This window comes from Colletotrichum gloeosporioides, assembly GCF_011800055.1.
Source record: "Colletotrichum gloeosporioides strain Lc1 chromosome Unknown consensus_17, whole genome shotgun sequence".
Lineage (NCBI taxonomy): Eukaryota > Fungi > Ascomycota > Sordariomycetes > Glomerellales > Glomerellaceae > Colletotrichum > Colletotrichum gloeosporioides.
The window spans coordinates 2,624,803-2,762,047 of NW_025544662.1; the positions used below are offsets into that span (position 1 = coordinate 2,624,803).

Sequence of the window (137,245 nt, forward strand, 5' to 3'; positions counted from 1 at the left end):
GCAGAGACGACGCGTGTGTGCTCTCACGAGATCTTGGGTCTCCAATGGCAGGTCCATCGGGGTTCGAAACCATGCGCAACCATGAACTCGAGGCAATCAGGAGCAAACGGGTCCGGTCAGTATGGCATTCTTCCCAGGAGACTTTCCATCATCTTTCGACGACAATGAATATATATGTTGACACATGCCCAGTCTACGCCTCTCCCAGTATCCCTTCAAGCCCACGCCCAGAAAGCAACAGCCTTAACGCGCCTTGTCCCCCGCATCTCCAGCCAGCCTAACCATATATAAGACCCAGAGTCCACATTTAATAATTGAAACCACGCGAATCCTGCAAGCCGGTCACCATTTCACAACCGACACAGTCACTCATGGCTCCCTTCCGTCTTCAAAACGACCACCTTACAGACGTCATATCACCACGCACCGTTCAACAACTCACAACTCATCAGAGACCTCATCCATCATCTCCATCTAGGAGATATTCCAGCGCATACGCCCCAACCGCCACTCGCCACGGACCCATTAACATAAACAATGTGCGTCCCGATGGGCAGTAAGCCACTTGCCTAGTACCAGCTCATGGATTCCCGGTCAAAGAAGCAAGGAACCAAAGAAAATGTTACAATCCTGTAATTTGTCCGATTGATTCAGATACACTGTCATGTGTGTTGATATACAGCCGCTCAGAAGCCCAGCCCACAGGAAACCTCCCTTGGCCACACCCGGTATGATCGAAGGAGTACCACAAGGTCTCATAAAGGGATCGGGGGCGTGATTGATGTATATAAGGCCAACGTTCATGATACAGCAAGTCATTCTACAGCAATGCGTGACCAGATGCACTTGGGTGCAATGAGACTGACGCAATCCAGGTGTCTTCGGAACTACGTGCAGAAATAGCCGTCATCTCACTCGCCCCCACAGCCCTGAGCCCAGCACACTTCTACCACCCTGCGGAGAACTCAAAATCATCCATGAAGTATCAAACGTGGAATATACCAACGGCGATGATGACCGCCGTTCCCGCAGAGGTGTAGATTCTCTTGAAGCGGCCAGCACCTCACACACTACTCCAACCATTAGGCATGGGCGAAGTTCACGATGACTGACTCAACACCTTTGAACGGCCCCGATCTCGATCGAACACTGGGATCTCGGCGTATTGTGGTGAGTTCTAAATGAGAGCCAATGACTGCTTATATACACCTGTGACCTCGCATCCTCTCCTGATGAGGTTGTTAAAACGCTTCGCGTACGCTACAGCGGCCGATAGACGCCCCACCAGCTGCTATCCAAAATGGAGTTCCCCCACAGCAACCCTTCATGGATGGGGAATCTACCTCCCTTTTCAACAACCAATGGCGTTGTGGCAGAGTGGTCTAATGCGCAAGACTAGAAATCTTGTTCCTTCGGGAGCGTCTGTTCGAATCAGGCCAACGTCGGCTTCCTTTTTGCGATTCCCAACCACATTTCCACACTTCACAGAATAACCCACCGGCTTTCATTTTGCCGCACCAGCAACTTCAAATCACTCAAATCCTCAAAAAGTCTCCCCTCGTAACTGCACATCGTACCGAGTCATCCCCGATTGGACACGCGCACGGGACACAGTCGCTCTGCTACACCGCAACGACGGGAAAGACGGGAGAATGACCGTCACCTTGTGAGGGAGGGCGGAGGATCAGCCATGTCACAGTCTCAAATCCGGAGGTCTGAAGATCCTCAGGAAAAGAACGTTCGGTTTCGAGGTTGCTCGTCCAAGCATGATCCCGGTCGTCGTTTCTGGAGGGGGCTCCGAACACAACGTGCAACCTGCAGTCTCGGACTGAAAGCGAGGAGAGAAGAGGCGAGACGGCATCAAGTCGCGTCCATGTTCCGACGTCTCGAATGCTGAAGCGGGGTGGCCTGCTGCTGAGTGTGCGCTCGGAGCGGGCTGCGGCGCGGCTTCCTCTTGAGCCGCCTCCTGACTCGAATTATTTTCTGTAATTCTCTCGTCTGTAGAACGTCGAGAATTTTCTTTCTGAGGCCCTGTCGCCAATGCCAAGACCAGCACCTTCAATGCGTGAGTTTCTCTTTGCGGTGATGGTGCATGTTCTTTTTTGGGCAGGTGCGTTTTTGTTGAATAGGGGGACGCAGAGGCGAGGCGTTGGGAAAGCGATATCTGAGGGATTCGGTATGACCACCATTTTGGCGATATCCATCAGCGAGCTAGACAGGCTGATCGATGTGGTGGTATTAGCAGGCCGCGCCGCTGACCGCATTTGTGTCGGTGTGTATGGCTAGCGGCCGCCTGAAAGCCGCATTCCCGAAGAATAATCCCGAGTGCTGCACTCGAAAGGGGTTGCCTGTGGAAACTACATAGCAGTCACGCGAGCTCTGTAAGATTTTCAGATGGCCGTGATGATTCAATCTGTTCATTTTGCAGATTGCGTCGCGTCGCGGTCTTTGAGTGCTCGGCGATGGCGGAGTCAGCACGTCCCGTTAGCACTAACGTGGTTGATGGCTCGGTGAAATGACACGATCATGGCTCCGACTAGAAGCTGCGGTGTCGTTCCAAAAGTGACGGCTTCTGCTGTCTGCTTGATAGCACTTCAGCCGAAGGCGCGTTATTGGACGTAATAATTCCCGCTTGGTCGATGCATGGTCAGATCGGAGACTCTATAATGACGAACATCAGGAACGGGCCTCTGACAGACGACCAAGCGCGATTTCACAGATAGTGTCATCTCTCGCACGGCGTCTAACATGACTCCACGAGGGGCAGAGTTGATCGATACAGCGAGTCTCATCTGCCGCTGAGGGGTCCGTCGAGACGATCATGAGGGGACTGAGGGACCTCCACTGTGACTGGCGGTGTTCTCGATCGCCAAGTCTCTTGTGTCTTGATTCGACGATAAATGAGGCTCGACAATCTCGAACTCGCAAAAGGAAATGGCCATGAGGAGGATCTTCGGCCAGTGAGCTGACAGGGAGCCTCTTTTGGGACTCAGGGCGGACCCAGGTCAGGGGTGAATTGATGGGGTGGGTGGCCAGAGCAGAGTCCAGACTTTGCCTGCAGCAGTCCAGAGAAGGTTTTGCTCACGTTCACTATTTGCCTGCCGCAGGAAGAGACTATGGATAGTTTGCGATCCGACATTCCGACATCCTCCATCTTGGGGTTATGCATCTGTGTTCCTGCAGCTTGCAGGACGGCGTGGCGCTGGACCATTGCATCGCCAAGATACGCCGGGGAAAACTTCGAGTTAGCACAATTAGCATAGGCAAGCGGCGGCAAAGCCACGAGAGGTGCAATGCGCGCGTGAGTAACAGATTCATCAGTGCAGAGTGCAGAATTGTGCAACGCGGCTAAGAGCTGCGGGCTGCAGGTAAATTGCGGTGAGGCGGGTGATTCCCTGGAGACCGGACGTGTTGGAACGTGTCGCTGGCATTGGAAGTGTCCGACGTGGTCGTTAGCGACCCCATCCGAGTGCTTCCAATATTGGAGTATTGGATCCGTAAACCCCGGGTCCCAGAAGTCTGCCTTTCTGGAGTCTGGACCGACGACCGAGACACGGCGGAAGAGCGTGTCCACCGTCACCCACTTGCTCCCGCTTGGCGGTTGGGCAGACGGCGGCGGTGCATGAGCATTGGAGTTGCAGTATTGAGTCGGGCATCGGGAGCATTGCTCATGCCGGAAGCTCTCCATACAATGCGGCCACATTGCGTGCAACGCAATGCGCGGCTGTGGTCCATCGACAGCGATGGCTTCCGAATTTTCGGGCCATGATGTCGACGACGCAGCCTGATTGATCCGGGCTGGTTATTAAGTGAAATGATGCGTACCAAGTGGTCGACACGCGTCTGTCCACTGGAACTACAACGATTGAGGGTTCCATTGAAGGTCCCCACGGCGACTGGGACGCCATTAGGAGCAGCCCGATATAGCATAGGAAGTGCATGACAAACAATTTGGAACGCAACGTTGTGGGCAACCAACGGTCGGTTCTTCCGTTCGTGGATCAGTGTCGACGAGGCTCAGCCTGCCACTGAGAAGAGGGCGAGACTCTGACTGAGAGAGAGGCCCGTGACTGAGATGTGACAGCTTGGCGAGCGCGCGGTGACAGTCGGCGATGACAGGAAACCGCCGTTTTATCAGCGAGCTAGACGATTGAGGCAAATGAGTGCAGGATGAGGATGACGAGCTTAAGCAGCACCCCTGGAGTAGCGTCGACGATCCAAAGTAGCGCCAACTTGACAAGCCGCCAAAAGCGCAAGAGCAGCAAAAGGCGATTGCAAAATGCGAGTGCCAGCGGAGTCCAAATGCGAGTGCAACTGTGCGAGTGCAAGTGCAGGCAACGTGAGTGGGAGATCCAATATCAGCCGGGCAAGTGCGGGTCGACGAGGTTCTGGTCCAGTTTTTGCCTTGGTCACTGGATGGGGAGACGAGGATGCTTGAATGTGAAAGCAAATGCAAATGCAGGTGCAAACCGCCCACGTCGGAAAAGATCTCCACCGCCAATATCTACCACGGATGCCTTACTTCAAGCGTTAAGTGATTGAGGCTGCTTGGGTACGGATAAGGTAGCTGCGGACCAACTGAAAGGTTGATGAATGGAGGAGGTCACAGTCACTTCCCAAGGATGCACTTGCTGACAATGCTGACTACGAAGTGCGGATAAGGTAATGGAACGAAGTCACTCCTTCCTGAGAAGGAGAACGCCACGGTGCCTGGTCGTGACTGCCTTTTTTTGCTTGGAGTGCACCCGCACTTCAAGGCCCGTTTAGCCAGGGGCAAGCGAGGCCGCTAGCAGCGATAGGCTTCTGGAGGACAGTGGAGGCCACGAGGCCCCACAGGCGCCGTCCTGCAAGGTACCCGGCCCTCCAATCCAATTTGAGCAGCGGTGCGTGGAGCTGCCCGCGTGAGGTTCAGTTCTCGAGCTGGTGGAGGGTTGCATTCTGCACCGTTACTGGTTCGCTGAACCATCCATCAGAAGAAAAGGAAGAAGGAAGAAAAAAAGGGTGAAATGCACCCCCGCGGCACGAACTGGTTTGGGGCACGCCGTTCGTGTTGATTAAAATTTGGGCAGAGATGAAGAGAACCATATTCGGCCATGGCCCAGAGGTCGACGTCGTATTGACCGCCCGTTCCAGAGGACAGTCGTCATTGGCATCCGCAGCTGCTTCTATTCTTTGCTTCTTTTGTCGTGACACTAACCATGAAGATACTGCCGAGTAGCAGTACGGATTACAGTTTCTCTCCCACCTTATCCCGAACACCTGCGGCCTGGCTTCAGGGACAACGGGTCATATTTAGCACAGCTCGCCGGACTCCGAAAGACTATGTCATGCTGAATGCTAAATATGGACGGGAATATAGTAGATGGGGATGGATGGCATCATGGATGCGTGGACTAAAGTGCGCGCAGAAGCATTGGTGCCTGTATCATCATGATTGCGGCCGCACCTGAAGTGCACCAACATGGCCATGGAACCGCCCCGCCCGACGCATCTCATGTGTGTGAGACTGTGAGTATCGCGGCCTCAGCTTGAGTGATGTAATTGAGGGACAGATGGGTGATGGATGCTTGCTCAAGGAATGGATGAGCTGGGCATGCTGGACAACGTGGAAGCGCCATTTGCGGCGGCTGCACTGCTGGCTGCACTGCACCACCAATGCCCTTCATTGTTGCTTGTAGATTGCTGGCAAGAGACCTGAAACATGCGAACACTGGGGAAGGCGGTCGTCGCTATTCCTGCACACATCTTACCTTCGGACATCCAGCATGCGGCGTGTCCTGCGGCGACTTTTTTTTGATTTTATTTTCTCAACTTGATTGCGAGGAAGGCGCTGCATTCTGTTCGCAGTAAGGCGCACATGGGAAACATGCCTCTCCAGGGCAGGTACGCCGTCGACGGTGGTCCACCCCGCCGCCTGCGCACTTTGGCCAGCGGTCCTGTCCATTTTGTTCTGCATCTTTCGACACCGCACCTGCTGTTCAGAGATGGACCCTGGGTCCCCTCAGCACCCGACGACCCCTCGCCCAGCAGCGCATCTGTCGCAGGTGAGCAGGTCTGCTCCTGGTGCAATCCAACGCCAGCAACAGATCCTCGACATGGGCGGGATGCACCTTGTTCTGACTTCTTTTTGACCGCCCAAAGGGTCTCGTCCTTTTCTCGGTGAGAACCCAAGCTGCCTTACCCTAGGTAGGGCAAAGAAGGTTCCTTACCGCCTGCTTACAGATACACGTGCAGCAAAGCCTAATCAACGGCATCGATAATAGGCATCACCAAACCGCCATACCTACCCTCATGACCCTCCAAGTACCAAGTTCAATCGCCCACCACCAATCCTCCGTCCCGGCCCAGCTCCATCCTGTGCCCTTTGCGCGCATCAACACCACGCAAATTAATCCTTGTCCCCTGCTCGATGCTCGTCAACCGCCAGGCCCAACCTGGTTTGGCCCGGGACAAGGCCGCCAGGGGTTCTCGACAGCCACTGTCTGTGCTTCACTCTGACCACCCACACCTCCGACAGGGGTCTCTTCTTCATTCAACAGCCAGTGCCAGCACAAGGTCCTTGAGGTTCCTGGAGGTCCTTGTCCAGCACACTGAGACAGTCGTTGACTCTCTTCTGCTCCCAAAATCCGCCAAACATCCCGACACCCTCTTTCTCAACTTCGAGACACGAGACGCAACACCTCTTCCCAAGCGACTGATCCTCAGACCAGCTTATCCTGTCTCGTTTCTCGTCTGTTACTGACTCTCTGCCGTGTTTCTCGCATCTGCGCTGGTCCCAAAACACGCTCCGACTCTGCATCCTTGACAGCAACCAAGATCCCGGGTCCTCGTGCGACTCTGCAGCAAAGCGCTTCGCCAGAAGCTCGAGAAAAGAAACCACAGACACCCGTTCCAGACCCAAGCGCCGCACACTCACTCAACCACTGCCTGCCTGCCTCCACGAGCTGGTCACACGCTCATCGCCCGAGACCTCTGCGCCTACTATTACCACGGGGATCCATACTTGCCCTCGACCCCGTCACATCACATCAACATAGTTTCCGATCTTAAGCTGGAAACAAGGCGCGATCGTGCGTCCCCCCCGTTAGACTTCCAGGGACAACGTCAGTTCACGTCACTACCGCACTGGGCTTTCTAGAAACACTCAAGAGGAGCCTTTCATCCCCATTGCTCTCCGAGCACACTTCCCCTTCCGCTACTTCCGTTTTTGGTCTCCAGCCCGCATCGACGGATATCACCTTGATGCGGTCTGTATCGAGCTTTGGAATACGTACGACAAGCCTTCAGTAGACAACAAGAGCTTGGCCGCTTGGCCCGAATCACCAAAGATGGCCATGCCACGGGAGTCGAGCTTCATGCCGACTATCAAGTGCTCGTCATGTGCTCAACAAGTTGAAATTTCCATGATGGGAGAGCACATCTGCGGAGGACCACCTCCAGACGCGGACCGTAGGTGGTGTCACAAAGCATCTCTTGAGCCAGTCACTTACATTCACGCAGCCATGCCGCCTATGCCAGCCATGCCAGAACGTCCGGATAGTCTTGGTTCGTACGGCCAACCTCCGCCTCTCGACAACAAGTACGGCAGAATGGCACCGCCCACTCTAGATACGAGCGCAGCGAGTGAGTTGCCTTTGATTGAACCAACGTTAAACACTGCTGACAAGAGTAGACATCCCATACATGCGCCAGAGCCAACTTACCCCCATCAGCACATCTACCGGATCGATCAGCGTCTCGCCAAAGACACCTAACAGCCAGGCCATGGGTCGATCAGATGATTACTTCCAGCCGCAGATCGCGAACGATTACAGCTCGAATCAGCAGGCCCGACGTCCAGGAGGATATGGAGGTTTCGACGATGGCGAGGAGTTTGGAGATCAGATGTACCCGAACGAACCGAAGAAGCAAGCCCCTAGCCTGCTTCAACGTATGAATACGATCGCCCCTGGACCATTTGAGATGGGTCGGAGAGGTGGAGGAGGTGCGCCACCTGCTGCGAAGCTGGCTCTGAGGCCTTCGAGAAAGCAGTCTTTGACGCCGGATGATGGGTTCGGCGAACGCCCATTGACGTCTGCGTCGAACAATTCATTCATGTCTGCCGGCAGCAGTGGCAGTAACCCTGGTGGGATCGCACCACCCAGACTACCAAGGAAGAACGGATACGGAGGATTTGGGCCCCCAGGAACAACACCCGACGAATTCGAGCCTGAACCTTACCAAAGCCGTGCAGGCACTTTCCCCCGTCCTAGCGAACCCATGGAACCTCCTGCCAGAACACCGTCAGCTCCCGGTCTTCGACCCGACAGACTGAGCAGACCGTCCAACGGATCTGACCACGAGAGGAAGCGCTCCATGGGCCCCGACACGTCCAGGCCGCCACCACCGAGAACGAGTCTTCTGCGACCGACGACTTCGGGAAGGGACGGCGTGCCCCCGGTCGATCTGGCCAGCGAGTTTGGAGCAAGCAACCCGTACCACACGCCGTCGGCGTCGACATCGTCCGCATCAGGGGCGTCCATGTTTAGCCACGGTCGTCAGGCAAGCTCACAAAGCTCACAATCTAGCTCAGCACAGCGCTCGCGCCGTAACCCCTCGGATGTTACCAACTTTGATAACCTAATGAACGATATTGAGTCGTCCATGAACGCCATGTCACCAACTAAAGAAGAAATGGCGCCACCGCCTCCGCCGAAGCAGGCGCCTAGAGATCCTTACTCCGGTCGTCGTGGCCCCTCCGAGGATCTCCGCAACGACCCCGCTATTCAGAGTGGACGAACTCGCGCGAGATCACCTCTTGGAAGACCAGATTACGATGTTCGCGACCCCAAGGATCGCTACGGCCAGGGTCACGAACGCCAACCCAGTGATCTGCGAAGCGTTTCATCTCCGCCCCGCAACCGTCGACCTTCCGCCGCACCCTCTCGTGGGAACTGCAAGTCCTGCGGAGATCCGATCAAGGGCAAGAGTATCTCGTCCGCCGATGGGCGCTTGACCGGTCGTTACCACAAGGCCTGTTTCGTCTGCACGACCTGCCGCGAGCCTTTCTCGTCTGCCGAATTTTACGTTCTCGACGACAAGCCGTACTGCGAGCAGCACTATCACAAGCTGAATGGAAGCTTGTGCGGTACCTGTGGACGCGGTATTGAGGGCCAGTACTTGGAGGATGAAGATCGGATCAAGTACCACGTCGGCTGCTTCCGATGTGGCGACTGCGGCATGTCCCTCTCCAACGGGTACTTCGAGGTCAATGGCCGGGCATACTGCGAGAAGGACGCCTGGCGCCGGATGCAACAGTCGGCGAGAAGACCCCCGCCTGGCGGTCTGGACGTTCCCGGACCCGGAGGACGCGGCGGACGCCGACCCAGCAACGGCCAGTCTGGCATGCGACCCCCCATCGGTCTTCCGCGCGGCCAGCGGGTGCCTCCCGGAGGTGGCCTCGCTCCGGGAGGCCTTGCCGCCCCGATGCCTCGCATGAACAAGCGCATGACGAGGCTCGGAATGATGTAAGCTGCGAGAGACGCCCTAGTCTCTCGGGCACATCGCACTGCACATTCACTTCGTCGCATTTGAATCATTACCTAGTGCATTTTAATACCCCACGACACATTTCACGACCACGATATACCACCCTCATCTCGCAACATACACTTTTTTTTCTTTTCCGCCATCTGGAGTTTATATACCCGGTCCCCTAGTGGACTCTGTTGGATACCTGCATAGAGCGACGACGTGATGTCGTCTTGTTTGTCTGATGATGATTGGGAGGAAGCCCTGACGGGTGCATGTTTGCCGTGGACACGAGTCCGGCCGGAGTCGCATGGAGTGGCATGGAGTAGGGGCGGAGGGAGGCTTTTGCAGGCAACAGGGTGCAACACGGGTGCTCACAGGAAATAGCTGACCCGAGGTCAGACGGCTACGAGGCCAAGAGATACATAGCAAAAGCCAATTCAAACAATTACTTCAACCCGACGTTTCAATCTCGAACGTGTACATGAACTTGATCCTCTGGTGCTTGAGTTCCGTTGTGAAGATGTTACCTATCTATGTCACCAACCTCACATCATTTTACGCCAAGTGAGTTGATACCAGCCAAGCTTTCTCGCAGCCTGACAAGCGACGTTCTGCCAACATTCCGTCTGCGACAGAACGTGCCATCCTCCCCAACGATGTCTCGGACAGCTGCTTCGCCCGTCGAAGGGCGAAGGGCTTGAGACCCGTGGACGTCGCACACAAACGGCCCGTAACGGCTAAGTCAGAACGGGGTGAGACGTGACATTGTGTCTTTAAGATGGACAAGCAAACGGTTTGGCAGGTGTCTTGTGTTTCCCCGTCTAGTCATAGCATATCGCATTCTCTGCGAACATCACGGAAGAACCACTCGTCGCTTTCTATCGTGAGATGCAAAGGGATTCATAGGCCGCTCAGCAATAGTACCAGGAGAAACAGTGGGATAATTATTACCATCTTGTTCTTGTGGGAAGTTTTGCATGTTTAGTCACACGAGACATAGCATATCATGGCTGACGGTATTTAGATCTTCAGTGAAGATGAAGACGGCCATTGGGAGATGTTTGGATCTGCTTGGGGATGAGGGGCAAGACGTGAGCCAAAAAAGAGGAAAGACGCCAAGGGTCCTTTATCAGGTAGGTTTGCCTTCACCGCCGGTGATCTCTGGCGGGGGGCGTGGGGTTGGCGGATTTGGGGGGTCTTTTACTGTTGATCTTCATCACCGAGTACAGGTTTTTGGTGATTTTTTCCGCTCGGTGGATTTGGAGAATTTCCGCCTTCCGCCGAGCGGGCGATAGGCAAGACGAGAATGTGGAAGCGTGCCCTCTTTGCGCGGGATATTGAGCGATGCTGTGGTAAGGGGGAAAAAAAATTGAGGTTCGAAGAGAGGTTACGTGTTCAGATGGACGGGTCCTTTGCTAGAGTGGACGGTCAACGGTGATGATGTGTTCAATGTGGTATCCAAAGCCCGCTGTGTCCTGGTGAGTAAGGAATTGGCGTGAGTGACGCGATTCTGCCTGCTGCTGACTGATGGGAAGAATCGGTCGGTCCACAGAGGTTGTTTCATGGAGAGTGGCTGTTCTTGTTTGAGGATTCGCGCGGGGGCTAGTGTCGTGGGTTTACGATGGAATGTGTGTGTGTTGGGCCGCGGGCGGATGAACTGTCACCGACCAGTGGTGCGGTTCCGACTGCGGAAAAAGTCGATTGGGTGTGGGCAGCTGAAAAGAAGACTGCGCTGGGGGGATACCCTGCAGATAGGGGGATATGGAAAGAGTGTGGTGTGATTGGTTGGTTGGCCAGGTTTCAGTGTAAGATGTTCGTGGGGGTGTGGGAGATTGAAATAGAATGAGCATTGGCGGCGGCGATACGCGGGATGATGGGTGATAGCATGATGGGATATTGCTTCTGTCTGTTTGGGAGGGAGACGGCTTTTCTGCTGGCGTCGATGTTGCTCCTTGGGTGCTTGCTTTTCTGGAAATCGAAGGGATTTGGACATGCAAGGAGAGAGGAAGAGATGGGAAGAGATAAGAATTGCTTCCTGGGAAGGGCGAAGGACGGAAATCGCAAGCTTGTTCTGCAAGACTGCACAGGTCTCTGTGGCGCGTTGCACGGCATTGCACTCGCAGTAATGGCTTTTGATCTGTGAACCGAATTCTTTGCAGAGAGGCAGGACGACGCGGGGTTTAGACGGTGCCACCAACCAGACACGATTCTACTCGAACCGCGTGGCCGATGTCTGTGTTTCTGCGTCCTGTAATGCTTTTGCAGTTGGACAGCCCACGCGGGTGTCTGTGTGTGTGCGTCCTGCAGCTATGAGAAGCAGCTATTTCTCAAAGCTGTCCGTCATCGTCAAAGCATGCTCCAGCATACAGTAAAGTGCGCTCGAGCTGCAAGGGGTTTGGGGCTCTGTCGTCTGCGTCCGCGCTGCCCGTGTTTGCTGTCTTGGCTTTTATTTTAATATGAAATGGTAGGCGCAATGCTACCTTCTGGAATAGGGAGCGGGATCCGCGTCGATCGTCGAAGAAGGGTATCCCTTTGATGGTACGTTTTTGTCGACCCGTTTCGATATTGGGCACTTTGGAGCGCTGGAACATTGAAATGCGGCTGGAATTATATTGGCCTAGCGGAAGACCTGAGTCGCGATATCCGAACTCATGACAAGTGTTGCCGGGTCGTCGCTGACGTCTAGCGAGTCGCGTGGGCAACTGCGGCTCGTGTAAAGTGGCGTTCTGGATCTCTCCGCCTGTGAGACCGGATTTAAAGGGGCAGACGGACCTGTGTGGAGGTACCGCTGACGCAAATGTTGGCCGTCTCGGTACTTGTCAAGCGATCGTCAGGGGAGGGGGTTTTCTCGAAGTGTTAGTGCTGCTGTCTTTCGGCGTTTTGGCGCTCCATCATCGACGGCGGGAACGCCACTGAAGTTGATGTTGTCGTCCGTGGGTTTGAACGATTGCAGAGGCTAAAGTAGTCAGGGGAAACGAGGATGATGGCATGCGGGTCGCAACTTTGGAAGAATTCAGACACGAACCGCTGTGCCGGCACCGGTTCGATGGGTTTGGGAGGAATGTCGTTGGAAGCCAAAAGTCATCGCTTTTTTCCATGTGTTACTTTTAATAGCAGGCTCTGCCAGAATTCAGACGGAAAGAGGCACCTGTGGAGTTTCAAGCATCCAACCGCCCGACGAGGAAAGGGTGGCTTGGAAGTTCCAGACTTCTTTCCTTTGTCTCACTGGCCCGCCACAGAAGGAAAGAAAAACCGGAGCTTTGCTACCTATCATTTTGGATCATTTGCAACTGCCCAACGACGTGAAAGTTTTTTTTTTCATCGGTTTGGTACCTTGTTCTGACAAAAATTGAAGAGCTAGCTACGCGCATCTTTCGAACGACAGCGCGTCGGTTGGGACTTTGGGACTTTCGCAACGACCATGGATAGCAGCAACAGGCTGAAAGCTTGGCCCCCCTTTTTAAACAGAAGCCGCCAGTTGGTCAAATCACACAATGTCACCCTAGCCCGCACATGTGTGATGGATTGATTGCCGGACGCCGAGAACTCCAGTTTCCCAGCTGTGCGCGACTCTTTCGCCATCAGCTCCCAAATCGATCCATCCCATGGCCAATGGGAACGCCAATCAGTCCAGCGGGCTGGGAAGTCGTTCCCTTGTTTGGAGATTAGATTGGGGACCCGGTGGCCACTGCACGCACGCGCAGCGCAGCACCACTCTCGCTCTTGCAGGTTTTACTTGTACTCAAGTCACTGACTGGCGATCTACGGCGCACCCAAGATGTTTTGTAGGAGTCTTGTTGGTCGACGGCGCCGAGCCGGCAGTGGTACGCGTTCTGTCTGCAGGTATCCCCTTGAGATGCCTAGGAACGCAGTTATACGACCGACGGGGAGCCTGTTGCCTGATTCCACCATTCGTTTTGCGTGCCGAGTGAGTTGAGCTGTGTTGCAGACAGAACGACGACGGTCGTCAGTCTCCTCAAGCAAGACTCAGGAGTACATCCATCCCCCTGCGACTAGTCCTCAGTTGTTATTGGCGGTGTTCTTCCCAAGCGTCCTTGCCTCCTGCCGTCCCCTTCCCAAGTCCCAAGATCCTCCTGCCTCCTTCCGCCTGCGTAGGTAGCGTCTGTATTGTACCTGCCGCTCTCCTATCCTGCCGTCAGTCCTTTCCTTTCCTGGTGGTTGTCGACCCTCCTTTTGGTCCCCATCCAGACAGACAGACACAGCGACGTCGTCGACTTCCCTCTCCTTCCTTTTTTCTTCACCACCACTACTTCCCTCGCGGTTGCAACTGCGGCAAAACCAGCTCTTCCTCTTTTTTGCTCGTTTCGTCGACATTTCTCGTCGTTTCACTTCAAAACCACATCTTTATTTGCGGAGCACATCAACAGCCTACCCTACGAATACACACACACACACTCTCTATCTCTCGCCGTCAGTGTTCTCCCCCACGGCTGCAACCCACCAGGCAGAAAAAAAGTACGGATACCAAACCGGGTCTTCTTCGATAGGAGCCGTCGCCACTCTTTTTTTTAATCCAACGAGTCTTATCCAATTTCGCCAAGGCCCCCCCAGTCAACAGGTCCCGCCCTGCCACCACGCTGTTGTAAACCGGTTTGTCGATTGGCTTTCCGCCGCGAAGGACGCAAACCAATTCGTCTTTCTTCGCAACCCTCTCACCGCGCGTTCGTCCCCAAATCGTCGTTCGCGTGCCTGTCCCTTCCTTTGGTTCTCTTTTTCCAGCTGTGCGTTGTCGCGGTATGCCTCTTTAGCGCAGAGGCACCTTTTCGTCGTCACCTTACCGCCGCCACCATCTGTTAGCGACATCATACCCGTCCCAGGCCGCTGCGGGCTTTAATAATCGAGTTGCTGCCGCTGCCGCAACCGCCACGCTGGCAATGATGACCATGCTCAAGCAGTCATCAACCGGCTTCGTCGCCCCGAGGGCTCGTCCCAAGACGCTGCTCTTCCTGGCCCTCGCCGTCATCTCCGTCTACTTCCTCGCAACTCGCGGCGCTCCCGCAGGATACCACGTCGTGCCATGGAATCACGATGGCACCGGCGCGCCTCCTCCCGCCGCCGATAAGGCTCCGGCAGAGCCCCCGAAACCCGCTGAGCCCCCCAAGTCGGAGGAGGAGAAGAAGCAAGAGGAGGAAAGATTGAAGGAGGAAGAAGAGAGGTTGAAGCAAGAGAGGGAAAAGCATGAGCAGGCTCTCAGAGACGAGTTCGCGGCTGAATATGAAGCTGCCAAGAGGTATGTGCATTTTTGTCTTCCCGCCGGCGGAAACGTCAGCTGTCACGTCAAGGCGGCAGGAACTGACTCTCTAAACCTTAATAGCCTCCCCGGCAACGACCACATCTACGGTAATACTCTCAACACCTTGACCAACAAGGAGAACCGCACCACCGAGCATGCCGCCGCTCTTCGCGACGTCGGCGCACAGGACGTTGCCTACACGAACCAGAGACCCTTCGCCTACAACCCTTACCCCGACTACAACGGCGACGAATGGAACAAGACGCACCGCGCACCCTACGTGCCATGCATTGGAGCCACCGGCGAGGTCGTCGAGGACCTCTTGGTCTTCAAGGGTCAACCGTCAAAGTTCCCCGCTACCGGCTTTGGCAGCTTCGACGTTCTGAACATGGATGGAAACATCTGCTATGAGCGTGATACTCGTCTCGGCCCCTACGGTCTCCAGCCCCAGCTCAGCAAGGCTGGCCTCCGGATTGATTGGGATAACATCAACTGGGGCGATCTGCAGGAGAAGTGCGTCGAGAGAAACGCGGCTCGTTTCGACGATGGCAAGCCCAACGAATACATCAAGACCGCATACCCTGACATTGCAGAGAAGTACGGCAACGAGGTCGAGGAGGTCGAGAAGCGCGGCTTTACCAAGTCCAAGGAGCCCAAGGTCAAGAAGGCGGACACCCGAACAGCTGTCCTCCTGCGATCCTACACCGGAAAGAAGTACAGCGAAAACGATAAGCAAGTCATTCGCGCGCTCATCTCCGAGCTTTCTCTGCGATCCGGCGGCGAGTTCCAGGTGTTCCTGTTGCTGCACGTCCGTGAGCAGGAGCTCGATATTTTGAACGATGAGGCGACGTACCAGTACGTTCTCAACGAGCACGTGCCTCTCGAGTTCCACGGCATCACCAAGCTGTGGAACGACAAGGGCGTTTGGGACGTCTACACCGCCCTTACCGACGACAATGAAAGAAGCGTCCACTCCGCCCAGTGGTTGTCCGTGCAGAAGTTCAGCCAGGACCATCCCGAGTTCGACTTCATTTGGAACTGGGAGATGGATGCCCGCATCGTCGGCCATCACTACGACTTCCTCAAGCGCCTCGATGAGTTCGCCAACAAGCAGCCCCGCAGAGGTCTCTGGGAGCGCAACGAGCGCTACTACATCCCCGAGTACCACGGCGACTACGACAACGACTTCCGCAAGGATGTTGAGAAGCGCACTCGCGGTAACCAGGTCTGGGGACCTCCCAAGCTGGGCTTCATTAACCCTGTTGGCCCCAAGCCTCCCGTCGACAACCCCGAGAAGGATAACTACAAGTGGGGAGTCGGCGAGGATGCGGATATGATCACTGTCGGCCCCATTTTCAACCCGATCAACAGCAGCTGGATCATTTCGGACCACATTTGGGGCTACAGAGACGAGGCTCACCCTGACCCCGCCAAGACCCTCCCCCGCCGCACCACCATCGTCACTCAGTCGCGTGTGTCTAAGCGCCTCTTGGATATCATGCACGTCGAGAACCTCCGCGGCAACCACATCGCCTCCGAGATGACCCCGCAAACCGTCGCCCTCCTCCACGGCTTCAAGACGGTATTTGCGCCTCACCCCACCTGGTTTGACCGCCCGTGGAACGGCACCTTCCTTGCGAAGTGGTTTAACCCCGGTCCCCGCGGCGAGAGTGGTGGCGAGGGATCTCCCATGGGTTGGGGCCGCGAGCGCAGATACCAGGGCATGACTTGGTACTACCGCGCTGAGCCTCCTGCCAGACTGTACAACAACTGGATCGGATACGAAGACACGTCGTACGGAGGCAAGGATTGGGAGCGCACCCACGGTCGCCCCTGCCTGCCGCCCATGATTCTCCACCCCATCAAGGAGGTCAAGCAGACCCCGCGCGGCTTCGCGACCAAGTTTGAGCTTTTCTACGGCTGAACAGCTCACGCTACGATGGTGTATGATGTACGAACAAGACTTGCTTCAACGGGATTCCGCATTATGACGGCAAAGCGTTGCCAGCGGTAGTCGAAGCGACAGAATCTAGGACTAGACGGCCGGGCGCAGTGGCAGTGAAGTCTGATCATGAAAAGCTGGTCAGGGTCACGGAAACGGGACAAACCCGGGTCTACAATCTTTACCGACACATTGTGCATTCGCATGCAATGCGAGACTAGGAGAAATGTGGAAAGGAGGGAAATCCGGCGCGAGGTCCGCCGTGTGGAGCTAGGCGTTTGTTGTTACCTGCTGTTTTGCTTTACACCTGTCGGGCGATGTCATGCCCGCTGGTATTATGGCATCTCGAAACATACCACACTGTTCATTTATCTGTTCCATTATGACAACACACCTTTTTCGTCTTTCTTTACTTTTTTTAGTCTCGGGGCATCTCCCAGCGAGTAGACTTTCTTTCTTTTTCCTCTTTTAAAAAAAACTTTGCCCCCTGACTTGAGGGCTTCGGTTCCTTGTACAAATGATGGGTGTGGATGGGAATCATGGGTTTAGATATAGAAGGGCCTCCGCCGGGGGTTTCTTGAACGTGTCAATAGTAATTGTCATGGGTTCAGAACTTTGTGTGCTACGTGATTTGTGATAATGTGAATGGGTCGAGCTAGGCTGAGGAGGTGCCGTTGAGAAGGAAAAGGTATAAGAGGATTGGACTCGGAACAATGATACGTCGTCGCGAAGACAATCTGCTTCTTCGTCTCCCAAAATGTCTAGCTCGCCAGTGACAGCGATTCGGCTTGTCATGTTCGGGTTGTCATGTGGGGGCGGAAGTGAGGTTGATGTAGTTACCGAGTCCTCCGAGGCCGGTGTGGGCGCGCGGAAGAGGTTGGTATCGGCGAGGAATACTCACGGGACGGTGACGATAATAGGCGACGGCTGCCGTTGTCTGCGAGCAGGGTGTTACTCACACGCCAGAAGTTTCTCCGGTGGTAGAGGGTTGAGGTGGTTACCGTGGTCTACTCTACCATGGCCTCCATCTGCAAAAACTAGGCTAGGAGTGTCCGATTTTGGCTTGGGCGAGAACGGATCTGTTTCCGTGGTGGGGGATGGTTTATATACACTGTTATGGTGTGATGTGACTGCCTGGTGGGTAGGATGCTTTTCCAATGCTATTTAAGGGGGTGGTTTGCGAGGTGTGGAACGATTTGAGGCAATGACCACAGTGGGGAAGTGGCTTATTGCTCCGCGGCTCAATGCGATGCCGCTGGGGCATAAGACATCTTCTGTTGAAAGTGGGTTGTCTGCTTGGAGAGCAGAGCGCAGGGAGATGGCACCAAGTGAGATAGATGCCTGTTGGTTGATGTTGCTGTGTGAGTATTTGGGGCCGCATAGGTGATGGACGTAGCGATGAAGCGGGGGAGCGATGGAGCCACACCACGATTTGGGGCTGGATTTGAAGGTGAGATACTGCATTTGGGGCGGTAGAGGGTGTGGCGGGGGANTTTGGGGCTGGATTTGAAGGTGAGATACTGCATTTGGGGCGGTAGAGGGTGTGGCGGGGGGTGGGGCTTTGGGATGTTGGTTTAGCATATAAGGAGGTCGTGTAGGGTGAAGATCAGGTTGAGAGAGCACCAGGCCAATCGAGTCTGAGTCTTTGAATATTGCACATGATGTCCAGCCAGACTTGCAAGCAGCGAACTCGTTGGGTTATCTTTCGATGGGATGGCACAGGCGGGTTTTGCGTGGAGGTGTGGTCTGGTGAATACTTAGATGACGGTCTTGCTGAAAGACAGCGACGGGGTTGGTGAGGATTGGTGATGGGGGGGATATCGTGCCTTGATTGGGGGACAAGTTGGTTCTTGGCAATGTTCATGTAGTCTGTGAACGGAACCTTCGATTTGTCGCGACATCTGGCGTTGTACAGCGGCGTGTTGAGATGCCGATCAGACTACTGTGTGAGAGGTGATTACTGAATTTAGGGGCGAGAGGGTATAAAAGAGACTTTATTAACTTGTGAAGATGTTTGAACGGCGCGAACAACAATGGGCGACCATGTGTTGGCTGGGTTGATCCCGCGGCTCTGAATGGTGCTAGTCAGACCGCTGCGAGTGCGTTTTGTGGATAGTTTGAGCGATCATCAACGAGAGGTCGTATCCAAATGTTTCTCGTGTATTGGGGATGTATACCATATGAATGGGCCTGATGAAGGATGTACTGATGTGAGGGGACGAGTATTTGGGTAGGACGTGTAGATGATAGGCGCGCTTGGTATCAGCTTGAGCTTGACTTAAGAGCAGGTACTGCAGCTAGACAAGACCCGCGCGTTAGACAAGAAAGTAGATTGCGGTGGGTCTGGGGCAGCGCGAACATTAAGGTATTCCAGAATATATGCATGCTTGGCCCCTTGACTTCTGGTTTTGATTCTCCGGCAGCGGACCCCCGGGACGGGTCTCGGCGTGCGCGGGAACACCGACAACACAAGACTCCGCCTATATAAGAGGACAAGTAGACCAATTTTGCTTGTTCTTGAATGGACTCAGCGGCCGCGATCACAGAATGGTAAGGCTTCCTCAATTGTTGTTCCAACCATTTCACGCATCGTTGGGAACAAGTAATAGTACCAATACATCACTGCCGGGAGATTTATTCATTTTGACAAACGGCTATTCGCCGAATGATCTCACGACGCTGGTGATGGCGGGAGGAGTGAGGGGCTGTGAGCTACGTCAATGTAGAGCGGTCATTGAGCGAGCTTGGTGTTGAAGATTCGGCTCATAGATCGATCAGACTACAAGACAATAGGGCCATTGCCAAAAGTTCTTCCTCGACTTCATTCTTTGCTTGAGTCGGTTCCTCTCGTAACTCGGCCGGTTCTTATACGTACAGCCTGCTTGGTGGCAGATGGGCTTCACGGACACGGCGGGGGGATTCTGTTCTCGAGGAGCATGATCTCTTTGGCGCAAGACTTTCAAGGAGTCGGAATTTCATATATGAGACGAATGATTGTTCTTCACTCTATTCATCCACAATTTCTCGCAGCTCCCCGTCGCGAAGAAGTTGAGTTGAGTCACCTTGGATATTTATGGCTAGGCCTCACTGTATGGTTTTAGACCAATCTTTGGATCGCTTTGTTTGCGAATTTGGTACTCTTCACAACGAATACTTCACTCATGACAAGAGAGACGGGTAGAGCTGGCGATTGGCGCTGTCTTGGGTGTCGCTTCGGCGGTTGGGTTCAAGAGCGGAGAGATGGGCGCTGCAGGGGCGTTGTGGCTTTTGCTGTTTTAATCTTTCCACCCTCAAGCCTTACCTCTTGGTGAATTGTTTCGCCTCGAAAACAGTCGATTGGGCTTTCTGGCGTGTCTTTATACTATGCACTGAGTGCTAGATAGGTGGCAGGGGCTCTGTAATTAGGAGCTGGTGGCTAACTCGTTGGTCTCTTCAGATTGATGTTTGTGATCAGATGTGTTGGTACTCAACTGAGATCCTCTGATCATACTTGTATCATTCATGTTGAATAATCTGATAGCGTTACTAGAAACGCAAAGACGACTAGTCGGGAGTGATCGGGTTTCTTGCTTATATGTAGATGCAGTGGACGTCGATACCTGGTCGGCGGGATACGAAAAGTCAAACACCAGACTGATAGCTCGCTCAGCCCTCCGTCCCTATGACTGTTTTGTTTGAGAGACAAGTTAACTTCATATACGGTGTAATTTATACTTGTTCACGGGGTGTGTGAGGTGTAGGCTGGTCCGCCTCGAGTGCCTCGATGGGTGGTGATGACGGCTTTGCATCTAGCTTTTGACTCAGCTGCGACGTTGCCTTGCGTCGAGATGCTTGTGAAAACTAAGAAGTGAACAGACGAGTTGGTGATGTGAGATGGTCTGGCTGATGTTGGCCATTGATTTCAAAGGTGTCCTCATACGCAGATGCTATTTCCATTTGGACATCTCCCCCCTCAACTACTGTAGCGAATTCCAACTCAGCTGCCCATATAAATGACTCATTTAACAGTTTCCTCTGTTTGAACGCAATTGGTGTCCAGGATCATTTTTGGAGCCAGGAGGCATCGGCAATCGGTGCATCGGCCAGCCTGTCTCGTCTCGTCCTTCCTTGTTGGGGCTCCAGATCTTGGGTGAGGTGACGTCAGAGGCAACAAGATTAGAGACTCTCTGATCATTCTGATTGGTCTATTCACGAGGAATATTTCACTAGTACCGACGTCTGACGGTGGAGTGCTCACCGTGCTATGGATATGGTGTTAGCAGCATGGGTGGTGCCATGACAGCGTGGTCCTCGGATTATAAAGATAAGAGAAATCTCTTTCGATTTCTAGCAATATGATCCACAAACAATTGCATTGCCGGTTTGTGATAACTAGGAAATTCCATGGGGGTAGTTATATACTATCAGTTTCGCGCGGAAGAGGAGGTCGATTCGGCGAGGCTCGTGTAGATGGCAGACCAGGCCTGTGGTCCATCGTTTTATAAGCGCTACGTCATGGGTCATTGAAACATCAACCATGAGCTTTCTCTATCGCTATCTCTTTAGATCCGGTGCTTCCCTCAAAATGAAGGGGTTACTCATGTTGTACACGGCTCGCTGACCTTTGCCGGCCGGGTTGGACTTCGAAGCCATCACTGCAGTAGTATACAAACTCAATCCACAGACGAAGACGATGGAGCCTGGCGACTGAGAATATTGCCCCATCGCTAGTCTTCAAGACTACGAGAGGTCTGGCTGGGCATATTGCCAAATATCCGGCCAACTCTGGCCGGGAGCCTCTTTAAAATTCTGCCACTGTCGATCCTGCTCTGATCCGTGGTACACAGGAAAGGAGATGTTAGTTTCTGAAGGTTTGGAAGTAGTATACATGAGTTGCGAGCAAGGCCGACGGCGGAGATTGATTCGACATGTGCCATGCACGTAGCAATGATGAAAGAGCAACGTGAAGCCGGTATCTCAGTTAGCGGGTTGGACTATAATTTCGATTCAAGGCATGTTGATTCAAGCATCGCAGCAAATGATTGACGATATCGTAGTATTACAGCCTTAAGATCATCTCTTATCAAGAATGGTTCGGTCTTGTCTAGGTTCTCCCGCAGGAACACAGTAAATTCGAAGCAGTTTGTGAGAGTGTCTGTCTCCGGCGTATTGCGGCAAAGCAAATGCAACATTAGCGGGCAGTGATAAAGAACGGAGACTGGGTTTGCGGATTGAGGCTGCAAGGAATATTTTCTGCGGAATGGCTGCTGACGGCGATGAGCACGGAGGTAAGTAATCTTTCCCGAAAGATCAGGCGAACGCCGCATTTGTCTGAATGGCCCTGGAGAATACATCTGGGTACCATTATATAAGACATTCAGCTTCGTCTTCTCTAGTTGAGGTGAAGGGAAAAGCTAGTGCAACATCACGTAACACGTCGCTCTCGTCCATTCAAGACTAATACAGTGGCAAGCTCTACGTAAGAGCGTGGGCCTATGAAATAACTAGACAAAGATTGTGATCTGTAGCTATATAAGTGGATTGATGCTTCAGTGATACCGTTTTTTTAAAACAAATGGCTAAGCTGGCCCAGCTGGCTGCTCTGAATCTGGCCATATCCGAAAGACGGCCTGGACATCATCTCATCTTCATGTCCCCTACCTGCCCCCTTGTTAAGTATAACTTCACAGCATCAATTGACCGCCGGCAAGTATTCAGATCCAATAAGCTCTCCCTAATGACAAGTGATGCTTCAGTCTATCCTGCTGAACACTCAGAGGCCCCGATGTGAGGTGGCTTCCATGCTGATATATATCGCAGGAGACCACATTGAGGCGTGCAGATGGGAAAGCGTCGCGCTGGAGTTCTTTTAGTCCTCTTTCCGTGAAGCTTATATGACCGATTCTTTATATTTCCTCGAGGGCTTATGTAGCAACCAGCCAACAGCTGGGCTACAGCACAGCCGCGAAAGATCATGTCCCCGTGCTCTCACCTCATGCGCAGAGCTTTCCCAATGAGTATAAAACAGCATCCTGGCTCAAAGTACCTTTCGACAAGCCAAAAAATCGACTAGAATGTCGACAGAGATCTGTATGTTTCAAAGGATATCTTGACACTCTAGGCAAGGTAGCTTAGCCCATTAAGTATGAGACGAGGTGTTGCACCTACCGGCAGCTTTTGGCGTGTTAGTTGTTTTCTCTGATTATTGCTAGGAATAAAGATTAAGCGGTGATAGACGGTGATGAGAAGTTCCCAGATTGCAGTGGTCCAGCTGGACGTGGCTTTCGCTAGCCCCAGGGGGTTCGTTGGCGGCCGATGCTATCGCAATCCAATGAGATGAACGCCACGAGCATTGATGATGCTCCAACTCTCACCTGCTTGCACGGCCTCTTATAGGTCCAGATGGCATTCGAGTCCCACGCGAACTTCGTCTATTATGATCCGCATTGTTGCGGATGCTTAGATTGATACGGCAAGTTGCCCCGTAATCTATAAAAACCAGATCACAGGGACCTTAACTCTCACTCTGAGTAGAAGCAGAAATGTGTTGGAAGTGGGAATGCTCAAGGGTGTCAATTGGCGAAGGTTCAAGCTCTTCGACCTCAGAGATCACCACCCACACTCACTTGCCCACTCGAACCACGCAATTCCGCATCTTAGGATTATACAAAGAAAAATACACGGAACCGAGACAGTGAATAATACTAACGCCATCGAGTTCATGAGTGTATCCCGGAACCCCTATGAACACCAAGCCGATAAACCAGACTTATCTCGAGATACCAAATGGCTAAGCAGCTTTCAAACTGTTCGAAGCAAAGGGCCCGAAAATCGATTTGAAGAGCTGAAAGACCTAATTCTCTCATGTAACTATATGCTACCGCTCAAGAGACACATCGGACTCAGCACCGCCAAGCCCATCTCCCTAACGCGCGGGCACGCCAGTCCACACGGAACCCCCTCCCTGCGGCAAGACATCGGATTCGTCGATAGATATAAAACAGCGGGACGGATCTCGTCATGAAATTTTCTCGATACAGAAGATGACGTCCATTCCCATGCGTGCCCGATTATGTCGAGAACGGGCTTCCTTCAAGACCGGGGCAGCGTATAGTAGCAGATTCGCAGCAACAGATCACCCAACGCTCGCAACCTCGACCTCAAGATATCCCAGCAAGCTCTAATCATCTCTCTCGTCCATAGTATATCCTCACATACACCCAAACTTCACCAAAAGCCAGAGATGACAGACGTTTCTTGTCATCACCCACCGCCTACTTACGCAACACTCGGGACTGCCATTATCACCTACGAGATAGATGTCCTCATCGTGATGCTAGTAAATGAAACCACTGGGTATCCGCTCTTAAACGCGACGGGTTCAATTCGTGCGTGCACCCTTCTACTGCACGAAACACCAATCCTTCTCATTTATACCACGAGTGTCATGTCAGGTCTCTACATCGTCCAGCCGCCGTCTTGCCCCAATCAGACTTTCGCACTGCAAAGGGTATATATTACCCGTCCGTGTCTCTGACATACTATCTGCAGGAAAATTTCATCATCTCACAGTTGTCTTAGAAATAAGCCATCTAACATCTACTTGCGGGCAAAGTAGGACACGTCACAGCCCCGAGATGATTCCTCGACAACAAGGAAACAGAACTCATACCCTTCGAAACCCACGACCGTCCTTCCTTCTTGCGTATACGGCTTCAGATACACAAACATCGCCACCGCACTCAACAGGCAAAGGCCTAAGAACTCGAACCTAAATCCCTGAAGCACGCCCACCAGAGCATTGCCCGAAGGACGGTAAATGCACCTCGCAACGAGGACTGATCTGCGAAAAAAACAAGCGCAGATTTCACCGGATTCTGTTGCGTGGTGGACATCATATACGCCCACATTCTCTTCATATACCCTTCGGCATCCTACGTCCAATTCCATGACGCGAACAAAACTTCCCATCTAGAGACTCCCCCCGGAGCAAAGACACTGGCCTGTCCAGCGGGTATATAAATGCACTTACTCTACCCCTTGATCATTTCAAGCCGCCACAATGTACTCACGATGAAGTTTCCGTTCGATTGGACTAACTTCGAAGCCATGACTGACGACACTCTCGCCGTCATGGATCTCCTCTAAAGTTCACTTCGCGACATGGCGAACCACAATCTGAAGTCCTCACGCCCAGCTAATCCACTAAGAGCCACCTCATATTCTTACACATACTCAGACACTACCGAGAACCGGAGATAATGGCCTCTTCCTTTCCATTTCAAGGGCCTGGGAATGCTGAAGTTGCCCTCCAAGGGGGACGTCATGCTCGCGAGACCAGAATGGATCAGTTACGAACAACAATGACTACATGGAACGAAATTTGTCGCTTGTGGACTGTATGAGAAAAGCCGAATGCTCTCATTTATACCACCAGCTGCTCCCTCCTACATCAGACGACCGGCTCTATTCCCAGGAGACGCAGCGGTGTACAAACAAGTATTTATTAACCACCTATAGCTCCAGAATACCATCCCAAAGCACAGATTTGTTCTTCCTTTGGTGATTTGCTTACAAGCAAGCCGGCTCATACCCTTGTCATCAACCCAACACCAGAACCCCCTTCGGCGACAGAATCATACACCACTTCCTACCAAGACCCATCCTGATCCTTCATCTCGCGTTGATTCCCCAAACACTCACACATCGCCGCCAGAGCCCGACGCTGCAAGCTCCAATCCATGCGCGGATGGGAGCATGCCTCATGCATGCCTGCCGCGGATCGCCGCAGCCCAAAGGGGGAATGTAGCCCGCAACGTGGATACAAAGTTGATCTGTGAACCTCCATGCAATGCATATTGATTGCTTGCTGGGTTAACATCTACGCTCTCGTCCCCTTTTATATATACTTCCGCATCACGGCAGCCGCCCACCCTGACTTCAAACATCCCTTCCGCCCAGCAGACCTTTAATAAGTAACCCCCCAAAAACCTGGAGAAGCGCGGCACAACAGATAAAGTGGCCCAGGATCCTCTCTGCTGAGGTGCTCGCTCAGGTCCAAGAAAGTAATCTATCTCATCACGTGGGCTTGACCCAACAAACAAGAGCCATAGACTGATCCCAGTCGCCGCCATCACCCATCACAATCATCTTGAGAGTATCATGTAACATGCAAACAGATGTATTCCTATGCCTATCCATACAAGCCCGCCATGTATATAAAATATGCGTCTAAAATGGGGGGTGTGTGTGTGTGTGTTCTCATCTCATCAAACGCCTCGGCGCCGACATGTCTGTATATCTTTCTCCAACATTGCAACTCATCTCTCTCAAACCACCTCTCCGAACCGAATCACCTCCTATCAACAAGTACCCGCGTCCCCTGTATGCTGTTTGTGAAATGAAAATGAGAAGGAAAACAAGATGAGATAAGAAAATGCCCAACCCGTCATTATTCATAAGTATACAATGCAAATAGGTATTAACCTCCCCCACTGGCTACCGCTCAATGTGCTGTTGTGCCATGTCGAAATCCAACAAATGCAAGAAAAAAGGGGGGAGCGTGGAACAGAATAAAGGAAAAAGGCCGTTAGAAGCACTTCCAGTTGACACCCTCCTCCAGCTTCTTCAACACGCCGACTGCGTCGACATACAAGCGGCTCCGTCCACCGATACAGTCCATGTCAAGCCAGCGCCTGACCAGGCCCACAGTGGTGATGGCGTCCTTCTTGGAGCGCAGCTTGAGAACGTCCTTGGCGCGCATACTGGCCACGGTGCGCACCCACCTAAGCGCGGCGCTGTCGTCGCCCTCGCCCACCCCGGCCGCGTTCTCGCGGGAGGTGGTGCGGTGTCCGTAGGCCCAGCAGATGAGGGCGCAGACGTACATGCCCCAGTAGTCTGAGATGTCGTCCTTCCACATTCTCTGGCGGCCCATCTCCCAGACATCCATCTCGTCGTCGTCCTCGTCGAGGTCTTGCTCCGAGTTGCCGTGCTCCGTGAAGGCGCGGAGGGCACGAGAGGCGAAGACGACGGCAACTGCGGCGTCACCTGAGTCACACCACTTTGCGAGACGCTCCTGGTGGTCCGCAAAGGACTTTGGCTGGAGGACCTTTTGGCTAAAGATCCAGCTGTCGCCCGAGACTGCGAGGAGGTCGTGGAGCGGTGTGTGGGCGAGGGCGAGGTAGGTGTTTGCGACGGGGCAGTCTGGGAAGATGTTTGCCATGCGGTAGGTCTCTGGTTCCGCAATTTCGGTCTCTGAGTGGGAGAGCTTGGTGGCGTCGTCGCGAGCGGGGAGGAGCAGGGTCTCGAAGGCGAGGATGACGGCGCGGTCGAAGGGGAGGTGTGAGTTGATGCTCGCGGCGGAGAGGGTGTCTGGATTGATGAAGGAAAGGAGGGATTGGTCGTCGCGGGAATCCGTCTTTGCGGCAACGGCTGCAGCCCAGGCCTCGGCGCTGGGGGCTTCCCATAGGTCGTTGGAAGGGCCGATGAGAGGGATGTGAGGAACGCCGTCGGCGATGTCGTAGTCGCGGACGCGTTGTTGTTCCAGGTAAACGGAGCTGTGGGTGTCCAGAACGAAGCAGGCGGCCAGGAGGCGGCGGCGGGTTTCGGTGTCGAGCCAGGTGTGCCATCTGACTGTGTTCGGCCCGGACATGGGGACTGTGGCGAAGATGACAGAGTTGTCGGAGACCTGGAGATGGCTTAGAATGCTGTTGTTTTGAGAGACACGAGAACCAAAGAAAGAAACCAAAGGAGAAATCAAGGCGAAAGCTAGAAGAAAGTAGATCAAAGAACGAAACAATAGAGAAGAGGACTTACCCTAGAGTAGATGGACTCGAATTCTTTGGATGGCCGGATGGCCGCTCGTCTCCCGCGGAAACGAGCGAAGAACTCACATAGCAAAATCGATTGCATGACAGGCACATCCCATTGAAGGAACTGGGTATGGTTAGTGGAATTTTGGTTGTAAAAAGTATAGTGACCTACGCGTCTGCATTGTTGCCAGGCGTATTCATGCAATTGATTTCCCCTGATGCGGTCCTCCCTAGTACTCATGTACTGAGTAGCGACTGCAGCCATGGCGCAACGGAGCACATCAATCTGCTCCGCTGCGGCCTCAAAGGTCCTTCTGTGTACGATTGGGAAGATGTGATGCACCTTCTCCCAGTAGACCTCGAGGTAGTTGGGGATGGCTTTGCAGACATTCGCAGGAGGCAGAGGCACAGAGCCTTGCATCAGGGCTGGGGCCGCCAGGAGGCCCAACGCCACCTCTTTCTGACGGCCCAGGCAGGCGAGTGAGTTCATCATCCGGTCTGATGGTAGTGCCGTCGACGGGGTGACTAGAGTTTCAGAAGATTGAGCCGATGCCGACGTCACCGGCGGGGTCGGGCTACGAACAGTATTGGTAAACCGGGGTTGTTGGTGAGGATCGAGGAGCGTCTGCTCGTCAGAGTATCCAGAAATCGAGACGTCGACCGTGGGGTAGACTTGAGGTGTGCTGATATGGGGCGAAGTCGGGAATTGGTAGAACATGGGATTCGTCATGTCGAGGCTAGCATCCCTGTAAGGCGGCAGAAGGTTGCTTGACCACTCAGTATTAGCCCTTGCCGTCGGCCAGAGTGCGCGGGGGCGAGAGTTGTCGGAAGGCGTCGAGTAAGTGCTATCGGAAGCCGACGACGGCCATCCAGCGTTGTCCTGAGCGTGGGAAAGGTCGGGCAGTCCGTCGGGGCCAGCAGGCATCTGGATGCCAAGTCCATGTGTCTGCAGATACAGGGAAGGAAATTCAGGCGTCGTTCGAGGTTGGCTGTAGTCGACAGCGCCAAACGATGGAGTGGTATCGTATCCGTGATTAGGTGAATGTTGAAGAATGGCTGGTTGGGATTGACCGGACAAGGTGTATCCTCCACCGTAACTAGGACCTCCGGAAGAAGGGCGGTATTCGTTGCCCATGTGAGGAGACATTGACTTGCTCACGTCAGGCGCGTTCATCGATTGGTAGCCACCGGGATTCGACATGCTCGGCGTCATCGGGAGACTTTGGGTCGGGGTTGACGCGTTCGGTGGATACCCGAGGACGGGATGCTGGAGCCCCATGCCACGAACGCCGCTTTCCAGAGAGCCGGCAGAGGTGCGTCGGCTCTGACTTGCGCCTCCGCTTCTTGACGCCTTGTCGCCCTCCAGTTCACTGAAAAGTCAGTAAGAGAGTCTCAACGTCTCGCCTGGACAACATACTGTCGTTGCTGATGGCGCTCAAGAAGATCCTTGCGGTGAAACGCCCTGTCGCAACCTGGCACAGAGCACGCGTACTGAGGAGTTTCGTGACTAAGTTGGTGTCGCCTAGATGTCTGTCAGTTGATGAGGTGACCAACGCACCGCGGCATGTCTCACCTCAAGTGTTCGGCACGCGTAAAAGTCTGGTCAAAGTCAGAATGCGCCGCGAGTTGATCGAGGACCTAGCTTACCTTGGGAGGGCGGCAGATATCACAAGTGTGAACCTTCATACCCTTTTTCGCGCGACTGACCCGCCCAGTAATCGGAGTCAACTTTACTGGCATATCCGAACCGGGAGGCGTGTTGCTGAACGGTCTCGAGGGCGCACCGGAAGGATCGTGGCCTCCAGACGGCCCGCCATAGCCGTATCCATACTGCGAAGGGTCCATGTTTTCAGGGCTAACGTTGCTTCGTCGACGAGATGTTGATGGTCGGCCGGACGAAGACGACGAACCGGTAGAGGATTTGGTGATGCGTGTTGGAGGACTTCGTTTCTTCGTTACTGAATTGTCTGCTTGGTCTCCACCTGTCGCATAACCCGAGTTGTATGTTGGGCTGGGTGCTAGATATGGTTGGTGATATATGCTTGATGAGGTTGGGAGCTGGTCCTTCTTATTGGTGTGGGAGTCGAGTTGGTCCTCATCGACATTCATGATATCTTGGAGGCTGGCCATGGTTTATGATTCCCGCCGTTGGGAGGTGTTGTCGGCAGAGCTGTTGTGTGGCCAGAGTGGGAAACGCAGCGCAAGCAACAGAGCCAAACTTAGTAATACACAGCCCAGCTGAGTGCTCTCCTGGGAATAGAGCGTGAGGTGCAGCAGAGAATGGAGATGGCAGCAACCCCCAACATCCAGACGCAGTGTGAATTGGGGGGGCAAGGCAATCAGGGTCCAAGAAGAAGGGGGGCGTCGTTGTAGAAAGGAAGGCTAACACTAAGGTAACTGGGGGAAATAGGCAGTAAGGTACGGTAAGGCAAGATTTTGGGGGGCGGTTCTTGGTTGTCAGCCTGACCAACAGGCGGGGTGTCAGGGTAAGGGTGAGAGGTCAGTCGAGGTGCAGAACCGGTCTGCAGTGCAAGTGTGCAGGTTGCAGACAAGAGTTGGAACTGTGAGCAGTTGGTTCTAAGCGATCCCCATATGCAATGGAACTGAACGAAGAAAAGAGACAAAGATAGTGATCGTGCTGTTGGTGCCAGACATTGCTATATTGAGAAGAGAGCAGATGCAGGTGCGCGTGAGCAGAAGTAGAGGCGGGAGGGTGACAGCTCTTCAAGGAGGCTGTTCTCTTGAGGCCTCTAGTCCCCTGTCAGCGGTAGACATGGGTAATGAAGGGCACTGGACATGGAGGCAGGTCGAAAAATGCAAGGTACTCCTTCGAAAGGGTATCGGCCGAGCTGGGGTTCGGTCGCCCACCACTGCATATGGCGTCGGGTTGATTGGTAGAGCTGCCAGATGCCTGTCATACGACTCAGCCCTCCAAGGCTGCGGGCTGGCACTGTAGACGGGGGTCCCACGGGTCCCACGCAGCGTCTCCCCGAGTTTAGGTGTAAATTTGCCGCGATGCTACGGAATGAGCGCGTCTGGGATCGTCTCGTCTGTCTCGTCTGTTAATGGTGTATAGGGCTGGGGCGGAAAAGCCGCGGCACGATGAGGATGCTATGCAGTAGCCGCGGAATGAAACCATGGTGATGGTGCCTCTTTTGAGCTGTTTGGCCGTGTCTCTCCTCCTGTCTCGGGAGATCAAGACAAGATCGTGAATCGATCGCATGTCGGCGAAACCCCAGACAGACGCCTCATTTCCCGTTCATGTTGATCTTTTGAAGATTTGATAAGGTATGTGCTGTCATGTCAGAGACAGCAATACCGTACATACAGGCCCTGCCGGCGGTGGAAATGCTGGGTACTGCAAAGTAATGCAGTAGGGGCAGAAAAACAGCGAAAAAGGCCGCCATTCTGTCAAAAGGGAGAGCGCTGTCCCTCGAACAGGAATAGCGACATGCGGTTATGGCGTCACCGTGTTGATACGAGAGGGAATAGCGGCGCCAAATGGAGCGCGGTCATTCCGTTTCCCACAGTAGCGGCCGCTAGCGTCCGTGGTGGGAAGAAGTGGCTGTGAGTGCGTCTTTTCTGGGGGAATTGCTTGTAGAGAGACACACTGAGCGACGTGCTGCAAGAGCGAGAGAGAAAAAAATGTCAGACGAAGTGAGGCGCAGCCTCAACCGTAAAGTAAACCGTTGTCATTGCAGTGCATGCATGAGTCGGCGTCCCTGTCAATAACCCCTGCAAACTTGGCTTGCCCTTTTTGGATTTTGACTTTACAGGGCACAGGGAAATGTAACCGATCCCGGTGGAAAACTTGCTAGACAGAGGCACAGAGCAGGCAGCGGCTGACTGACGACTTGACGACCAGCGTTTTGCTGTTGTTGCAGCCTTTCCGTTAAACAAGAGTGAGTGAGTGACTTTCAAGACTTATCTGTCTGTGACGGTGTTAGAGTAAGTACCTATGCGCGCTGGTGGGGGAGGGGGACGGCTGACTGCGTGATGTCGCTTTTGCTCACAACCACAGCAGCGCCGCATGTCTGGTGACTCTCGGTCCGTCCATAATAAGCAACACAACCTGCGGCTTGTGTGCCAATGAGCCCTCCCCTCCTTGCTGAGGCGATGTATGTAATTCTGGCACCTATGTCTCTTCCGTCTCCCGGGCGGAGGGACACACACACCCAACCGTCTGGTGGTTCCGTTACGGCGGCGCAAAGGGAGAGAGAGACACAATGATGTCAGGACCGAGGACCGAGGAATCCTGAATCCGTGGGTTGAAGGAGAGTCGGCAGAGCCACCCGGCTCAGGGGTTCGGACCTCGGAGGCAGATTCCCTGCCAGCCATGCTTTGACTCAGATTCATATTGGTAATCCGATAATCTCCTTATTGATTGTCGATTTCCGGCTTCCGGAGACCATGGGCATCGACAGGCTCAGTGACGGGTGCCAAAAATGCAGATACTGTAGTAGCAACGCAACCGAGCCGTTGGTTGATAATGTCAATCAAGACGGGAGCATCAAGAAACGCCATGCAGCGCCCGGCCCGCTGAGAGACATCCATGGGCGAGGGACAGGGCGATGACAGGGATAGCCCACCCCGACGCAGCGGGGACAGCAGGGGCTCAGGCGCAGCTCCAAGCAAAAGCCCCATTGGCGCGAAGGTGAACGAACCACTCGGAAATGGAAACCTATTTTTGTAAGTGAGTTGCAAACTGGTGATGCTCGATATATCTCGAGATCAATCTGCTTGAAACGGTCGCAAAGCGTGTATCGCGCGCGGATGATGCGAACATTTTCAGCTCGTTGCAAGTTGGTGTGGCAGATGATTTGCTGTAGAGTGCATAGCTATCTCGAGGGAGATGAAGTCGTTGGTCGTCGAGACACGCTAAAAGGCGACACTTGCCTTAGTCTGGGCATGACATGGCATGGGCGTAAGTCGTCGGTAGGAAAAGGGTTTTTGGTAGGTACGGAGTAAGGTACGAAGACGAGTGCTTTTTTGGCGAGAGCCGACCACCAAAAGGTGGGGTTTCCGAATGGGGCACACACCGACGGCCTGGACCGACTGCAGGGACGGATGGGTCCGGGTAGGTCGCATTTCAATCAAGGGAGGAACGGGAGCGGGAAACGGAGAAAGCGAGATGCGACCACGGGGGAGAAATTCTTCAGTGTTTCATCTTCTGTGCGTGATGATGGCGGGTGAAAGCCGTCTGCCGTCGCAACTTGGGGTCCGAATCGGCTGCATGGCATTTTGGAGGCCGGGGCATATCGGCTCGCAGTGGAACGGGGGGCAACGGCCACGGCCCTTGCTTTGAGACCCACGACCAGCCGAGTATTCGTAGATCTCAGTCCAGGACCACCAGGACCACCAGCACAGGAACTCCGGGAGGGAGGACAGGATTATCAGGGGCCGTTGAGACCTGAACGGGCCTTTGGGTCGAATTGGGTTTGGGGGCCGGACCGACCGAGAGTGCTGCATGCGCGATATCTGGTGTTGAAACGGCCTGTTGGTTGATTTGCAGTGATGGGGGCTGTTTCAAGTTTCGGGACCTGCAGATCACTGTGAAATGTTGGCAAATGTCCAAGGTAAGGTATGCAGCTGGATTGTACTGTACACTGTCGTAACTCGTTGTTGATGGAACCTAACCAGGTAATAATGGTTGGTAGGGATACCTCTCTCAACCAAGAACGACACTGGAGTGGTGGTGTGAAAAATTCTATCCGTACCTTGCCAACAACAGGCCAGGCCTCTAGGTTGGGACCGAGGTGGGATATCGTCCCCCAAGGGCGGGGAAGCAGCGGGACGGGGGAAGGATTTGCACCGATGATCTCGGCAATGATTCAAGTCCCAGGCTCGATTGCCCGTATGTGCGGTGACCAGGTGGAGGAGGATCCGTCGCTGCCGGAGGGATTGTGATCCGATCCTATTCGTTGGGTGGATTCCGGGTGAGCAGTGCACCTTGAAGTTTTCCAGGTTGCTTCGTTAATTCGTTAGGTTGACTCGTCTAACAGGAGGAACAGAACCTGGAAAGGGCCGGCCTCGGCCATCTGGCCATCTAAGGTAGGAAGGCAGGACCCGGCACCAAGCCCCTCGCTACCTACCTATCAGCAGTGCCTTCACGTCCGCTTCCAACAACGTCGCTTCCTGTTGGTGATGTGATGACCTGAGGTACCAACCCTGCCTACCTTACCTCTGAGTGAGGAAGGAGCACCAACCGGTAAGGTAGGTAGGTACCGCGACGTGAGGAAGGAAGGAGGTGAGGTGTATCGATAACGCGTGCGGGAAGGATCATCCGACCCGGACCCGGTGCTGCATTTTCTGTTTCTGGCCTCAGCTTGCTGAAGATTGACGGCGGTAAGAAGGACGAATGCGAACTGATGGGAGGAAACGCCTTGCCGCGGGCGCATATTCCTTCGATGGTACCTTGCAGTGGCACTCGCATAGCATCACATCGCGATATCACCGGACGCTTCCAGGCAATGCACCAGCTCCGACAACATAGCTGTGCGGTGCATGCTGTGCCGCTTCAAAGTTGGATTTCCGTTACCACCTCCTGCCCGACTCATGGTTCGATAATTGTGAGGTAAAGCTTTTCAGCTGAGCTGTCCGTCGTTCGCTCTCCGCAGCTCCGTGGACGCCGTGGGATCCCTGCAATAACTCATTTTGGTATTTGCAATAACGAGAGCGAAAAGGAAAGAAGACCAAAAAAACGAGGCGGTTAGCCGTCACCTATCATCCATCATCCTCCACCAGCGAAGACAAGACCGGTCAACACGGCTAACGGCTGAAAGCCAAGATGCGAACGGAGTTTGTTCTCGAATCCAACCTCGGTCAACCGCAACCCCCGTGAACTCTAAAGATGCTGATATCTTGGCCCTTCACCGTGAGGGCGAGTTGCTCCTGCCAGTGTCCGCTCTGCACCGCATCGTCGCTGCCTCGCCGCCTCGCCGAGTGAGGAAGTTGCTCGGGCCCCACCCTTCCGGAAGAGCCTGCCACTCCCCGACCGTTGTCTTTTTGTCATTGGCAGGGACCGCCTAACCTTCAACGGAAGGGACCAGGGTCGGCGCTTAACCCTAAGGTATTTTTAGTACCATCTGAGCTCTTTCCCCCGGCTTGATCCCGCCGTCCCAGGTCGCCTGCCACACATCGGTGCACTGTTCACTCACTGTACACGCACACAGTACAGCCGTTCGGTCACCGTGGTGGACAGCTGCCCAGCCCAGCCCGTAGCTAAGTAAGTGAACGGCGCGGCGACCCCATTTGTAGAAGGGCCGTTTGAACTAGAGGCCCGGCATGAACATGGAAACAAACGCCTGACGTCGCTCCATGCGCATCAGCCTAGTGCCATCGCATTTTCCATCACGACCCTCACCGACACTACCTTCAGCTTGCTTGCAAAACAATAAACCGGATTCTCCATCATCGAGGAAAAATTTTCGCATCTCAATATCCATCCACAGAGCCCAGAGCACCACCACAACCACAACCTCCTTGATCCCTCTCTACCTGTCCTCACGCAACACGGAATTTCCCCGCCAACCTCGCTAAAATAGGGAAATGGGGGCACGACATTGCGAATGAGATGCCTGTGATTCTACCCAACGAACCCCAGACTGCGACCCGCATCATCAGATCGCCCAAAAGTACCGTTGCTCGTCATTTCGTGGTACGAAGGTTCCTTCGGCGATCCCAACACGCAACCACACACACACACACACACACACACACACACACACACACACACACACACACACACACACACACACACACACACACACACACACACACACATCACCTGCGAAGCACTCGATTACGGTGTACCGCCCACTCTGCAACTCTGCGGCGGTACGTCCACAGGTCCACGGATCCAATTTGGTACCGCACCATCCATGGTTGACCGACTGCTGCTCTTTGCTGCAGCCTGATCCAACCAGTTGGTCCTGCTGCTGCTGCCATCTGAAGTCTGGCAGTCCTTCCCGAGTGCGAACCATGCGGAGAACCTTCTCCTCAGCCAGTCCCAGCCCCCGACTCAGTCGCACAACGTCGTCGCTGAGCACCACCCATCCATGTCGTCGCCAACGACCGACACCGTGGACATAGCCCGATCCACGGTGCATTGCATCTTCCCTTTCCATCCCATCCCACTGCCACGGCTGCTGCATATCCGTAGGGCAGAGGCGCACCACCATCGACTGCTGCTGCGCACTTCTTCACCGTCGCACTGCGCTTCCCCAATCTATCTCTCTACGGCCGAGGCTGCGGCCGGACAACACGGCAGTATGCAACGGCTGTTCTCTCGGGTCATTGTCAGCAACCACCACCAGCCACTGACAGATCGCACGGTACCGGTCAAGGCTGGGACATGCCGTGAGCCGACTGCCCCAACCCGACGCCTCTCTGCAAGTCATCAAATGCTTCACGTAATCAGCAAAGAGTTGTCTGCCATCTGCGTTGTGCTTGTACCGCGGGAACCGCTCATCTAATCCGTTTGTCGATCGTCCAAGATGCGATTCACAAGCCGAGTCCAAGACATTACTCAGCCGCGATGTGTTGTAGATCAAGGCAGCAGCTTGAGAGTAGCTGCCTGCGCGAAGCTCCAACGACGGTGGGTGCGTCTGCCTGTTTCGCGGCGCAGAGTCGAGAGTCTTCGAGGCCCCTCAGACGAGTCGCGATGACGCTGTCACGGCTCATCGATGTAGCAAGTCTTCGCAAACAAACCGTCCTCTTGCGTCCACAGGTTCAACCTTCTTTCACTGCAAGTTTGATCCAACGAAGCGGCCCGAAACGTCTGTTCCCTCGCGTTCCTGCTTGGGACTAAGGCACGCTGAGCATGCTCAGCACATGGCCGGGAACCAACCATCACCGTCTTTCCACCAATGACGCCTGCTGCTGCGGATCCTTGCCTTACTCAGCCGTCGGACGACTCTGGTATCGTCTTCTCCCACAAACCACCAAAATATTCGATGGCTCGCACTTTGCAAGATGCACTCCACTTGAATCTTGGGGGCGGTGCCTCGGTCTACAGATTCACTCAAGCCAAGGCGCTTCTTTGCGTGGGGTAGCACGCGATGCGGCTTGCTGCTCGCGGCTCTGGATATCCGCACTCCCTCCCGGCTAAAGGATCAAAACTCAGCCTTCCCGTCGCCCACATCTCATCATTGCCGCATACTCAGCCCCCCATACCCACCATGGGCGGCTAAGTCGCAGGACTAAGACATGCTCTGCCTATTCCAAACATGTCAACCATCAAGCGATGGCGGGAACTGCACATCCGGTCAAGTTAAGCTTGATTCACGCTCAACGGCCAGCGGTGTCTGGCGCCAAAATTAGCGCACACGACTCTCATCGTGAATAGACGCAGCGTGTCTACGGTAGCAGCACGACCTCTATCATGTCTCTTCCTCATCGGCCGAGACGTATGCACCATATCTCGTGTTTGGTCTCAGCTGAGTCTGTACCTGCAGAGTCCATGGTGCGGTTCCTTTCCCGAGCTTCAACAGCTGGTCTTAGCTGCCTGGACCAACTCTCCGCCCAGTTCGTCAATCTCAGCTGTCCAGTGGCGGCTAGCAGATCGGATCATGGGGCCGCGAAAGACCTTCCCGAAAGCGGCAATGCAAGATGTCTGTGATGGGACGTGCCCGACAGAGCAGGACTGACATGACCTCCTTCGACGCCGTAAGCTTGAAACAGACCCCAACGGGGAGCTGAACAAAGACATCAATGTTCAATCTCGTGTTCGAAAATAAAGAATCGTCGCGGAGATGGCTACTCACGCAATCGACGCCCGCCTCGTTGCGGCTGGAAAGTTGATTTCGCCGGTAAGTCACAGCGAAGGGTCTAGAACCACACAATCTACGGCAAATCACCGCATGATTTCGATGAATCAGTACTTCGACATGGGGAAGAGAACTTTTGGGAAGTGCGGTGGAGTGGGAGTGATTTGCGCCCGTTTGAAGACCACGCCCTAACCAACACAGCACACAGCCCATCGTTCGCCAGTGTCGTCAGTATAGGCGCATACCCGTGGCCGCAGACATCCAACCTATCCTTAATCAGACCAGTTGACAAGGCATACCGCTCAGGGGTTTTGGGATCTTGTCAAGGGGCGTGGTGAACAAAGACCACAGCCAACGTTGGTTTGTCTGTCAAAACCAGGCACCAACATGGAATAATCAGCCACCCGGCGCGGCGCGATAATCCGGGGCCTGGACACAGCATGCCGCAATCGAAACCCCCGGCCTGGATCTGATCCATGCATCTCGGCAGGCTTTTCGATGTGCCTCGCCTTTCTACCCCCTAGGCCGGTTGACGGGATCGTTCGGACTCCGTCCGGGTTTTGACAAGGCTCGGTGGCAAGCTTCACATCACCAGTCCGTCATGGGTGCCCGCGATGGAATCATGGTCTGCGAGCCCAGACACACAAGCCTTGATATCTGCCTTGTGACGAGCTGTACAGCCTCCTAAGGTTGACAAACCACTTGCAGGCAGTTCTGCTTCAGTTTCTCTGGCCGAGGTTCCATCGCAAGTTGCCCGGCCAGGCACCCAGCTTGTTACTCCCGATAAAGCATCATATTTCATGACTTGTGATTAAGTGGCAAGGTCACCAGGCTTCTTTCGAGTAATCTCCCAGCTCCAACGATCTCGGGCCGTGGTTCGATATCTCCACTCATGGGAAGATGGAGAGCTCGTCGCGAGCTGAACTGTGGCCGTCCCTGCTCATTAGCCATGAAGCTGTCAACCCACAAAGTTGAAACAACCAACATTTGGGGGTCCCGTCGTTGGTGAAAGGAACAAGGCCCCGATCACACCTCAAACCAACATACCGTTCCCAACACTGCGTCGAGACCGAATGCAATCACGCGCACACTCCTCGTCTATGCCACGTCAGTCAGCAGAAGACACCAACATTCACATCCCCCTCATCGTCATCGTCGTTGCCATCATAGTCGGCCGACAGCGCAGTGTGATAAACCCCCTCCTGGCTCCCCCGCGCTTAAAAGCTGAAAAGTCGAAATACCCCGTGCTTTGGGGGCCGCAGTCGCGGCCGCGGCCGCGCCAGGAGGGGTGGTGGGTTACGCGCGCCAAAGACGTAGGAGCAAAAGTCTAAACGGTCGTCACGCCGCACCAACAGCTGTCTCTCTGCACCAGCTCGGGTCACCGCGACGGGCCTCGCCCGCACGCGGGAAGGAGTAATTGAGTGCGTATCTGTATGCGCCAGCAGTTCCTGCTCCAACTACGAATTTCTTCAGAGATGCCAGGTTCATCCCGGTTGGCGGGTTTGGAGCTCGAGGTAGGTAGGGGAGGAGAGCTCCGGGCGTCATCTGTTTATTTCGTCCCATCTATGAGGTACAATTTTCCAAACTGGCGAGTACGAGCCGGAAGCCGAGTCCGAAAACCACGCCATGGCATAGAAACTTGAGTCGTGCGAATTGTCAAATCTGCTTTGGGCGTATCATACCGGCTCTCACTGATATCAATAGGCTAGATCATCTTGTCATGAATTTCAGTAGAAACGATTCTATTGCAGTACAGAAAACCAAACAACGTGAACCAACTCGTCAATGTAAAGCGAGCAAAGGTCCCCGAAGACGCACAATTACACTACGCAAAAAAACGCCTTCATAAGAAGCAGGAAACCAAGGGAGACAGGTAATGGATACAAGAGCGTTTACGACCGGAACCGCCCAATACGTGTTTCGTGGGGAATCTCCCTTCTCTTCTGTTTTGTTCTGTTTGGAAAAACCCGGCGTCCCTTTTTTGTGTTTTCCAAGGTTCTCTTCCTCCTGCCACCCTGTCCCGAGTAAGGAAACCCATCATCATGCCATGAAGTAATTAGTAGAGGAAAGGAGGAGAGAGTGGGGTAGATATCATGATGGTTCGAGGGGGATGAGAGACTTGGGGCAGATCAGAAGAGGATTATTGATTATGAGGCGCCCGCGGTGGCGGTGGTGGGCTGCTGGGGGACGACGCGGCCGCGGGGGCTTTTGCCGTCGGACTCGGACTCGTCGTCGCTGTTGCGGCGGGAGGGGCTGTCTTGCTCTCTCCTGGACTTTGTCATCTGCGATCCCGGTTAGCACACTTTGCCCGAGTCACCTCACTCCCGAACAAGAGACTTACCCATGAGCGGACACCGCCGACGAGACCCAGCGCGTATCCCGTGATAAAGTCGTTCGACGTGGGCGCGGGGGTGCCGCCCGGGGTGGTGGGCGGGATGTCGACGCTGAGCTTGGAGCGGTTCCCGGCGGCGGCGGCGTTGAGGTCGCCGTTCTGGATGTAGGAGGTGCGGGCGGCGGGGGCGGGGGACTGGGGCCGGGAGGCGGGCCAGTACTGGCGCAGCTCGCGGGAGAGCTCCTGGCCGGTGGTGGACCAGTTTGTGCGGATGTTATCGCGCAGCTCCTGGACGTGGCGCTTGAGGTCGAGCTCGTTCTTCTTGAGCCAGCTGACGTTGAGTTCCTGGCGGGGGGTGCCGCGCTTGAACTGGCGGGCAATGTACTTTTCGTAGTCGCGGACGATCCTGGTGAGCGGGTGGAGTCAGTTTCTGTGCTTCTTTGGGTTGATGGAGGCTGGAACACGAAGCTCATGATGTGCCCGTTTCGAAGGAAAGGGACCTACTTGGTGATGATGCCAGTCGTGCTGACGCCCTCGGTTCTCTGCGTGACGAGGAACTTGCCGGCCTCCTTGATGGGCCTGTAGATGTCGTCGCCCTCGTCGGCGCCGTACGGGATATCGTCGTGGGCGACGTAGTCGATCTTGTGGGCCTCGAGGAAGTCCGGGGTTACAATCCAAGGGCAGTCCTCGATGACCTCGTCAACCCATTTGCAGTGACGGATGGTCTCGGCGCGCTCGCGGCCCGAGAGAACAGTCAGACCCTTGCGCTTGTGTGTGTCGACGTCGCCGGCTACACCGACAATGAGGTAGGTGTCCGGGAAGGCCTTTTTCGCTTGTTCGAGCTGGCGCATGTGGCTGTTTTGCGGTCGCAGTGTTAGCATGTGACTTCTCTCGGCAGGGATAGAGGCTGGGAAACACGAACCCGAGATGGAAGAGATCGAACACTCCGTCGGCGTATACTCTCACGGGACGTCCGGCGGGGGGGTCGTTCGTCCTGTAGCCCACGGGGTGGGTGAGCTTGCCGATGGGGGGAGGGGGCATGGAGTCCTCGGGGGTCTCCTTGATGGAGACGGTCTTCTTCTTGCGGCCGACGCGCTCGGCGATGTCGACGCTCGCCTCGGTGGTGTCGCTGGGCTCGCCGGGGTCGAGGGTGTGGTCTTGCGCCGCGGGGGCGGAGGAGCCATTGTTGTTCTCGTGGACGGAGCGCTCCGAGTTGGCGCGTTGTCGCTTAGACGGGTGGCCGGCGGAGGCGGAGGCGGTGGAGTCGGTCTTGCGGTGGGAGGAGGTCGATGTCAGACGGCCGGTTTCCGGGGCGGTGCTGTCGCCCTCTTCGCCGGAGGCATCGCGGGAGGAAGCTTGGAGGTCTGGTTGGGGCATGGAGGCTGTTGTTGAGGGGCGCTTGCGTTTGCCTGCTGCTGAGGAGCTCGAAGGTGATGACATCTTGGGCGGTGTTGGTGGTGGTGGGGGGACCGAAAGGGTTTTGAGGGTTGCTCAAGATGTTGGACGGGATGGAGTTGGAAGTTGGAAGCGGTCTGCCGGCCGTGGATGAGGTAGTTGGTGGTGAGGGCGTGGAGCCGGCCGTTTGGTTAGGTAAGGTAGCGGGCCGCAGCTAAGGGGGGGCGGACTGTGTTGCTTGGTTGATCGGCAGTAGTATGTCGTATGTAGGAAGGGTTTTCGTATGGCGTATCCCGCGTGGGAGGATTGCTTGCGGGCGTGGGTGGTGGTTGCTGGACTGCTGTGCCTTGGTTTTAGTTAGGAGGGGTGATGGCTGATGACGATGGACTTTTTTTTGACGAGAGGGTGCAATTGGAGAGCGAAAGCACAGGGAAGGGGGAGGGTAGGGAAAAAAAGAGCTTAGGTAGGTCTGGGCCTGGGTTTCGGAGAAAGAAGGGCAATTGGACGGAAGAGGGTAGAATACTAACGACGGCCTCTGAGAGGTTTACACTTTTTGCGCGCCGCGTATTGGAACGGGTAGGTCCAGCCAGAGCCGTGAATGGTTGGTTGGTTTGTCCAGTCCAGTCGGAATAAAGTGTGCTCGGCTGATTGCGAGTTTTGGCCGGACGGGTGTGACAGCGAAGACAAGGTAAAGAAGGCAAGACAGAGCAGTAGAGCAGCAGAGCACAGCTACCTAAGCAGCAAGATTGCGCATATGATACGGACAATGGACTACCTTGTGTTAGACCTGCAGCTAGTGGGGGAGCGTCTACTCCGGTCGGCGGGATGCGGACCACGGGGGAGTTCGTGGGAAGTTTAAAGTTGGGTTAAAGGCGAGTTGACAGCTGACGGTCGTTAATCGCGGTTGTGAAGCTGCAATTGCTGTCACCCGAGTGCCAATGGAGAAAGGATAGTGTGTTGTTGGACTGTCTGTCAACTGGGTTCGCAAGTCGCGTGTCACGAGTGGGAAAATGCCACGATGTCCATCGAGATTTTGTCCATACACGTTCACAAATTGCATTGCGCGCAGGAGCGACATGCCTGTCCCCTGCTCCTCTTTCTTTTCCTTTCTCTCACTGCAACTCTCGGAAACTGCACCGGTGGCCTCTCGGTTGCAGCTTGCCTGCTGTGTATCTGTATTCGTACAAGTATCCATCCGTCATCCCGACGGACAACAGGAGCACTCCGAGAAGGAGGCGGACAGCTTGTACCAACAGCAGGACTCGTCAAGCTCGCGCCTTGCACATGCGTAATAATTGCCTCCAGCGTTTGTGCAAGACAGTGGCGTCATCCGACTGTGGCTTGAGCAGAGCAGCACCCCGTCGGATGCACTGCACAATTACGTCGGTTGGGGGCCCGCCGTCGGTGGCTTTGCTCTAGCTCGGCCAATAGCGTCGTCTGCTTTGGCTGAGCTGCCGCCGTTGCACAGAACCAAAAAGAAATAAAGCTAAAATACCGAAAAAAGTACTTACAAGGTGTGCGGGTCATTTCTGCCCGGCAGGGATGGTTCGAGATTTCACAGTTCTGTTGGGGAGGAAGTGGATTCCTGCTTCTCCAAACGGTACGTATCCGCAAAGCTCGCCCTTGGCATTCGTCGGTCTCTCCAACTGGGCAGCAGGAAAGGACGAGACACGGGCAAAATGGCAGGAGGATGACACGTGGGCAAGACACAGACACAGACACGGTTGAACTCCGGGACCTTCGATCCATCGTTTCTGTCGGAGATGGCAGCGTGACATGTCAGGTGACGTCGATCGGCTTTCTCTGCGCATCGGCCTGAACCTCAATTCTGGCATCGCGACGTTGGAATGCCTGCGGCGGGCGCTTTGCCTGCGATGGCTTCTGCATCGAAACTCATCGAAGTTGCGGCTTTTTTTGCCCTGCCTGTCTTTTGATATGACTAGGGAAACAATGCGAAGAGCATGCATCAAATCAAATTTTGGCCCGTCAATGCGCCTGACCCACTGGGGAAGCTTCCGCTGGGATGTGACGATATGCATGAATCGACTGCCTTTTTCGACGACGAACGGCAGGCGAGGCGGCCGGTCGAGGGCTGCCGGGTCGGCGGTCAGAATGTCGGAGTGCGACGCGGAGACGGTGGTGTGGGCCAGTCGGCGGACGGGGTGGATCCCGGGTGGTCGCCGATGAGGGCGGAACCGGCAACCATCAAGATGCAAGCATGACAATGGCTTTGAGGGAATCCAGTTGGTGTTAGCTTGGTGTTTGAAAGATTTCCCTCTTTATATGACATATCGTCCAGATGCCATCGACAAGCTTAGTGACGACTACCTCCCACTTTTAAGTTGTTGGCTTTTCAGGCAAGAGATTTCAGACAACAAAAAAATAAGACTATTGCAATATTCATCAATGTGTCACCAAATCGCCTGCCTCGCATCTTTCACGATCACTGTTTTCTCCTATGAAGCGAGTGTCACGTTTGACTGATTCAAGCCAGAGTCATTGCCTCATCAGCTCCATCCAGACCCTGTCCATCAAGGTCCCCAACCACGATGGAGCTACAAGAAACACCAAGACAGGGATCACCACTATCTGCAATGTCTTTCATTGGCCTACCTCACATTCATCCGCCGCTGGCCATCAAGGTAGATTCCGCAAGATGTCATTCTCTCCTGTGACTGCCCGACTCCGGCAGGTCGTGAACTCGGGTTCTGGTAGCACTGGTATCAAAACTCCGTCTGCCCCCATGTCTGTAAGCCGTCTCTTATCTGGTTCCTCCTTTACCCCGCGAGACGCACACACTTCATTCTCCTTCTGTTTTCTTGTCTCTAAATCCCAAAAATGACAGAACAATTCGTCCACGACGTGATCATAATCGGCGCCGGCCCCTGCGGCCTCGCCGTCGCCTCCCGCCTCTGCGAGCACTCCCCCTCCGCCCTCTTCACGGACGAGGAGCACCAGCGATACCATTGGATCCGCAAGTACGGCCGCCGCATGCCGCTCAAGAACCGCCGCAACGGCGCCATCCTCGAGAAGCGCACCCCGGCTCAGTCCCAGCGCTATTCCACGCTCGTCCTCGACGCCACGGGCGACGAGTGGCTCAACAAGTGGAACCGCCTCTTCAAGACGTTCGACATCACGCACCTGCGCAGCCCCATGTTCTTCCACGTCGACCCCATGGACCGCGACTCGCTCCTCGCGAGGGCCCATGAGCGGAACCAGGAGGGCGAGCTGCTCGAGCTGCGGGCCTGCGTCGGCAAGGAGATCAGCAAGCATCTGCGCAAGGCAAGGGTGAAGTCGAGGAATCCAAAGTGAGTTGCCCCAATTGTATCCTCAAGGCAACGAGGTCAGTCTGCTGACTTCACTGGTGCCAGACAACACGCCGTCGTCGAGGTCGACGAGCGAGACCGCAAAGACTACTTCACCCCGCCCACAAACCTCTTCGCCAACCACTGCGACTGCATCGTCGACCGCTACGGCCTGCGCGAGGGCCTGATCCAGAACGAGAAGGTCCAGGACATCGAGTACCGCGTCATCAAGCACGTCTCCCCGGACGCGAACCTCTTCGCCGTGCACACCGACAAGACAATCCACTACGCAAAGTCCGTCGTCCTCGCCGTCGGCCCCGCCAACGCCCCCACCATCCCGCCCGTCCTCGGCCTCAACTCCGACCCCTCCAGACCCCCGCCGCAGACCTGCCACAGCATGCAGATCCAAAAGTTCCCCGACCCCATCGTGCAGGCCAAGATCGCCGCGCGGCGCACCAGCAACGTCCTCGTCGTCGGCGGCGGGCTGACGTCCGCGCAGCTGTCGGACCTCGCGCTCCGGCGGGGAGTCACAAAAGTGTGGCACCTGATGCGCGGGCCGCTGCGCGTGAAGCCGTTCGACGTGGACCTCGCGTGGATGGGCAAGTTCCGCAACGTGGAGCAGGCGTACTTCTGGAGCGCGGACTCGGACGAGGAGCGGCTGGCGCAGATCCAGAGCGCGCGCGGCGGCGGCAGCATCACGCCGCCGTACCACAAGCGGCTGAAGCAGCACATCGCGCGGGGCAGCTTGGAGCTGTGCACGAATACGAAGCTGGCGGAGGCGCGGTTCGACGAGGAGAGGAAGGTGTGGAACGTGAGGACGGAGCCGCCGGTGGAGATTCCGGCGGTGGATTATATTTACTTTGCGACGGGCGTGCAGACGGATTATGCCAGTCTGCCGTATTTGCAGACCATGTTGCGGGAGTATCCGATTCATGGGCACGGGGGCATGCCGTGTATCAATGACGATTTGATGTGGAAGGAGGGTGTGCCGTTGTTCGTTACGGGACGGCTTGCGGCGCTGAGGTTGGGGCCCGGAGCAGGGAATCTGGGCGGGGCGCGGGCCGGCGCCGAGAGGGTTGCTTGGGCCATTGAGGACTTGATTCCGAATAGGGGTGGGGATGAGTTTGTGGAGGATGAGGAGATGAAGTTTGTCACCGGGCGGGGCAACCGGTTTGACAGTTTAGTGTCTGCTGGGGAGGATTGGTAAATTGTGGATTAAAGCCGTTAACTTGTAGATCTTGTCACGAAAATGGGCGTCGTGGAGTTGAGTAGGAGTATCGAAATATCAAACCTGGCTATTGAGTGCAGTACAGTACCTGAAGTCTTGCATGATTTAGTCCGTCATCGCATGTTATTGCGCCCAACGGCGGATAGAATGACGGACAAGAACATCCACCACCTCCCGGACCGGAACGGAGGCTTCAGCTCCTCGCCGAGTGTTCGGGTGGCTGCTACAACGCCACCTTGGCGCATGTCATGAAACGGATGCGCTCCCTGTCGCTGACATCCAGCCAGTGGAAGCGAGGGAAGATTTGCTTCTTCGTAAACAACCTTAAATCGCCTGCGTCCCTTTCATATTGCTTTGGTCTGGGGTCTTGAAGGGAAGTCTTAGTATAAATGAGCAAATGCGTCGTTCTGTTTCCACTACGGGTGCACAAGCCAATCTAGACCAGACGAAGAGTCCCCCTTAGGGTAACAAGCACTCGGGCTCGAGGTGTGATGCTGCGGTCGTATGCAGGTACCCGTGGGCAATCACAAACATTTGTTATGAGCAGGAAGGAGTCTCCAAGCAAACGGGATGGGAAGTTTGATTTAGGTGAGGCTCTTGTCTGTGACACCATGAACCCAGGCTGCGCATTCCGAGCGGGATTGAATGTCTGTCAGGCCACGGCAGTATGGTTCGAACCGAGTATATGATGCACCTCAACCGCTCTCCTCCTGCTTCATGTTCCCATGTGTCATCCTTCGTGTCTCCATCCATTCGATACCACATTCATTTCGTATTCCCATTCACTTTTTGGTTGGAAATATGAAGACTCAAATCATTCTCTTCACGGCGCTGAGTGGCGTCGCCGTCTCCCAGGTCACTCTGTATGGCCAGTGTGGCGGGTAAGCTTCTCTACATCTCTCCTCTCTATCACTTCCATAATTCATATAACACACGAGCACCCTTCAGAAGAAGATAATCGATAACGCTGACCGTTCTCCGTAGAGAAGGCTGGACTGGCTCAACAACATGCGTCGCCGGCACCACCTGCGTGCCCTACAGCGAATGGTATAGCCAATGCATGGCCGAAGATGCCGATGATGGCGCCAACCCCGCCCCGGAGCCCACGGCAGAGGTCTCATCCATTGAACCAACTGATGTCCCCACGGTGATTGAGGATATCCCAGCCTCATCCGTCGCCGAAGCCATCCCGACCTCCGAAGCAGCTGCACCCACTCCTTCCACGTCAGAGGATCCTGCGCCGGCAACGACATTGGCCACCGCCACCAAGGACGCGACAGCCACCATCGCCGCTCCTTCGGGAGTAACAAAGACACTCCCTCAGTCCTCGGGTACTGTCGAAACGGACGCCGCGATCCCCGTGTCTGGGACTTTTGACGGCGGGATGAAGCTGTACGACCGCAATCGTAAGTTGCCCCTGATTTACAGCAGCGTGATAATGATATGCTGATAGCAAACTAGCGAGTGTGTGCCAGGACCAGACTGAGACGGGCGAGGACGACGCCATGTTCATCCTCGAAGACGGCGCGACTCTGTCGAATGTCATTCTCGGACCGGGGCAAGCGGAGGGTGTTCACTGCAAAGGGACCTGGTACATGCCCTCCTTCTTTCTAACTTGCAAAGAGTACATGAACCCTGACACATGCGTGGACAGCACCCTCATCAACGTCTGGCACAGCGACGTCTGCGAGGACGCCATCACCCTCAAGCAGACCTCGGGCACGTCCTCCATCATCGGCGGCGGCGCCTTCCACGCCGCGGACAAGGTGGTGCAGTTCAACGGGCGCGGCACGGTCTCGATCAAGGACTTTTGTAAGTCTCCCTCACAGAACCCATTTTGAATATGATGAGAATCTGATTACGGAGCAACAGACGTCGAGGACTACGGCAAGCTCGTGCGCAGCTGTGGCAACTGCAAGGCCAACGGCGGGCCGCGGAACGTGGAGATTGAGAACGTGGTCGCCGTCGACGGCGGGGTGCTGTGCGGGATCAACACGAACTACGGCGACACGTGCATGATCTCGGGCGCGTGCCAGAGCGCAGGGAAGAGCTGTGACTTGTTTGAGGGGAATGATACGGGCGAGGAGCCGAGCAAGGTGGGCAGCGGGATGGACGGGGAGTCTTGCTTTGTGAGTGGGTTGAGTGAGAGCTGTTAGGTGCCTCGTTCGGGTGAAGCTCTTGGTAGTTGGTGGGGTGTTTATGAGGGGAGAAAGAAGGAAGCATGCGATGTTGTCAGCATCGTACCTTTAGCATCCTGTGGCTCGAGATTCCTGCGGTTCTTAGATTGAAGAACACTAACACGGCAAAAAACCTTCTTATGGTTAATATTGGGTCATGTACGAAATCTTTATGGAGCCAATCCAGTGCACAAGAAGCTCGACTCCGCCTCCAATGGCCAGATGGGATCCAAGAAAGCCATGCCGGCAATGCGATATGGGAGCTTTATCATGATATCAAGCAGTCTGGCTGTTCCGCCGCCATCACTGAGGTATACGTGGTGTATCAACAGACAGTGCAGATGATAACCGATAATCGCACAAAAGGGAGCGTATTTTCAGGGTTTTCTCTACATGTTCAAATATCAGAGCAGAGGAAATCACCAGATCGCAGTAATGAACGTGGATAATGCGAAGATGACAAAGCAGGCGATTTGCCTGCTCCTCCCAGATTCTTAGTGACAAACGGATTTGCTGTTCTGGTTGTGGGCTGAGTAATATGCTAGGCTGGGGACTTGTACAAGTATCCAGCTCGTCAAACATATACATGTGATGGGAATACGGTCGCGAATCGTTGGCTTTTCGGACCTCTGTCTCTGTTTGCCTATTAAAAATAACGAGACTCACAACTACCTTTCTCGGCATGTCCGTTGAGAGCATACATACAAGTCAGAACTTCTTGGTGTCATTGTGGCTATTTGCGAATTTTCGAACGTAACAGATCGCAGCATGGCTCATTTGAAGTTCAGTAGCTGTTGCAACGCTGACCTCTGAGTTTTATACCCGGCCTGGGCCGACGACCGGACCAGCCGGTCCACCAAAAGACCGGAAGATCCACACGGCGCCGAAACCCCACCCGCAGATGCCGATCGCCGGCGGCATCACCACCCTCAGCCTCCCGCCGAGCCCGAAGTCACATCAACACCGCCATCCCGCTCGAACTTACCACTCCGCCGGGCGCCGCCTCGTTCCTGGCCTGTCTCGTCTACACCACTTCCCCTGAATCCCATCACACCCAAACCCCGTCACTCGTGTTATGCTTACTGATGTTCTGCTCCCACTCCCGAAATATCCGAACATCCAGATCTCTCTCGCCAAGATCGCACGTCAGAAAGAGAGTATCCCTCTAGCCAAAACTCAATCCACCAAAAAAATATCACCTCAGCCCCATCAAACTTGGCACTCCATCCTCAACTTCGGATAGACGGTGGCGATAAATGGCTACGAGTTCATCGAAAATAGCTTGTCTATCTTTGGGACGAATTAAGAAATCCGGTATTTCTGACGTGAGAACACTGACTGCTGCTGCCACCACACCTATATCACTTGAATCTTCAAAAGTCAAGTTTTGTGCGCCGGTATGAACGACGACACACACGACAAAACCTACCTATTATTCCCTCTCGTGTCCATCACGCCCATCACGAAAAAAACTCTATTGCACACACGACGATGTTCTGCCGTAAAACAAGGCCGACTGTCCAGCCAAGCCAACCGAAAGCATGAATGTTAATATTCCCCTCACGACACATCCGCTTCAGAGAAGAGGGTTGTCAAAGTGTGTCGTGCCGTGTGAGCAGGGTACATGCGTCAGTCCAACATCCCACCCCCCGATAAATCAATCCCCTCCCCTTCCTGACACACGCATGTCCCCCCCAGTCTCCAAGATGCCAGCTTACCTCATCCCGAATCCGAACCTTTGGACCAGTCACCACCCTCTTTGCGTGTCTCGTCGTCCCCCGTCAAGTTCATCCGGAGACTCCGGGCTTGCGTTCTTCCCTCCCCCCGCCAATACGGCGTCGAGAAGGAAGAGAAAGGTTTTCTGTCCCATCCATGCCATCGCCGGCCACCCCATGCCAAGAAACCCTCCAAAAGTCTCTTTCGTTCCTCTTCTGTCCGCAACGCGCGTTACTGACCACACCCGCCGATGCATTCCTCCCAACTTATGCCACGGCGTGTGTTATGGCACGCCTTCACCGGAGTCGCATCACAGGCACAGGGCCGTGATAGCCGGGGGCATTCACATATACCGCCGTAAATACACACATGCAGCCATGCTGTCCTGTCTTCTGAGCAATTAACCAACTAAGAGAAAACCCCCGGCCGCCACACTGCCTTTTTCGGCCCGGCCTCCCCTCCCCTCATCGCACGAGAAAACGGCCGAAATCGCCCTCGCCGCGGAAAGTATACCCGGGGACCACCTCTGTTCCATCTCACACCACCCTCGACATGAAAGTATGAATCTGTCCCTCCCCTCCCCCCGTCACACCACCACACCCCCAGATTCTGGATTATTTCGGGACAAAAGACGCGCCTTGGCGGAGTTTAGCCGTTCGCGCGCCGTCTGTGAAACTGCCCCCGCCAACGCTGCGCCCCCCACTTGCCATGTGAGAACACGGGAGGAAGGCCGTTCCTGCAGCGGCGGTGGCGGCGGAGGCGATATGTGGAGGTGGAGCGATAGCTGCCATAGCTCTTGCTGCTGCTGCTGCTGCTTCTGCTTCATGACTTAGTCCCGGTGGGCGGTGGGATGATTGTTCTTTAATGAGGGGTAGGTAGTTGGCAGGCAAGCGAAGAGCAGCCGGCGAGAGACAGAGAGTTGCGTCCGAGTCGGACACTGTACGCCCTCGGGGTGGTGGCATCTGCGATCCGACGAACACCTCAAATGCCGGAGGGAGGAAAAAAAAGCCTTGGCCATATGCCGTGCCTCCCGCGGCTGTCACTGTCTGGAATGCTGTGCAGTTATTTTTGTGAAGCCCGGTGTTTCTCAGTTCCTCGAATCAAGATGTCGGCCGAATTACGCCCAAATATCGCCATATTGGGCATCGTTAATATCAGTCATCGTCAATTCACCTGCGAACAATCCGATCTAGTGTCTCTGCTGTTCGTAATATGTCTCTGACATTTGGCTTTACCGCTAAGTAACAAGATAACAATGAGGCTAGAACGAAACCATGAAGGAAAAAAGCCAAGGAATCCCATCTTGGTAGATTGACCCCTCCCCGCCCATAAACGCCGCCGCAAAGTTTCCCGGATCCTGAATCCCATTTTCCTGCCCCTCTTCTTGAGTAATGTTTGTGCGTCGAGGAGAAATGAAAAGGTTTTGGTTCATGAAAAGAGATTTTGTTGTGTGAGAAAAGTCCCGCTCTATGTACAGAAGTGAAGTTGCGTGTTTCCCATCTGTTTCCCTAATGTGTGTTTCCCGCGCGCCCTGCGCGGTTGTGACCCTTCCCGCGTTTCTCTGTGTCCGAACCCCTAACCGTTATAAAATCAAACAAATGCTTTGAGAACCGTGATCCCGGCTGGTATAACCTCCAATCCGTGCTGTCGTGTAGGTATGTACACTCTAGATATGTAAATGCAAGTTAAAGGAATAAGAGGGAAGAACATGACATGTCGAGAAACAAACTTTGGTCGACAGGTTTGTTGTGTGTGTGAAAACTTTGATACAGAATCGCTTCTTGCTGTGTGGTTCGTTCGCCTGTTGGGACTTTGCCACGGAAAACCCTGTTTCTTCTTCACCCCATATGCATGCAGTATGTAGCTTCGAAAAGGAAAAGAAAATGAACACCGTCTACCCAAGGAAAAGAAAGGCTTGTTTTAGCTTCTCTCGATCGGGTTCTCCCACTTGATCGGGTGCACCAGCATGCTGCGCATGCACAACCGGCCGGAGCTGTCCTTGTGCGACTCCTCCTGCATGCCGCCGCGCAGCGTGCCCTCGTTCGCGCGGCCGCCATTGGTGCCGCGGCCGTCCATCTGGCCGTAGCCCAGCCAGCGGCGCCACAACAGGCCCGCGAACTCGGAGTTGTAGTACCAGCTGGTGCCCTTGTGGTTGTGCTCGTTCTTGAGGTCGAAGGGCGACCCGTGGCCGCCGGTGGTGCCGTCGCGGCCGCCGTTGAAGGCCTTCTCGATGGTGTCGAAGGGGTACCACGCGCGGTCGAGGTAGACGGGGTGCGGCGCGTAGGCGGCCTTGAAGCCGTGGTGCAGGGCCATGGAGGCCGGGAACATCTCGGAGAACATGCTGTGGTGCATGCGCCACATCTCCTCGTGCATGGCGGCGAGGAGGCGGCGGCTGAGGCGCGAGGCGGTGACGATGGAGCAGCGGCGCGGGGGCGGCGCGAAAACCATCTCGTAGCCGGTGACGTCCTTGGCGAAGACCCAGCCGGACTCGTCGGCGTCGAAGAGCGGGTTGAGCGTGATGAGGTCCGCGTCCTCGCCGACGCCGCACTCGGCGGGGTCGCCGCCGCGAGCGCAGTTGGCGGGCATGATGGAGATGCCGGCCTCCTCGGACTTGAGGGACATGCGGCCGGGGAAGATCTGGGGGCCGAGGATGGCGCGGCGGCCGGAGGCGTTGAGCTCGCGCTCGACGGTGGTCGCGAACTCGTCCCAGGAGCCGTGGACGGCGGGGATGTAGTACTTTGAGGAGCGCTCCCAGAGGAGGGTGCGGGACTGGCCGCGGGCCCAGGCGCCGAGGCGGTCGAGGAGCTCGTAGTAGGAGCCGATGTAGCGCATGTCCATCTCCCAGTTCCAGAAGTGGGTGTACTCGGGGTGCTGGAGGGCGAAGACCTGGAGGGGCATCTGGGCGGAGCGGTAGACGCCGTGGATGTCGCCGTTGGAGGGGTTCTCGAGCGCGTCGGCAAAGTGGCCCGGGTAGTAGAGCTTCATCTCGGCCTCGGACCAGAGGGTGCAGAGGGAGTGGAACTCGGTGGGAACGTTGTCGTCGAGGATCTTCTGGACGACGGACGGGTCGGACCAGATGGGTGCCTCGTTGTCCTTGACGTGCAGCAGGAAGTGCACCGAGTACTCACCGCCTGACTTGAGCGACAGCTCGGAGATCATGGCGCGGAAGTTGATGATGGCGTGCTGGGTCCACTCGAAGCCGACGTAGGTGCGGACGACGACGGCGATGCGGTCGACCTTCTTGAGGCCGTCCTCGCCGGCGGCTTCGGGCTCGCTGTAGGCGGTGTCGTAGGCGGTGGCGGCGTCCTTGGTGCTGTTGCGGAAGCGGGCGATGTTGCGCTCGACGCATCGGTCCTGCGCGGAGCCCCAGTCCACGCGGCTGTAGTTAATCTTGCCCGTCTTGGACCAGACGATCTCGGAGCCCTCCTGCTCGGTGTCCTGGCCTTGTGAGGTGCCGCCCTCGCTGATGTCGTAGCCGAGTCCGTAGGGGCCGTAGCGTCCGAAGCGGTCGAAGCAAATGTCGTTGCGCAGGCCGAGGACGGTGTGGGAGCCGATGGCCGGGTCGGGCTGGTTCTGGGGGACGCCGTCGTAGGCCCAGATGTCCGGCACGGGGATCTTGTCCTCGTCGTCGATGAAGCACTCCTTCACGGCGTGGTGGTCCTTGAGGTACTCGCGAGACTCAAAATCTGGGTGAGCTGCGAGGTAAGGCGTGGGAGTGGGAGGGGTGTCATGGTAAATGGGCACCGTGGTTACGGGTGCGGGGAATGAAGCATTGGGATACTCTGCGGTGTGGTTGACGAACGGCACGATCGACTTGAGACCGTTGAAATAGCCGTTGAGGCTTGTGTGGTGTTAGTCGGGTCTCAACTTCAGGCTCATCACACTGTTCTTGTCACTCACTGCTTGAACTTGAGCCATGGCGGCATCGAACTGTCAATCTCTGGCATCTCCTCATTCGGAATTTCGGTTCCCTGCTTGTTCGGCTGTCCGCCGAGCCCGCCTATCCTGTAATCATCGCCGAGAACCTTGCCATCGCGCGTGTATAATGGTGTGTTGAGATATGCGAGCCCGAGCAGCAGCGAGACGGTGACCGTCCATATCACGACCCTACGGTAGAGGCAGTGCCCCAGTATCGCCCGCACCCGGATCTTCGGTTGGTGAATCGTCGTGGATGTGGGTGCGGGGAGGAAGAACTCCCCCTTCTCCGGACCGGGTGTGTTCAAGTACAGTGAATTCGAGCGGGACGAGCGGGTACTGGATCGCGTGCTGCTGATGGATCGGGTGGTGCTGGTGAGAAGAGACTGTGCTCGCTCCATGATTGTCGGAGAGAGAGGTGAAGAGAGGTGGCTATTGGGTATCTGGGTATCACGAAAACATCTGTTGGAGTTGTGGCCTGGCTAAGAGAAATCGACCGCGAAGGAAATCTAGAAGAAGGGGAATGGCAAAGGCTAATGCTATAAAGAAAGGACCACTGAGAAGAATATCGGTGCAAGTGACGTTGCCTTCCAACCCAGTCCAGACGCCGGCTCAGACCTTACTTTTCAAACAAGCAAGCTCCCAGCACCGCATGTTGGACGTATAGAAGACACAAGCCACATACATATCATGCAACAGAGCGAGCAGATGGGACCGACCAGTCGGCAGCGCAGGGGTGTTTGGCCGGGCTGATCTGCGGAGGAGGAGGAGGAGGAGGAAAGCAGAGGGTGCAAGGAGGATGTGCTAGTTGGGATGTCCAGGGTTCGGGGACTGCCGAGCCTCTTTGCCTCTTTGGCTCTGACTTGACTGTCCACCATTCCCACGCCATTCTGTCTCAGCTCCCAACGTCGCGGGGAGCGAGCAAGGACGGACCTTGAGATGCCATGCCGGGGGACAGGGGACAGTGAGCCTCAACTTGTTGCGGGCCAAGCTGCTAATGGTGCTTCTTCCATCCCTTCCCTTCTACCCCCAGCTACCAAGCCTATCATCGTATCGTTTGGATTGAACGTACCTTGGCAGCCTTTCCCGTATTGGCATTGCAGGAGTTGAGCCTAGCCCTCCTCCCCCCGTTCGATGTTGAAGTTAGCATGGCCCCCTCTTTCTCTCTCGCTTGAGTGATGACTGAGACGATACGAGGCCTTGGTTAATTCTTGGTGGTATTGGGCCCTTGCCGGGCCTGCCGTCCCGTCCCGAAATCCGAGATTAGGTGGGAGAAATTCTGGGGAATTCTCGCCTTGGATCGTCGGGGGCCCGTCATAGCCGGACACCAACCAGCTGGGCGGGTGGGAGTAATGTGATGTGATGTGTGCAAGCACAGGCGATACAGGCTTTCGCGAAGCTGTATCAGAGCGTATGGGATCAGCGGCTCGCTGGTAGCGAAAAGAGGAAGAGAGACTCGAGAAGATGAGAAGAGGTTGCGCGTCCCCTGTGGGGCGCTGGCTTATGCGTAGACGGTAGATCAGGCTCACGCCCAGTCTGCCCAGAGAGAGAGAACTGACTGCCCACACTGCCTGCGCCCTCCCTGCTGCTTCTTTCTGGCGGACAGGGTAGCATTCAGGGGAGGTGGTTGTAACCGGTTGCTTTCTTTAGCAACTGGGACGTGTGGTACGTGAATCGGGGCGGCGATTAAGGTGTCGACATGCAAGGAACGTGGTTTAAGCGCACGGGAGTTGGTGCATCTGAAACCGTCGACGTTGCGGCGCTGGGCGACGTTTCATGCCAAGCTCAACCCACGTTGCGAGACTGGTGCGATTTGTCAAGGGCCTTAGGACAGAAGGAGACGGAAAAAGACTGGAGACACCAAAGAGAAAAAGAGAGAGGTTGGCCCTGGGCTCTGGGACTTGCTGGGAGTTGGAGGGGGGGAAGAACCGGCGCAGGGACGGCCGTGGTTCATCGCTGCAGCCCTGGTTCGTTCCATTCCGTCTGCTGGCCTCATCCTTTGATGAAGCGACCCTCAAGACTCTTGGGTGCTACTGTACTCTCTACCTACTACTACTGCATACTTTGCCGTGGCACTAACTGAGAGACTCTCGTCTCCCGCGCACATAGTAGGCGCACTATGTTAGACTCTGCACTTCGCGGATTGATTCTGGACAGACAGGACAGACAACACGCTAATGTCGGGTGTACCTGGACTCTGGGCTCGCGACACTCGCACTAGAGCCAACCTAGAGCCCACCACTGTCTGGGACCTGGGACCTTTCGCAGCTTGCCCGTCCGTCCTGTCTGCGTCTGCGCCACGCGTGTGGTATGACTGGACTGTTTTGGAGGCCGTTCCTGTTGCGGCTCGGGTTTGGTGGTTGGCACGCCGCAGTTCGACAATCGCGACGAATGGGGAAGTTCATGGTCCGTTTTGCGATGAATGGTTGCGTCCCCGTCTCGTGTCGAGCCACCACTTTCTCACCCTCTCTCTATGCCCGAATCAAAAAATCCCATCTTTTTCGTGTGTTTATTTTGGCACGTCGTCGTAATGGCCCGCCACCGGAAGGCCATCTGACGGTGAGCCGAACACTCTGTCACCCAGTTAAAGACGCCCTTCCGGCACTTTAGCTTTGGGCTCAAGCAGGACGGGCGTACTTCCAGTCGGGTGTCTGCTTCAATCGTGCTTCTTATTTCGTCCGGTTACTTTGGACCTGAGCGAGAAGATGGTGGCTGCTGGTCTGCGTGACTTGTTTGCTGGGCCGCGCCAAGTTCAATCTGATCTCTCTTGCTCGCCGCCCTTTTTTGCACCAAAGCTTCTTTTTTTGTCAAGGTGAATCTCAATTACCCGTACTTCGAAGAGGTTTCATCCCGTAGGCAAGCCGGCTGGTATGCTGTGCCATCTTGGCTTTCCGTTCGCTGGACCCTTTGAATCTGCAAACGTATTACCCGTCCGTATCGAGAGGGCCTTTGCGTGCGCGCCCTTGACGAAGGAACGGAAGCATTGACGGTAGATGGCACGCCCAGGTGGTGGTGCCGGGGCTGATAGTTCAAAATGATCCGAGCCACCATTCATAATCAATTCGCCCCAGGTAAAGGCATGAGGCCGCCGTCGCCTCGCGAAAGCTGGCGGTTCAGCCCCGGCGATTTGGCCCCAAGATGTCAAGGGCCAGAGGCGTACGCCCCGAAGGCCCGTCACTTCGGCGTGTCACCTGGCCGTCAACGACGATTTGAAGTGTTCCGGCTTAGCCTAGCACCATCATGACGGCTAAGTGACGGGACACCGAATGGAACGCCGGCGGAGCTAGTCGAGATTAGAGCACGCCATCGTCGATGGATGGCGCTGTGGCATCTATCTCCGTCGACCGAGCCCCTGCTGAGCGAGGCGTTCGTCGTGAGATGGACGACCTCCATCGGGTAACCTTTTACCCACGAGCCAGGGGAGTCCACGACGGCATCAGCCTTGGGGGTCAACTCCAGACTCCAGGCCTCCAGAGTATAGTATAGTATAGCACGATGGTATTTCCGAAGTTAAGGAAATGGATGCATTCAACCTGCGTCATGCTAGCGGACGGTTTTGGCGCCCGCGTGAGCCGATATAAACAAGATCGCGTCACCAATAAAGTGATTAAGTTTCCCCGAAACTGAATTCTTTTGGGCGTCGAGTTGAATGGCTTTGCAAGGTCAAAGCTGGATAGCAAGCGCTTAGCTGGGTACTGACGTCAGTGCCGACAGCCGGGCGAGTTGACAGCGGGGGTATCGTGCGATGACATCGTCTGTCAGCTGAAATTGGTAGACAGCCTCGGGCGGGAGTTGAGAGCGGGAGGACGAAAAAGTTTGGGGTCCGGGGGGAGGAGGGACGGGGAGATGGATGGGATCTCTCTGCTCAGAGTGCGTGCTGGGGAGGATGGGGATGGGAGGCAAGGCCAAGGGCAGAGACGAAGAACGGTGAGAGAGGCGGAAGCTGGAGGTCTGGTCTGCTGGTCTGCCATCCTCTCCCCCGGCCATGACTCGTCCGAGTCGCAAAAGTGAGTTGAGACTTTCCAGAAAGGGCGACAACGAAACAAGTGATTGCGTGTCTATCGCGGAAACACTATTCTGACGCGCGACTGTCGACCCAAGATCATTACGCTCGCCCTAGATCTGAACGGCTTGTGTTTCGTTGTTTAGACGGACGGTCCAGACGGTCGGCGGATTACGGTTTGATTTACGCGGTACACGGTACACGGCCCGGAAGGTTGAAATGAAGACGCGAGGCGGCGAGAGTCGAGAGTCAAGAGCCAGAGAGAACGTGACAAGCGGCACGATGGAGAAGTGGAAGCGCGAGCCGGCGCTGCATTACCTTAGTCATCGGCCTTTGTATTCTGGGGAGGCTGGGGAAAGAGCTGTGCTGGACATTCTTGAGCTTGGCCCTTCAGCTGAACGTCTGACGGCGGCGGCGGACAGTGGTGAGAAGAGCAAAGGGCGGCGGGCACTGGCCTGCAGCTAATTGACTACTGCTGATTGGGGGATTCCGTCGGTGAAGCTGAAGCGCTGCACACCCTGGAAGCGTCCATGCTGCCAGCACTGAATATGCCGAGCTGTCATTACCTAAGCAGCCAGAACCTAAGTCACCTGACACAGCCCGGGTGGCTGCAGACGAGGCTGAAAACTCGCCTCAGCCACACCCTGCTCCCCCGAACCAGACTAGCGCCGTCCTGCCCTAGCCGCAGCACACAAGCGAGCACTTTCAGGAAAACGACGATTTTCATTTTTCCCCGCCAGCAAATTCATCGTCACGACACTCCGGCAAGCGACAATCGACAAACAGCCGCCAAGATGGGTGAGTACTAGCATGATGTCTTTCTCCAGCGTGGTCATTCTAGCAGTCGGGATTCGATTTTGCAAACGAGGGGGAATGCTTCCGTGATGCCCGAATATTTTCGACACCGCGCCGCCGCACCGCCGTGGCCACCGACAATTTTCGACGACGCGCACTCGACGAGGGCACGAGGGGGCTTGACGATTCGAATCACCAACGAACACGGCGACACGCAACCACCATCGCGACGGCGCACGACGGGGGGGAGACTCGAAGGGAAAATCGATTCCGACTGCAGACCATGAGGAGCTTTTGTGCGAGGATCATCTTGAAGGGACGAGTTGGCTGACACGGGGTCTGAAATGCAGTGAACATTCCCAAGACGCGTATGACCTACTGCAAGGGCAAGGAGTGCCGCAAGCACACCCAGCACAAGGTCACCCAGTACAAGGCCGGAAAGGTATGTCTACTGCACCAGCGCGGAGATGACGCGACCTCGATGACGATGCCACGGACGAGATGCTGATTCCTTCCTCTGCACCACAGGCCTCGCTGTTCGCGCAGGGAAAGAGACGTTACGACCGAAAGCAGTCCGGTTACGGAGGTCAGACCAAGCCTGTCTTCCACAAGAAGGCCAAGACCACCAAGAAGGTCGTTCTGCGTTTGGAGTGCGTCAAGTGCAAGACCAAGCTTCAGCTCGCCCTGAAGCGCTGCAAGCACTTCGAGCTCGGGTACGATTATTTTCCCGTTCTCCCCAGACAGCCACCGAGGAAGCTAACAACGTCTGCAGTGGTGACAAGAAGACGAAGGGTGCTGCTTTGGTGTTCTAAACGCATTGATTGTTTTCGGTCGACCGACTTTTATGGCTCCTTTCACGGCATACGGATCATCATCAGGCTGGAACAATGGCGAAGAGGGTTACCCGTTCTCAATTGCGGAACACTACATAGGGAACAAATAAAAGCCCTTGCTTGCGAAACGGAAAAAAGAGATCAAAAGTTCAATACCCAGTCTCCCTTCTCTGCGTTTCCCCGTCCGATGTTCCGTCTGTTGTATGCGCGCCTGGAGGCCACTACGCGACACGTTTAACAGTGTGACAAGATAACGAGGGGAAGTCGTGGGAATCTCGGCGGACGGTGGTGTCCTGAGGGTTCAGGTACTCTGGTGCCCGATGTGGGATGGCTGCTATTGTTCCGTCGGTGCACAGCTTTCTCGATGTGGTCTCTGGAGGATTAGATGCGTTCTATGAAGGCTCAGCCCGGTCAATGAAATACATGAGTCTATGATGAAGGACTGTTCTTTCGTGATCGTCGTCTCTACGTCTAGATGCTGTATCTGTATGATGTCTGTTTACTCTGCCTGCTCAGAATCCCTCTCCAAGCCTGACGGTTCGTCCACCACCATACCACAACGGCCCGTTCCTCGCGTCCAGCCCCCTCTCCTGCCCGACAACCCACTCACCACACCACCCCCCTTCTTCGCTACTGTCCCAAACCTCGCTCTCGAGCCATCCGTTGATCTCCTCAATCGCCTCAACCCACCTCCGCCTCGCCGCGGGCGTCGCGTGGTCCGCTCCGCCGAGGAAGCGCCCCAGCGTGATGTGGGCGCTGGGCACCTGGTACCGGCTCTCAATCTGAACCCCCGTCGACTGCGCGAGGTCGAAGACGTCGCGGCGGAGGTGGTGGTAGCTGTACTCGTCGCCGCCGACGACGGGCGTCTGCAGCGCGGTGGGCGCCGGGGACGACGGGCCGCCGGCGGGGGGCTCGCCGGCGGCCGGGAGGAAGGAGACGGCGAAGGCGGAGAGGTCGTGCGAGATCTGGGGCTTGACGAGGCGCGCGCGGTGGGTGTAGGTGTAGTCTGTGATGTAGGGGATGGCGGAGCGCATGGTGTCGGTGAGGCGGGCGATTTCCTCGGGCGTTTTTGAGTGGGTTACTTCGAGGGTTGTGAGGTGCATTCTGTGCTGGGGCATGAGCCAGATGCCTGGATGGGGCGGTTAGCTTTGCGTTGCGCTTTTTCGTCTGATGCCTTTTGGGGAGTCTCGCGGGTGGTTCCTTTTGGCGCGGTGGTGGTGGTGGTGGGGGTGATGTCACGTACTCGGGGCAACTTTCTTGAGCAAGGCCTGGAGGTGAGCTGCCAGCCTGACGATGTGATCGGGCGGGCGGGCCCAGAAGACGAAGCAGTTTCTGGGGTCTTTGAAGCCGGGCTCCATCTGAGGGTTCTCCAGCCTCAGGAGGAAGGGGTCGATGATGAGCTCCGTGAAGTCGGCTGTGAGGAACTTCTCCTTCTGCTGCTCATTTCGTCTGGTCCTGTGAGCGTGGTAGAGGGCTTGGATCTCGGCCTACGGGTTTACTCATTAGAATACATATACAATATCGTGCGGAAGGGGCCTTACAGGGTCATTGTTGCAGGTCTTGATGAGTGCCTGGTAAGGGTTCTCGCCAGGCTGGATAGTGATGCCGGACAAGTCCTCCAGCTTGTTCTTCGCGTCGGTTGAGACCAGCTGTGAGCCCATCTTGAATATTCGTGAGTGAGTTTGGTGGATTGTCACTGAGTTCGGGGAGGAGTTCGACGAAAGAAGCGTTCAGACACCACACCAGCTGTGACTAGGAACGACCCGCAACGTCTCCAAATTGATTAGCGCAGAAAATCTCGTATTCTCAATCTCATGAAGAATCTCATCTACAATCGAAGGGCGTCCGTCGTGCAGGACGTCGGTGTCCAAGGACCCCGCGATCCTTCACCAAAGGGGCTACAGGCCAATCAACGACACCAAGTGGGCCTGGAGAAGCAACTTGTGAAGTAGGCTCTACTGCTGACTAAGAAAGCCATCTCTATCACAGATTGCGGTCGCCACGAATAGCCAACATGGATCGGCTGGTGTCACCTGATTCGCAGACCTCAGACCCCCAGGCCCATCCAATCGGGTCTCCTACCCTAGAGACGAACCGCTCTTGTTTTGACTTCAACTCTCCCAGTTCCGCGGCTTTTGATGTGGGCTGGTGTGGGCGTGCCGCCTCACTGGAAATGGATGGGTGTGCTTATTTTTCTCGATCATCTGGACACAGGCCAGTTCCTCTTGCGGTTGCGAATGAAGGGCTCGGAGGTCTGACGACGTCAACTGATATGCTTGGACCAGAGGGCACCAAGACGAGATGAGAGAGGGACACGCGTCCCTGTTGGTCCGGGCGAGATACTACGAAGGAAGACCAGAGAAAAGAAAATTGTCCACGACGTCAAATGGTATGTGCACGAAGCGCTCGTTCTTTGGGTTTTCTGGTGTTTCGTTCTAGAAAAGCTTGGTTTGCGGGGGAGAGCGGTTAGGTTCGTGGTTCGTGTCCGTGTTCTTGATGCGGGTACGCGTACAAGTCTGATCTCATCTTTTTGCGTGTTCGTGAGGCTGGATTGGCTTTTTCCTGTTGGCTGCGTCGGCATTTGGTTCTAGAAGTTCGGTGCCGGTGCCGTCTTTTTTGGTGCCGTTCGATCGTCGGTTTGATGGCAGCTTGGCCCGAGTGGACGATCTGCCGCCCGTTGGCTTTCGAGCGATGAACTGCTCTGCGATCTTGAGCCGGCAAACCGAGTGTCTGCCGCCATGTACTGGGTACTTTGTGGAAGGCCAGGTTCATCCCGCCATCATCCAAGGTCCTGGATCTCTCACCCGTTGATCAAATTCTGGAGGATGATCAGAGCCGGCCACCCGCGCTTGTGGGAAAGAGATAATTCTTTTCAGCCCCCCTTCATAACTCCATGATGTCGCCTTGCGTTTGCGCTTCTGGTGCTTATGTCAGGCCGCTTTTGTGAGAGGCATTATTTCTTGTCTCTGTCGAGAAGACTGGAGAAGTAGCTCAACAGGCCGCGCTCTTTTGACGCGAAGTACAACGCAAGCCAATGATGATATCGTACGACGAAGTTCAGGTTACTCTCGGCCACTTGAAGCCCGGGTCTCCCCTCGTTTACAAGTCTTGAAAATGTTCCTTGCCGGCTGTACTAGTGTCGCCGCAGGGTATTCAAGAACACGCTCCCGACTGCGGACCTCATGTAGATGATCTCAATGATCTGTCTAATCGAGCTCAAACAATGTATCTATAGTGTTTTTTCTTCTCCTTTTCTCAGATTATGAATGCCAAAACCAAAAGCCAACACAAAGCTGGTACCTAGATGCAGCTTAGACATCTTGCATAAAGCCTGCTTTCAGGCTCCCACGCAGCAAGCCAGCATAATGCAATGTGCAGATTCCCTATCGAGACAACCTGCGGACCCCAGCCTTGATTCACAAGCCCAATTCATCCCTCTTAGACCAGAGATGTAGTGTTTGATTTTCTGGCACCCACCACCTCTGAGCTCATTTTCCCAGCAGAAGCATTTCAATAGGTAGGTGTGCTTACTTCTGAGCCCAGCCTGCCATTTGTATTTCTCGTTTCCAGGGGCAAAATAACCACAGTAAAGAGTTCTCAACAAGTTGAGCTAGAATCAAGTGACGAATCATCTTTTCTGTCAAGTTAGGGGCAGGACTGTAATCAAAGAACATCCCGCAATTGGGGTGACCATCACTTGCAGGAGCTTCGCTCTGACTTATGCTATTCCCTCCTCTCTATGAGGCTGGTCTTGAACCTCTTCACAGAAGCCTCTCGAGCAGCAGCGCTTCCAAGACTTCCAAGGCGAGAGCAAGGAGGGTGAGGGACCTTCCTCAGTTATGAGAACAAACTGCTCCGCTCTGCTCCCGCCCTTCACGATAACTGTTCTCCCTCAACCCAAGAGTCCGGAACCTGCTCAAGCCCCGATGATTAACCACATGCGGTAACTCTTCTCCGCTTTGAAGGCCTCTCGATGAGGGTGAATGCACCTCAGGATACAGACACGCGGGTCCCTTGGCTACAGGAGGCTGCCCACAGGTCGATTTGGTTAAAAATAAATCAGACAAAACAAAAATTCTCCTTCTCTTCCCTCTCCCACCTTCGTACCGTTTCCACCTCTTTCTCCCATCACCATAACCCTTTCACAAACCCTTCCTTCATCCTTCACTGTTGCTAGATCATCAAAACCATCAAAGGTCTCCAGCTTCCTGGCGGATCTTGGACGGATTTTGCTGTTCCCATCATCAGAAGCATCGAATTTGCCGTTTCCAACCCCCTGGAGCGTTCTGCCCCCCTCGAAAAGAACCCCCTTCCATACACCCGTTGCCCATTTTCTCAGCTCCTTGCTACCCATCTTCGAACCCATCTCTCCAAGCGCCAACAGGGATCATCATCAAGATGTCCCAAGACGGCATGCCTCCTGGCCACGCGTTTGGTCAGAATGGACGCGGACCTGACGGCGAGACGGACATGAATCCTGGCGACTACTTCGGTGGCGATGTCGGCCAGAACGATCAGCAGGCTGGCAACGCCGAGAAATTCATTTCTGCTCAGAACGGCTATGTTGCTTCCCACAGCGGTCAACGCAATCAGTTCCCCCGTGGCCAGCAGATTCCTATTGGGAACCATGACAGCTTCAATCCCAATGCGTCCCAGCAGCACGATCAATACCATACCTACCCGGATTACATGCCTCCTGACAACGGCGGCTCCGCTGAATATGGCTTCGCCCCCCAGCCCCCTTTCAATCAGCAGGATCCTTATGGCTTCGCTGCCCTCTCACCGAATCTTGATTCTTTCTTGAACCCTCACGCTCCCGCTCCTTCGGATGACAACAACCCTGGTTTCAACTGCTCTCCTCAGTATCAGCACCCCATCGCAGCATCGCCGTATGTCCTGCCGAACGATGGAATCACTGGCGTTCTTCAGCAGCCTCCAGGTCATGGTTCCGTTGATCAAATGCCAGCCAACTCGACCACCGGCGGCTATCCTGCTGCATCCCAGAACCAGCAAGCGCATGCCACCAATGGCCCGAACTCACTCAACATCGACGGGCAGTATCCAGCTCCTCTCCAAGATCATGGCATTGTTCCCCAAGGCAACCTCGACTTCAACAACGCCTCGTGGAATCTTCAGCAGCCCATGCCTGATGTCAATGAAGAGATGCCACTCCCGGACATTCCAAAGAGCTTCGCTGCTGATCTTTGGGGTGACCTCCCTGATACTGAGAAAAACCTCCCTGACGATCTTTTGGCCAAGCTTCTTGACTATGACCAAATAGCTCAAGATGTCGACTACAACCAGAATGCTGATCCGATGGGTGCCCACCAGAATTTTGGTGACCAGACGGAGCAGTCTTGTGCTGCCATCACTGATGGTCAAGACCCTCAGCCAGCTCAAGAACCCCAGCCAGTGGATCAAGACCGTCAGACAGCTGCTCAGGACCATCAGGCGGCTGCTCAAGACCCCAAGCCAGCCGACCAAGCGCCCGTTGCGCACATGTCCTTTCAGGAGGATGCGAACCAGTCTGAGGATGACTTTTTTGATGACATCCTTCGGGACGTACCAGAGACTGTCTTCATCGACATACAAAACCTCGTTGATGACCCCGTGCTTCAAAGCTTGCAAAACACGTTGGCCTTGTACCTGATCCTGGGACCGAATGCTGATTTCAGCCAATTCGACGGTGCGGATGGCTTCTTTCTTCACGACATCATGACGAAGGTTCGGCGTGATGGCCCCGTCGACCTCCCCGTTCCACCGAGCACCACCCTGGAGCTTCAACATCCTGAGGAGGTCAAAGACGAGCGTTCGGTTGAGCGCCCAAGAGACGCGTTCCCCCTGATTCTCGACAAGTCCCTCAAGCTCGGTCTCTCCGAAGTGCTGAAGAAGCGTGGAGTCGCTTTCACCATTGGCACCATGTGCTCTGGCACCGACGCCCCTATCATGGCACTCCAAGAGTTCATGGATGGGCTGACGGCCCTTGGACTCGGCGGAACCCTTCGGTACCAGCATGTATTCAGTGTCGAGATTGAGCCTTTCAAGCAGGCCTTCATCGACCGCAACGCTCGCCCCACTGGTCACATCTACCGCAACGTTTTGGATGTCGGCCACCCCGATGCCCAATATGCGTAAGTCCAGACCATTTTGGCACAGGAATTCGACAAGATTTGCTGACAGCTTCACAGAATGACGGCTTCCGGTTCCATGGAAAAGATTCCGCCACACGTTGATATGCTCTTCTTTGGAAGTTCCTGCGTCGATTTCTCAAGCTTGAATCCGAAGAAGCAGGAGAAGGAAGACAAGTCCGAAATGAGAAAGGCGGTGAAGGATGCCATGGAGAAGTGCGCGAATAAAGGTGTCGCGATCGAGGAGGACCACGATTTTCTGCAGTTATTCGCGGGACTTCGGAACGACCTCTACAAAGAGTCAGAATCGGCCAAGACGTTCCTCTCGATCCTGAGTTGGATCAACAAGAAAAGACCCAAGGTGGTGCTGATGGAGAACGTGCAGAGTGCCCCTTGGCGCGAGTTCGTCAATTTCTGGTTTCCCAGAATCGGCTACCATGCTTCACATGTGGTGGTTGATTCCAAGAACTTTCTCGTCCCCCAGACACGCAACCGCGGATACTTGATCGCCGTTGACGCGCGTCGCTACGGCATGAAGGGCAAGATAATTGTCGACGAGTGGGTGAAGATGATGCGAAAGCCCAACTGGTTCCAGAAGTTCCCAAAGCTGGAAGGGTTTCTGCTCCCGCCGTCCGACCCCAACGTCCTCCAAGGACGCTTCATTCTGGAGCGCGGCTTGAACGGCAAGGCTGAGAACGTCGGAGACGCATCCATGTGCAAGATGGAACACGTCGCAGCGCGTCGGTCTGAAGGCTTGGGAAACAGCAACCCATACACACGTCTGGACAACCGCGGCAACTCCCTCCCCCGAGAAGACAGCTGGAAGGTGTACATCTCTCGCAAGCTGACCTTTCGCATGAAGGAACTCATCGACATCTCACTTCTTCGTTCGGAGAAGATGGGCCTGGACTACGGCAGCAAATTCATCATCATTGACCTGGGTCAGAACGTCGACAGACAGCACAAGTCTCTGGGAAATGTCCCTTGTCTCATTCCGAGCGCGGACTTCTTTCTTTCTCGACTCGGACGATGTTTGCTTGGAACGGAATTCCTGATTCTACAGGGAATTCCCATCGACAGAATCAAGGTCTCTGATGAGACGGACAAGCAGCTCAAGGACCTTGGTGGAAACGCCATGACAACGACTGTGGCGGGTGCTGCTCTGCTCCTCGCTCTCATCTCAGAGGTGAACATGACTACGACAACGGGCTTTGTTCATGGACTCGGAGATGCAAGCAAGCTGCTGCCAATGGATCTTGCTGGTGCACCTGCCCCTAGTGGCCAAGTGGGTCCCTCCTCGTCTGCGACTTCCTGCAACGCTCTTGACCTCAACGTCCTCAACCAAACTCTTCCTCGTACACCAACCGACCCCAACGCGCAAACCGGCTCACCCTCGGACGACTCAGAAATGGACGAGCCAGATTGGGTGATCGCTGCCATGAACGGATGGGAGTCTTCCCTGAAGGTTTGGAAGCTGCGATACCTGTGGCAGACAGGTCGACGCGCCTGCCTCTGCGACGCCTACCGCAAGCACCAGCGAGCTGGAACCTATCACCAATGCGAGTTTTGTGGCGAAATTCGCTGCACTTCCTGTGCTGGTAATCCGGACCATCACTTCTGCGAGGACCCCATCCCTATCGACAACCTCGCCAATGACAGAGAGGGTGCTTATCGAGAAGCCGTTGCCTCCTTCCCCGGCAAGATTGATCTCAACTGTGATCTAGTCGACAACGAGGACTTCTCCAAAGATCTCACTGAGAAGGGCTTTCGCGACCATACTGACGCCTTGAGCATGGCGATCGACACCTGCGTTGACAATGTGTCGTACTACCTGACGGATCTGAAGTTTCGGGAGGACATTGACATCACCTACGAATCTCGCAAATCTCGTATTGCCATCACAGTGTACCACGACAAGGTCGTCTGGAACGTGTTCCTGAGAGAGGCTTACTTTGCTGAAGATTCGACCGCCCAAGACCCGAGACGCCTGCTTCGCGAACTCAGCTACGACATCGGCAAGCCGATCATGAGCGCAACCGTTTTCTACCACAACATGGAGGATTCTTTCATCCCTACCCCGAGCGACTAGAAGTTGTTCGCACAGAGGAAGATCGATGTTCAGCTTCTCCAGGAGCCCATCATGGCTGATGTTCCTGGCTTTCGACAAACACTCGTATCTGTCGACAACAGCACCGAGCTTTTCGGCTATCTCCGTCACGAAGTCAATGGCGACTTCAAATTCACAGACCGTTGCGCAACCCCGGAAGGATTGCTTTACGTCCGAGACGATCAAACTTCGAAGCGCATCTACCATATCAAGCACGTCGAGCCCGGCAAGGCTACCGATAAAGACTTATGGGTCATCACCGACAATATTCGCAAGCTGGAGCCTGATCAGCACAGAAGCATTGTCATGGCCTTCGACAAAGCGTACAGCCATCCCTGTGGCGACAGCAGCTTCGATAGTGCTCGACACATTCAAGCCCACCTTCCTGGGGCTTGGATTCCCTTGCACCTAGGTGTTCGGATCAATGTAACCGAGAAGAGTCCCCACGACAACGTGGAATTGAACGACTTTTCCCAGCAGACGTTCGAGCCTGACTCTTGCGGAGTCTCCCAGCCCGCCATTCAACTCCGCCTCAATGTCAAAGACATGCACTTTCCCACGCCGTCTCTCCCGGTGATTTGGAATGGAGCTATGGTTGGAGGAGAGGAGCCTTGGGTGCCTGTCGCCGACCACCGGTCCAAGGAGGCTCTCGAGCTTGTTGCCTATGCTCTGAACAAAGTCACCCCCGAGGAAGATCAACGGCTGGCAGTTGATGGAATTCGGCTTTCCTTACGTCCCGATGAGGAGTGCTCCACCTGTCCCGTCGGCAAATCGCATATTCACACCGTTATCAATGACGATGGCACGATAGACAGATACGAAGATCAACAGGCCGCTGCCGTGATCACCCGAAATGAGAATACCAGGAAGCCTCCTTTCAACATCGAGGCGTGGCTGCAACAAAGCTACTGCAACCCGTCTTCGTGGCTGCTTCTCAATGTGCGCATCTTCTTCAACCCAATGTCGCTGGTTCACCGCGCTCTGAGTTACATTACAAGAGACGCCACTGCAATGTCGGCGGCTTGCAGATCAGCGTACGGTACTGGTTCATTTCAAGTGCAGTTCGCGTTCCGAGACCCGAGCCTGAAGAACTTGGTCCCGTTCAGCCAGAGTTTGCAACCGACATCGAGCATCAATAACGCCAACAAGATCCAGCCCCCGTCGTTTCCAAAGAATTTGAGGCTGAGAGATGACCAGCTCGCTGCCGTCAACTGGATGCTGGAACGAGAGAGCGGAAAGGACGGATTTACAGAGATAGAGATTGAGGAGACCCTTTTGCCATCCGTGAATCTGCGGATGTACGGAGTAGCTCAGGTCCAGAACTGCACGCGAGGAGGTGTTCTGGCACACGACATCGGCTATGGCAAGACCATCATCACCTTGGCTCTGATTGATTACAAGCTCGGAGAGCCGCAAGACACCATCGAATCGATAAACGAGCGCTGTCGGTTGGTGAATGGTAACCGCTTGTTGCACCTGAAGGCAACTCTGGTCATGGTCCCTCATCACATCATTACTCAGTGGGCGTCCGAGGCCAGAAGGTTCCTCGGCTCCAAGAGAACAATCCATGTCGTTCGGAAGGCCACTGATATTGAGCGGGAGAAGTTGATCAAGGCAGACGTTATTATTGTCAGCACAGTTGGCCCGACCAATGACAAGGCCATGACGGCTCTGGCTGCAGCGACCGGGCTTCCCAAGCTTGCTAAAGGGACCGATCGTTCCAAGCAGGAATGGTACTGCGCAGCGCTGGAGACCTTGAGCAATGTCGGCTTCGACTTTCAAAACCCAGAAAATACGAGCGAGGGAGAGCTGCGCCGCCGCCTCGACAATCTCCGGCTCGCATCTAAGAGTATTGCCGAAGAGGCAGCTTTGAACAATGTCGGCCCAAGCTCCCGCAAAGCTCAGCTTACAACAACATCGAAGGGATCCAAGGAGCCAACCAAGGAACAGCAAGCTGCTGCAGCTGCCGAGACAACTTCTCAGAATGAAGTTCCAAAGCTTGATCTGTTCAAAAGAGTACGGTTACTGCAGATGTGCACCTTTCGCAGAGTCGTCTACGACGAGTTCTCATACGAGAACTTTGGCGCTTCGCTGTTTTTTCAGAACGTTATCGCATCGTCGAAATGGATCCTTTCTGGTACCCCGCCGACTGGCAGTCTCGGTCAGCTCTGCAAGATCGGCTCGCTGATCAACGCTCATGTCGCTCGGATTGCTCCCACACCTGGATACTTTCCCTATGTTACCAATGGACCTGAGGTAGCTGAGTTGACACAGGGCGAAGAATTTCTCGCATTCCGCGATTGTGCATCGGCCCAGTTCGCGCTGGAACGCCATCGGCAGGGACAACGGTTCGTCGAGCATTTCTTCCGGAAGAACGAGACAGACGTTTCCGACATTCCCGTCATTGAACGTATCGTTCTGTCTACCCTGAACCCTCAAGAGACCATCATCTACAACTTGGTCCAGCAAGCTCTCCGCGACGCCATGTGGCATGAACAGGGCGTCACCGGCTACTTTGCACACTTGATCGAAAACACCCTCAGCAATGAGAAGGGAAGCCGAGCGGGTCAGAAGGTCACAGGCTCTAAGGAGTCTGCGTATGCAAGCACCATCGACGCCTTGAACATTTTGGCATCGGTGTCAGCCTCATACAACGCGTTCAAATGGATTCCTGGCAACCAATCCGTGACCGCAAATACGATTACCACGGGTTCGAACATGCGGGGCATGGCCTACTTCAACCAATGCAAGGAGACTCTCGCCTCCTTAATTGATTTGATGATGTTCCTAGCAAACATCATCAAGCAGGACGACTCGCCTCGGGACGACACTCGCAGGAAGAGGGAGGCTGCTTACATGGAGCACATGCAGAAGCTCATCGCCAACTTTCGCGCAGCTGATGGAGGAGCCTTTGGGGACCTGAACTGCATGCGCAACGTCAGGGAGACTGTCATTCACAAGAAGCATATCAACGGCGCCAGTTACCGCTACGTCGTGCCCCGGGGTCGTTTGTTGTGGGACGCTGAGAACTGGGCGAGAGAGAAGGGTGGCCCAGGCCGGTATGATCAGACAGATTGGTGGAAGATGGAAGATGTTGACGACATACTGGACGAAGAAATTAGCGGATTGATGCACCATCTCCCTCATATTTCTCCAGACGATGCGATTGACAAGAAGGACTTTGTCCGGCAGTTGGGGGCACTCCAGAGTGACCCGAGAAAACGCAAAAGAATTGCTATCGCCGTTGGTCTCAAGAAGACAGACATCAACGAGGACATGGACAAGAAGGTCGAGAACTTTTTCAAGGCCAAGGACATCGACGACACAAAAGAGACCAAAGAGACCAAAGCGGCCAAAGAGACCAAGAAGGCCAAGGAGGACAGGGAGGGCAAGAATGAGGGCAAGGGATTCGAGTTCGGCGTCAAGCTTTCGCCGAAGAGGCCAAAAATCAACACGAAACACACTGTACGATCATCTAATGTTGACCAGACCCTCGACTGCTTCATGCTCGTCATCCAGAGTATCGAGTCCGGCATTATGGTCACAGCTGATGCATGGAGAAGAAGTCTGTTCGCCATGAAGGCTTGCCTGATCATGCATCGCAATCTTGAGGCCTACGGAGGCTTCGCTGTCGAATGCAACAAATGCTGCAACCAAATCACCGATCTGAATGAAGGTTTCTTATCAGTCGCATGCGGTCATACGCTCTGCAGCACTTGTTTTCCAGAATTCAACAGTTTGACAAGCGAGAAGTGCCCTTCTCAGGGAGGCTGCACGGCTATGTCTCGAGGCACCTTCATTCCGTGGTCGATGCTCATTCACGATACTGAGTACAATCTGAACCATGATCTTGCCGCCGAGCCCAGTAGCAAGGTTGAGTCAGTGTACAACGTGATTCGCAAAGAGATCGCGCCCTACAATGAGAAGGTTCTTATCTTTGCAGCTTACAATGGCATCAAGATTCAACTTCGGGAATACTTGACGTCGCAGGGTCTTGCAGTTTACCTCACAACTGGAGCCAAGAACGATCCTGAACAGATTGAAGCGTTCAAAAACCACAAAGGCACCGCTGTTCTCATCCAAAGTCTCATGTCTGCCGAGAGCGCTGGCACCAACCTGGTAGAAGCGAACCACGTCATGTTTGCCGGTGCCCTCAGCACCGACACGGTCAACTACGACATGTACATGAGACAGGCCAAGGGAAGGGCTGTTCGCCAGGGACAAATCAGGGGCGTTATTATATACCACTTTGTATCTCTGGGCACTCTCGAGTTCGACGCCATGAACAGGCGTTTGAAGGGAAAGCTGACCGACTGGGGCGAAATCCCTGGCCGTATTGATCTCCCTCTCGCAGAACCTGCGCCTGTCAGCCCGCACTACCCCATCATGTTCCGTCCTTTTGTCAACGAGGTTCAGACCGAGAAGCTTCTCAGCTCTGTTGAGTTTGAAGAGTTCGAGATGGAGTAAAGGTTGCGTTGGACAGAGTTTGGAGGAATGTGGTTGCCGAGGATTTGCTGAAGATGCCGCACGCGCATGGCTGTGTGGAAGCTGTTCGCGCAGGGCACAGATTGGACTTGTTTACGGTCGAGGTTGGAGGTATCGAGATTTGGGGTGCGGATGAGCCCGATTGGATGGGGTTGAATTCTGTTTGAGTAACTGGAAATGGCCAAAGATTAGAGAGGCCTGGATTGTAGAGTTTCACGTCATGGATTTGCGAAAAGGAACGGTCATTACGGATTGCTAGCACAGAAAACATCGAAGATCATTGATCACCAATGTCATGTCCCCATCATGATGTTTTCTGCTTGGTGTTATTGACTTGACCTTGACTTTGACTCCAGTGACCGAGACGACGACGCCATGGTAGAGCGCCTACCTACTGCCAATCCCCTGAATATCACACCACACCGTAGATGGTATGTTGAACTTTCAATTTGTCTCAATTTGGTGATTTATCTATACGACGCCGTTTCCCGAGACATGCCCGACGCCTGCCTGACCAAAGATTTCCAAACATGACCAAGCCTGAAGATCTAATACGCAAAAGCAAGAAAGCAGCGTAGTAATTTTCCGCCTCTTTTCCCTAATCTCTCAACACCTCATCCTCGCATCACCGCGCTCACAACTTGGCAACAGGCATCCTCTCGGGCACCTGCACCACAACCCCCTCGCCCTGCGCCTCGATCACGACCTCCTGACAATCTTCAACGCCCACCCCGCTCGCGAACTGCGTGACCACGAAATCGATCGCCGTGCCGGGCGGCCCCAAAGCCACCATCGGCGCGTGCCACGTCCCGGCGCCGTACGTCACCGCCTGTCCCGGCGTCGCGACGAACGCCTTCAGGTTCGCGAGGTCGGGCAGTCCGGGGCCCTTGCCCCCCGTCTTCGGCGCCGGCAGCGACTCCTCCCCTGCCGTCGAGGGGAGGGTGGGCGCGACGATGACGAGGTAGGCCGCGTGCGGGACGCCCGCGGACGCCGCCAATGGCACAAAGGTCTGGGTCGTGAAGGGGTGGCGCTCGAGGATGTCGACGCGGAAGAGGCCGGCGCGGGAGGGCCCGGCGTAGGTGTAGGGCAGCAGGGTGGAGATGGGCGGGTTGCCGGAGGGGGACGGGGGTTGCTGGAGCTGGCGGGCGGCGCAGGAGAAGATGGACACGATGGGTTTGGAGGCGGCGGAGGGGGCTTGGGCGTAGAGGTCGGCTGGGGCGGAGACGTTTTGGTACTTGATTGCGGTGTGTTGGTTCGCGGAGACGGCGTTGTGGGAGAGGGTGGAGGAGAGGGAGGCGGAGGGGCGGATGTCCGGGTGCGGGTTGGCGATTACGTCGCCGAAGGGGGCGAAGGAGGAGGGCGTGAGGGGGGAGGCGGGGATGTGGAGGGAGAGGGATGTTGTGAGTTTTGTTGGCATTTTGGGCGGCGTTTTGTGATGTTGATGGTGAGATGTTTGGTGGTGTTGAAGAGGAGTGAGGGAGGTGTGAGACGAGGTTGAATGAAGCTTGGCTGGTTGGTTGGTGTGAGTTGAGAGAGAGCTTGGCCGCTGCCGGAGCTTCTTCAGTTTGGGGGAGCTTTGGGTGGTGGAGCTGCCCGGCGGCCGTTGGTCTGTGCGTGCGTGCCGACGATGTGGGGTTTTGGTAATGGGGCGAGATAAGGACGGGCCGGGGTTGTGGTGGGGTTGCTAACAGATGTCATCCTGGGTGTCTTTTGGGGTGCTGGAACGCTTTGTCTCGGAGTCCCCAACCAACGGGCATCTTCAATGTCAACGGTTCAGGGACGAACGGTTTCTTTTGGGTTCACTTCTCCTAAATGAGCAGCTCAAGGCTGAAGGTCTCCATCTGTTTGCTAGGTAGCAATGTCATGTCGTCTCTACCATTCTTCACCAGAGCATGAAACTCAAAGGACAGAGCTTCAGGGCCTGAAAAGCAGTTGACCAGCGGACCGAGGCTTCTCCCAAAGTCTTCCCTCATGCTCGCGAACTCAATCTCCTCACTACCCCTCAACCAGTTGTGGGGGTCGGTATCTGGCGAGGTAGAGTTTTGGAAGAGCCATTCTAGAAGCCATTGGGAATGCGAGGCATCTTCGGGACGAACGATATCTGCCTGGCTTCGTGCTGAAGATATGAGGCGTCATCTCATATGTCAGCTTCCGATGTTCAGTGAAGACATGCCAATCACCAGCTTCTCATGTACGCATCCGTACAAATCATCAAAAGTATCCTCATCGGCTTCAATTGCATGACGAATCGGACGGATACTTACTTCATGTGCCATCAAACGGAGAGGCCTGCGCCACAGTGCGAACTTCAATGGAGTTGTGTGAGGCGTTTTCAACTGAGGCATCTCGGCGGGTCAAACGGAGATCAGCGCTTTATTTCTCAACTTCACGATCATGTTGTGAAGCTGCGTTGCATCACGAGACGGCTCAACCACTAAGTTTCAAGCGCTCTTATCACCAAGGTACCAGAACTTCGAGGCTGACTTTCCCTCAGCACAATCACCGGAGCGTAGGTAGCCCTTCTGCCCTTCTGCCCTCCTGCCCTCCTGCCCTCACACCTGCCCTAACACCTGCCGCAACAACGGCTCCAGAAGCCCTCCTGCCCCTAGAATAACCTCACATGAGATCCATTTCGCTTAGCTCATCCGCGAAGGACTCCCTCCTATTGAACTCCCTCGCTGAGCGTCAAGAGTTACGCTAAAATGGAACTTCGTCCAGATCACCAATTCAACCCTTTCGCGTCCGATGATGAACTCGCGCAATATAACCTTCCCGATCTTGACTTCGACAAGATGGACTTCAGCGACCCCGCCACCATGTCCAAACTCCTAGGCATGGACATTCCGCACAAATCCCCGGCCGAGGTCCGCAAGGAGGCAGAGTCACTATCGTCCTCTTTACTGGGAAGCTACGACCGCCTGAGGGCCATCATCGCACGCCACGAGCCCGCGATCCACCACCGCTGGTCGCGGAAGAAGAGACACCAGCGGCTCGACACCCTCACGAGAGCCTGGGGCCCGGGGATGGCCGCCGTGCACCGTCCCGACTTTGACGCGTGGCGCAAGCAGGAGTCGTCGTTGTCTGCTCAGCGCCAGGGAAGCACCCAGGATAGAGAGTACTTCGTGTGGCCGTACATCAACCAGGAGGACCTGCTGAAGCCGAAGACACTGCTGCTGCTGCTCAACGCGCGGGGCCGGCACCATCCCTCCCACTTCGCGGGCGCCGACTACGACGCGATGCACTTAGGCTGCGTCACCAAGAGGATTGTCCCCGTGTTCCTCAATTGTTACGTCATGATTCTTCACGGTGCCCGCGACGCCCGTGAGTATGGCAACTTGGTGGCATTGGAGGAGCATCCCGACGCCTTTGAGTGAATGCACAGCCGAAGACAATTCATGCCAGGCGAGGCCTTCTCGTCCTCGAAGCGCAGGAGAGGACGCTGAGTTTCCTGGTCAAGTGCTGCGAGCTCATCCTCCACGACATCCCCTCCGACACCCTGACCACGGACGTCTTCCCCGTCCAACCGGAGCCCGAGTTCAAGAACGAGCAGGAGACGGACGAGTTCGACTCGTTGGCAGCGATGGCGGCAGAAGCTCCCTTCCGACTGCCCGCGCGTCTCGACCTCAACCGGATTCAGTCTCTCCTCGGCACCAAGGTGGCGGCCGCGAGAGACCACATCTGGTCGCTGCGCGAAGACCCGGGGTACTTTACAGAGCAGCTCGCCGAGATCAAGGAGCATCGGCAGGAGATGATTAAAGACTTCAACGGAAATGCGCACCCCACACTCAGCCGCCTTAAGAAGGACGCCTTCTGGGCTTGGGTGGTCGCGGAGACTGTGGCCAGGGCCTACGAGGAGCTCGAAGTTACACGCAACTCCACGACCTCGCGTCAGAGCTGAGGAGGGTGCTCGCCGCTCACGCCGGGTCGATACACTCGTCCAAAGACCTGCCCGACGAGGTCATGAACTGCCTCCTCAAATTCCGTTTCTTCCTCAACGAAGCAGCCAAGGGCCCGCTTGGGCAGCTTAAGCAAAGCGTTGTCGCCTCCCCGCCGATGCGCCGCTTCTTCGCGCGCGACCCGCCCGTGAACGCCTCGTTCATCGGTATCAAGATGAAGGGCGGGGTGAAGATGAACAAGATCGAGACGAAGCTGACGTGGCTCCTCCGCACACTCTGGGAAGACAGCCAGAATCTCTTCTTCGCGAGCATGCCCCTGATCCTGGACGCTTGCTGCACGCCGAGCCGCAGGCGAAAGAGCTGGTCAGCCCCTACATTGCCAGCGTCATCGGAAGCGTCTCCATCATCTCGCAGTGCATCTCCCAGCTCGATCTCCACCAGCCCTGGGCACGAAGCTACGTGTCCAAGATGGTGGACAGGGAGGATGGCCTGAAAAAGGAGTTTGCGGTGCAGACTGCGGGGCGGGCCAAGGTCATGGCGGTCCTGAAGGAGAGTAATGTACTACCCGCCGCGAGGCTGGCTGAGCCCTCGAATAGTAGATTTGCCTACCCGTCGGAGAAACGGCGGACGAAGGCGGTTACAGCCACGCTGATCGAAGCGGAGATGAACCTCGACGCGGTCTGGGCCGCCGTCGACCGCCTCATACTTGAAAAGGCCGGGGGCTTGTGGATGGATGCCGTGAGACATGTCCTGGAGCACAACCGCAGCCTGCAGCGCACCCCGGAGTGGGTTGACGAGCCGGCCACCGGGGAGAAGAAGCCCAAGTCGACGGACGTTCAGACGGACATGATTTACCAGCCGCTATCAACACTCTACGTTGAGAAATCAGGAGAGGCGACACAGGATCTGTCTCGGCCCCCGAAGGCGAAGAAGAAAACAAAGGGCGTCATATCACAAGAGCCAGCAGAAACATCCACCCCCACCGCCGACGCAGAGACTCGCAACGAACCGGCCTCGTCCCCAATCCGCGTCGACGCCCGCTCCTTCAAGGTCTTCCGTACGCTCTTCTTCGACCCCAACGTCACCTCCCACCCGGGCCAGGTCTCGTGGAAGGACTTCCTCCACGCCATGACCGGGACGGGCATCTTCGCCGCCGAGAAGCTGTACGGGTCCGTCCGTCCGCATCCAGAGCCGGATCCAGTTCCACGAGCCGCACCCGTACAGCAAGATCCCGTTCGTAGTGGCCAGGCGAATCGGGCGGCGGCTGGATCGAAATTACGGGTGGACGGGGGATATGTTTGTGTTGAAGGGAACCGAATAGGGGCTGTTTCGGAAGCCCCAAAAGAGGAGCAAATTTCAAGAATTCAAAGAAAGCACGCCGAACTTACATTCGCAGTAATGTTGGCTTCATCAAACCGCAGTCTGCTCTGCAGAAACAGGAGACGCCGCCTTCGTAACTACACCTCCAACGCTCCTAATAATCCGCTCAAACACATCAAACCTCAAACTCACAATCGAATCATGATCCGCCTCCGGGACCACAGAGCTCGAGAACTTGATCTTCTCCCCCCTCTGCTCCTCCCTCCAACACTGCTCAAACCATATGGGCCCGTCGCCCGTCCCAATCATCGCATCCGACGCCGCGAAGAACACCTCAACCTCCAACCCGCCACCCTCTCCCAGCTCCCTCTCCTGCTGCGCCAACAGCGGTACCAGCGTATCGTAATCCCCCCATTCGCCCCAGAAACTCTCATTCCCATCCCTCTTCAGCAGCAGCACCGCATCCTGCCCTAACCCCTGCACGCTCTCCGCATACACCCGCTTAACCAGCTTCCACCAGATCTTCTCCTCAAACTCCGCGAGGCGTACATCACTCACCCCGGGCGCGGTATACTCCTCCGCAAGACTCGGCACGATCCCGCTTAACATGCCGCTCACGGCGTTGCTGAAGCCGACCGTCGAAGGGACGAGGCTGCGCATCATGAAGCCGGCGACCTTGTCGAACGAGCCCACGAGGCCCTGCGGCAGGCTGCTCGTGAGGCTCATCAGCGCGGCGCCCGAGTGCGACGGGTGCACCCACGGCGCGCACAGCGCCACATACGGCCGGGCGGGGGAGAGCAGGTGGCGGTGGTGCAGCAGGGTGTTGAGGGCGTAGAGGGTGCCGCCGGAGTGCGCGGCCAGGGCGACGTGGCGGATGGAGAGGTGGGCGAGGAGCGCGGGCACGATGGCCAGCCAGGCGCGGATGCGCAGGTTGGGGGGCACCGGGGTGGTGCCGCCGAAGCCTGGGCGGTCGATGTCGAGGATGCGGACTTTGTGGCGTTTGGCGAGGGTGTCTTTGGCGATGTGGAGATAACGGCTGTGCATGTGAGTGAGATGGTATGGGATGAGATTGGGGTGAATGGGATGTCTTACCTGCCGAGGAGGGGCCCGCAGATGAGGAGGACGTTTGTGGAGGATGTGTCTGAAGGGTCTTCGTGGCCAAAGTCGGCGTATGTTACTTGAAAGTTCTCTGGGAGGTCTGGAGTCGGGGGGAGGATGAATTTGCGGTTGAATCGCGGGTCGTCGAAGTATTCTGCGGGATCGGGGAATTCACGAGGGGGATGGAGACCGTTTTCTGGTGGGGTTTGTGAAGCCATGCCTGTCGTGGTGTTGAAATTGGATGCTGCGATTGAGTTCCGGGCTGGGGAGGGAAGCTTCTCTTTTCTTCTTGAGGAGCTTGGATTGGTTTCTGGGGAGATGTTGACGTTGAGTGGTTCAACATTGACGATCGCACATTTATCTGGCGTGGTTCGCAGACGCTAGGCGCCTGGTGTGCTGCGCCGCAGCGTAAGCTAACGCGTGTCAGACTGTCGAACTGGGTTAAGGTGCTTATCCTGAAGGATGGAAAGCTGGCTTATCGGCTGGAATGAGTGGCTGACACAAAAGCTCAAACGGGTTCTGTAAGCCTCCAAGTTCGGAGAATGGGCTTTTGAGGTGATCTTGAACATTGTCCATCTCTCGATATAACGTTTCAGGGCGGATTTGGGGACATCATGGAGAGATTGATGGCAGACGTGTTGCAGACTTGCCACGACCCCTCATCTGGTCGTTAGGAAATGAATGTCCACAAGTTTCAAGGTCTCTTCGTAAACCACGAAACCTGTGTTGGCTAATTCGAGGTTGAAGGTATTGCCGTTGAACGCCATGTTTCAGTCGTGGTGGTGCCGCAGCAGTACCTCGTCGGCCGTTGCAACGGTGATTACTCTGGAGATGTTAGACGATGTTCTTGCAAGGCGGCCTTGTAAGATGGTCTCAGAGCGCTAAGTGAATCTGACTTAGATTCCGATGGAAAGAAAGCGTCACATATACAAATACCGAGCATCCAGACGTCATGATCAGCCCGGAAAATGCGCCTCTGCCAAACAGTCTCATCAAAAAAGTTGCATCGCCAAGGCTATTTCCACTCAGGAGATGACATGAGTTCAACGGGCTTGTAAAGTCCCAAAAAAGCATAATGATCAGGACATGGAACCTCTTTCCCAATTCTCGCCCTCAAGGAGGTTGGACAGGGAGCACTTAAGCCAAGCCTGCCCCATGGAAATCCGTCTCCGGCGAACAGAGAAACCTGACCCACGCGTTTCTCCAATTCTCTTCACAACGCTCTTTCAATCCATAAATCCCTTCCAATATCACTACTACTTTGCCATCTCAGAAGTTGCAACCATGGTCAGAGCGCTCCTCATCGCCGCCCTAGCCTATGCGGCCCTCGCAATCCCCGTCCCCGTCCCGGCCGACGGCCCCGCTTTGGCCGACGACGCATCCATCCCCACAGCGGAAGGGCTCGAGGCCCCGGCCCTCGCGGTCCCCGCCCAGGACGACGACGCTGCGATTCCTGACGCTGCGGAGTGGACGTCGGTGGATAATGGTGACGAGAGTGGTGTCGGGGACGTCTCCGAACCTAAACTCCCTGTTCAGAGGCGGGTTGTCGATACCAGTGCCTTCGACACCAGCGCTCTCGATACTAGCGCCCTCGATACCGGCGCCCTCAACACTGACTCCCTGAACACCGACTCTCTCGATACCAGCTCTCTGAACACCGACTCCCTCACCGCCACCCTGCCTACCTCCACCTCCACCAAGCGCAGGAGTGCCGTGATGTCGTGAAGATGTGGTACGAGATGAGGCTCGAAAAGGACGGGACTGGATACAGACATCAAGTTGTTAGATGGGGTTAAGAATGCGGTTCTCGGCGGGGATCAGTGAAGGTTAGGTCGAAAGTTTGTTTGGGGTCGTCACATTTGGAGAAAGTCAGTTCATACATATTAAATAGAGCACTGCCACCCAAACATGCTAAAACTGCATCTTAAAAAGCTTCGACTCGCGGATTCTTTCGCCGTAGAAGAAGAGTATGAAGGGCAACGGAAGAAAGGCAAGCGATATGAACCCGAGAACCGAGTTGCCCCAGCCTACCCCCAGTGCGTCGAACATGGCGCTGCCAGCCAGAGGCAGCAGCGCTCCGAAGAGACAGCGGAGGATGGCGCTCGCGGCCATGACTGAGGCGGAGTAGACCGTGTATGCGTCGATGAGATATGTAGCGGTGGTTGTCTGCAGAAGGAACGTTGATCAGTCTTGCTGCCAAAGGCGATGGCATGAGAGAAACTCACATATGCAGTCACGATGCCGATGCCAAGCAGAGCGGTTCCCATGATGGGCACGATCCAATGCGCCTTGAACTCGGCTGACCATCCGTACCAGAACAGTCCGATGGGGACGAAGACGGCGCCGATGACCAATGTGGGCAGTCGAAACTCGGGCTTGGCCACGCCGTCGTTCTTCTTGGTGAGATAGGCGGACCAGGGATCGGAGACGGCCCCGACGAAGAGAAGACCCAGGATGAAACCGACTCCGATCCCGATGCTAGTCAGCCCCGACGCGCCGCTGCCGAAGCCGTATTGGTCCTTGAAAATGCGCGGGAATGTCGTGAAGCACAGGTAGGCGTAACTAAACACAGTCGCAGCGTACGCCGACATCAAGAAAATAATGGGCGCGACAAGCATCTTCGGCGGGCGCAAAATCGCAAACTTGAACAGCTGCCCGGGCGTCTTGCTCGTGTCCAACGCCGACCTCAGGTCCTCATTCCCGGTACTCTTCCGCAACCTTGCCGTCTTCCTCTTCAGTATCGCATACGGATACGACTCGTGCAAGAACAACAACACACACACAGCCATCACCCCCGCCGCGATCGCCATCACCCAGAAATCCCACCGCCACCCCGCCGCCGCCGTCAGGTTCCCCCCAATAATCGGCCCAATCGTCGGCCCCAGCGTCGGGCCCATGATGTACGCCGACATGACCCGCCCGCGGCGCTCGCGCGGCACCATGTCCGCGATGGCGCTCGCGCCCAGCGTGCCGGCGCAGGACCCCGCGATGCCGGCCAGCAGGCGGAAGGCTATCAGCGCGCCGAGGCTGGGTGCGAGCGCGCAGGCGGCGTTGAAGAGCGCGAAGAGGGCGGCGCAGGCGCGGAAGACGGGGGCGCGGCCGTGGAGCTCGGAGAGCGGCGCGATGAGCAGGGGCCCGAAGGCGTAGCCGAGGAGGTAAATTGTGGTCATGAGCGCGCCGAGGGTGGCGTTTGTGGTGTTGAAGTGGTGCATGATGTCGGCTGCCGCGGCGGCGCTGATTGTTGAGCCGATGGGTCTGGGAGAGGACGTGAAATGCAAATCAGCTTTTTGGGAACTATGGTGTATGACGACTGGGCTTAGATTGAGACTCAACATTACGAGAGGAGGGCGGTCAGGGACACGATGACGATGGTGATCGTCTTCCGGGTTGTTGACCAGTTGAGGGGGTGTTCTGGGTCATTTGGGCCGTCAAAGTCGACAATGTTTGGATCGCGTGGTGGTTCTCCTCCTTTCACGCCGTTCTTTTCTGGGTCCGGGCCGTTCTCAACGGCGAGGCCTTCGGCGGCTTCGGGTGCGTTCCGGGACATTGTAGGTTTGGTTTTCTACGGTCGCATGCGTACGAATCGATTGAATCCCGAGTTGTGCGGGAGCCGTAAAGTCTGATGCTGTCGCGCTCAGACTGCTCAAGTCTTGGCTGAACGATGCCCTCGCCCCAATGATCGTGAGATGACCCTCTAAGTCGATGGTGACATGAAGAATGTGAATTGAAAAATAGATAGAGAAATCTGAACCAACAACTTATCTCTGTGGATTGATCCTTGCTGTAGTACGGACGCACGGCGAGCGGAGAGTGGGGCCGTAGCCGGTACCACGGTGCACTAGTGGCTCACTCCCGATACCCCACCAGTCGGTGACGAAGCCCACCTTCCTAATCGGGGTTCCGTTGGCTCTGGAGTACCCTCCTGGCGAAGCATCCTTGGTTAGCTGAGCTCTCGATACCAACAAGGGGTCAAACGGGAAGCAGGCGCAAGGGCCGGGGATGGATTACTCCGCCATTGGCTCAAAACGAAGTTCCTCAACCGTCGGTTCCCAACAAGGTGCAAAAATGGCATCTGATAACTCTGGGGGACTCGGAATTGTTGGGCTTCTGAAACCATGATTGACGGGCTGAATAAGGAGGGCTTCTGGTTATCACTGATGGTGGTAGTAATCCGTGTAATTTCGCATGTTGGATGAGGAAACGGGTGGTCGGCTTAATGAGAAAGCCGGCGGTGATACCCGTCAAATCTATGATGCCAAATTCTGTCGGCCACTGCACTTCTCCTTGACTCAGCCGATACCTATGGGTCTCTGGCAGAACTGCCAATGTATCGTGCAGAACTCTCTTTTCTCCCGACTCTCCTTTAGCTAGGCGAGGCCGAAGAACTTTCGTTTGCATCGTATCATGTCTGCCCAGTACTTCTTTCAAAATTCGATTCCCTTACAAGTTACATGTTGCGAGGCGGAGGAACTTCCGTCGTCTGATCGCAGAAACTTCTAAGTGCTCTTCCGTACTCACGGAATGTTGTCGAGCTGTCAGTATCATGAAATTGGCCCAGTGATCAAAGGATTTGACGCCGTATGCAACAACGCGTTGACTTGCCGAAAACAACCCGCTGTGATAGAAGTACTCCGAGAAGGGGAACTCGTAGAAGCAACGCGAACAACTTGAATAAGAAGGTGAATTTTGGAACAATCCCACGATACTTGAACTTCCCAGCTGGTTTTAGTTGCTTTCGCCAACCGAGCTGCCTGGAGACCAGGTTTTGATTGACAGACAACTGAGGCGCCTAGGATGAACTGTGACGGTTTCTTTCTGTTGAAGCTTATGTCTTCTCTTTCGGTCTTGTCTTACACGTGCAATGTTGAGAGGTTTGTGGCTCAATGCCCTGCGCCAGCATACTTTGAGAGGATCATTTCTTCTGTGCCCATAGTTGATGGATACCTACTTTTTGCGTCTATCGGCCTACCTAGTGACGAGAGAAATTACAGCCCATTGTATGAATAAGATCACTCGTGTGAGCATGCCCACTCTTTTCACAGAGTTCTCGATCAGTCCTTTTGTACAATGACAGAGAAAGCTCATCACCCGAGAGTATTCACTTACTCAAATCTGATCTTATTCCGCAAAACGCCGACCTTCTTCATCTCCACCTCGACCACATCGCCGTCCTGCAGAAAGCTCTTGGGCTGGCGAAACGCCCCGACGCCCGCCGGGGTGCCCGTCATGACCGCCGTGCCCGCCGGGATCGTGGTTCCTACACGACAATCAGTCATCCACTCCAAGACTCACATCACCCGCAACCTAACATACCTTGGCTCATGTGGCTGAGGATCTTCTCCGGGCTGAATATCAGGTCCTGTGCGAACTCGGCCGTTTGCCGCACGTCGCCGTTGACTCTGGTCACCACGTCGAAGGCGGAGCCGTCCCCAAAGATGGCCGGGCTGATGAGCGACGGGCCGATGGGTGCGAACTTGTCAAAGGCCTTGGCGAAGAAGAACTGACCCGCCGAGTAGCGCGGAAGCTGGTACATGCGGCAGGAGAGGTCGTTGCCGATGGTGTACCCCAGGATGTAGTTCTTGGCCTCGGAGGCGGACACGTTTTTGGCGTCCTTTGACGTGACGAAGACGAGCTCGCCCTAATTGCACAATGAATGCGTCAGGTTATGCTGTGCTGGCATGCAGTGTGTGTGGGCTTATTGTCCCCTTACCTCGTAGTCCAGGAGACTTTTGGCACAGAAGTCGTTAACTGGGATTTCCTCTCCTGGGCTCGCGAGCGCCGCGGCCGGCTTCGTCCAAAGGGGCGGGCATGCTGGGATGTCAAGCTGAGCACCGCGAAAGATATCGGTCAGTCGCGATGTTACGGTCGCTGGATGAGGGGACGGACGCTGGCTTCCTTTGCATGACTTCGGTAGTTGAGGCCGACACAGTATATCGGGAGTCCGTCTCGAGGAAGAGGTGGTAGGAGCTATTATTAGTGTTAGCGCGCGAACTCTGTGTTAAGCAATTGTTGGAAAGAGCGGACGGATGATTAGTTAAAGAAACCAAACAAAACAAAAAGACTTACGCGGCGCACGGTAACAATGTCCTCTTCGGACTTTTGTGCAAGAGCTTCTATGGTTTTGGCACCGCTGAGCTTCGCGCCGGGTGACGGCGGTCCATCCGCATCGGGACCCAGATCGGCAAAGTAAACAGCGCCATCTTCGCTTTCGAAACGGACGAGGTGGGAAAAGGACGACATTTTGGCGGCAGTTGAAAACACAGTATACTTTGCTTGATGTTAATTCTTGCATTTTTGCCTCTCGAGGGCTCATATATCATCCAGCACAACTCTATTGTCGCAGTCCGCAGTGCTCCAGCCCGGGAGCCGGAATTGTCGGTAGGTCCACAGAACGCATCGGAGCATTTGATCTGCCCGCAAGCTCCGCTGGGGCCACCGGGGCAACTTCAGCGGTTCCCGCCAAGCGGGGCCCAGGCGCTGTCACTCCCTTAAGTCTTGAAGCACCGCCAATTACTCCGAAGCCATCTACCTACCCCTCCAAACCTTCTCGTCTTTCACCCTCACATTCACATGCTCGTAGATACGCCGACGATTCCCAACACAAATATTTCACTCCATGGTACCTCTAACCCCTGGATTTCAATTCCTCCGTCTTCGAGTTCCACCGAGGGTTCTATCCCAGCTATTCATGTGCCGCGCGCCACGACCCGTCCCCGGAAACCTAGACCAGAGGTGGTGGCATTCGTCATTTTCGATCGCCAGGCCGGAATAACACGCTACGGCCGTCTTCGCCGTCCCCGCTTCCCCAGAGTTTGACGACGGAGCATCTCCCAACATGTCGTCGCCCGATCTTGCCCCTGCGCGCGGGGCAGAGACCGACAGCGATGCTAGGCCTCGGGTCTGTGACAACTGCATCCGGTAAGGCACGCTTCCCAGTTGAACCAACCGTCGTCCCTCGCTGACAGTCTTCCCTTCGCAGCCAGAAAGTCAAGTGTAAGTCTCGAGCAGAATGATGGCATCAGCTTCGCCTCCGACCCTAGGCTGATTCCGAGGCAACCGTCCCTGCAGGTGACCTCAGACGACCCAAGTGTTCCCGATGCTTGGAGCGGGGGCACCAGTGCACTTACTCCTCCAGCCGCCGACGGCCTGGGCCTCTCCCGGGAACTAAGCGTGGATCTCAACGTCCATCTCTGTCGCATCGGCCGAATAGACGCGTTGCCCGCGGTACGTACGATAACCCCGCGCCGTCGGATAGTCCGTCCGCCGTCCGGAATTACACCGTTGGCCGTTTCGCTGACCGTCTCCAGAGTCGCCGTTGCCCTCTACAACCGGCCCCCCGAGCCACACCGCAGAACCGCCCACACCCCCGACAACGTCGACCCCAGCAACGACAGAGCTACAGACCGCCACAGCTTCCCGTTCGGGCCCGTTGAACTTTTCACCTGAAGATGAGAGATCTCTGTACGAGCTTCCTGTCCCTACGTACCAAGACTCTGCTGACCGAAATTCCTCCGAAGGCTGGAATGGTACATTGACACAATCAACCATGCGTTCCCCGTCTTCCCCTATGCTCCGTCCGATGGTGCCGGTGTCGAAGTCGTGTCGAGCTGCAGTCGCGATCTCGTCCAAACACTAGTCGTCATCGCGGCCAAGCTGTCCGGCTTCGTCAGCACATCCTTTGACTCGTCCGAACTCAACGCACACATCGACCAGATCCTCAGCTCCGTGTCCCTGCAAGAGGACATCGCCGGTGACACGCCAACTCTCGACCAGTTCCGAAAGTTCTGCCTGCTTGCCTTTTACGAGTTCCACCAGTTCCCTGGCCAGCAGGCATGGACCCGCATTGGCAAACTCACCCGTCTGGCGCACTGGACTGGTCTGGACCAACTGGACAGGCTGCACGAGATCGTCCCGCCATGGACGATATTGAGCAAAGACAGACTGGAGGAATGGCGTCTAGTATGGTGGTGCATCTACGCCCTCGATTCCTACGCCAGTGTCTCGACCGGGATGCCCTATGAAATCGACGAGGGGCTCATCAACACCGCCCTCCCACAAGGCCTGCCAACGGAACAGAACCGAGAATTCTACCTACCTTACCGCCAAGACGGTCTGCTCCATCTCGCTCAGAAGCTATTATCAGACTCCCCGCGGCAGACTCTCGGCCTCGAGATCCACATCATAAGCATCACCGTCCTGCGCCACGCCGGACGCGCGCTCCGGCTGCACGTCCTCGGCAGGCAGGACGACTGCGCCAAAGTCGTCGCCGACACGGAGCGGCGCATCTCCGAGGTCCGCCTCGCCCTGCCGGGAAACCTCTTCAACCCCCGCCGCAACGCCTTTGCGAACGAGTCCGCCGCAGCCCACCACTTCCGCCTCGTCACCGCCATGCACCTGCACATGGCGCAGATGCTCATGACGCTCATCAACTGCCGGCGCCTGTCGGAGGAGCGCGCCTGGCTGCTCAAGTGGCAGCAGGTCCTGGAGATCTGCCAGGACGTGGCGGCCATCGCCAAGCAGTGGAACAGCAGCTTCTTCCTCAGCGTCGACCCGGCGGTGTCCATCATCGCCTTCATCGCGCTCATATTTCTGGACCTGCACCTCAAGTTTAACAGTGATACTGCTGCTGCTGAGATTGGCGATGACCTGCGTACGGAGATTGAGCACTGCGAGACGGTCTTGTTGCTTTTCCTTGAGCAGTTTGCCAAGTCGTGGACCATGCCGCGCCTCCTGATTCGTGAGTCAATTCCGCCCTTGTTTGCGGTGCTGCTGCATTCGATTGTATTGCTGCGCATGATATATTTGGGCTGTTGTTCAACTAACATCACTCTTGGAAAGTCTCGTTCAAAAGCTTCAAAGAGTCTCTTAACGGCCCTGTCGGATACCAACAAATCCGTGCCGTGTTTCTCCATTTCCAAAGTCCGCTGCATCCTAGGTGGTTGCAATTCCTGACCTCCAATGCTTTGCACGCCGAGAATTGCCAATGATGTACGCAACTTTGCAGAGAAAGCTGACCGAGTTGTCTCCCGGGCCATTGCACAACTTCCTGATAAAGTTGCGAAACCCGGCTTTTAGAGACGCCATGATAGATAGATGTGGAAACCTTGGGAGGGTGAAAGACTGCTTCCATTTACGTGTTTGTAATGAACAACCGGAGCCTCCAGAATATTCACGCCCGTTTTCCCGTATATCACATACCGTAAGTACAGCCTGTCATTCGCTACGAAGCATTTGTTACAAAATTTCCATCCCTAACCAATGGTTCAGACACTGAATATCAGTCCACTCTATACGAAAACAAAACCCGAAAAGCCCCCTCTCAAAGCTTCTTCACCGGCCAATCCTTGGGAATCTTCTCCCCAAAGTCCTTCGGCACCTCCGGCCCCCAGATCGAAAACGGCCCCACCACGTCCCGCGACGTCGGCGTGTGCCTGTTCACCACATCCCCATCCGCATAATGCTCAATCTTGAACCCGCTCGGGTCCGCCCAGTAGTCAAAGATCTGGCTGCCCAGCACGTGCCGGCCGACGCCCCAGACGCTGTGCCACCCGCGCTTGGCGAGCCAGTCGTGCCCCAGCAGCTGCGTGTCGAAGTCGGCCACCTCGAAGGACGTGTGGTGGCAGAAGGCCTTCTTGACGTGCGGCTCCGCGCGCTGCATGAAGAAGGAGTGGTGGTCCGAGAAGGCGTCGCCGAGGTCCAGGTGCATGAAGGTCATGACGTCCATGTTGTCAAAGTCCCAGTGGTGCAGGATGTCGGACGGCACGAAGTTGAAGTGGGACGTGTACCACGCCAGCTCGTTGTCGAAGTCGGGGACGACGTAGCCGTAGTGGCCCAGCTTGTGTACGAGGGCGGGGCCAGGGTGGTAGCGCTGGAAGGCTCCTGAACAGGAACTTGTGAGCAATGGAGTTTGGGCTCTGACATCGAGGAGAGGTTGGCTTACCTTGTCTCGGCTTCTTGAATGGCTTGTTGAAAGGACCGACCTCTTCATGCGTGGCAGATGGCTCCTGCGACTCCGGCTTGCGCTCTTTCTGGCCATATATAACATGAAAGAACATATCATCCGGCCTGTTGAACGTGACGATGCTCCCGCCGCCAGGGGCATACTCAATCGAGCCCACCCTTGCGCCCTCCATCTTGGCCGCCTTGTCAAACTCCTCCTGCGACGCCGCCACGAACGCCGCGCCGCGGAACCGGGGCTTGCCGTCCTTGCTCCTGCTCGCGACGTACACGTACGGGTCCCGGCCGTAGCCGCGGTAGTAGATCGTGTCGTTCCCGGCGCGCGCCTCCTCGACGAAGCCAAAGTCGGCGGCGAACTTGGCGAACTCGTCCAGGTCCGGGTGGTCGACGTATATGTGCCCCGGGCGCGCGAGCTGGACCTTGGAGGGGTCGTTGGCGATGGGCGGGATGCGCATGTCGGGCAGGATGGCCTCTCGGATTGGTTTGGGGAGCTTTGCGAGGACGGTGACGATGAGTTGGAGTGCCAGCGACATGGCTTGAAAGGGGGGAGAATGGGTTCAAATGCGTTCGGGATGAGGTTGTTGGATTGGGGGGTTTGCTTGGAGTATTTGACGGCCGGCCGGCGGTCGGTTACGCGAGGGAATGCCGTTGAGGCCGGGTGCTTGGGAAATTCTATCAAGATGTGTAGCTCACGGCCATGGACTAAATTGGGTAGATCTACATTCCATGCCACGTGAGCGATCTGGTCTTCCGCGAGACACATAAAACCCATTGTTCGATGTAATTACGGTTGTTGAGTTCTGCCGACAACATCTTCCCCGTCGGAGCAACTCTCAACCCCCCGGCGCCGGAAAAGCGGGGGCCGTCGGAGCATCTTTCCTTCGCCACACCTCCATGTCCACGGGTGGATGTCCTACAAATGACCTCCAGAGCACGTCCCATACTTTCCAGACCAAGATACCAAACCGACTTGTTGAGACGATCTCGCTACTCGCATCCTTCCAGCCCCAACAATGCCCACACCCGCCCCTCGCCCCGTCGTCCTCATCACAGGTTGCAGCAGCGGCATAGGCGAATCCCTCGCCCTCGCCTTCGCCTCACGCAACTTCACCGTCGTCGCGACCGCGCGGCAAACCTCCTCCCTCGCGCACCTCACCAAGCGCCACGACAACATCATCTCCCTGCCCCTCGAGCTCGGCAACCTGACCGGCCTGGACTCCTTCCGCGACGCCGTGCTCGCGCGCACGGGCGGCCGGCTGGACGTGCTGGTCAACAACGCGGGCACGCACTACGCCGCGACGGCGCTGGAGCTCGACATCGCGGAGGCGGAGAAGGTGTTTGCGGTGAATGTGCTCGCTGTGATGAGGCTGTGCCAGCTGTTCCTGCCGTACCTGTGCGAGGCGCCCCGCGGACGGATCGTGCAGATTGGGAGCGTGACGAGGGATGTGCCGGTGGCGTGGCAGTGTGTGTATAATGCCTCCAAGGCGGCGTTGAGCCAGTATACGAAGACGTTACGACTGGTGAGTTCTAGTTCCTTGTGATGTGTGCTTTTGTCTAAGACGAGCTCAGGAGGTGCAACCATTCGGGGTGGAGGTCGTGGAGGTCGTCACCGGATTCGTGCGCAGCAACCTCCTCCATCACGGCCTCGACGCCCCGAAGGGTTCGCCGTATCTCGCGATCAAGAAGGACATTGAGCGCATCAAGTTCGAGGGGAACCAGAACGGCATGCCTGCGCGAGCGTATGCCGAGTCCGTTGTCGAGCAGCTGCTCCGGAAGCGAAGGCGGGATGAGATATGGGAGGGGAAGCTGGCGTGGATACTCAATTTAATTGTCATGTTTTCACCTTTGTGGTTTCTGGTATGTGATATTCAATAGTGCTCCATCATTTACTGTTGAACATTGCATCTGACACATTGAGTAGAACTGGTTCTTCTCTCGTCAAGTCAAGCTTAACCGCTTGGGGCGCCCCAGGAAATGATTCATGAAGGCAGTCCTTGAATTAGACTGTGCGAAATGAACATCAAGAGTTTGATCATATCAATCATCAACAATGGCTGTCAGTACATCGAGGCAACGGTGCAAATGCGTAAAGCTATGTTCAAGAGTAATGTGCTTCGGAAGACCGCTGCAGATACCTCAATCACCATCTAATCCCTATATTAAAGTCGTTCAATGTGATGGCGTAGCCTTGTTGTGATGTTGTTATCATTCTCTATGATTCCATCGGGTAGACCTGGATCATTCACGGAGTTCCAGTGGAAGCCCCACCCGGACGGAGTGGTCCCGAGTCGGCTGCGGAGATTGTGGGTCACAGCGACGGCGAGCTCGGGGAGATTCGTACAGCTCTCCCGGCCGGCATGAAAGCAACCCCGCCACAACCTTCAATTGACCGCCAAGACGGTCTTTCTAAGAGATTCAGTGACCGACAGACTACATGTTACAGGCGAATCTCCATGATCGTCCGGGTCCAGACCCTGCAGCGCTCCTGCTAGAGGATCTTCGGAGCTGCCGCCGCTGCGAATAAGGTAGTAAACCCTCCCTCGGCGGGATCAGCTCCATCTGCCGCGGCATGTCACTAAAGTCCGCGAATTCGCATGGACTGCCACGGACAACGTCGGAGGATCCACACCGCCGTAGCGCTGGACAAGGTTTCTGTAAGATGTGCCGCGGAACATCTCTGATTGGTCGTTAGCTAGTGAACATAGCTCGATTCGGCATCAGCGGTTCGGCTCGTGTTAGGTACTTCGGGAAAGGTGGGGATGAAGAGTAATGCGTGTAAGTGCGAGGACCCCAACGTTGAGAGGCAGTCGGCTCACGCGATTCGGGAACGATCTGTATTTGAGGGCTCTTGTTTTCGATTTTTGTGGGATTGAAATACCAATTATCAGTCAAATCAGTACCGAAGCTAGTTCATTGACCGTACGACGAGCGCGAAACACCATCTGAACACCATGGAGGAGACACAGGTCGTCATTGTCGGGGGAGGGCCCGCCGGCCTTGCCCTGGGATTGTCGTTGGCGCAACACCAGATTCATGTAAGCTGGTGACTTGGCGGCGATTTCGCGACGATTTCATGTGCGCAATGTTCGACTGAGACTGACTTGAGACACAGTCAGTCATCCTGGAGAAGGCAGCAGAGGTGACCACGGATCCGCGAGGCGTTTGGCTCACAGGAGATGCTGTAAGAATCTTTCACGCCATCGGAATCGGTCATGAAATGAACCAAGTCGGCCACGGTAGGTGCAACGAGTTGATCGCCCAAAGCAAAGTTCTGACCACTTGCTGACAACCTATGGAAATCAAAAGAGCCGCCTCACGTCAACTTTCACCACTCAACCTTCAACACGACCCCTTTCTACCGGATGGAAATCACCACCGCCAACAGCCTCGAACAGTCTTTGCCCGAAGGCTTTCTCCAAAACCAGCCCAAGCTAGGTTCGATCGATCTCGTCTCCTGGAAGGTTTGTGCTGACCTGACCTTGCCAGAGCACGCCCTGAGACGCGCGATCGAGAAGACGAGCTACTGCTCATTACGCACAAATTGCACGGTAATCGGAAGATCTAGTGAGGTGCCGCCAACCGTCGAATATTTGGACGCCCAAAAGTCTCGCCGCGTCATTAGAGGACAATGGCTACTTGGCGCCGACGGCAAGACGGGCATCGTCCGCAAACACTTCCTGGAACCAACCGCCGGAATCAAGCAGGAAGCCGGCGTCTACCCCTACGAAGGGGTATGGGTCGCCGCGAATCTCAAAATGACCCTCCCGACGCCGCAAACACACCCGACCTTTCCCCTCTGGAAGTACGGATACACCCCTGACGAGGTCTACGACCTATTCTGGCCCGTGGGCTGGCACTTCTGCAGCCCGCCCGGCAGGCCGACCGCAACAGGCAGATTTGGCCCCCACGCCGACCGGACATGGCGCCACGAGTTCCGCGTCGACGAGTTCGGAGGCCCGATATACCCGGAAGAGCTCTTCTGGGAACACATATCCCAAAGCATCACCCTCAAAGAGGACCCCGTCCGCGGCCACCGCTTCGACGAGGCCGTCGAGTATCCCCGCGACTGCATCGAGATCCTGCGCTGTCGTCCCTTCAAGTTCGTGCACAAGTGCGTCAACCGGTGGTACGACAAGCGCACCCTCCTAATTGGCGACGCCGCGCACGTCTTCCCGCCGTTCGCTGGCCAGGGCATCGCGAGCGGCGTGCGCGACGCGCACCAGCTTGCATGGCGGCTGGCCCTGCTCCTCCGCACCCACGCGGAGCCGGAAACCAACGCTGCGATTCTGGAATCATGGGCAGCTGAGCGCCGCCACAGCGTGGATGACGCTGCTAGGATGTCTATGGTCTCCGGCACCGTGTGCAACAGCCAACCGACCCTGTGGATTCTGGCACTGGCTAAACTGCAGGGATTCATCAACTCGATCCCCATGCTTCGCAGATACGATCTGGCGGCCCAGCAGGAGCGGCGTGGTTTCTGTGGCGTTGCTGGCGGGTTCTTTCTCAAGGCTTACAACGGCGGTGCCCGACTGGCGCAGATACATGTCCGCTCCTCGCTCAGCCAGTCGCCGATTTTGTCTGACGATCTGCTTCGCCAGTGCGGTACCATCTTCACGCTTCTTCTCATCAGCAACGACGATTCAACGGAGACGAGCGAGTCGTACGCGGAAGCTAAAGAAGCTATCTCGGGAGCGTCTTTAGACCCCGATGTCTTGTCAGAGGAATCCATCGTCATCTATAATCCACAGGACGGAGAGTCGTACACAGCGGTCAAGCTCTCGACAGAAGAACAGAGCAAGTGGGAGGTCTTCTCGCCTGTGCCAACTTCTGGAATCGAGGCACCCCTGGCTCCCGGGTACAACAGCACGTCGTATCTTTCTCGACTAGGCTCATCTGCCAAGTTCGTTGTCTTGCGTCCAGATATGTTCGTGTTTGCATGCGCAAGGAGCAAGAATGAGCTGGCGCACTGCTTGGTCCAACTTCGGGAACGTCTTGGTTGAGCATCTCATCGGAAAATATGTCGTCTAGATTGCTCGAGACAGAGGCGTGGAACACAAACATACATGTATACCTTTGATATATAATGCTACTAGGCCTAAGACGAAGCTCTCGAATTGTATCTAGCTCTTGGCAGCTCAAGCCACCGGCTTTCCGAATCCGTCAGTCTTGGCAGCCTTGGAAGTAAAGCAGTTCCCGTCAGCGCCACAGTCCCGCCAGTCGACGACGTCCTTGGGCGTGAAGCATGTGCTTCGCTCGTGTGAAAAACCAGGACCCTCCTTGAGAGGTCTACAGAGCTGGGCTGACTCATTGCCACCGACCCAACCATCGTCTTCACCGCCGTTGACCGAGCCCTCAATGGCATGATACTGCTCTGTGGTTAGCAACAACAGCGAATGCTTGGGAATTGAATAGAAATTACGTATACTCCTTCGAACTCCGCCCCATCGTCTTTAGTCCACTTCTTTCCACCTGTGGGGGTGTTAACGTCCGAGGATAGGAGGCGTGTCATGGAGAAGTCGCAAACTGACTGAACACAAATTTGCCGCTGGCGGCGTAGACGACACTTTTGGTGTATTCGTCGCTGGTTACTGTGGCTCCATTATCACGGCAAGCACAGAGACGGTGCTTGTCAGCGCTTGCGATGGCCGCGCTAGATGAGTTAGTAATGATCCGCAGCTTGTTGTTATAAGGCTGATTGCGAGGTGACGCCAACATACAGAAGCAAGGTCAGGAAAGCGAAGGTGGTTTTCATCTTGAATAGGTTGATGTTGCGAGAGAGTTGGAAAAACGAATGTCTTTAATGAACGTGGGATTCTGATAAATGGACAGGCAGTGGAGGAAAACGAGTGTGTGTAGAAGTAGAGACATTTCCTTCTTTCTCTCTGTCTCTATCTCTCTCTCTATATATTTCTACATCTTGATGAAATTTGTTACTCGTACTTGCCGTAAAACTCCCAAGATGGCAAGATGCGCCTATTCCAGCGCATGTGTGAAAGGTAGGCGCAGCCTTTATACTCCAAGCGACACAGAGAGCGGTGCCCATTAAACTAAGTTTGCAGTGCTGTGTCTTATGGACGTGCTTCTGTTACGAACAGCTTCAGGCCTAGGGAAGCGCTATCGGCCAAGCCGATGACTCGCTGTGAGCAGAACCGTTGATGATCAGCTGCTCGCTCGCGCGACCTACCTAAAACAGCAAGTTCAAAGCCTCGAATCTCTTGAACTTATGTATAAATTCTAAATGGTAAATCAGTTGTCCAGTCCTGACACAAGATTGGCACAGTTGTAGTCCTTGAGCTTCATAGAGCTCCTGTATCAGATAGGCGCGTCGAATGACTCAACACATTGTCGCCATAACCAAGATCCCTGGTTACTAAGTTGTCAATCGCAAGTAATCGGGGTTTCCGCAACCGGTTCGGGTTGTTAATCGCTACCGATACCGGCGCCGTCAACACAACAGAGTGTATGTTTCACTATAAAAACTGAGAAAATATGGCTTCGACTACGTCACAACACAAATGGATGAAGAATTTCCATAACTGCTTCTGTTAAGCAATGCATTTTTGACTGAAGAGGCAGCTGATTTACTTTCGTAGCCCGATCCTTGCATACACGAGCGTAGACCTGCTCATGCCTATGTCTTTTTAATCGTGCTGACCCCTCGTCTCTCCATATTGTACGTCGGTTATTGTTTTTTTTAAAACCAATACGTAAATGTCGATTTGTGTGACATCAAGGGAAGAAATACAGACGGCCGTGTAAGATCGCACGAAGTCTGAAGTTACCGCCTCGGCATGATCGCATGTTCATACCCGGACAATAACCCATCGCTTCTACCTCATCCCTTGTCTGCTTCGACTTGAGTACCGGAATCTTGTGCACTTTTATAGTTTCTTCCGACGGTATTTCCGACAGGTACACGGAGTTCGCAAGTTCACTCAATGTCTGGCAGCTGAAGTCCTCGACTGAGCATGATTGGGCCAGGCTAAGCACATTGAGAGACCCCATTCTTGTATATGGCTCAAACCTGTTCTCAAGGACTCTTAGGTGTTTTCCCTTTCTTGACAATTTAACTCTGGTGATCTGGTGAAGGTGCATCGCAAACGGCATTCACGAGCATCACGGTACTCCAAAAGCCGTGCAGGCACGGGTAGCAATACGCTGTCGCAGAAGTGCTTTCCATGGAAATGGTGCCGTTGTATTGCTTTTAATACTTCAAGGACATAACCAGACATGCTTGCATGGTGTCATCGTACGCACTTGGTTGACAATGCGCATGCGAGTTGGATTAGATGCATGAATGAGGCTTGGTTGATGAAGAATAGAAACGGAAGACATCGCAAGTTAGGCAATCTGGTGTGGTTCACTTCAAATATGGCTGCGTTCGAGGCTGCGTTCGAGGCTGCGTCCGAAGCTCCTAAACATGTCCTTCGCCATCAATACAGAGTCGTGTCCAAGGCCTCCATGCCGCCTTTACCCGGAAGTAGCCCGGCAGAAGCCCTAACAAGACTAAAGATGGCGTCCGAGGCAGTTTACGAAGACGCCGCAAACAAAATTTGCTCTTGCTCTCTTCTGTCCATTGAAGCTATCCCTTGAGCTGGCGACTCTCAAGCTTCCCGATCAGTCCTGGGCTTCCTAGTTGTAGAAACTCATAAAGGTGATCAAGAGTCGGACCGCCCCAGATATCGTCAGCATCTCTCATCTCTGTCCAGGTGTCTTCATCCACAGAATACCGAGGAAAGCTCCCGAGGAGATCTCCAGAGCTTATGGAATAGGAGATGGGTCCTATGGAATGCCCTCACACCTGGGACGTCATACATTTCAATCAAAGCACTGGATCGGCGAAGGATTGGTCGCTGTTCTGGGGGACGTTTACTTCTCAGGTCTATCTTATATCTGTTTCTAAATGGACGGGTGGCCTCACATATTGGAACAGAAGCCGTAAGAAAATACAAAAGTTGAAACATGTTGCTGATTTTACCTAGTGATCTCTCTAAATCCACTGGTGGTCGCGTTATTTTGGTCTCTCTCCAAGCATGAGACAATGTTCAGACAGCCGCACTCTGTAGATTTTACATCGTACTTCCACTCCCTAGGGCTCACACTCAAAATTTGCCCGATGTGTTGCCCGCCTTATCTTATGCAGAGACAAATACAAGGACAACGGACGGCGATGGCTGGTACCCGCGGTACATCCGCATAGAACCGCCGGTGTCTTTGCCCGACATGCCTGTGACAGCGTCGTTTCAGTCAATTCGGAGTGTCTGAGAGATATTCCGGAGATATTGTTTGGGGGTTCTGACTAAGGCGTTCTTGTATTGATTATATACTCGTCGGCTTCTCGGAGGATGAGGCGTCGAGGGATTTCTGCTTCCAATCTGCCCCTCAAAGATGATGTCATAAAGGCTCAGCCTCAGAACAAGCACTTATATATATGACTTTTGGCTCAAGCTCTTATTAAGCACACAATGAGAAGATGTTCTGGCTGGCTGGGGCACTATGAACCAATTTTCACGGGCTCCCACTGAAGATCGCTTTGTCCTTCCCCAGCAACCATGGTGAAGCCGGACATCTATTCCGATGTCTGAGTATCATGAGAAGCATTTCTAACTGATAAGTACGATGAAGCCGGATGACGCCCTATGAAGTCGCATGCAGGTTACCATGCCAGTGAGTTGGTGGTTAGAGTTGCGGGAGCATAGAACACGACGTGGAGATAAAGTTGTCTGAGGCGGTACTTGGCACCGAAAAAGAAGAGTTTGATGCTAAGATCACATTTGTTCGTTGAGTTTTTCTTTTGCTTCACTCAATTTATACGAAGTATGCCCGCAAAACCCCGTTGTATATCTAGCACTCTCGTAACCACCGGTCAGGCGCTTCATCCACCCGCTACAGTCGTATAAAGCCAGGCTCGGAATTATGTATATGTGATGCGCAAAATGATGAAAATCACTCACAACAAAACAATTTGGTTGAGCTGGGGTCGCTTTGTAAGCTTTCATTCTCACGTGGACGACATGGGAGAGAGCAAACGCCACAGAACGGCAGGCCAGGGCAGCCTGTGGCATCATCACCTTCGAGGACGGCGAGAGCTTATTCGTTCTCTCATACTTTGAGAAAAGCAGTGGACATGGATACTAGGGATGAGAGACGCGGTGTGAGTTCGACTAAATAAATAGTTGAGAAGGCTCTGTCGGTCGGCCCCCCCAACCTGCGACCGAGAGGACCTGATGGTGAGATCTTTAAGGCTGGTGGTTTTCCGACGAGGACATTTTCCAGAGGTTTCAACTGAGCAGAGATCTGTATAAACTCAATTTCAACACACTTGAAGCCTGACAGTTTCGCTCGCTTATCTCATGAGCATCACCCGATTTGACTGGGATCGTATTCGTTCAGACCCAGCTTCAGCGTCGAGAACCTCTTCATCTGCAGGCTTCAGCATGGCTCTGGTTTGCGTATTTAGAGACGCTAATCTACATCGTAGTCTGACGTTTGGTCTTTCATTATCAGGTTCACCTGCATCTTTGTGTTTGTTAGGTATCCGATTAAGCTGGTATCCCGAGGCTCTGGTATCGCAATCAATAGCGACAGGTTTGTGACTTCGAGGTCACCTGAATACACAATATGAATGATCTACAGGAGGAGATAACAGAAATTAAGCTTATAAAATAATGTCTTAATATATTCAATACCTTTTCACACGTATTCACGTATACTGTTGTTGTAACAGGGCTAACATGAAAATGGTCCCTATGGGTGATTTCCCTGAGACTGGACTCGTTGAAACCAGGAATCCCATCTTTGGATTAGGAGTACAACTCAACAAGGAAATATATCTTAAAATAGTCTCTCAGCCATATCATAGCAGGCTCTGACACCCTGGATGCACCTTTGACCCCCATTCCAACAAGAGCTAACTAACCATCCTGCGTGCTAGAGCAATGAATCAAAGAGCGTTGAGACAACAGTCGCATGGGAATCTTTTAAGTGTGACATTGCGCTATGAATTCTAAGCGACCAAATGTGAACAACGCCCAGAAATATGGTCGCCATCTGAAGCTATTCCGGCGCAACTTGTTCGCTCAGATGGACATGATGCGTCACACTCAAGATAGCACAAGTGATCCCGCGCCGTGCAGCTCCATCTTCCAAATGGCAGTATTCCGTCTTAATACACAGAAGACGAAGTGTTTAGATGCGCAATGAGAGATCATTAAGTCGTACCACGAACTCATTCCCTTGCTGAATATGTGCTTGGTCGGACCAGATTCTGGGTGACTCTAAGTCCGAAGCCGCCCAGAGTCTATGCCTTTAGAAATGCACTAACAAGGCAATTGAGTCCCCTATGATGCTGAATTTAAGTCAATCTCCAAACAGACTATCAAGGTCTGAAGTGAATTGCGCAATCACTCACGAGAGATCTACATCGGAAGCATCTTGTGAATGAAGATATCCTCAGTCTCCGTACGTATAGAAGACGTGAACCGTCTGTTTACTCACTCGGGCATACTCGTCTCGCTTGGAAAACTGCCAACGCGACGGCAACTCTACACCCTGAAGTCAACCATTCCATGATCGTCGCCTGTCAACATCCGTAGAGATTTGTCAACAAGTACGCAAAAGACGACGCAAAAGTTGCAGTAAGAGCTAGCAGACTAAAAACAATCAGTTGTTTCGGGGATTGGGCCTTCCGACAGCGCCGTCTCCAGTCTAGAGAAGGACGCCTTGCTGCAGATCTTCCATTGCCATCCTTTGGTGACGCGAGGACAAGCCGAGTGAGTCTGCAGCCGAAGCTAATAAATGACGAAGGTCCAATGGTTTATCTCAGTCCGTAGTAACCCAACTGGGATCTGACGAGTATAAAGGCTCTTCAACCTGGCCGGAAGCCTTCACTCTGCAACCAATCTGTGATTTTCCTGTCGATTGTTTTCTTCTCACGCTACAAATGGCCACAAAGTCGCCATTACACCGGCATACGCGGTTCTCACTCTCAGCGAGTCTTCTTCCGCAGAGCCCAGGTATCTCTAACAGTATCAGTGTCGAATATACTCAAAACGGTGGTGGAGCCCGGGGACCGGGACGGGAAGTCGTGCCAGTTGGACCGAAATCATGTTTTCTAGTATCTGCTACGGAAGACTCCTCGCCATGACTTGAAATCACTGACTCTTTTCAGAGGAAGGAGTCAGTTGCGACGTTGCATCTGGTGCTGGCTTGCTTCCTTTGCGGTGCGAAGTCTGTGATCTAAACCCAGCTTATATACCTTGAAAGCTAGAGCCACCGGGTAAGTTAGCAAGCAGACTTTCATATCCCTCGCAAGAGACTCCTCACTGTAATTACTATTACCTCAACTTTTATATATTATACCCCTAAGGGGCTATCACAATCTCGAGCGCAGCAAGGAAAATGTGTTCTAAGTGACAAAGCCTGGACGCTTACCGTGCATCTCAACAGCCCCTTCTCCCTGAGATATGCATAAACGAAAATGCCCCAAACTAGAGAAACCGTCTCACACAGATGTCAGAGATGTATCAGAATACTTCCAGACCAAAGAGAAATCCAGGCGGCTTGGTGATCCCCCAGAGCTGTAAAACTACCGCCGTGATTCATCAATCTTGACACTGCCGGTAGCCACATGGAACTCAGCAGTGATTCAATCTGCCTGGAATTAGACGATGCTACGAATTACCATGAATGATACAAGCGATCAACAACTCATATAGACCTGCCTCCAACAGACCAGACAGGACAGGGTGCCCGCTATCCTCTCGTGAAAGCTCGAAAGCTTGCCCATAGTGATTCCCCTCTCGATATAAATCCCGCCAAGAGCAAAACAATAGTTTGAAGCGCAACAAGAATCGAATGTTACCGAAGTCTTGCTTCGACGCAAGGTGACCATGCGCACCACGCATCACCCCGATGATGTCTAACAAGACGCCTCGAGGCAGAGAGTCTAGAATCTCAAACGAATAGGCCACGCTACAGCACTTGAATACACCGGAATCGAAGAGGAATAAAGACGGCAGTAATGTCACCCCGAAGTGTTCCTCCAAATCTCACCCAGCAACTGCATACTGCACGTGGCTCAACGTGGTATCGTGAAGCCAATGACGATGTCATTTGCCTCCGATCAGCAAATCCTTGACACGATCCATCTCTTTGCCAAAGAGTCATACTCGAAAGCCACCCTGCTTTTGTACACCAATTGTTCGTTTCCCCAAACATCTTCATATTCACCGTAAGCTCGATATCGGGACACAGTTCTCTAACGTCTGCATCCCTATCATTTGGAACGCATATATAAACTCTGGGGGAGTCCTCCCGTCCTCTTTGCTGGAGCAATTAGTCCTCCGGAGAGAAACCGCACTGTCCAAAACAGTCACAAGGGGGAGGAAACTACTTAGCCACCCGAAGCCGCTCGGTGTTAACCTCATCAGATGTCCCTACACACATATTCAACATCGCTGCCTAAGGCCTCTTTCTCCCAGGTATTCCTCCTGAAATATGCAAGTGAAGATATCCACCCTACGACTCCCAGCCAGCGCATTCCGCTCACGAGCACTCGACACTAAATCCCGGCGTGCTTCTAAACCCATCCCGTGAACGCCCCAAACCAATCGCGGGTGACGCAAACCCAATTGTCCGGCTGCCCGCTTCGCATCTCAATACACCTGTAGTTTGCGTATATACCGATTCCGCCTTCGCAACGATAGCGCATCTCTTCCATGAAGTATATATCAAACCCCTCGTCTACTTTCCAACAATGGAGCACGGCACACTGGACGTAGACCATCACCACGAGGCAATCAACACTGTCGGCATAGAAGTCTTACTCCTCCAGTCCCTGAATCCGTGCTACTCCACATTGATCCATCCTAGCCCGATTCCCGCTCAACACCAGAATCTTCATTCTCTCCGCTATTCATCGCCTCCACCTCGCACGTATTCCTCCGCATACAACCAGATCACTAGACCAAGCGCTGCTGGCACATAACCTTACTCCCAAACCAACCTGGCGATCCCGGTGCAAGACTAGTGAAGCCCGCGTGCCATTTCTTATGCAATGGCAGACTCACACCTCATTGTATTCTTGATCGGGCATGGATCCGCGCATTTGACCCTCTTATACGCACCCTCGGCCTACTAAAGCTAACGGGCGTCGAGCGGCTCTCAAGTGGCCTGTATAAGTGAGCCCTGCAGTCCTGTCCAACAGTCTAGAAAACAAATGTGATGGCGAACGAATCCGCAATTGTGTGTGTATACATACCATCTGGCCGCAACGAAGCAAGTCAAGAACTCCCTACTGACCCACAACGTCACCAGGCAGCACACAAACCACTTCACATAATCGCCGCCACCAATCCGGCCGTTTCTAATGTATCGAGCCCCCGAATACACCAAAGACAACAGAGCCGGCCACCAGACACGCCACCCCCGCTCGTGTGGTTTCCATCCAACTGCCTCAACGGTGAGATCTCATCAATGTTTCCCTGTTGAATTTGGGCTCAGAGACGATGAACGCCATTATTTCTCTTGGCCGAGACTGAAGCCTAGCAAAGCCGTCACTGTTTAAATATGAGTGAGTGGGTGGGCTGAATGACAGCCGAGCTCCTCTACACCCGCGTCTTTGGGTTCTCCATTGCCATGGTCTAATGCAGTTGAGCTTCCACCTGAGTCCAACCTCAGTCTCGGTCTTCACTTCTCAAAGCGCCCCTGAAACTCTTGGCAGCGCTCGCTCATTCGTTCAGAGTACTTATCACAAGAGACCCAATTCACGTACTCCATCATTTCGTGTGGCTTCGCCAGAGTTGCCAGGCGGAGACCAAGACCAACTGATCATCCTAAATGTCTAGCGCAATCTACGTGACCGTCAAGAATTAAGGAGGCAAACATCTGGCTTGTGCACCAGTCATTGCGTTCAGTACACATGGCAGAGGCATCTCAAGGACTTTGCGGATCATCAATGTGGCTTGTCGCCCGAACGATCCCGCCCGGAAATTGATCCGGATGAAGCTACGCACTTGACTACTCTGCGTTTGCGATGGAGACCAGCACCCGCCCGGAAAATATGACCGCGGCGGCTGACGGTGCGCAATCTCGCACCGGATAAATGCTCGAGAGAGAGAAGTGAAACGGAACGGCGAGGTTGCATCTGATGTTTGACACGTGCTAGAGCCGTGACGTCGACCCTATCGCAAACTCCGGGGAATCGAGGGTCTGTTCGCGCCCAACCCCTGAAAGTGATACAGTGGTAAAGGAAACGAAATCATACGTGGATGAAACTTTGAGGGTCTCTCCCGAGGCTTAGAACGCTCAAACTTTGCTCTTGGGAATACTGATCTCGGCGCGTCCGGAGTCGTTCACGCCGGTGATGAAAACCTTGCGGAGTCACCATGAGGAACCCTTCGTCGTCGCCGCAGGCACGTGCTTGTTGAGAAGCCCTGGCCGTTTGAGACTTGGTAGCATTGCGACATCGGTTGAACACCCGAGTTGACATGGTAATTAGCAACGAGGATGTGCCGGGTTAGTCGATCGTCATCATTTGATGAGATTCAACGGGTCAGTCTGCCGTTGATTCGAAGATGATGCTCGTCTGTCCGCCCACCTGCGCTCTTACATCAGTTATGGGGCATCTCCCATTGAGAGAAGAAAATTATTCAGTGGAGATAGGGTGATCATTGTCGCGCGCGCGCGCATGAGGCTCTGGAGGTGGCTGGGGTTGGTTGGACGGATGATGAGAACCAGAGATTGTCTCAGTCGGGGGCAGTCCCGGATACAGTTCGAGGCTTCCACCCCTTCCCCGCAAATTTCTTAGTGCGGCAAGATCCAAGATTGAGATCCGTTGGTGATCCGTTGAGCTACGGGAAATAACTGCGCCAGATATAGGTCACGCGTGACTTGAAAATGGTGGAACGGCGGGCAGAAGGTGGGCAGAGCTTTCTGGCGTGGAACGCAAGCCGCCACGGCTGATGGGTGAGAGTGAAGGCGCGGCAATCTGAGATGATTTCAAATGGCGAAGCCGGCCTTTTTGCAGGAATTGAACAACGGCAGAGTTCATCAGAGTAAAAGCATCCCTGAGGCAGAAAGTCTGACGCTCGGCTCGAAGTTGGCCGTTTCTGCTGCGTCAGCAGTCGCCAGAGTTGTGTGTTCGGACCGTCTTGTCAGCAAAGTAGCTGCAGCGGCTGACGGCAGCAGCAGATTGGGGTTGGCGTTGGCGTGTGGTGGCTGGCTCTGGTTCCAGGGGCGCGCGGGATGTAATATCAGCGAAGCGTCTCCGACTCGAGATGGCAGGAGCAGACGGCTCTGGGGTGGCTGGGTGGCAGGATCGGTTCGGCGAGGGCGGGAAGAAAGCTCGAGAATCAGATCATTGCCGTAGGATTGGTGCAATTGGAGCCGACAGAAGTGCCCAACGAAAAGGTGCCATCCTGGAGCAAAATTGTTACAGAATGGTTGACCTGAAGATAAGGGCCAGGAACCAATCCGTAGGGCAAGGGGCCCGGCCGGGTTTGAGCTGCGGGCCAAGGATCTCGGCCCTGAGAGTCCGATGGCGGTTTGCGAGTGTTGCGTCGGGTGGTGAGGGATTGATGCTCAATCAAACCGGCGGTGGGAGCGGCGGCGCGCAAACCGGCGCAAAGAGGGCTTTCTGGACAAGACAAAGACTCATCAACCCCTGGGCGGCGAGGTGACGGGCAAAGAGAAGGCGGTTTGGGCAACAATTCGAGGTACGGATCCACAGGAACGGTGAAAAAAGGTGTGTGTCTCTTGGTGCGGTGGCGCGCTGGGAATCGAAATTAGATGCAAGCCTAGCTTCATCCCACCTCTGAGGCACACACCAGACAACAGACGAGCGTGGTAAGGTATTTTCGGTCTGGTCTGGGCTAGCATTAGTTTAGGTGCTGCGGTAAGTTAAGGTGAGGCGAGGCAAGGTAAGGCACGGCGAGGTAAGGCAAAGCAAAGCAGGGCAGAGCCGGGCAAAGCAAAGCAAAGAGCAGGAAGAATCGGTGAAGAGGTAAGGTGAAGAGAGCAGGGATAACAGAGGCTGGGAATCAGATAGTTTGCTCGCGATGAGTGTCGTTGGCGTTGGCTTTCTGCGGCGGAGTGGGGGAGACGACAACGGCGAGTTTGGCGGATGCGACGCTGCTAAGGTAAGATGTTTGGGCGGCGATGCGTGTACAGTGCAGTGCAGTACATGATGCTGCGTGAGTTGGCCATTCCATTTGGTTCGAAGGGCAGGAAGATGTCCTGCTTGTGCTTGTTAATGCGAGTGTTCATGCGAAGAAGGCGCGAGGGTCGAGTCCACTGTCCCGCTCGTCAATTCATTGAGGTGTACCTTACCTGAGGTGACGAACATTGTAGGCGAGGTGGATTGCATGAGCAGCCGGGCAGTTACTTGCAGTGCGTAAGGCAGGTGGGCAGGCCGGTGCCTGCCCTGTCCACCTTCCGTTGCCCTTGCCTCCATTGCTCCTTCCATGCCATGCCATGCCCATGTTAACAGAGTTCGTTCCTTCCGTTGAGTCTTTCAGTTGTCGTCGTCGTCGTCCCAATGGAAGGTAGCACCTTATTCGTACAGGTAGTATTGAAATGGAAGCTAAGACTCAAGGAAGGTGCTGCTGCCGCGCTTGTCCCCTTCTGTAACACTGCGACGCTGTGACGGCGGCGCCTCACCTTCTCGAGCTTTTCCTGCGCCTAGTCATGCCTTGGGTGCGAAGGGGCCGAATGTATTTTTGGCGTGTCATTGCACCCGTTTCCTCCAGTCCGCCACCGCTCGAAGAAAGGAAGTCGGTCAGTAAGGGGTTGTTTTGGCTTGGAAATCAGGGGGACATTTTGGATTCATCTTCAGCAGCAGCAATACTCCATCCTCACTAAGAGAGAGAGAGAGAGAGAGAGACTCTGAGACCCCGTGTCAGAGAGTCAGAGACATGTGCTGTGGATGCCGAGCAGCCCAGACAAAACCGTTGAAGATGGGGATCTCTGCTGCAACTGGCCGACTCGAGGTGAGCCGAGACTGGCCACAGTACCCAAAGTCACCCGCGGTGCAGACGCCCAAGCCAGCTGCACAAGCTTGTTCAAGCTGTCGTCATTTCAAGACACTCACCGCTGCTGCAGCGATGATGAAGCACTGCACACTGCACCCACACATTGCAGAGCCGGTGCATGTGGAGTGGAGTCACACTCAGAGTCCAGAGTCCAGAGTCCAGTCCAGCCCAAAGAGACGGAGGTCGCATATCGCAGACCGCAGACTTCCAGACCGCCAACGTCTCCCACCACCATCTTCCATAGGCCGGATACCTGAGGTGCCTTGGTTAGCCACAGCGCACGATAGGCACAGGCCAACCGCTGGCGCCGCCATCAGTCTGTAGCTCTAGCTCTGTAACTCTTTTCACGAGTGCCTCCTTCCCACGGATACCCTGCACGCTCCCGTCCAGTCAGTAGAGGTACCTGCCTACCTACCTAACCTAGCAGCACCCTGGGGCTCACTGCGAATGCGACCAGCTCAGTTCCACCCCCGACCCCAGCAATATTTCTGTCGCTGCCACGCGCGCAAAATTGGGGGTGCCCGCCGCTCGACTCTCAACTTTTCTTTCCACCTTTTCCCTCCCCTACTTCGCAAGACGCGATTCGAAATTCTGTTCTTCTTTCCACCGTATCCGACGACGACGATACTCTTGCGCCGACCGGAATAATACTGATCACTCCGTCTCGAAAAATAAGAAACCGCCACACCGATCAGAATGGGCACCTTCAAGTTCACCTGGTACGCTTGCCCGCGAAACCCACACTCGCATTCCCCCTCTCCCCGCCATCGCTCTTCTTGACCGGACTGGAATGCGGCAACGATGGGCGTCTACCTCTCTACCTGAACTGCGCATCCGTAGCTTCAGCGATTGCTGGCTGCGCTTGCATATTTCCGTCGTCTGCCATGCGGAATGCGAACCTTCTTGCACACAAGTTCGTGCCGCTTACGGACATGGCGAATCCACTTTGCGGCCTCGAATCGCACTCTTTCTACACAAGAAGACGAAAAAAAAGAAAAGATAGCATTTAGCTAAACGGAGACATTGCTAACACTCCCGTCTCTCATAGGGCTCACCCGGCCGAGGAGGTCTACGTTACCGGCACCTTCGACAACTGGACCAAGAGCGAGAAGCTGGACAAGGTCGGCGACGCCTTTGAGAAGACTGTTACTCTCCCCGAGGCCTCGGAGAAGATTTACTACAAGGTTCGTAACCGCCAACTTGGGCGATTTCTATTTTCACATCACCATTGATTCATGTCGTCCGGACCCGGAGCCATGCGGCGGCACTTCCAGACCACCTTATCGGCGCAATTCGACTTTTCCTGGGAAGGCGGACGGTACGGAGGGGCAAAGCCAGTGAAAGCGAGATTGAGTGAGCTGCGACACGAGCATCGATCGAAAGCAGCGAACGCCTCGCCCAGCCCGCGACAGCATCCGTGCGCCACATCCACGTCTCCAAGGTCCCTGGCTCAACCAGTCCGCTGAGTCCTCTGACTGGACTGCCCTGCTGAATTGGAGGGGAGATGCTGTCTCGCTGTGCTGGGCTGGGCTGGGCTGCCAGGCCGCAAGCTGGTGGGAGCTTCCAGAGCTCCAGCTTCTGCTCCCGCTTCCAGTCGGCTCCAGGCTTTGCAGGCCCCGTCTCGGATGCGGCATGTCATGTCAGACAGAGGGGATCGGGGGTTTATCATCAATCTCGCAATTTGGCTCGTCTAGGCCCCTGGCGCTCCCGCAATTTGCTTTGCGCTGCACTCAGCACCGGGCAGCCAACCACAACCACCGAGGTCGCTTGTTGCTGGCGCTGGCTCTTGTCTCCTCCCGAAGCCGCTTGTTTCTCGCTTTGTTATCGTACATTGCGGACATGCCGCCCTATCGCGCGAGTCTGCCGTTCCCGTTGGACCTTGTGCCAGCCCATCGGCCACTTTCTTTTTGGTCTGCTCTCCACCCTGCGCAACCTCAGCAGCAGAGGCAGTCAGTCTACGATTACCCCGGTCCGGTGCTGCACCGCGCTGCAGTGGGTAGATTGGAAAGCAAAATCAAGTCACACAAGCACGGCGCAATGCAAGTCGCTCACGCGGGTCTCGGGGCTGGCGTCGTGCTGGCCGACTGTCCCGGGCTGGTCGCGGTATGACGCAATGATCCTTCAGTCGCGCAGCTCATCGACGCAGTTGCCTTGGGCAATTGGCGGTTGGCTGGGCTGGCTGGCGCAGGTGATGGGCGGAACCCGAGCAGAGCGGTCCAGAGCTCCGCTTTCTCGCTGCTCCAAAAAGAAATGAACAAGGTTTTCCAGGTTCATTGCTCTTTTTGAATGGTGGGGAGCGAAAGCAGTGGCCAGCGACATGGGTCCCATGCAGCCAGCCCGGACAGGTTCGCAGCGTTTGGCTTAGCATCAGCGGAGCGGCAGGAACCAGCAGCAGCCACCGGCCATCGTCACTGGTCCAATTGCTGTCACCACCAGCGACGACTTTTTTTTTTGCCGGGCTACACCTGCCAGATGCCATGCCATACCAGCAAGCAAGCAAGCAATCAAGCACGCGCGCACACGCTGCCGTACCTTGACCACCACGCCTTACCACACACATCCCACACTGCCCGCCATCATCTCGGGTACAAAGGTACCGGGCTAGATGACAATGTCTAGCACCACCGGCCTTTCCTTGCCTTGTGGTGCGATGAGGTGTGTGTGAGGTGGGTTGTTTTGTTTTGTTGTGTGTGTGTGTGTGTGCCTCCCGTCGTCTGCCTTTCCTCGTCGGGCTAAGGTAGCACCACAGCACCAGGAACAAGCTGCCATCCCATCCTGGGCCAAGGAACATCCAGCGCGCCAGGAACCGCCGCCTCCCAATTCCAATTTACCACAGGTCCCTAGGCGCCTTCCCACCTTCCACCACGCCAGGCCAGGCCAATGGCCATACCTTCCTTTCTGGTCCCGTCGCCTTTATAACATCGGCATCTCCCAGATTCGCGCGGCCAGCTGACCCAGTTTGTCGTCCGCGCGTCGTCATATCTTTCCAGGATCCATTGCACCAACAACTGCGCTGCCCACACTGATTCTCGCTTAAAAACATCGTCATCTAATCTGCTTCGTGCAATTTAACTAACCCGCTTTCTTTCCCCCTCACAGTTTGTCGTCGACAATAACTGGATCACAGATCACACTGCCCCCCAAGAACCCGACCACGAGGGCAACGTAAACAACTTCCTCACCCCCGATCAGATCGTCAAGGAAGACTCTACCGCCGCCGTCATGAACACCGTCACCCCCGAGTCCACCACCGCCGCCCTGGCCAAGGATGTCCCTCTTGAGAAGGACGACCTTCCCCAGGAGACCCCCTCTGACATTCCCGGCGGCTTCCCCGTCACCCCCGCCAATGAGCTCGACAAGGTCTCTTTCGGCGTCAACCCCCTCCCCGCGCAGGACGTTACTGCTGAGCCTATCAAGGTCGAGGCTGGCGAGCCTCTCCCCGCCTCCGTCAAGGCTGGCGACATCAACGAGCACGTCAAGCTCGACAAGGAGGGCTACGAGGACTCGAGCGCTCTGCCCGGCCTGTCCAAGGAGGAGACCACCGTCCCTGCCGTCACCAGCGCCACTATCCCCGAGTCTAGCCTGCCTGTCGCATCCGCCGCCGACGTTACAATCAACAGCGCCGCCCCGACATCCACCACTGCTGCTCTTGCTGCTGAGGTCCCCGTAGAGACCAAGGCTGAGGTTCCCGAGGTTGTCAAGGAGGCCCAGGAGAAGGCCCACGCTGACCCCGAGGCCAGCGCCAACCCCGAGGCCGTCCAGGAGAAGGCTGTTGTTGAGGACGAGCTGCTCGAGAAGGTTCCCGAGGCCCCCTCTACCTCCGAGGGCACCTCCGGTTTCGGAACTCAAAAGTCCGAGAACGTTGGCGCCATTGCCGCTACCGCTGCCACCGCTGGTGGAATTGCCGTCGCCGCCGCCGTCGCCGCCAAGGACTCTGTCGTCGAGGCTGCCGCTCCCGCCGTCGACCAGGCCACCGTCGCTGCCACCGACGCGGCCGCTAAGCTTCCCGAGCCCGTCAAGGAGAGCCTGCCCGTCCCTGTCCAGGAGGCCATTGGCACCCAGGTCAAGGAGGAGACCCGCGAGGAGGTTGCCCCTGAGGTCCCCGCCGTCGTCAAGGAGGCCATCACCGAGTCTGGCAAGAGCCCCGAGGCTGCTGCCAACACCGAGGCCGTCGTCGAGAAGAAGGAGGTTGAGGCCGAGCTCCTGAAGGAAGTCAAGACCGTCCCCGCTGTCGGCGAGGAGGCCGAGAAGACCAAGACCGAGGCTGTCAAGGACGAGGTCAAGGAGACCAAGGAGGAGGTCAAGGAGGGCGACAAGTCCAAGACTGAGGCCGTCAAGGAGGAGGCCAAGCTCGCCAAGGAGGAGGTCAAGGAGGCTGTCACCAAGGACGAGCCCAAGGAGGCCAACGGCACTCACGCTGTCAACGGCACCAACGGTACCACCACCAAGGAGCCCGAAGCTCCCGCTACCCCTGCCAAGGCCGCTTCCTCCGTTCCCGAGTCCACATCACCAAGCACGACCAACAAGGCTACCGACAGCCCCGCGGCTACCGAGAAGAAGAAGAAGAACCGCCTGAGCGCCTTCATCGGCAAGCTCAAGAGCAAGGTGCACAGCAAATAAGCGGCTTAATGATAATGACGTCCGCCGTTGGCTTGCGGGTGGATGGGCGGCTGCGTGTTTCGCCTCATTTCATATGGTTTGTCTTGTCGGGTGCTGCGTATTTGGGTTATTTGTCGTTTCTATGATTCCCCCGGTCCACTTTGCATGTGCAAGAGCTCGAGAGGTAGAATGAAGCATGGCAGCTGGGTGCTGAGGATGTTGGAAGTACAGGCATGGCGGAGGAGCCTCTATAATTAATGTGGGCTGCCGCCTCCCTTGATTTTGCTGCTTTCGTTGTTACTTCACGGCTCATCTGCATCGGACTATCTTGTACCATAATACCTCGTTCGAGCCTAATCTGCATATGATCCGCTCAATCAAGATGTCGTCGTGAATGCCATGACGTGAAGGCCAAGCACATCACAGGTGACGACCCCACGTCAATGGAGTGGACCGCGCATGCAGTCTCTCCGTCTCTTCGCAATTGGCTCATTTGGATGCATGTCGCCTTTCTTTGACTTCATTCGACGAAACGTCGCGTTGGTCCATGAATCTGTCGGCAGTCGCCGATCACGTGATGGTATGATGGCAGAGTACGTATCCCCGGATCCCGAGTTTCCTCGTCACGGCAACTTTGATTTGCCCCGCTAATGACTCTACGTACTGCTCTGCTCGCTGCATCCTCTCGACATCCGATTACCTGATCCCCACCTATCACTCATGGGGTCCGTCCACCTTGGACCCCGTCTGGTTCTACAAACTGCATCTCATTCATCTACAATCGAATCGTCAGGAGAGGGCCTTGGACCCCAGCTCAGGCGGACAGCATACCTCACGCTCGAGTCAACACACTAGGCCGCCGCCCCGCGTCGCCGCCTTCCACTCTCCTTACTCCTCCCCTCGCGCCGCATTGCATCACGACACCAAGCTGGGGGGGCAACTGAGACTGTTGCCGCTTCCAGGGGAGGGAGGACTCTCACGACACTCACCCCGATCCTCGAACAGCCGAATATGAGCTCGACACCGTCCAACTTGGGCAAGTCCCTTTCAGCGTCGACTTCCCACTCGCCTGCGATCCAGCCAGGCCCCGTCACCACGAGCTTCGAATCCAACCGTCGTCCGGCACAAGCCAGCCCCTCCCATCCCCAAGGTGCCCCTCGAAAGAGCCAGAGTGCCAGGAAACAGCACAAGATGCAGCGCCGGCCGGGACTCGGTGGCGAGTACAGGGGGCACCCGAACCCGGATGACGATGACGCCTTCGCCGAGATGAGGGCGGTCCGAAACCCCTCGAGCCGTCGGGGACAGACCTCCATCACCCACCTGCTCAACTACAGCATGCCAACACGACCCTTTGCGGAGCATCACTCGTATGCTAGGAGCTACAGGCGCAATCCGACCTGGGGCCCCGGCTCCGGACACCACGCCAACGACAAGGCGAGATACGTCCACGCAAACTACCGCTTCGTCGTTTCGCCCGAGGCCAGCTACTCCAGTCAGGCTGCCGACGCCGACGTACATATCGATTGGAACAATGTCTTGCAGATCTTGGCGTCGTCCGAGTCGCAGGCCGCGAGCTGCCCGATCTGCCTGTCCGAGCCGGTCGCGCCGAGGATGGCAAAGTGCGGGCACATCTTTTGTCTGTCCTGCCTGATCCGATTCATGAACACCACGACCGACGAGGACTCCAAGCCTTCAAAGGGCTTGAAGTGGAAGAAGTGCCCGCTGTGCGAGGACAGCGTCTACCTGCATGAGACGCGACCGGTGCGCTTCTACGCGGGACAGGAGAGCCCTCTACCGCGGGTCGGCGACGACGTGGTGCTGCGGCTGATGGCGCGCACCGCCAAGTCGACGCTCGCGCTGCCGTGGGAGAACGGCTCTGATGCGCTAAACGTGGCGGATGACATTCCGTGGCACTTTGCCGCGAACGTGCTAGACTACGCGAGAATGATGAAGGGCACCGGTGATTACATGGTGGAGCAGTACGACGAGGAGATTGAGGCGTTGGAGAAGCAGGGAACAGAGGACCAGCTACTATATCATGAAGACGACGAGTGGACACAAAAGGCGATCCGGGCTATCAATGCGTCAAAAGACAAGGTCAAAGATCTCGGCAAGAATGATTCGATGACGGCGGGAACGCAAAAGTCGGTGCAGCCAGATTTCTACTTCTATTCGTCACAACCACATCTATACCTCTCAGCGCTCGATATTCGGATTCTCAAGACAAAGTATGGCGACTTCTCGGCGTTCCCATCAACACTCCTCCCACGCGTCGAGCACATCTCCACGGGCCACGTCGTGGATGAGGTGCAGCGCAAGCGGGCCAAGTACCTGGGCCACTTGCCGTATGGATGCCGCATCAGTTTTCTGGAATGTGACTGGACGGACATCGTGTCGGCGGATGTGCTTGAAAAGTTCGCGGACGAGATTGGCCGGAGGAGGAAGCGCAACCGCGACAAGGCTGTGCAGGAGGAGCGCGAGAGGCTTCAGTCCGAAAGGATCGAGGCCGCGCAGTTCAAGAGCACGGCTGCGATGAGGCGCGACTACGGCCCGATCGAAGAGGACCACGTCCCCGCGTTGAACCTCGAGGAGTTCCAGCCGCTGTCCAGTCATGCTGGCGCCACGCCACCGGACCCGCGACCCGGGTTCGAGCACCTCGCTTCCATTTCCACGAGTCCATCTACACAGAGGACGGTGTGGGGAACTCACGTAGTCCACGGGTCGCCGGAACTCGCCCCGCAGCGCGCCGTGGACGATGGCTGGCTAAAGGACGAAGACGTCTTCAGCGCCGCGGAGCTGTCGTTCCAGATGGAGGCGATGGGCGTTAACGAACCCAGCGCTTCCACCGCCAGCAGCAGTGCAGCAGCTGTGGGTGCTAGTGGTGGTGGTGGTGGTGGTGGCGGCGGTAAGGGGAAGAAGAAGAAGCAGAAGATCACGCTGATGAGCACCGGCGGAAGAAGGGGCGGTTAAAGTCGGCGTTACAGGAGACGGTCTGGCTCAAGATTAGCGAGGTAGAGTCAGTAGAGTAGGCGTGGGGAGGCAGTTTGCCGTGTTGTTACAAGTATGCTTCATACAGCTCACAAGAATCTACAATATCAGCGTAAGATTATCAACCATTGCTTTTAAGGTGGGCGGTGGTTTTTATTCATATAAAGGGTCTGTCAGGGGACGGGGGGCCATCTGCATCTAGGGACTGATGCCTTGAATAAATTTGTTAAATTTGAGGTTATCGTCTTCGGGAGATGCAGTGACGCCCTCCAATGACCGTTCTTGTGTAGCGATGGGCTCAGATGCCAGGTCGATGCGCAGCTGGGCGTACATAAAGTCCTTTGATGGATCCAAGATGTGAACCGGGGCAATAATGAATGCTGGATGATGGATGCGAAATCCTGCGAGCGATTATGTCCTTGCATCGTGGTTCATCAGCACGGATGGGTTAAGCTGGTGCCGTTCCTGCTTTGGAGCCGATGCGAGATGGAGTCGCACTTTGGGTCGGTGGATGGCGTCCGTCTTCCGGGGCAGGGTATGCGGACTGCACACGCGGCCGGACCTGAGTCGAGGACGGAATGAGTCAATTGGGATGGGAGATGTTCTGCTTGTGTCGGTTGGGTATGGAAAGAGTATTGGGTTCTAATTGAACTACGACTATGTAGATTCAGCTGTTTCATTGCTGGGTATGACAGAGATACGAATGAAGTCTGTATTTATACCTTGCTCCCATGCTCGCAGGCTGGTTTTCTGTCTTGAGATTGACTAGATCGGCGCTGTGGCGAAGGCTGTGTCTGGTCCGGGAAGAAGGGCCGGGGGTATATAATGCGTCCAAGGGCTGGAAGTTCGAGATTGAACAGCAATGATTGCCGGTCATCGTGATAGTAAATGGTTGGTATCTGCCATGGTTCTGGAACTATAGCCATTTGCGTTTTATGGCCCGGGGAATGCTCAATTTCGTAGATGGCGAGTGCGACTTGGACACCGGGTCCCTGTTGTCTCGGTTTCTCGGGGAGTATTGGGTGTATATCCGGATAGTCGCCAGCGTGAGGACGCATGCTAGCTCGGGTTTATGTTTACAGGGTCTTGTGGATGTGTAGCTGACGCCTGCGTAGGTATCCTTCTCAGGTCGTCTCTAGTCATGGAAAGATCATGTACACAGAGTATCATCCGTATTTCGAGTAGATAAAAGACTACCGATGGCCCTATATAGGACCACGAGAAGTATTGACGATGTAAGAGTTCGGCTAGCCTGGATGCGGGAGTATATATTTCGGGTGATGGGACAGGAATGGAAACCTCGACAGCAATTTGAAGTGCGTCTAAAGCGTTGCGGGTGTTACAGGTATGGTCGAACGTTTGGTCATCCGCTGTCTGGGTCTGGATGGAAATATGTGGCACGTATAACTGGACAACGCCGCTTGTAAACTCCCATGGGGGCTTTGGGGCTATACTCAGAGGCATCTGGTCATGTGTACGTCATCATATGTATGCGTCGTTTCTGAGTCTTTACGGGTTTAGAAAGCCGAATGCGAGCAAGGAAAGACTGTGTGTGGTCAATCAGACACACACGCCATCGGTTTGTGAGTAGTGAACCATACTGATAGTCCCCTTTTATAGCCACTGCGAGAGATTGATGACTTGTCGCGTACGGGTGACGAAGCATTTTAGTACTCGCAAGATCTGGGAGGATACGTGTAAATAAAAAAGATATCATTATAATTACCTAGTCGGGGGCTATCGATTGATATATTTTTTATTTACGCGCATTGTGTACGCATAGAGTTATTAAAGTGTGAAGTTTAGGGGGTTTTAAGGGGTTTCTAGGCTAGCGGAAAATTTCCCTTCCGGGTCAAACTTGGGGGCGGACGCTGTCAACGCAACGGACTGTACATTAGTACTTCAACTTCAAAGCCACATATTGCAACGAGCTTGAACATCACTTGTGATAGCGAAATCTTACGGAAAAAGGGCTTTGCCTGATAATGTGGTACAAGCTGAGATCGCAGTTGTATCTCTAGACATCTCTGATTCCGGCTTGTGGTTGGAGCAAGAACGGCTATGAATCAGAGACCCGATAGCCTCTTTCACCTTCTGCAACCGATGCTGTTTTAGTTTTGTGGGATATTTGCTACTGGCTTTGTGGCCAGAGGATATCCTTTTTCAGGCATATCAGCCAAGCACTCCGATGAGCCTCGTCAGTCATGAGATGGGAGGGCGGGAGAGCATCTATTGCAGGCTTCTTGTTTCCGGTTCCGTCTTTCGTCGTTCACGTATTCAGTCATTAGTAGAGAATCAAGGTGAGAGACTGAGCTTTCCGATTCAGGGGAAATGACGCAGTTGTGTGTACCATCGGTGCCGCCCACCTTCAATCCGTCACCCCCAACAGCTCGTTCTGGTGCGAACGAGGGAACCTGGTCAGAAACAGGACCAAACAAAGTCCAGGGTGCTCATTTTTGATAGTCCGCTTGTTGTTCATCTCAAATTGTTCATCTCTCTTCCCTGTTGTCTAGGCTCACTGGTGTATTCTGAACTAATCTAGAGAATCGCAGCCTGTAGAACGGACCGCAGCGTCGCAGAGGTAGCATTGGTCGCGCTATTTGGACCCAGTAAAAGAAACAATCCTGTCCAAGGTAGCCTAACCTCAGGAGTTCATGCGTACGCTAAGTTGTATTGTGATGCAAACGCCGAAGAGACCAGCAGAACAGCACATTTTATAGCTGCCTCCCGCAAGTTCAAGCCGCATTTCGATCAATAGCGGTTTCAGTAGCGTTTGACTGTATTTGGCTGCGTGGCTTGCAACCGCTTCATGAAGCGACAAGACCTCATCTTCTGAATACAAATATCCTCGCTCACAAGATGACTTGCCATCTTCAAACGGCCAATGTGCTTCTGTCAGGATCAACAGCGAAACACCATCACTCGAATACTGTTTGGGAACGAGCCTATTATCAGCCGAGGGTCTACAGCAAACTCCCTCTTCCATCGCCAAGCTTCCATTATCGATCTCCCTGGTGTTTTCGTATCCACATACACCGGAACTCACCTGCGGATGTAACAGGAAACTCATTTATACAATAGAACCTCTTTAGCATTCAGCGAGGCGCACTTGATTCCTGGTGATGACTCCTTGAGAAAATGATAATGAAGGCTCGCATTGGCCTGGATAATTGACTATTTTGTGGCTTGTCATACATATATACAGCAATCACATCAACACTGAGTCACTCTTGGCCCTGGGCTCAAACAACATGGAAGCACGAACCTGCCGTGGATCTCTTATGTATATAAGTAGCTTAGGACATAAGCAGACAAAGGATCAAGGGCAAAATCAGGGTTTGTCACCACAGTTCCGATAGAAGGCGGAGGGCGGCCTCGACGTCGGCACGTCAGTTGCTCACACCACTACATAGTCACTCATAAAAGGAGTTTTCACAGTAGACCACCCCTGAATCCGATTCTAATCACTGTCTGTCATTTGGTGCGTCTCTCAGGTATTCTAGCCTCCATATGTACGACCCGCTGCGACTGTCAAGGCAGCCGAACGGATGACTGATTTACGGCCCCAAAGGGCTGCAAGGCTACTTGTGTACAGGCCAAACGCATTGAAGATCGACTATCCCAGCTTCCAAATTGGTATGCTTTATGCCACATGCGAGGTCTCTTCCTAATATATCATTCCACTCGGCCTCGCAGTTGGCTTATGCGCCCGTAGTAGTCGTGCTTCTCAACGTCCGGCCACCGTCGCACAACATGTTCTCCCTACCCTACGGTGTCAGCATAGAGATCTTGTGTTCCCGTTGATTATTCCATAAATCTAACGTATACATCTGGAATAGATTCCCTCAAAAGTAAGATTGACTTCTTCGCGGTCAACAAGCCATATCGCTGTCGTCAATACAACAGATACCTACAGGTATAAATAACACCAACCCACATCAAAACGTACGTCCGTCCCCCCAAAGCCATGGAGAAGAATTGCGACGCCATTCTCGCAATCTACGTTCTATGCCTTGTTAAGGTTAACTGGCCCACAAGCTGCTCTGATCGTCGGCTCTGACTAGTAGCACTCCATCGCATATCGCACACTCCTCTGTCATCCACCCTCGTCCACCCTCGTCCGTCGGCGTCCGTCGTATATGAGTCTTCACTTTCAAAGACGCGCATTGGACGACCCCCAAAGGAGGTTCTGAAAAGGTCATTCAGAAGTTCGGGCTTCTTCGATCTCGCTGCTTAATTCATATCTGAGCATGGAAGTCGTTGACGATGATGAACAAGGCATTGGGGTCCGCAGAAGAATTGGAGCCACCGGCCTCGAGTCCTTATATACCCATCCCACCCTCCCTCAGAAGATGAACAGGATTCTTCACCATCTTCAGCAACCCAGCCTTCAAATAGGCGCCATCCTGAACATTGAACTCCTTTCAGACAATGCGATGGACAGCTCTGTCAAGGAGCAAATATCATTCATCCAACAAGCTTTGCTGCAGTCAAGCCCGCCCACCCTAACCAGGCTCTATTGCCCTAATACCCCATTTCCCCTCCTCACAAAACCTGACCCAGCAACAGCCTGACCATCGACAAAGTATCCCGCAAGAATACACCGCCAGGCCCCGAGACCGCAACCAGACCAAGACCCCAAACCCACAACAAACAGTACTTGAATCCACCCATTCCTCCCGTGACGACTCAACCCTTGGAGATCCTTCGACTGTCATCACCTTACCGAAAAGGTTAACTCAAACCGGAAAGAAGTATTTGCCGCCTGTCTCCTCAGACCAGACGTACAGGCAAACTGACGGTATGTATACTTTTCCTCCTAGCACGAGAAGCCGCCAACCATCCGCCATGGAAACCTCATTCAGCAGTCACTCACACTCGCAACCACCAGCCTTCCAAACTTGGTTCAATTCAGTCTACTACAACTCCCTACCCAACTCCCAACTCACTCCGGCCCAGCCGGTATCGCGATGGTCCAGTGCCCAAATCCCTTTTGCATGCTTCCCACAATCTTCGCTCACAAAGCACATGCAATACAAACAGCCGCCCAACCATGCACGAAAGGGAACCCTGCAGCAGCGGCAAATTCCAGCCCGGGATCAAATACTCACACACACAACGCGCGTCCATACAGGCCAAGGGTGTTTAGAAACTGAACATTACCAATTCAAGAGATCCAAAGGGGTTAGAGGTAGTGGTGCCAAAGCCGAGAGAGAGGGAATATCTAAAACCCAAAGCCAAGTCCAACCATGCATCCATCCATCCACCCATCCTTCGATCCAACAACTTTGTTCAACTTAAACATTAAACAAAAACAAGAAAAAAAAGACATGAAAACGCCACCACCCCCGTGGAAAGAGTCCTTCATCAGAGACTACCAGTTTTGCTGTGCTGGAGGGTCCCTTTTGGTATCAAACAAAAAGACCATAAACAAGGGGGGCCCAAACCGTGACGCCAGTTCGTTACGTCAATGCTACCTCTCTTCCTCTTCTTCTCCTTCTTCCTCTTCTCCTTTTCTTCCTCCATCGTGGTTCGGCGGGCGGGTTGGTTTGGGGGGTAGGGGGTGGGGTGATGCTTTGAGAGTGTGTAAATGCTTTCGTCCATTTCGTTTCGTTGCCGTCGTAGGCCGTCGTAGTAAATAAAAAAGTACTTCTTTGAGAGGAGACATGGGAAAAGCCGGTCCTATGACGAGGACGGACGCAGCTTAGTCCGCGCGCCCGCGGTGGCTGCCCATCTTTTCAATGGAGCTCATGATGCCGCTCCTCGGTCCAAACTCGCTCATCGGCCTGGGGCGGGGCAGGCCCTTGGCTGCCGGGCCGGCACTGCCGGTGCGCCCGTGGCTAGCGATGGAACCGGGCGCCTTGAGGCCTGAGGTGCCGCGGCCGATGCTGCTGCGGAAGTTGGAGGTCTCGGGGTGGCTCCTGACCGAGGGCGCGCGGGCTGGCGTCGTGGTGGTCTTGCGGGGTTGGTTGAACTCCAACTCGCGCTGACGCTCGCGCTCCCTCTCCCTCTCGCGTTCTCTCTCACGCTCCCGGGCAGCCTCACGCTCACGCTCCCACTCCAGCTCGCGCTGGCGCTCTCTCTCGCGTTCGCGCTCCCGCTCGGCCTCCTGCGCGGCGTGGGTCTGCACCTGCATCATCTCCTCGGCAAGCTGCACGAGCTCGCCCTTCTCGACGCGCTCCTGCTCGAGCATCTGGCGCAGCTCCGCGTTGTCGTCCTTGACCGTCTGCACGACGGCCTCGAGCTTCTCGACCTCGGCGCTGAGCTCCTTGATGTGGGCGGCGTCGGTGATGGCGTTCGCCTTGAGCTCCTCGACCATGGCCTGTTGCGCGGGGTCCACGCGCGGGGTGTTGTCGCGGGTGAGGTGCATCTTCTTGTTCTCCTCGGTGAGCTCCTCGATGCGGACCTCGAGCTCGTGCACCTTCTTCTCCCAGCGCGTCTCGTAGCTCTTCTTGAGCGCCGCGACCTTGGTCTCGTGCTTTCCCTTGTAGAGGGCGTGCAGCTCGCGGGCCACACGCTCGACGGCGATCTCGACTTCCTTAGACGTCGCGGCCGCGCCCGCCTTCTTGTCGGGGGAGGAGCCCTCCTTCTCGGGCTTGCCGGCGCGCATGCTGGCCAGCTTGCTCTCGGCTTCCTGAGCCATGGTCTCTGCGGCCTCACGGCGGCCTTCGCACTCGGCGAGCTTGGACTCGAGCTCCTCGCGCTCGCGGGTGCTCTCTACGATCTCCTCCTTCACGGTGCGGAGCACCGCTTCCATCTCGCGGCTGCTGTTCTCCCAGGCATCCTTCTCGTCTTCGATCTGCTCACGCAGCGCCCTCTCTTCACGGGCCTGTTCCTGGCTCTCGCCGACGCGCTTCTCCGCATCGCCGACGGCGGTCTTAAGGGAGAGGACCTCGGCCTCCTTGCCGCTCAGCGACGCCTTCAGGCTGCTGATCTCAGAGAGGAAGTTGGACTTGAGGCTCTCGAGCTCACGCGGTGTGATGGTCGGGATGCTGCGGGGGGTGGGCAGCGGCGGGATATCAAAGTCGAGGAGATTCGACATTTGGCGGGCGGGAGTGGCGGCGTTGGGGTTTCCCCTGGACGGCGACGTGGTCCCCCGCCGGGAGGGCGACTTGTGGGGAAACCTCTGGCTGTCGGTGAAGTCGAGCAGATTTGTGGTGTTGCCCTCCTGCGCCAGTTGGTGTCGCGGAGTCTGCTCGTGCACGGTCTCGGGTCTGCCTCGCGGGGTCATACCGCCATGCTTTTGCGGGGTGAGACCAAGCTTCGCAAAGGTGGTCAGGTTGGGGACGGCGGAGAAGGTGCTGAAGGTGCTCATCATGGTCTCGTCAGGGGCCAGGCTGCTCTGGTCCTCGTAGCCGTGGGCCATGTCGGTGTGGTGGTCGGTGACGGGCTCGGCGATGGTGCTGGACGTCTCGTCGGCGGTGTTATCGTCCGTCTCCATACCAGTGGTCTCGTCGTCCTCAAAAATCTCAATGGCGTGCTTCAGGCCGTCGTTGTCGCGCAGTGCGTCCTCGAGGCTCATGGTGCGTTCGCGTGGTGGAGAGTTTGAGGAGACGGAGACGGAGCGCGGCGACTCGACGGAAGACGGGTTGCTGACCCTGATGGGGAAGCGTTTGTCTGGGGAGATGAGTGTCTTGCGCAGCGGGCTCCGTGCTTGCTTTTCCGTTGTCTCGGCACCGGCGAGTATCTTGAGCGGTGAGGGCGCGGTGCCAGACATTACACGAGAGTGGCGCTGGTTCTTGAGTGCCGTCGCCGGCGCAGAGGGCGGCGGCGACGGGGAGGAATCTGAGGGAGAGGGCGGCATGTTCTCGGTGTCGTTTGTAGAGGTGATAGCAGTGGTCGTCGTCGTAGTGGTGGTGTTATCGCTACTACCATCACCACCGTTTGCGGTTGTCTCAGTGCGGGAGTGGACCTCGTAGCGGTGTTGCTCAAAGGAACCGCGGTTTCCTTCTTGTTCAGTAGGGGACGTGGTAACGTTGAGTCTGGATTCCTTTGCTGGGGACAGCGGCGTCATGGTGCGCAAACTGCCAGTAGAGATTAGGTTTGCGTGGGCGGTTTCTTGGTTCTTTCTTTCCGCGCGGAGAGCTTTCGGGAGAGACTAGTAGAGCAATCGTCAATTGATTGATATTTCGATGGAATACCGAGCAAAAGCCATTTTGGGCTCGCTTGTGAGATGAAGGGGGTGGGAAGGGGCCCTGGGCTTGTTTGCTGTTGACAGAGCAACGACTACCGGGAGACAGAGAATGCACAGACAAAAGGGGGGTGGGGCACTGGACTCTCTGTCGCTACAGGTACGGCAAAATCCTACACCGACACACCGAGGTCAACGACGTAGAGTTTAAGGTGAGCGTTTTGTTTCATGGCGAGGGCATCACGATAGAGAGGCATATTCTGCGATTGATATCTGGTCTCAATCGCTTTCCATGAACTGAAGCAAGATGAAGGACCGTTTCGAATGTCTGAGCAGACGCCCGTCGCGTGCCCCAGGGCTTAACGCGTCAGCGCCATTGTGGCGCTATCATTGCCGATCGTTTCTGTGGGCAACGCCTCTCCCAGTGTCTTGAAGTCTGGCCATAACGGGAATACCCGGTATTCAGAAGTCGAAACACTGAGAAACTACCTTCATTTGGGGCATTTGGAAATGGCATGATAGCCAGCTTGATTTCTTGACTTTGCCAACTTGGGCTGCACCTTTTCCAGAGTAGTTGCAAAAGCCAAACGGCAGGCCCAATTTCCACACCGTCGGACCAGGAGCACCAAATCTTTCGTAGGGCCGCCGTAGTCTAGCTCGGAACCCCCGTCGCAAAAAGTCAAATCGGCGCATAAGTGCAATCTCAATATTTCATATACGCATCGGGGCCAGCTCCGGAGACTGCCTGCTCATGAACGGCCAAAGGCTCTCCGACGCACATGTCAAATGCCGACAATACCACGGAACTCGTCCGCAACCTTCAACGGATTCAACAGTCAAAATCCAAGAGGCAGCGGAAGCGTGGGGGTGTCAAATGAGGTCGCAGTGTCGCAATCCGCGAAGATAACGCTAGTGAGAGGCGGACGAGTCATTTCGGTCCCATGCAGGGTCCTACCTCTCTCTCCAGGCGTCTGGCCGAGCACAGACACCGCCGTCACGCATACACACACACACACAATTGCACATTTGTCGAACGCAGGAACCGGGACGTTGTCAAATGACTTTTGACAGTAAAAGAAATGGTATTGAAGGATCCCAACGTCCAAGATGCAAACTTTTGAACCAGGCCTCACCAGATCCGCCTAGAATCCGGTGTTATAAGTACAAAAGTCCCCCCGTCTCCCCAAGACAGTGGTTAGGAAATGGCCGTTCCGAGTAAATGTTTTTTCCCCGCTCATAAAATTTTGTTTGAAGACATCAACGTTGAACCATTTACTTCTGGTTCTCGGGACGCAGAGAGCTGTGAGGGACATAATGTTAGCTAGGTGAACTCTAGTGTGTTGATAAGTGGGGGAGGAGGGGTGGGCACGTACCGGACGGCTCTGCCGGCTCTCCAGATCTCCAGGTTGCGGATCTCCTCCATCTCAGCCTCGAACTTCTGGCGGTAGTCCTTCTGGCCGTTGTACTCCAGGGAGCGCTTGGTCTCGGAGCCATCCTTGACGGCGTCGTACAGGGAGTTGAAGACGGGCTTGAGGGCGTCCTTGAACTTGGGGGTCCAGTCGATGGCACCGCGGCGGGCGGTGGTGGAGCAGGCCTCGTACATCCAGTCCATGCCGTTGGCACCGATCAGGGGGTACAGAGACTGGGTAGCCTCCTCGACGGTCTCGTTGAAGGCCTCGCTGGGGGAGTGGCCGCGCTCACGGAGAACCTCGTACTGGGCAAGGAACATGCCGTGGATACCACCCATGAGGCAGCCACGCTCGCCGTACAGGTCGGAGTAGACCTCCTTCTCGAAGGTGGTCTCGTAGAGGTAGCCGGAGCCGATGGCGACACCGAGAGCCTGGGCCTTCTCCTTGGCCTTGCCGGTGACGTCCTGGAAGACGGCGAAGGAGGAGTTGATGCCACGGCCCTCACGGAAGAGGGAGCGGACGGTGCGGCCAGAGCCCTTGGGGGCGACGAGGATGACGTCAATGTCCTTGGGGACGTCGACGTTGGTGACATCCTTGAAGACGGGGGAGAAGCCGTGGGAGAAGTAGAGGGTCTATGAAGGTCAGTTTTGCCCAATTGAGCTACCAATTGCACCCCAAAGTTCACGTACCTTGCCCTTGACGAGCTGGGGCTTGATAGCGGGCCAGGTCTCGGACTGAGCGGCGTCGGAGAGGAGGTTCATGACGATGGTACCGCGGGAGATGGCCTCATCGACATCGAAGAGGTTCTTGCCGGGAACCCAGCCGTCCTGCTGGGCGTCCTTCCAGGACTGGCCGTTCTTGCGGACACCAACGATGACGTTGAGGCCGTTGTCACGGAGGTTAAGACCCTGGCCGTGGCCCTGGGAGCCGTAGCCGATGAGGGCGAGGGTGTCGTTCTTGAAGTACTCCTGCAGGTCTCTGTTAGCTCCAATTGCTTTGGATTCCTCCCAAATGCTCAAATGTGACTCACCAAGAGCTTCTCCTGGGGCCAGTCGGCACGCTCTGTGGCATGAAAGTTAGCAATCTCTCGCGAGTCATTGCGGGGTCAATTCTTGGGCTCGTCTCTCTCTTACCGTAGACGTCCTCCTTGTGGCCGGCGAAGTCCATGGTCTTGACACCACGGGTCTGCTGCTGGCCGGCGAAGGCCTTGGAAACCTGAGCAGAGGCGCGAACCAGGCTGCGGGCAGCAACGAAGGTGCGCTGCTGGGTAGCAGGCTTGGCCGCCAACTGGCGAGCCATAGGGCGAAGAGCCTTGGAGAAACCGCGGGAGGCCATTGTGAACTGTGGTTTTGGGGGATGGAAGGGGAGTGGAGAGGGTATCCGTACAATTCAATTGTAAGGAAGGAGAGAAGAAGAGGAGGACGGAATGATGAGAAAAGACAGAGTTCACCGATGGGAAAAGGCGTTTGGAATTGGGAAATTTTTTACTGGATTAGAGACGGGCGAGCTGACCCCCGACTTCGGCCCAGCTTGCCTCGTTGGTGGGTTAGCCTGCGTCGTCTGGCCTGTGCTCTTGTGTGTCCATGGTGGGGAAGCCTTCTGAAGCGTCCGGGGTTCGGTACGGTGCCGCAAGGGGCCCGTCAAGTGGGAGGGCGGGTACTGGGGACTTGGGAAACGTTTGGAGAAAGCAGGGACTTTGCTGCGAGGTCGGGGTAGCCTCTACCTGGTCTGGACTTGAAGCGGTTCCTATTTGACAGCGGCCTTACCTAAGACCTCGGGGAGCAATCAACGTTATTGCCGGCGAGGCGGGTTCTGTGGACCAGCGAGCCCACCCCGCCAACCTCGTAGTCCAACCATCAGCGAAGAGTCACACACGATGGACCGTTTCCGGGCCCCTCACCGACAGCCAAATCGCCGGCTACGGCCCCCAGCTACGCCTGCGGTCGCGGCCGGAGGCCTATGTTTAGCTTCGTCGGCCCTTCTGTGACTCCTCTTTCGAAGGCAAGCTCCGACAGAGCTGTGACTCCTTCTGCTTGATTGCTTCTTGACGAGAGGCACACGCATCCGTGATTGGTCTGTTGAGTTTACTCTCGTAACACAGCAACGCTCTTTGCATTCCGGATACTCTTCTAGGCTGCTTCTCAAAACCGCTTCGCAAACTCGTGGTGACCGTTGCTCTGCTTGCATCAGTGTCCCCATCTCCCCCGCACTTCATTCGCCTTGCTCAGGTCTTCTCAGTCCATCTGCGCAAATAACCTGTCTAGCCAGACTGAAAGGATGCCTTTGCCCAATGTTCGCCTTCTTGATATCCGTAATATTGTATCCATGAACGCCGGACGATGATGCTATAGCGATGCCCACCGACCTCCCAAATGCGCGCATGCCGTCTGTCCTAGAACCCCGCCATACCCCGCTGGAGTGATCAACGCGACATCTCGATTCCCGGGTGACCAGGGACCCAGTCCGGCTGGCCTGTTTCCAGGAAGGCCGGAAATCTATTTGCAGATGGCCATCCTATTTCAACACACGGTCGTAGCTCACCCCCTTGACGGTGCCACCGCCCATCGCCGTCCGAACGTTGCGCTTGAATCCTTCGCGGTTCAGTCTGAGGTCCTCTGCGGCTTCCTTGTTCAGCGGATCGGAGGCGTTGGGTTCGAGGAAAAGAAACTGCAAAGGAGCACCGGTTAGTCGACGAGTTCAACCCGGGGCGGCCGTGGCTGGTCCGACATACCTGTAGGCCGACAATAACGGCATTCAAGTTCAGCACCGGCTTCCAGTCCTCGCGCAGAATGTTCAGGCAGACCTTGCCCTCGAGATCGATGTTGGGGTGGTAGATCTTCTCCTTGCAGCGGACCTTTGGCGGCTCATGGGGGAAATTTTGGTTGATATCGAAACTGAAAGTGAAACGTCCGGTGCGGTACATGCCCTCGTCGGGCTCGATGGTCAACGTGAAGTGGAGAATGTCGTCGGGATCAGGAAAGTCTGTCTTCATCGTAGAGCCGAGGGAAAGTTCCGACAGGTCTATATGCCATCCGTGTTAGCGAGAATGTCGTCGACTTGTTCATGATACAGTCTGACCCTTTTGCACTCGTAGTTGGGCGGCCGTCACCTTCTTCTTCTTTCCGCCAGCAGCGTCGGCATTTTCAGCCTTCTGCTGCTCTTTTTTCTAGGAAACAATCAGTATGGAGCTTGTCCGGCAAGTTTCCCAAGGCGAGCTGACCATCGACCAAATCTTCAACATCTTGACCGATCTTTGGGGGGGTAATGCTGATGCAGCCGAAGGCGGGGCAGTCGGATGAAAGCGCGGGCAGGCGGGAAAATCGCGAGTATCGCAGACCTTGAGTAGGCTCCCAGTCGTCTAGAGAGATTCGCGTGGTCTGGATTTCTCCGTAGCAAAAGAGTGGTTGCTTCCGTAAGGGTATCGCGAATATGGCTTGCCACAGCAGAAGAACTTAGGCGGGCCAACTGGGCACCAGTCAATGCGGTCACCTAACTTCGCGATAAGATAGGCAGCTGCGTTTAACCGGGGTTCTACCGGGCCCGCTTTCTTTGTCTCGCCGCCTGTTGGGTGCTGACGGAAGGAACCAGCAAGGTTCTTTCTTCATCTGAGCGCTTGCAACCAACAAGTAATAAATAGTCAGGTGACTGGCAATCCGGTGTAATTCAGTTATTTCATAGTCATCGCTGTCGATGTTCCATTAGAAAGTTGAGAGATATGGTCTTGTATAAGAGACCGCCTAATATTTGTATGTCTGCGCAGGTATATTTCCTGTGTACTCAAAACCCAGCGTCTTGAAACTTTGCTTCAATCAAGGACGAATTTGAGTCACAGAGAGACGACGATAGCGGACGATGGTGGCGGACAACAACGGCAATGATGACGACAGTAGCAACGACAGCGAGCCCATAGGAAATGAAATGTAGGTGTTCTCTTATAAAATCATATTCATTTCGTGGAATAGGATGGTCGAGTCATGTAAAAACGCCCGGAATGCTACTACTCAAATACTACTTTTACTGACCCTTTCGGCCATTTCATGAAGAATCTGTCGAGTCCCGTGCCCTTTATTACTAAAAACACATACCCTGAATGCAAACACCGACGGATGTCTGAAAATGGGCCAAAGATGGCAAGAGTACAGTCTTCCCTCTGGTATCCATACAACGACGCCGTAGCGTCGGCAAACCGCCTGAACACCACATCGTGAACCGATCACCGTCTGGAGAAGCAGCACATGATACCGGTCTTGCCCAAGAACCACAGGAAACCGAAGAAACGGACCAGGGAGAGGACGGCGGTGGAGTACAGCAAGAAGCTGAAGTAAGAGGCAGTACGAGCGGACGCGGATTTCTGCGTAAAGTTAGTTCAAGTTCCATGTGATATTGGATAAATCGGGGACTTACGCCAATGCCAAACGAGTTGAAGTTATCACTCGTGATGATGATGATCAGGAAGGTGTTGGAGAAGAGCCAAGAAACGACCAGACCAGTACGGAAAGACTTGTACGAGTCCTCGACATCGGGCTTCTCGACTTCCTCTTCCTCCTTGAATGGCTCCAGAGCACGCTTGACAGTCGATTCGAACTGACTATCAATATCCTCCTGTGGCTTGTCGATTTCCTCCACAACGGCTTCGTCCTTCTCGCCCTTGCTGACCTGGGCTGAAGGAAGCGCCTCGGCCTTGTCTGAACCCTTGGTACCCCAGGACACATCGTGCCAGTTGTTGAAGGCGTAGACCATGAGAATGTTGATGTAGGTCGACATGAGCACCAGGTAGTGAGGGAACGAGGTAAACATGTGCCAAGGGTCGAGGTACATGAAGGATGCGATGAAGTTAAGACCGTAGATAGTAACCAAGGCGACAAGAATAACACCGGCAGCGTTCGTACCTCCGAAGAAACTAGCGACAAAGTCTGCGCCAGAGTCCAAGCTGATCTGCTCGCTGATGGGCTTCTGGAACGCTTGCACGACCAGGTATGCCGAGAGAATCAGGATGTAAGACTGGATAAGACCGAAGACAATGAACGAGGCAATGTACGTGTACTTAGAACCCTTTGGTCTGTTACCCAGAGCGAGAATGAACTGCAGGATAACGAAGGCGAGGTAGAGGTACTTGAGCAGGGCGTTGAAGATGGGTGTCGCGGTGTCGCCAAAGGGCCAGCCGTGGCGCACCTGACTCTCGTCGTCGGAAGTGACCGGGTTGCCGACGAGATCCATGATAACCGTCGTAGTCAGGTAGTAGGAACCCAAACTGAACCATGTGAACATGACCTGGAGGATGTTGTAGATGAGTTGGACGTGAAAGAAGAACATGCGGATGATGTTGTGGCCGGACTTGTACATGCGACCGAAGTGCATGAGCGAGTAGAGGGAGGCAGCGAAGGAACCGTTGAGCCAACGACGACGCTGGGAGATGAACTCGGGAGCACCCTCGGGAACATCAGTCTCACCCTTGGCAGCCTTGATGTAGGACAAATGCCACTTCTGGCCAGCCTTGGCGACCAGTTCGAAGCAGAGAATACGATCCTCGGCCAAGAACATGTTCTTCTTGAAAATGTTCATTCCATCAATACCCTTCTTTCCGAGAATCTTGGAAAGAGTGTGGTCACCATGGAAGTACTGCTCCAACGGGCGACCCATAATCGCACGGAAGCGGTAGGCGGAGAAAGCACCGGGCAACACAGAGACGTATCCGAAAGAGGACTCGAGGGGCTTGTCCAGAATGTTGGAGATCTTGTACTCGAAGTTCTGGACCGCCACGAGGGGGTTAAGCAGCTTCTTGCCGCCCTTCACTTAGGTGTTAGTATACTTCAAGTACACTTCAAATACGCGGGAAACGAGGGAAACAACGAAAACAATGAAGACGACGAAAACGAGGGAAAATGGCACGAACCTTGCCTAACATTGCGTGAATCTCACCGCAAGCACCGCCAAGATCCTTGTCGTTGTAGAATCCCTCCCACAGAGCGAGTAGCGATCGGGGACTGGGCTTGGTACCGGCGTCGATGAGGATGCAGACTTCGGGGTTCAGGATGCGACCGAAGGCGTTGAAAAGCCATCTGTGGGAGTTGATCTTCTTGGTATTCTTCTGCTTCAGACAGAAAATGAACTGAACAGGTGGGAGGGTTGACGGGCCATCGTCAACCGGGCGGATGAGCTGTTGGTTGGGGGTGACGGACAGTTGAGTGGTGTACTCGAAGATGTGGGCCACCGTCTCCTTGCCGTCGACATCCTTCTTCACGACACCATCCTGGTAGACACCAATGGTGGCCAGAACGTCCAGCACGTTCTTGTCAGTCTTGTCGAGACCGTCGAAAACGAGGGCGACGACGATTTTCTGCCAGGCGGGACCGCCCTTGTTCCAGAAAGTAGACTTCTTGAGGTTCACAATGTCGCGAATGTTCTGCATGACACCGTGGAGGGTACGCGACAAGAGAACCTTGTCTTCGTTGTAGTAGGTGACGGCAATGAGCAGCTCAGTGTGTCGGTTATACATTCTGGGACGCAGATCGTAACCATTCTTGAGGGTGAAGTCGTTAGGATCGCAAGTAGCGGCGGTGTAGCGCATCTTGTGGAACTCATCGCTGCCGCCCTCGACATCGCGGTACTTGGGCTGAACAGCGTTCTTGATGGCACTGGGGACGGGGTAGTCAATGCTCAGGACGGAGCCCTGAGTGAGCTTGATCTTACGGGTCGCGTAACGCTTCAGACCACCACCGGGGCCACCGGGCTGTTGTCTGCGGACCCAGCTGTCCTCGACATCGCCGACAGTCGAGGCGGGACGGCCATATCCGAAGCCGCCATTGTCGGAGTCGAGCTCGGAGCGGTAGCCAGTGGAGAAGGCAGCTTCGCCAGGAACTGGTGTCCGAGAGCCAGCGCCAGGAGCGTATGATTCTGTGAGAGAGTATGCGGAAACCGGGCGGCCAGGAGTCTCGGCAGGTCCCAGGTGGCTCTCATAGGGAGCTGGGGCGTGAGGGTCTCTCAGAAGAGACTGACCGGCATCGTCAACACCTTCGTCTTGGGGAGGGATGTGGTACTGGAGAGCAGGAAAGTTAGCGAAAGGACTCAAGGTGAGGGCAGGCGCCAGAGAGTGAAGCTTACTCTGCCAGAGCCAGCAGGAAGGTCCTGCAGGTTATGGCCGTCATGGGCATCATAATCGTTCCCGCCGTTCCCCCCGCGGTACGCCATGTTTGCTGCGGGTGAACTCAGAAGCTGCGAGAGCTTTTCGTGATGTTGGCGGTAGGGATTTTCGCCTTTGACGGTGGTCGAATTAGGAAGGGTCGATTATGTTCCTTTTCAGGAAGCAGGAAGTAAACACCCAGGTAGGATGGGGGATGGGACAGGAGTTTTGAGGAGTGACGGGATGCGGTCACAGAGGCCCTGTAGGTTATGTAGGAGATGTGCGGCCGTGAAAGCCACAACCCCGGTAGCGAATGGTGAACCGAAGGGTAAAAGAAGGATGAGATTGATGGAAGGGCTGGGGGGGCAAGAGGAGTAGAAGGGGAGAGGGTGGTGATGTAGGACGGGGCAGCAAATGGTTAAAAAAGGGTCCCACGGGCTGGCGGCGTTGCTGATGGGATGGGAGGGACACCTCAGGACTGGAAGTTTTGTGGTGGGCAGTAAAAGAAGGTGGACAGCCCAGTGGGAGCGCGCGAGTGGAAGCGGCGTCCAGTGGAGGATGGCTTGGATGATGGATCAGAATAGCATTGGGATTGGCCCGACTGGGCTGAGTGTGGACTTCTTTTTTTTGCTCTCTCTTGTAGCCCTCTGTCTCTGTGTGCGAGCAGCAGCAAGCAACAGGCCAAACCGCGGTGACGGTGAAGGGTGAGCAGCAGCTCCTGGAAACTGGAGTCCTGTCCCGGCAACTGCCTCCCATCTTCGCGACTGCCCAGTATTCGCAGGTACATGAGATGGAATAGGAGAAGTCACTCGTGCATCCCCTCCCCGCAGAAAAGATACTTGGTATCCTCGTCGAGGTACCTCGCTTCATCCGGTGTCCACCGCCCCATCCGTCGTACCGCAGTACCTGTCTGCGGATGGAGACCGACTAGTCGTGCGGTAGACGCTCACCTCACGTCAACACAAACCGGGGAAGCTGTGGCTTAGCGCTGCTCAGCACCAGGCATCGCGCTGGCCCTGCTGATGCACGATGAACAAGACAATACCACCAATACCACCCGAAGATGCACACCAGAGAGCACCTGAACATCATCGACAGGGTCCATTGGCCTTGGAAAACAGCACGAGCCGATCAAGATTTCCGACCAGCCTTCCCGGCGCTGCGCTGCCTGCAAACAACAGACACACCCGACATCAGACATCAGCAGAAAAGTCAGTGCCTACCTTACCTACCTAATTAGCGACAGACACCAGACGGACTGCCTGGGACAGGCTGGCACACGTCGCTCGCTCGTTCCCAGGCCAGCGGGTGGTCCTGGCCAGCCGTCATCCTTCACCTCAGATCCTCACAACCCACGCAGCCACGCTGCCAGCATGTTGCTGTCAGGGGAGCCAATGCCGTGGACCGTCGCCAACCCCGTCGTCCCCTTTTTCTGCATTTCCTCCCGTTTCTCCAGCTGCCGTCGACTGTCTACAATAAAGAGAAACAAGCAAGCTGCTGGTTGCCCCTCGGCTGCCGTCCTAGACACCATACTTGCATATGCTCTTTGCGCGAGCCGTCGGCCAGTCCAGCCAGTCAAAATACCAGGACACGGCAGTCAAGCAGAGAGAAAAAAATAAAATCGGGTCCGGGCCCAGGGCCAACTACGTCACGCCTCTCGCAGACGAAACCCCCGGTCGCTGCTCCCTTGGCCCTTGCATCTCGCGTACCCCTTGGTCTTGCACCTTCAATCGGTCCATTTGGGGATGGGATCTGCTCCAGAAACACCTGGCAAATACCTGGCAATTAATGCCCAGCCGCCCACCCAATGCCCTGCGATAGGGGGTTAGGGGGGGATGTAACGGCGAACACAGAAGGCGAGGCAGCCAGCTGCAGCATCGACACCAACTACAGACAGCGCTCGTCCTCGATCGCCACGGATGATGGTGGAGAGTTACAAGTGTCACGCTCCTTACCGCGAGGAAAAGGAGAGAGCAAAGCTAAAAAGAACGCCGTCCCTTTCGTCGGCATATGTCGTGCCACCACGAGCATCAGCCATCATCCTTGGCTGCCATTGGCCATCCATTGGCCACCATGGCTCGCAGGTGCTGCGGGAGTCCGCGGTTTAACTCTGGATACGCAGCTGCTGGTGGCTTGGTTCGGTTCGGCTTCGGCAAACGTCTGTTTCTTTTCAAAGCCTCGAAACCCCCCTCCATCTCATCTTTTGGTCGTTCGCACTCAGCACCTGTGGACAGGCATCAACACAGCGTGGGGTACCACCCATCTTCCGCAGAACCGCAGCTCCCCGGTCAATCAGCCTTCAGGAAGCTGACGGATGACCAGAACCCGGCTGCCTGCACGCTGGCTGACAAGCATTCCTGAGGAACCGCTGTGCCTCTTTGTTCCTGAGCGAAACCCCCCAACTTCAGACAGGAAGGATGGCGCCAGACGAGCGACAAGATTGGTGAGCGCAGCGAGGCAGAGGCACGAGAGGCAGACCCTGAATAAGACGGGATGCATTTAAGAAGCGACATTGAGCTGTTAGTACGACCGCGGGTGTGACCCTCCGCATCTAAGTGAGACGCGTGTACTTGCTAACGCCCCGCTCTTTTTCCGGGATCGTGCGGCTTCGACGAAGACTCTGAAACGCCATCCCTCGCCCTAACCAGAGACTTGGCTTTCTGGAGCTGACCCGTCATCCACCTCAGGGCAGCAGTCACCGCAAAGTACCTGCCTCAACTTCCAGCTTACCACTCAGGCGAGTCCCTCTCGGCATCAACATTGGCAAGACTCGCGAGCTGGAGGCACGAGGTTCCCCTCCCATCAAGCATCAAAATTACCTTATTACAGTCCGGCCTGGCTGTTGCTTGTCGAAATATCCTGCCTGGAGAAGCAAATCTCACTTCTCACTCGTCAGTGGTCCGACGTCGTCCAGCCTGGAACCCGTTGCCGGCTGTCTTGCAACTTGTTTCCACCACCCGGCCCAGATTCCCCATTTGTTCAGCCCGATGTCTCGAAACCTGTCCATCATCGTAATGCCATTTCTCCTCTGTTTCCAGCTCTCCCTTTAGGCGACCCTCGCCGCGGCAACGACAACCCCGTCCTCTTCCATTCGCCGCACAATGCGTCGCAGCAGCAACAACAAAACGCTGGATTCCATCCGCGCTTTTCTTTCGCAAACGTCGCGAGCATACGTACTTGCCGTATGATCTGCTCGGTCTTCTCTCCTTCGTCTTCGCCTTCGCAGTGGCACTGTCGTCACCAATGACCTGTATGTCGCGTTCGTTCAAGTGTACGAAGACCAACTTTTCCCTTCCCTCTTCACGGATACGGGGTCCCGCTCGCTGCGATTCGTCAGGAGAAAAGACCCAAAAATAGTAAGATTGGGCTGGGGCTGATCGACTGGGGCTGAGGCGGTGCATCCACCCACGCCTCGCCTTGCTCCCATCGAATCGTGCGGCGCCATGGCAAAGCACAAGCACAAACAGCGCCCAATACTCCAAATTCTGGCGGCAGACGGCAGCGAAAACCGAGACCCTGACTGGCGCTAGCATAAATCTCAAGAAGAGACAAAGACGTTCGCCCCAGGCCAGCAAACGCTTGCCATCTCCTCGTCGCTGTCCTTCGCGCGGTTGCGGCCAGTTCCGGCGCTCATCTTCAGCCATAAGCCACCAGCCCCAACGCCGTCCTTGCATGTACCGTCATGTACCCGCCTAAGCGCTGACTGTACGCATGTACATGAGTCCGAAGACTGGGTCTCGTCAGCTCTGCAGTCAGTCGTGCCCTATCAGCCAACCCGCCCGCGTCTGTTGTCTCCAGTGTGCCACCTCCGGAGGGGCGGATACCGGGTCCTTGAGAACCGATGTTAAGGGCGCTGACTCGGACTGCCAGCGTTCAACTGCGGCCCGGGTCCAGCATCGGTCACCTTCCCGACCGCAGACTTAAGACGAAGGCCTCCAGCCTCGATAGCCGAAGGAAGCCCTACGCCGCGTTCATCGCTTACGGCTCCTGTCAGATTCTATCTATCGGTGTTCGGACGCCCAGAATAATTCTGAGCCTCTGCCGCTGGTTGCTGCGGCGCAGTTCGCGACGTGTTCCCAAGTGGGTTTCCGGCGCTCGGCTCCGTCTTCAACCTCCCGCGCGTATACGGGTACCTGCCTCGGCGCTCCCAACGGCGGGGTCGTCCGAGCAAGATTTTCAAAATTCGTCGGCGAGGCCGCAGCAACAAAGTGGCTGGAGCCCTCGGATCGGTCGCGTTGGTTGGTGGAAGTCTGCCAACTCCGCGATTCTCAGCCCTGGCACGATCCCAACGCTCTCCTCACCGTCTTTCTAAATTCTCACTTGTTTGAAACCTCCACTCTACGGAATTTTTGTGAGGATGGTGCTCGCGAGTGTGATCGGCGGCCTGGGGTAAAAGGGGCCTCCCGCAACTCAATGCTATGACCTCAAGTCAGAACTTTGCCGATGTTATCGGTTCAGGGGCCGAGGAGCGCTCGCAGGACGTCAAAATTCTTTCTGGGCAGCACCTTGTGCGGCATGTGGAGGAGGCCGGCACGGTATTGGGGGGACCATGAAAAGCCCGATTGAAGTCAATGGGCGAAGCTGAAGAGGCAAAGCCGAGCCTTGAATGACGTGTCTGGGAGGCGGCTGGTTATCGTGTGTCAGAACTGGGAAGGTTCACGGTTGTAAGATCAGACGAAGGTCTTCGGGAAGTATGCTCGCAGCACGCGCTACGGCCAGGCTGGAGGCGAGAACCTCACCTGAGGCTGAATAAAGCTCTCTGACTCGCGTCTAGCCACATCTTGCACCGATCCGAGTAGGCGCAAGGCCGGCCGTGCTCGCGATGGCGTCAACTTCGCCCCTCAGACAAGAGCAATATCAAGGGGGGCTTTCCGCTTTGCGCACGCATTGGGTGCGAACACGCGTGCGAATACGTCTGGGAGCGGCAAGCGACTCGTCGCCGCGGATATCAAGGAGCTAGAGGATATTTGCAGAATGAGACTGACTTACGCAGCAAGCTGCAGCTACCGCACTCGTCGAAATGCACTATCCACGCAAATTGCTTGGAAGTCTGCCGCGATATATCAGAGGTGACGCCGCGAACGAGAGGCTCACGATGGACAAATCTATTTGGAATATCTTGCCAACCCGCTAAGATGACGCTGTAGATATTGAAGTTATTCAATGACAGACGGCGACCACTTTCCCACGTCATGCGACCGTACCGGGAACCGCTGGCTCCCCATGTTTGTACTCTGGTGCTCTTTTTCTTTCCCGAAAAACTCAATTCACGGTCCCAGTTCATCCAGTCACTGACGAAAGTCATGAGTCGGCGGATTTGAGTTTTTGCAGGGCAGACCCCTTGTTTTCTCGTCTATCAACCCAAAACTCTATTGCACCCCCGCCTGGTAAAAAAAGATGCTACTTTTGGTAACGAATGATTTCAGAGCATTGGGGGATAGATGGCTTAGCAGATGGAGTGATAAAGCAGATATACAATGATTTGATATCCCATATTTCTAGCGCCTTCAGTGGGGAGGAAGATGTTGGGGTAATCTGGAGCGAGATCTTGCGATCTGACGATGGCAGATATCAGATATGATCTGGAGGGGTTCCGCCACCGTGTGGAGACGAGCGCGGGGAAGACGGGGTTGGATGAAGCTTGGCTGCGATATGGTACTGATAGTGAGATGAGGCTGTTGAGATTCGTCTGTAGGGCTGAGCAAGCCCGAGATGTCTTCGAGTTTGGTATCCAGGCGGCTGCAATTACGCCCATTTAAGGAGAGCTGCCGTTGGGAACGAGAAGATGGATCATTCATCGACGACTTGCGGCAAGAAGGTAGAAATCTAATCAACCTTCCAGTTGACGGCGAGATCGATATCTCGGTTAAACATCATGTCCATCCACGGGCTTCCGATCAACATTCATCCGGGACGGCTGTCGTTGAATCTCAGGAGGCCGGCTAGCACCTTCCACGGCCCGGAGACAAGTTACCACCGTGTCTCGGCTCCTTGACTCGGAGTGTCCCTCCCGGTTCCCTTGTCAGGCAGCCCCGAGAATACGCGGCCGTTAATGGGAAGGGGCTCCACGAGGTCCCGAACCTCACGTGAGGGGTTATCCACGCGCCACCATCGACCTTATCGACCTCAACACGGCTATCAACTCACAAACCCACGTGCTGTCCAACGATGAAACCGGCACACGAAAACCCAGGAGGGCCTTAAACGGATTGGCAGCTTTGGAGCGTCCTTTGATGCTGGCAGACCTGAAGTTGCCCAACGTGTATGTCTCTCTTTGAGACGAGATGCCGAGCTCCCAACTGTTTTCTTTTCCTGTCCACGGCGTAACTTATTTTTGGCGCGCGGGAGGGAAAGAAAGATTTCTTTCAGTCGGCCACCGGAACCTCGTGTTCCCGCCGGATGTGGTATCGTCCCGGCTTTGTTCGTGTAACGCCGTCACGTGGTTTTATCCTCCACGAAGTACAAGTATTGCGTTTCTTGCTTTTTTGGAAACGGCATTTCAGCTGCCGCCGGGGAGCGGCCGAAGGGAGGGGGACTGGGGCTTTCGTCTTTGTTCTCTCCCCGTCTGTCTCTCACCGAGATCACGGGTGGTAGGCGTTGGGGTGTTGGTTGGGATGGACGGATCAGGTATGGGTTAGATACGCACGCGAGAGACAGAGAGACATAGATACATGGACGGGAAGAGGAGAGAGAAGAGCATGCTGAAGAGTTGGGTTGTCTGAGAGCCGATGGTCCTGCTTCATCTTGTCGATATTATGGGAAAAGAAAGCTATCATTTCGAGGGGACTCTGCCTGAATGCATTGCGTCTTGATTAAGAGACAAACTAATTTGTCTATGTCTGCGCGGCTAAGTCTCCGTGTATTTCATAGACTTGGAATTATGCTTCGGTCGAATACGACAAGAATACAGTCGACGACAGCAAAGACATCAACAACAATGATGGAGACGACAACGGCGACGGCAGTAAAGCAGAGCATACAACCACAGGACAAGTAGTCGCTCTAGTACCAAAAGAACATAGTCTCTTGATTAAAGCCTCATCAACAACAGGCTGAAGAAGCAATAATAATGATGTGTGCAATGTGACGGAAGGGTCTAGAACTCCACACATGTCAATCCGTCCGGGACGTTGCGTATCAGTTAAACACGCGACATCTTGACGGGAAGCTACAGCACGGCTCTTCAGAGGCAACTCACATCACACACATGTGGTGGCTCAGCCACTCCAACTCAACAGCTCTCGGCGCCAAGTAACGGCAGGAGGAAACAGACAAAGAAGCAATGGACCTGGACTTCCGTTCGCAGGAGGATGTTGCGGGAAGAGTGAGAACGAACCCACGCGAGCGAGCCGCTCTTCGCCTGGGACGGCAAGCTGCAGATTGTGTTTTCTCTCGTGTCTGCCGGTCTAACCAGACCTTTACCTCATGCAGTCGTTGACAGGTAGGGAGGTTTGGCTTGCGAAGTGAGAAGCAGAGCACTGATTGGCTGGAGAGCGAGGATGTGCCGGGACCGCCAGTCTTTGCCGTTGCGGGAAGAGGCGCAGGCGTGGGCCGGGCATCTGCGCTGCTTGCCTTTCTTTCTTTTTTCCTTTTGAAGAAGCAATCATAGATGTTCTTGATTGGCCAAGGCATGGGTTTGCAGAACAGGCCCTGGAGATTGTGCGGTTGTTTGCTTGCCGTCTTTCCTTCTGGTCACTTTTTCTGTGGAACGGAAGAGCGAAGAATAAGGCTAAGCTGGCCTGGCCCAGCCAGGCAAGGCAGGCCCCCCCACGTTGACAAGGACGTTTCTGATAGATGTGATTCGGGAGCAGGCCATTCTTAATTGCGCTGTGATCTGCAACATTGTGCAGCGGGCTTTTTTTTGCTGCCGCAAACTCTACTTTTTGGACCACCAGTTTGTGCGAAGGTTTGGCACAACGTGGCCGGGGACTGTGGAAGAGGACTCCCGAAGTTCACGCGGCCAGCCATCAACTTTATGCTCAGTGACGGCTGAAGATGACGGGGGGCGCCTT

General features: G+C 55.1%; 26 protein-coding genes and 1 pseudogene across 27 annotated transcripts; 14 read left to right on the forward strand and 13 right to left on the reverse strand.

Annotated features, from left to right (window-relative positions):
* Positions 1 to 7,328: 7,328 nt before the first annotated feature.
* Positions 7,329 to 9,510, forward strand: GCG54_00011601 (LIM domain kinase 1; the record flags this gene model as incomplete). The annotated part of the gene is made up of 2 exons (XM_045411503.1): positions 7,329 to 7,623; positions 7,673 to 9,510. The coding sequence occupies 2 exons, from the start codon at positions 7,329 to 7,331 to the stop codon at positions 9,508 to 9,510; spliced, it is 2,133 nt and encodes a 710-aa protein (XP_045268561.1).
* A 4,898-nt stretch (positions 9,511 to 14,408) lies between these two features.
* GCG54_00011602 (uncharacterized protein) lies at positions 14,409 to 16,691 on the forward strand (the record flags this gene model as incomplete). Its single annotated transcript, XM_045411504.1, has 2 exons — positions 14,409 to 14,764; positions 14,849 to 16,691. The coding sequence occupies 2 exons, from the start codon at positions 14,409 to 14,411 to the stop codon at positions 16,689 to 16,691; spliced, it is 2,199 nt and encodes a 732-aa protein (XP_045268562.1).
* A 9,586-nt stretch (positions 16,692 to 26,277) lies between these two features.
* Positions 26,278 to 29,629, reverse strand: GCG54_00011603 (Zinc finger protein zas1; the record flags this gene model as incomplete). The annotated part of the gene is made up of 6 exons (XM_045411505.1): positions 26,278 to 27,375; positions 27,504 to 27,623; positions 27,672 to 28,869; positions 28,917 to 29,021; positions 29,073 to 29,098; positions 29,147 to 29,629. 6 exons carry the CDS (start codon positions 29,627 to 29,629, stop codon positions 26,278 to 26,280), a joined length of 3,030 nt encoding a protein of 1,009 aa, XP_045268563.1.
* A 9,784-nt stretch (positions 29,630 to 39,413) lies between these two features.
* On the reverse strand, positions 39,414 to 41,038 carry GCG54_00011604 (putative choline-phosphate cytidylyltransferase; the record flags this gene model as incomplete). The annotated part of the gene is made up of 4 exons (XM_045411506.1): positions 39,414 to 39,548; positions 39,608 to 40,004; positions 40,103 to 40,453; positions 40,521 to 41,038. 4 exons carry the CDS (start codon positions 41,036 to 41,038, stop codon positions 39,414 to 39,416), a joined length of 1,401 nt encoding a protein of 466 aa, XP_045268564.1.
* A 2,793-nt stretch (positions 41,039 to 43,831) lies between these two features.
* GCG54_00011605 (uncharacterized protein) lies at positions 43,832 to 45,505 on the forward strand (the record flags this gene model as incomplete). Its single annotated transcript, XM_045411507.1, has 2 exons — positions 43,832 to 44,301; positions 44,365 to 45,505. The coding sequence occupies 2 exons, from the start codon at positions 43,832 to 43,834 to the stop codon at positions 45,503 to 45,505; spliced, it is 1,611 nt and encodes a 536-aa protein (XP_045268565.1).
* Positions 45,506 to 46,327: 822 nt separating this feature from the next.
* On the forward strand, positions 46,328 to 47,682 carry GCG54_00011606 (putative pectate lyase F; the record flags this gene model as incomplete). Its single annotated transcript, XM_045411508.1, has 4 exons — positions 46,328 to 46,407; positions 46,511 to 46,932; positions 46,988 to 47,338; positions 47,399 to 47,682. 4 exons carry the CDS (start codon positions 46,328 to 46,330, stop codon positions 47,680 to 47,682), a joined length of 1,137 nt encoding a protein of 378 aa, XP_045268566.1.
* Positions 47,683 to 51,339: 3,657 nt separating this feature from the next.
* Positions 51,340 to 53,735, reverse strand: GCG54_00011607 (uncharacterized protein; the record flags this gene model as incomplete). Its single annotated transcript, XM_045411509.1, has 2 exons — positions 51,340 to 53,260; positions 53,320 to 53,735. The coding sequence occupies 2 exons, from the start codon at positions 53,733 to 53,735 to the stop codon at positions 51,340 to 51,342; spliced, it is 2,337 nt and encodes a 778-aa protein (XP_045268567.1).
* Positions 53,736 to 58,131: 4,396 nt separating this feature from the next.
* Positions 58,132 to 58,944, forward strand: GCG54_00011608 (60S ribosomal protein L44; the record flags this gene model as incomplete). Its single annotated transcript, XM_045411510.1, has 4 exons — positions 58,132 to 58,135; positions 58,483 to 58,574; positions 58,661 to 58,845; positions 58,905 to 58,944. The coding sequence occupies 4 exons, from the start codon at positions 58,132 to 58,134 to the stop codon at positions 58,942 to 58,944; spliced, it is 321 nt and encodes a 106-aa protein (XP_045268568.1).
* A 533-nt stretch (positions 58,945 to 59,477) lies between these two features.
* Positions 59,478 to 60,626, reverse strand: GCG54_00011609 (uncharacterized protein; the record flags this gene model as incomplete). The annotated part of the gene is made up of 3 exons (XM_045411511.1): positions 59,478 to 60,094; positions 60,209 to 60,452; positions 60,507 to 60,626. The coding sequence occupies 3 exons, from the start codon at positions 60,624 to 60,626 to the stop codon at positions 59,478 to 59,480; spliced, it is 981 nt and encodes a 326-aa protein (XP_045268569.1).
* A 2,737-nt stretch (positions 60,627 to 63,363) lies between these two features.
* On the forward strand, positions 63,364 to 67,182 carry GCG54_00011610 (uncharacterized protein; the record flags this gene model as incomplete). Its single annotated transcript, XM_045411512.1, has 2 exons — positions 63,364 to 65,096; positions 65,154 to 67,182. The coding sequence occupies 2 exons, from the start codon at positions 63,364 to 63,366 to the stop codon at positions 67,180 to 67,182; spliced, it is 3,762 nt and encodes a 1,253-aa protein (XP_045268570.1).
* Positions 67,183 to 67,233: 51 nt separating this feature from the next.
* Positions 67,234 to 71,667, forward strand: GCG54_00011611 (uncharacterized protein; the record flags this gene model as incomplete). The annotated part of the gene is made up of 1 exon (XM_045411513.1): positions 67,234 to 71,667. The coding sequence occupies one exon, from the start codon at positions 67,234 to 67,236 to the stop codon at positions 71,665 to 71,667; it is 4,434 nt and encodes a 1,477-aa protein (XP_045268571.1).
* Positions 71,668 to 72,319: 652 nt separating this feature from the next.
* Positions 72,320 to 73,102, reverse strand: GCG54_00011612 (Ureidoglycolate lyase; the record flags this gene model as incomplete). The annotated part of the gene is made up of 1 exon (XM_045411514.1): positions 72,320 to 73,102. The coding sequence occupies one exon, from the start codon at positions 73,100 to 73,102 to the stop codon at positions 72,320 to 72,322; it is 783 nt and encodes a 260-aa protein (XP_045268572.1).
* Positions 73,103 to 74,387: 1,285 nt separating this feature from the next.
* On the forward strand, positions 74,388 to 76,902 carry GCG54_00011613 (annotated as a pseudogene). The gene is given in 3 exon segments: positions 74,388 to 75,055; positions 75,088 to 76,754; positions 76,771 to 76,902. Coding segments are annotated over 3 exon segments (2,467 nt in total).
* An 89-nt stretch (positions 76,903 to 76,991) lies between these two features.
* On the reverse strand, positions 76,992 to 78,217 carry GCG54_00011614 (uncharacterized protein; the record flags this gene model as incomplete). The annotated part of the gene is made up of 2 exons (XM_045411515.1): positions 76,992 to 77,937; positions 77,994 to 78,217. The coding sequence occupies 2 exons, from the start codon at positions 78,215 to 78,217 to the stop codon at positions 76,992 to 76,994; spliced, it is 1,170 nt and encodes a 389-aa protein (XP_045268573.1).
* A 1,066-nt stretch (positions 78,218 to 79,283) lies between these two features.
* On the forward strand, positions 79,284 to 79,724 carry GCG54_00011615 (uncharacterized protein; the record flags this gene model as incomplete). Its single annotated transcript, XM_045411516.1, has 1 exon — positions 79,284 to 79,724. One exon carries the CDS (start codon positions 79,284 to 79,286, stop codon positions 79,722 to 79,724), a length of 441 nt encoding a protein of 146 aa, XP_045268574.1.
* A 186-nt stretch (positions 79,725 to 79,910) lies between these two features.
* GCG54_00011616 (MFS transporter fsa7) lies at positions 79,911 to 81,546 on the reverse strand (the record flags this gene model as incomplete). The annotated part of the gene is made up of 3 exons (XM_045411517.1): positions 79,911 to 80,165; positions 80,225 to 81,254; positions 81,338 to 81,546. 3 exons carry the CDS (start codon positions 81,544 to 81,546, stop codon positions 79,911 to 79,913), a joined length of 1,494 nt encoding a protein of 497 aa, XP_045268575.1.
* Positions 81,547 to 83,101: 1,555 nt separating this feature from the next.
* Positions 83,102 to 84,404, reverse strand: GCG54_00011617 (Fumarylacetoacetate hydrolase domain-containing protein 2-like; the record flags this gene model as incomplete). The annotated part of the gene is made up of 6 exons (XM_045411518.1): positions 83,102 to 83,256; positions 83,313 to 83,637; positions 83,710 to 83,823; positions 83,886 to 83,966; positions 84,066 to 84,266; positions 84,330 to 84,404. The coding sequence occupies 6 exons, from the start codon at positions 84,402 to 84,404 to the stop codon at positions 83,102 to 83,104; spliced, it is 951 nt and encodes a 316-aa protein (XP_045268576.1).
* A 430-nt stretch (positions 84,405 to 84,834) lies between these two features.
* On the forward strand, positions 84,835 to 86,986 carry GCG54_00011618 (uncharacterized protein; the record flags this gene model as incomplete). Its single annotated transcript, XM_045411519.1, has 5 exons — positions 84,835 to 84,897; positions 85,068 to 85,227; positions 85,307 to 85,460; positions 85,517 to 86,736; positions 86,838 to 86,986. The coding sequence occupies 5 exons, from the start codon at positions 84,835 to 84,837 to the stop codon at positions 86,984 to 86,986; spliced, it is 1,746 nt and encodes a 581-aa protein (XP_045268577.1).
* Positions 86,987 to 87,318: 332 nt separating this feature from the next.
* Positions 87,319 to 88,489, reverse strand: GCG54_00011619 (uncharacterized protein; the record flags this gene model as incomplete). Its single annotated transcript, XM_045411520.1, has 2 exons — positions 87,319 to 87,878; positions 87,940 to 88,489. The coding sequence occupies 2 exons, from the start codon at positions 88,487 to 88,489 to the stop codon at positions 87,319 to 87,321; spliced, it is 1,110 nt and encodes a 369-aa protein (XP_045268578.1).
* Positions 88,490 to 88,969: 480 nt separating this feature from the next.
* GCG54_00011620 (Short-chain dehydrogenase cctT) lies at positions 88,970 to 89,831 on the forward strand (the record flags this gene model as incomplete). The annotated part of the gene is made up of 2 exons (XM_045411521.1): positions 88,970 to 89,476; positions 89,526 to 89,831. The coding sequence occupies 2 exons, from the start codon at positions 88,970 to 88,972 to the stop codon at positions 89,829 to 89,831; spliced, it is 813 nt and encodes a 270-aa protein (XP_045268579.1).
* Positions 89,832 to 90,907: 1,076 nt separating this feature from the next.
* On the forward strand, positions 90,908 to 92,956 carry GCG54_00011621 (3-(3-hydroxy-phenyl)propionate/3-hydroxycinnamic acid hydroxylase; the record flags this gene model as incomplete). Its single annotated transcript, XM_045411522.1, has 3 exons — positions 90,908 to 90,991; positions 91,069 to 91,192; positions 91,263 to 92,956. The coding sequence occupies 3 exons, from the start codon at positions 90,908 to 90,910 to the stop codon at positions 92,954 to 92,956; spliced, it is 1,902 nt and encodes a 633-aa protein (XP_045268580.1).
* A 135-nt stretch (positions 92,957 to 93,091) lies between these two features.
* Positions 93,092 to 93,708, reverse strand: GCG54_00011622 (uncharacterized protein; the record flags this gene model as incomplete). The annotated part of the gene is made up of 4 exons (XM_045411523.1): positions 93,092 to 93,322; positions 93,376 to 93,425; positions 93,485 to 93,606; positions 93,674 to 93,708. The coding sequence occupies 4 exons, from the start codon at positions 93,706 to 93,708 to the stop codon at positions 93,092 to 93,094; spliced, it is 438 nt and encodes a 145-aa protein (XP_045268581.1).
* Positions 93,709 to 105,682: 11,974 nt separating this feature from the next.
* GCG54_00011623 (uncharacterized protein) lies at positions 105,683 to 109,606 on the forward strand (the record flags this gene model as incomplete). Its single annotated transcript, XM_045411524.1, has 3 exons — positions 105,683 to 105,705; positions 106,035 to 106,170; positions 108,086 to 109,606. The coding sequence occupies 3 exons, from the start codon at positions 105,683 to 105,685 to the stop codon at positions 109,604 to 109,606; spliced, it is 1,680 nt and encodes a 559-aa protein (XP_045268582.1).
* A 990-nt stretch (positions 109,607 to 110,596) lies between these two features.
* Positions 110,597 to 112,555, forward strand: GCG54_00011624 (putative RING finger protein P8B7.23; the record flags this gene model as incomplete). The annotated part of the gene is made up of 1 exon (XM_045411525.1): positions 110,597 to 112,555. One exon carries the CDS (start codon positions 110,597 to 110,599, stop codon positions 112,553 to 112,555), a length of 1,959 nt encoding a protein of 652 aa, XP_045268583.1.
* Positions 112,556 to 118,277: 5,722 nt separating this feature from the next.
* On the reverse strand, positions 118,278 to 120,587 carry GCG54_00011625 (uncharacterized protein; the record flags this gene model as incomplete). Its single annotated transcript, XM_045411526.1, has 1 exon — positions 118,278 to 120,587. The coding sequence occupies one exon, from the start codon at positions 120,585 to 120,587 to the stop codon at positions 118,278 to 118,280; it is 2,310 nt and encodes a 769-aa protein (XP_045268584.1).
* Positions 120,588 to 121,976: 1,389 nt separating this feature from the next.
* GCG54_00011626 (Ketol-acid reductoisomerase) lies at positions 121,977 to 125,354 on the reverse strand (the record flags this gene model as incomplete). Its single annotated transcript, XM_045411527.1, has 9 exons — positions 121,977 to 122,004; positions 122,078 to 122,745; positions 122,803 to 123,081; positions 123,144 to 123,175; positions 123,247 to 123,454; positions 124,655 to 124,780; positions 124,845 to 125,134; positions 125,192 to 125,279; positions 125,334 to 125,354. The coding sequence occupies 9 exons, from the start codon at positions 125,352 to 125,354 to the stop codon at positions 121,977 to 121,979; spliced, it is 1,740 nt and encodes a 579-aa protein (XP_045268585.1).
* Positions 125,355 to 126,326: 972 nt separating this feature from the next.
* GCG54_00011627 (Chitin synthase 1) lies at positions 126,327 to 129,301 on the reverse strand (the record flags this gene model as incomplete). Its single annotated transcript, XM_045411528.1, has 4 exons — positions 126,327 to 126,464; positions 126,518 to 127,900; positions 128,007 to 129,149; positions 129,215 to 129,301. 4 exons carry the CDS (start codon positions 129,299 to 129,301, stop codon positions 126,327 to 126,329), a joined length of 2,751 nt encoding a protein of 916 aa, XP_045268586.1.
* Positions 129,302 to 137,245: the final 7,944 nt, after the last annotated feature.